Source organism: Equus asinus, chromosome 5, assembly GCF_041296235.1.
Source record: "Equus asinus isolate D_3611 breed Donkey chromosome 5, EquAss-T2T_v2, whole genome shotgun sequence".
Taxonomy (NCBI): domain Eukaryota; kingdom Metazoa; phylum Chordata; class Mammalia; order Perissodactyla; family Equidae; genus Equus; species Equus asinus.
In genome coordinates this window covers 95,488,987-95,620,000 of record NC_091794.1, presented here as the reverse complement: position 1 = coordinate 95,620,000, position 131,014 = coordinate 95,488,987, and the positions used below count along the sequence as shown (strand labels likewise).

General features: G+C 43.5%; 2 protein-coding genes across 24 annotated transcripts in view; both read left to right on the top strand.

Moving 5' to 3' along the window:
- Nucleotides 1-22,215, top strand: part of SRRM1 (serine and arginine repetitive matrix 1) — a 28,598-nt gene extending 6,383 nt beyond the window's left edge. For 4 of the 23 annotated variants that reach the window (XM_014855038.3, XM_070510683.1, XM_070510684.1 and 1 more), the window contains 14 exons: nucleotides 214-329; nucleotides 1,629-1,832; nucleotides 2,565-2,759; nucleotides 3,034-3,153; nucleotides 4,988-5,262; nucleotides 9,007-9,087; nucleotides 9,601-9,687; nucleotides 11,367-11,511; nucleotides 11,899-11,940; nucleotides 16,075-16,185; nucleotides 17,970-18,431; nucleotides 18,996-19,191; nucleotides 20,786-20,989; nucleotides 21,382-22,215. In XM_014855038.3, coding sequence (XP_014710524.1) covers nucleotides 214-329; nucleotides 1,629-1,832; nucleotides 2,565-2,759; nucleotides 3,034-3,153; nucleotides 4,988-5,262; nucleotides 9,007-9,087; nucleotides 9,601-9,687; nucleotides 11,367-11,511; nucleotides 11,899-11,940; nucleotides 16,075-16,185; nucleotides 17,970-18,431; nucleotides 18,996-19,191; nucleotides 20,786-20,989; nucleotides 21,382-21,486 — 2,343 coding nt within the window. In that variant the 3' untranslated portion in view covers nucleotides 21,487-22,215. The remainder of the gene's footprint in view (nucleotides 1-213; nucleotides 330-1,628; nucleotides 1,833-2,564; nucleotides 2,760-3,033; nucleotides 3,154-4,987; nucleotides 5,263-9,006; nucleotides 9,088-9,600; nucleotides 9,688-11,366; nucleotides 11,512-11,898; nucleotides 11,941-16,074; nucleotides 16,186-17,969; nucleotides 18,432-18,995; nucleotides 19,192-20,785; nucleotides 20,990-21,381) is intronic. The other 19 variants (XM_014855043.3, XM_070510687.1, XM_070510688.1 and 16 more) reach the window with 15 other exon arrangements.
- A 44,131-nt stretch (nucleotides 22,216-66,346) lies between these two features.
- On the top strand, nucleotides 66,347-130,744 carry CLIC4 (chloride intracellular channel 4). The gene is made up of 6 exons (XM_044770015.2): nucleotides 66,347-66,622; nucleotides 100,540-100,649; nucleotides 110,671-110,796; nucleotides 117,893-117,999; nucleotides 125,429-125,610; nucleotides 126,343-130,744. Exons 1-6 carry the CDS (start codon nucleotides 66,551-66,553, stop codon nucleotides 126,505-126,507), a joined length of 762 nt encoding a protein of 253 aa, XP_044625950.1. The 5' UTR covers nucleotides 66,347-66,550; the 3' UTR covers nucleotides 126,508-130,744.
- Nucleotides 130,745-131,014: the final 270 nt, after the last annotated feature.

Genomic DNA, 131,014 nt, shown 5'->3' with positions numbered 1-131,014 from the left:
GTTAGGGATTAATTTTCAGCAAGTATGTATTCAGTACCAATCTTATGTGTGCCTGTAGTATGGATGAAGAAAGTACAATCTTGTCGAAAAACAGAGGCTGATGAAATGACAGAGGTTAGACCATTGGTGTTGATCAGATGTGCAAGGTCTTTAGTTTGCCTGTTGATCTCAAATGTTTAGCTATGGTTTACTCTGAAAACCTGATCTTTGCAGATTGAACAAGAAAAGTTGGCATCTATGAAAAAGCAAGATGAAGACAAAGATAAGAGGGATAAGGAAGAAAAAGAAACCAGCAGAGAAAAAAGGGAGAGGTCTCGAAGCCCAAGAAGGTACAATACAATGGATGCATACCTAATGTTTTACAAATACTTAGGTATTAAGATATTGTGTGTAGAAGTTACACAGTTAAATAGGAGGCCAACAGCACTATTCAGGGAGTTGGTTCCATCATACAGTTTTCATGGTGAGCTATGGCCTGCCTCTGGTCTAAAATATTTCATATGTTTTCTTGAGATACATCATTTGTCTGTAATAATTCTCTCGAAAATCTTGGTGAATTGTTCAACTCTTAATTCGTAAATCAAAATCTTGACTTGTCTTCCATGTTGTTTCAGTTTAAATATAGCGTTTGGGTTATTACTTTAATGTGTTCCAACTCTTTATCGTTTCCATTTCCTTTTTATGAGAAATCTGTACCCATTAGCCCTTCCTATTACTCTTACCTGATTCCCTGTTCTGCTTTTCTCAGATGATTGTACTGAACCCAAAACAGATCATTTATTTGTTTCCTTCTTCCTTCCAATGAGACTATGGTTAGGTTCCCATTTTTCAATCCACGACTCAGCTTCTACTGTATTTGTGGTGAAAGGTGAGAATTCTGCTAGGCTTTTCATTTTTAGGATTTTGCTAATTTCTTCATACATCTGCTGGAATTAGCAGAGGGAGGAGGTGATTTCTTTGCCCGCTTTTTTATGTGTGTATATGATACTAGAACCTCCTCATCGGGGAAGCAGTGCTGTTTCTAGAGTTAAGCTTGAGCCATAGTGGCAACTACGTGGCTCTTGATGAACCAGGTCTGCTGCTTTCTTTCAAGTTAGAGAAACTCCTATTGAAAAGGAAAAGGGCTTCTCTCCCAAAAAAGCTATCTTAATGTGAGTGTGATATGTTTGTTTTATCTTCTGAAGAGCATATTGCTTTAACTACATTAGTCATTTTTCTGGAATGACTGAACTGTGGTGGGGTCTGTCTGCATCTATACTCTTTTGTTCGGTTTGACTTATTAGAGCATATCACTTTACTTTTATGTGTCCTCTTCCTCTGCAAAGTTGGTCTTTGGTCTCCTCTCTGGGATTGATTGAGAGAACCTGAATCAAGAGTCCTGGGTCAGTGCTTTCCTCTGTTCTAACTGGTACACCAGAATGTTGTTATCCTTCGTTTGCTTGCCTTTCTCATTTTCTCTTGCCCTTTCCTTATTAAGTAAATCTGATAGGATATCTTATTTCTGTAGGAAAGTTCTCAGATAGAAACAATAATGGTGTAATTAAGATGATCAATCCTCGAATCTCCCTTTGACCTTCTCCCCCAATTCACATTTTTCAAAAACCTGAAAAAAATTGCTTTCATCCTAGACGCAAATCCAGATCTCCTTCCCCTAGAAGACGGCCTTCCCCTGTCAGGAGAGAGAGAAAGCGCAGTCATTCTCGATCTCCCCGTCACAGAACCAAGAGCCGGAGTCCTTCCCCTGCTCCAGAAAAGAAGGAGAAAACTCCAGAGCTCCCAGAACCGTCAGTGAAAGTAAAAGAACCTTCAGTACAAGAGGCCACGTCTACTAGGCAAGCACATAAAAACTCATTTATAAGTATCGCAGGTTTAGGCTGTTATTAAGTGACTGTAAATATGATAGCTCTGAGTTTAGAACATAAAACTACTTGATTATTTTCCTTTTAGATTTTGTAAATTATAAAGTTAGCTTGTTGAAAAGAAAATCAAATTGTATACGAGAGTATGATTAAAATGCCCCAAAGGTGACCACTGCTATCTGTTGGTTACATTATTTCAGATAGCTCAGATAACTGTAACTTGCTTTTTTATCAATATTGTGGACAACTCTGCACTTTCAAAAAAAAAAAAAAAAAATGTATGTGTGGGGGCCAGCCCCATGGCCAAGTGGTTAAATTTGCACGCTCTGCTGCGGTGGCCCAGTGTTTCGTTGGTTCAGATCCTGGGCACGGACATGGCACTGCTCATCAGGCCACGCTGAGGCGGCATCCCACATGCCACAACTAGAAGGACGCACAACTAAGAATATACAGCTATGTACTGGGGGCTTTGGGGAGAAAAAGGAAAAAATAAAATCTTAAAAAAAAATTAAAAAAATGTGTGTGGTTAGAATTGTTAGTTGCTCATTGGATTGCGCTCAAGTGTATATATCTCTTGGAGGTGGGGAGAAGGCTCCATGGATTTTGAAAACTTTCTAAAAAGAGAAATAAATCTATTCCATCATTGTATTATGACTTAGGAGTCTGAGTAGAAGAGGGGAAAAAATAAGTTTTTTGTTACCGCAGTGACATCCTGAAAGTTCCCAAGCCTGAACCTGTACCAGAGCCTAAGGAACCTTCTCCGGAGAAAAATTCCAAAAAAGAAAAGGAAAAGGAAAAGACCCGACCAAGATCACGGTCTCGTTCCAAATCAAGATCCCGGACACGTTCTCGCTCTCCTTCTCATACTCGCCCTAGGCGGCGCCACAGGTCCCGATCACGGTGAGTTGTGGCTTTGCGATCTGCACAGATCTTGTTTTATGTGCTACTCTTCTAGGTGGAATTAGGTAAATGATTTCAAAGCAGTGGAAAACATGTAGTACAAATGTTATTTGGATTTACAGAGAGAATTTGAGGATACTTTCTGTGTACTGTAAAAATCTTTACCTTGATGTAAAATTCTCTCTCTTGAAATCCTTTTTTAACTGTAGCTGTGTCAGGGAATTCATTCCTTGCTCCTGATTTATTCAGGTCCTAATTCTGTTTGTTATGGCAGATCATACTCACCTAGAAGGCGGCCAAGCCCAAGAAGGCGGCCATCTCCTCGAAGAAGAACTCCACCAAGACGAATGCCTCCTCCACCAAGGCATAGGAGGAGCAGATCGCCAGTGAGACGGTGAGAGTTTTCTTTTTCTTTTAAATTTGGAAGTGTCAGGTGTATTAAAGTGCACCATATATTGTTTTAGGCTAGTGTTTGAATTAGTGTTCCTGGAAGAAAGAACTCGTGAGTTGTAGTAGATAATGTCTTGTAAAGAGCCTGTCTCCTTTGAGGTGTAACACTGTTATTTGTGCAATGAAAAGCAACGATAATCAGGTGTTGGAAGATAAAGAACAAAAAATTTACCATCTTATTGGTAACTTTTTGTTAACTTTTACCCTTTCAGACCCCACGAAGAAATTCTACTAAGTAAGGGAATTGCCCACTTTCCGTCTTCCTTTGGGTTTTCATTACCACTGGCTTTTGAAAAGTAGATGACTACAGAGCCAGTAAGCTGCTTTTACCAGTATTAGAATAATTCATTTGCACCATGCTTTTTCTTTAATGTATTTTTTCTCATAGAAGTAATGAATGCATAGTATAAGCAATTCAAACAAATAATAAACTGAAAATTACCTGTAATCCTATTCCATAGATACAGCCATTGTTAGCAGTTGGGTATCTAGTTATCTTTTAGGAGACTAGGCTTAAAAGTAACCCTGTCAATACCAATATTTTTTAAAAATCATTTTTAAAATTAGCATGAGGTGAAATGTTTGGATCTAACACTTTGAACAAAAAGATTGTTGCTACATCTGCCCAGAGTCGAGTCCTGGTGCCCCTGGAGCACTTTCATGCCTTCTCGACAGTGTGTTGCACCTGTGTTGAGGAGGAACCGTGATGATGGTGCTTCAGAGTCTGCTTAGGAGAGAATTGTTTGTGTTCGAGTCTTTAAAGGTTTTTTTCAGGGAACTAAGTCAACTTGGGAATAAAGAGGGGGAACAATAAGCTCCATAATTCTTTTTGTTTGTTTCAGCAGTCTGAGGTTTTTCAGAGTCCTATACTTTTTAAAAGATAATGTTTTCCTTTGGGGAGGGGTTCTCAAGGTATATTGAACCATTTTGATTACTACTGAAAATTATAAAATTGATGCTGCTGCTGATAAACAAGACTAATGATAGAAATGGTCAGTCAATTTGGCATCATACTTTTCTTAAATTGATTATTCCTCCTTAGGAGAAAAGTAATGCTGGTGCTTTCTAATACAAGATTAGTGGAAACAGCTATTTCTTATATTGGAGTTTTGCAAACAGTGTGTTTTAATTGTGCTTACTGAGCCATTTAGCAGTCAAAATATTTTGCAGATTTTGTAAAATTCCCTTTCAGCCAGTTTTTATCTCACACTTAAGGTAGGGTTTCTTTTTTTCAGGTTCTCAGGAATTCTTCTGCCAAAGGTGAATTCTGCAGGTACACATAATTGCAACAGAACTTACCACAAATTTTGCTGCAGAATTCGAGAGGCCCCTGCTTCTAAGTTTATGTAGCTAAATGAATTCCTAATCTTGCACATCTTTTTTTAAAAATGGCACCCTAAAGGTTGCTTGACATTGTGTTGTTAAATGGGATACTTTGCCACCCAACTTTTGTATGCAAACTCCAAACGTTGATAGCATTCCTGAGGAAGAAAGAGAGTGGTTAGTTTTTGTTATCATATCGCTCAACTTGACATGTTTCCTAATTGGAAAGACAACCTAGACAAAGCATTTATCACAATAAGTTGTTTTTTTATATTTAGTCTCAGAACTAGCTGTTTCCTGTCCTAGGTTATGGTTTTGTTTCCCTTTTTTTTTTTAACTCATTTATGTGCTTAGCTACATAAACTCAAAAGTTGGATAAAAATAGCTGTATTTTTCTGTAAATTGCACGTACTTTGAAGTATGCGGTTAATGAGGAGGAATACTTTATTCCACAGAAGGCGGCGCTCGTCAGCATCCTTGTCTGGGAGCAGCTCGTCATCCTCTTCGTCTCGTTCCCGGTCACCGCCAAAGAAGCCTCCTAAGAGGACATCCAGCCCCCCTCGAAAAACTCGCAGGTTATCTCCTTCAGCGAGCCCTCCGAGGCGAAGGCACAGGCCGTCACCTCCAGCGAGTCCACCGCCAAAAGCTCGTCACTCCCCAACACCCCAGCAGTCAAACCGTACAAGGAAAAGTCGAGTTTCTGTCTCTCCAGGGAGAACTTCAGGTAAAGGTAAAAATCAAACACACAAAACCAATATGTTGTCTCTCTCTTCTTTTGGCTACAAAGTGCCTAATCAGTTGTTACTGCTGCCTCCCGCCCTTCTGAGTATGAAGTAGGTGGGTAATGTTTGTATGTGGTGGTCTTTGTAAATTTGCATAGAGGCTCAGCTTTTCTTTCTTGCTTTAAGTTCTTGAGGTTTGTTGAAATAGTTTACATGTAAAATGTTTTGTTTTTAGTAGTGCCCTCTGGCACTGCGTAGGTGGAGAAATATCGCTCGCTGTACGCTGTTGGAGGTGGGATGGCTGTGTTTGATGTCTTATTTGAGAACTTCATATTCTGTTTTAGTTCTTTCTTGACTACATTGTGCTCTCTAGGGAAGGACATGGTGTCCTTAAAAGCTGATTTTTTTTTTTAATTTAGGCTTTAGGCAGGGTTCTTCTGAGTGTTTGCTTTATTCTGCAGATTGATTTCTGAGGAATTTATGATCTGATCCTGCCAGGCAAGTAGAATGCTGTGTTAGTCTGAGTGTAGGTTGTGGTCTGTTGAGATTTGTTTCTTTAGCATTAGATAGACATGGAGAAAAACTGTAGGATCTATTTGCATCGGGCCTCTGGTGCTTAGGGCTGGAATGATAAAGACAGCCTGAAAGGTGAGTAGTGTGGAGGGGGAGGTTCTTAAAAGCTGCTATAGTAATTGGATTTTAAGGAACAATCTATAAGTTAGTATATACTGGGCTTGCTCTCATCACATTTAAATATTTAGGTTAGAAACAAAGAAAATGGGGATAGGCAAAATTTTGGCTATATATTTTAATGAACTTGAAATCAGGATTTTTATTCAGCACTCTGCTGCTTTGTCTCTCGTCCACCTCTACAACCCTGCAATGTGGTGATGTCTAGAAAGGCAGATTTTGCTTTACTTTTTTTGAAGTCTGTTGCAGTGAGGTATGAGAAGCTATCAGAGTGAAAGGGAGGCTGACAGATGATAATAATGTGTGAAGAGTAAGGTATAGATTATTTTCTGAATTTTAGCAGGTTGGTGATACATAATTAGAAATTGTGTGGTTATTTTTGCTGCATTGGCTTTTTAGCCCTAGACAGGCAGCTGGATAAGAAGGGGAAACCTTTAGGTCGTTCAGGTTCAGACTTAATTTAAGTATGGAAGGGGGCCTTAGGATCGCTTGTTTTCATAACCTCATGTCCCCTATTACTTTTCATTCAAAATTGGGGAAGATTTCACTTCAACCATAGTTTCCAGTCACCGTGTCCAAATCTGATGCCCGTTGTCCTGACGTATTTTTCCTTTTCCTGTGTCTGTACTTCCCACTATTTCTTTCCTTTGTCTGGAGCTGGAAAACTTTCTAGTGAAAAAATGTTGTAAGTGTTCCCACCTGTTGCTTTCCAAAAACACATCAAGTTAGGAGTTTTAAGAGTCTGCACAGGTACCAACCTCTTGTGTTTTGATACATTGTCAGGGGAGGAGGCCTGCTTTTCGGGAAACAAGTCGCAGTGGATATGTACATAGGAGAGAAATAAATCATGGTTGAAGATAAAGGACTAGTTACGTTCTTATGGATTCTGGGGCAGGTCTTCCGTGTTTAACCAGAGACGCACTGAGGGCACTGTGGTTGGAGGCTGCCTCATGTCCACCAAAGCTGAACAGTTCTAACTACTTGGAAGTAACTTCCTATAGTAATGTGATCCCGGCCCTCTGTGATGAAATTTCAGAGCTAGGAAAGACTTCAGAGATTGTCTCGAAAAACAGATTCTCAGGTTAAGTGGTTTGGTCAAGGTCAGCCAGCCAGGACTTTAATCTGGGTTCTTATTCCCTGTTGAAAAATGTATACTTTGTCCAACTTTCCTATGCCCAAATGCCTCTTTTGATTGCTGGAAGAAAGAGATGGAGGGTAGGATGAAATTCTTTAGTTTCTGTACCTGGTAGTATGATTTCAGAAATTCCTTTTTTGTAGTCTCCATGGCTAATAAGAGCAGTGACATCATTGGAAGGTCATAGATTTGACTTTTGCATTGCATGTGGTGGTCACCACTCAGGGCTTTCAGGTTCTGCTCTTGATAGTGGGCAAATGGAGTGGGAGGGAAGCAGGAAAAGTATTTTGGAGAATTTAGAGGTCAGTTATTTGTAGTACAGTGTATATTCTCATCTGAAAGGGTCTTTGGGAAACACTTTGTAATCGGTGCACATCAGTTAAATTGCCCTTAGTACATAAGATAGTGCTTTGAAATCATTAGGGTATTTAGTGAATTATCTTCGCAGCGGATCTACACCTAGGGTGGTGGTGGTGGTGATTTTGAGTTTAGGTCAGCTTAGCCGTATACATTGTGCTCTGTAGACGTTTAATGATTATTTTACTAATTCTGGTCACAGAGTGACTTATCTTTACAAGCGATCTTTTGGGCAAGTCTGGGAGATTAATAATTAATAGAATTGTTGAAGTACATTTAAAATTCTGGTTTTTCAGTTGACTTAGAAGATTTCTAGCTTTATGCTAGAATGATTTTGCCCTTTGAATACTAAAAATGACAACAATAACCTAACAAAGTAAACTGTATAAACTCTTATCTAGACAGACAAACCTGGGTGAAACGTTAACGTTATTCATAATATTAATAATGCTGTGACCCATTCAGTCATGTTAAACCAGAGAAAGGCTATAAAATGGGTCCTTGTCTAATGGTATGAATACATTGGCAGTGAATACTATTTTAACTAAGCCATTAATGACAGATTGAAACAGGATAAAACTCCAAATGTGTATTTCCATGGGGAAAAGTGTAAATAATGTTATAGTTTAATTGTATTATTTACTAAGAGGCATTTGCCAACTATCTGGCAAATAAATCACATTTTTAACGTTTCCTGGGGGAAAATACATTCTGACATCCGAACAGCCAGCTTCCAAACACATTTTGGAACCCAGTTCTCTAAGGTGGTAACTTGGACATATGGGTTTATAGATAACTGGATACCTATAGTATCTTTTCAAGAATTGAAGATTAACTGACACTTAAAAATGGAGAATACTGGGGCAGGCCCAGTGGCATAGTGGTTAAGTTCATGTGCTCTGCTTCGGTGGCCGAGGGTTCACAGTTTCAGATCCCAGTTGTGGACCTACCTACGCACTACTCATCGAGCCATGCTGTGGTGGCATCCCATATCCCATATACAAAACAGAGGAAGATTGGCACAGATGTTAGCTCAGGGCCAGTCTTCCTCAGCAAAAAGAGGAGGATTGGTAGCAGATGTTAGCTCAGGGCTAATCTTCCTCAAAAAAAAAAAAAAGAAAAGAAAAGAAAATCAAATAGAGGTTTTTAAGGTTTTCACCAATCGTTTAAAAATTCTTGCTTATGCTTTCAGGTAATGTTCAGATAATGACAACAAAGTCTTATAAGCATTTTTAAATTTTCAATAAATCCTTTATTTTTTTCTCTCTGAAGAGAGTCACATAGTTGTATCTCTCCCGGTACATAGTTGTTATCCTAGTTACAGGTCCTTCCAGTTCTTCTGTGTGGGACGCGGCAGCAGCAGCATGGCTTAGTGAGCGATGCTGAGTCTGTGCCCAGGATCTGAACCAGTGAACCCTGGGCTGCCAAAGCGGAGTGTGTGGACGTAACTGCTATGCCACTGGGCCAGCCCCTCAGTAAATTCTTAATGCGAATAGTCACATCTATTTCTGTGCTCTTAAGAAAATGTCTTGTTGTGTAGCTTTGGTGGTTTTTTCCTTACTCTTTTTAGTGACGAAACATAAAGGTACTGAGAAAAGAGAGTCCCCTTCACCAGCACCCAAGCCTAGAAAAGTAGAATTGTCTGAATCGGGTAAGTTGTTTTTGTTTTTTGTTTGTTTTTTAAGCTGCATTAGATTTGTTGCACATTTGGTCATCCCTTATTGGTTAAAGATTAATTATAGGACGTGGCTTAGTGGTTAAAAGCGAGGACTCTGAAGTCAGACCAACCTGTTTGAAACCCCAGCTTCACTACTTAACTGCTTTTTGTTTAATTACTTAATTTATGTGAGCCTTGTTTCTGTGATCTCTGAAACGTGGATAACAGTACCATTCTTTAGGTTTTTGAGGATGAAGTGCTTGGCATCTAGCCTGACCTATAGCAAATGCCTAAATCAGTTTATTTTGATGACATTGGATGAAGATAGTCTAAGTCAGCATTTAAATTGGCATTTTCAGCTCTTCCTTCGTTGTAAAAAGTGTACTAGTAGTTGTATTGCTTGACCCAACCAGATAAAGGTTTAAGAAACCATTTTTCAATTCAGATCTGTTACATTTTTTGTATGTGTAACTAAAGGAACACTTTCTAAATGCATCCGTCTTTCAGAAGAAGATAAAGGGGGCAAAATGGCTGCAGCCGACTCGGTGCAGCAGAGACGCCAGTACAGACGCCAGAACCAGCAGTCGTCGTCAGGTATGGGCGCTCAGGAAGCTGTTTCTCTCTGCATTTCCTCGTAAACAATACTTAAGATAATAAATGTCCATCAGAGTAGTGAGTGCACTTAGGAGAAATATGTTTGTGCCTACACAGAAATCCGTTGAGGGGGGAGTGTTAACTTTTTGGGTTTTGGTTTTAAGTCCTTTCTTAAAACTTCATTTTCTTTTAAATTGTTATAACAGTAATACATCTTTAGAGTACAACAGTAAAACAAAATGAGGTATAAATTGGAAAAGTATAGTTCTTTTCCCAACCCCAGTCTTAACTCCCCAAAGCTTTTATTCAGAAATTTTCTGTGCACGTGTAAGCATTTGATTTAAAAAGAAAAATAACAACCATGAGGACAAGCTCAAACTGTAGATGATGCTGCCTGCCTTCTAGCTTACTGTAGCTGGACATCTTCCCTGTTACTTCTTAGGAGAGGATCTACCTCATTTTTTTACTAACTGCAGCTATTTTATTATAATAATACAGTAATTGATGGAGCCAGTCACCTACTTGAACATTTAGGTTGTTTCTAGTTTTTTTGTGTACTTGTGTAAGTGTATCTGTAAAATAATCATCAGAAGTGGAATTTCTGGATTAGAGTATGTGCACAGAAACCTGGTTTTTAAACCAGATGTTGTGATGTTATTAGCTCGCTTGATATTTGTGACTGATCTAGGCACTGCCTTTCCTTTTCATTGATAAGCTGGAAACCGCAGCATCGCGCAGTGGCATTAAGTCAATTAAAAGCTGTACAGCTTTGCAGCTCATTGAGGATGAAGTTAATCATGGAAAGTTTAAAAATGCATAAAGGTCTTGGGCATCTTTTGGTGCTTGGGAGTTTGTTTTAAATTTAAGTTTGGATATTTGGGAACAGTTAGTTATTTTAAGTTAAAGAAACCATGTTCAGACAATTGAAGTTTTTTTCTTTGCAGCCCTGGACATTGTTACCAGGTCTGTAGGAAATGTCGTTTGTTTGTTTGATAAATGTTAGTGATACAGAATTGAGTTACTCACACCCTAAGAAGACTTTCAGTAGCTTTAAAAGTGCTTAGAGTAGGAAGAATCAAGTAATTACTTGAGATGCTTTTTAAGCTTTACTTAGTTTTTTGGAAAATGACTAGATTCTTTTTTTTTTCTCTTTTAAGATTGGTACCTGGGCTAACAACTGTTGCCAATCTTTTTTTTTTTTTTCCCTCTGCTTTATCTCCCCAAACCCCCCCGTACATAGTTTTATATCTTAGTTGTGGGTCCTTCTAGTTGTGGGGGGACACAACCTCAACGTGGCCTGATGAGTGGTGCCATGTCCGCACCCAGGATCCGAACCCTGGGCCGCTGCAGCGGAGCGCGCAAACTTAACCACTTGGCCACAGAGCCGGCCCCTGACTAGATTCTTAAGGGACACTTGTGTCTTGTTGGGATTGTGCTGTGGAAATGATTTAGAAAACGTAACCATACAGTAATGATGATGTGTATTTATGCTTGGATTTCAGGTCACTGAGTATATATTGATATTGCCTTTGTTCAGAACTGATGGCTTGTTTGTGTGCTTGCTTATGTTAGTGAATTTGACTTGCTAATTTGGATACTGCATCTGCTTAGATTGAGAAAATATGGACAGACTTTTAAGCACAGACCTAATGTAACTTTTTGTAATTGTGTAATTACAGATTCTGGCTCCTCCTCTTCTTCGGAAGATGAGCGACCCAAGAGGTCCCATGTGAAGAACGGGGAGGTGGGCAGGCGGCGGAGACATTCCCCTTCCCGGAGTGCCTCTCCCTCACCTCGAAAGCGCCAGAAAGAGACTTCCCCTCGGTAATGTTTTCTCTTAAGTAGTCTTCACTGATGTTCTGTAGTTGTGATGAAACTTCATAACTTAAAAAGGATGGGCAGTCAGCTCACTTTAGAATTTGGTTAACTCCGTTTCAAAAACGTGCAGAAGGGGAGGGTCAGATTTTGTTTTTGGGGGGTTTGCTTTGCTTTGTTTGGTGGTTATTACTACTTAATGAGAACTTAGTATGTTTTGTACCACCATGTCTTATGTGTGTGTGACTAGAATAGACCAGTTAAATCATAGCATTAACTCCTGAACATCTTTGAACCTTTAAAAATAAGTATCTCCATCAGTGATACTTGACTCCAATGAAGTAAATAATTTGGTGAATGGAATTCTTGACATTTGTTTTTCTCCACTGCTCTCAGGATGCAGATGGGAAAGCGATGGCAATCGCCAATGACTAAAAGGTTGGTTAGACACTACTTTATAAATTAGGGTTATGTGTCAAAGTTTTAGCAACTTAATATACTGTTTAGGTAACCTTATCTCATTCCTAAATGTACAGTGGGTATGGCTGTGGAGTAGTTCCTCAGTTGTTTTGGTTTGATTATATTTATTTACACATCAAATTTATGATAGAATTGTGTACAGTGTTAATTTTAGAACTCATTTGAACTCAGTTTTTTTGTGTTGTTAAAGTATCTGGATATTTTCCAAGAGACAGGCTAATAATAGCTCCTTAGAATTAGTGGGGCGGGACTTTGTGGTGACTTTAGGGAAGGCAAGAAAAACTGGGGGGACTTGAAGAAGATTAGAAATGAATGTAAGGCTTTGGCCCTGTGGAGTGTTTCCTGTAGTAGGAGGGGAGGTTGCATATCTGTTGAACCTGTGTGATCATCAGTGTCTATGTGACCATAAAATGTAACATTTTAGAGCCAAATCATACATAGAAATCTCTAATTCTGGCCTGTCTCATAAGAGAGAAAACAGAGGCCCAAAAGTAGTAGAGTGAGTTTCTTAGGTTGTGAAGTGACAAAGCCAGGTCGTAGACATGTGCCATTGGCATTACACCATCTTTGCTCGTCTTCTGCTTTTTGAGGTCTTAGCTGCCACTGAATTTCTAAGTATTTATGTTTCCTGAAACTGTCGCGCTGTCCTCTTTCTAGCTCAGTCTTTGAAGTTGTGTTGTTGGAGGCAGTCTCGTTGATGAGTGTTGCCTTGGAAGGGCTTTCTGGGAGTGGTCAGCAGTGTTTGTGGGGGAGCAAAGCAGTGTACTTGCACTGTGGTAGTAACTGCTACTTGACAGTGAAAAATAAAAACTTAGAGTAAATTTAGATGCTAAAGTATTCTGTTCACAGCTCTAATTACCTGTCTTGTGTAAAACTCCTAGTACAGCAGCTAAAAAATTGCTTTACAAAATCAGCTTCGTGATAAGATTTCTTCTCTTTTTCCCCCCATTATGGAATGACTTTCTCTATTGGAAAGAGAGTCTCACAACAGTGAAATCGGCACTAATGTTCATCACCCTGCTCAGGGTGTTGTTGTTTTGTTTCCCCTCATTAAAAAGGTACTTTAAGTTTAATGATGTTAAAACTTTAATGACTTTAATTTTTAATGATGTTAAAAATTGCCATTGAGTATCTAGGGTGTTTAGAAATAAAGAAATAATTATTTAGAATCATGCTTCAGTGTGGTATTCTTTGTGGGTTTTTTTTGAGGAAGATTAGCCCTGAGCTAACATCTGTCGCCAATCCTTCTCTTTCTGCTGAGGAAGACTGGCCCTGAGCTCACATCCGTGCCCATCTTCCTCTACTTTATATGTGGGATGCCTGCCACAGCATGGCTTGACAAGCAGTGCGTAGGTCCACACCCAGGATCTGAACTGGCGAACCCCGGGCCGCTGAAGCGGAACGTGCAAACTTAACCATTGCGCCACCGGGCCAGCCCCCAGTTCAGTATTTATTGTATTTCCTGGTTCAGTATTGTATTTGAAGAAGGGAAATACAGCCTGGTGTTGAATATTTTGTATGTAGAGTTTAAATATTGAAAAATGCAACGTTTTCCATGTTCATAAACATTTGTTTTTGGATCTTGAACACTCCTTAATTTAAAAGATACAAGGTATTTTGATCACACTTAGTGTAAAAAGATGGTCGTCACATCTGTGACTTCTTATCTTCACTCCCGGGTGGCTGGTGGAGTGAGGTTCTGAAGAGGCCCCTGCAGAGATGGGGGCTGGCTCCTCCGATAAGGCTTGTCTCCCGCACATACTGGAGGGGCGAGAGCTGCAGTGAGGCGTAGTGAGACTGGCTCTCACACAGTGTAGGTGTAAAGCTTCCTGTTCAACAATTTCTACACACTTTGGAAGGCTTGGCTTGGCATTGGCATTGGCATTTAGAGTAACTAGAAAACGCTGAGCTTTTTTTTAACTCCTGAAATGTGTGCCTTATGAGCTCAGGTAAGAAACTCTGTAGCCTTTAGGGCATAGTTTGGTTATGGTTTTATTTATTCTTAGTCTCTTTTTGGTTATTTTCTCACAGAGAAACACAGGACTTTGAGGGTCATCACTGAAAGGAGCCTTTTAGTCACTCTAAGCCTTTCATTTTACAGATGAAACTGAGGCACAAAAGATAGATCTCAGGTCATTAGTGTATCATAATAGATTCTAATCTGAGTCCAGTGTTTTAATGACAGTTTCTGATTAAGTTTTGCAAACTGAAATTGGGAGAACATTTTTAAAGAGAAGCCACATAATCAGCAGTAACATACTCTTATACTGTGATACCTACTGAAAACATGTTGGGAGTTCGGTTTTTTTATCACCTCATCCTCAAAGGTTGTAAGTATAGATGTTTGCTTTTCTTCTTTTTAAGTCAAAACTCAAATATCTTTTCACATTTGAAATCTTCATCACCTGTTGAAACAACATTTTAGTCATCCTGTTTCTCCAGGTCCTGTACTTCTGCGATTAACTTTGCTAGTAAAGTGGCTTCTCTTTCACTGTCCTTTCTTGTAGTTGATAGTTCAATGTCTATATTTCATTCAAAGCTTTTCTTTTTTTTCTTTTTTTCTTTTTTTTGGTGAGGAAGATTGGCCCTGAGCTAACATCTGTGCCAGTCTTTCTCTATTTTCTATGTGTGAGACGACCACAGCATGGTTTGATGAGCAGTGTGTAGGTCCACGCCCAAGATCTGAACCCACGAACCCCGGACCACCGAAGCAGAGCATGCAAACTTAACCACTACACCACCAGGCCAGCCCCAGAAGCTTAGCTTGATATACTGCCTCTAGTAGTTTATATTTTAAATCTGTTAAAGTGAAGTTTTATTCTCTACAAGGCATAAACAAATTTAAATTGAAAATTAAATAATGTTTCAGAATTTTCTGATCTGTGACAGAGCTCTCCTTAGTTTTAAAGGAGAACCAAGACCAGTAAACCTTAGAAAATATTTCCACATTCATAGGAAACATTAATCCTGTACTGGGCAAGAAATTAAGAACTAATTACATTATTTGACTACTTTGTATTTGCAAACTTACCCAAAAGGTAGCAAACTGGGTTGGTGTGTGTTTAACCTGTGTGCTAGGAGACTGCCGTGGGTTAGTGCAGTCGGTGTGCGGCCGTGTTCTGCATAACGAGCTTTCGGTCAGTGCTGGACCACGCGCACGACGGGGGTCCCGTAGGATTAGTACCGAGGAGGCCTGTGTGTAGCAGGCTGTACCATTTAGGTTTGTGTAAGGACTCTATGTGATGTTCACACAGCAGCAAAATGGCCTAAAGGTGTGTCCCCATGGTTAAGCAACAAGGACTGTAATCGTAGTTTTCAGTTGTGCTTTTTGAGGTGGTTAAGTGTATTGCTGAGCTCAGAGGTTTATATGATTCTTAACTATATTTTAAACCACATTACTCCCAGTGATAGCATCAGTGCTCAGACAACTTTGGTCGTTTGTCTTTGGGATAGTGTTCTAGTTAATAGTTTGCAACTCTTTCACAGTGGAAATACATGAGAAAAATCAAGAATTTGGAGCACTGACACCCAGATTTTGGGCCTGAAGCCACTGGTGACTATTAACATTTACAATTTCTGTATTATAATATTGAAAGTTTGCCCAGGCTTTAAAGCAATTGTTTCTAATAAGGAATCAGAATCACCTGGAGAGGCTTTTCAGCAGACACACGCTAGATCAGGGCCCTGACCTGGTGAGCACAGAGCTCAGAGAAGATTCCCAGGTGATTCTGATATTCCAATTAAAAAGTGGTGCTCTGAGGCAGGATTTTCACCCTTTTTTCTTGTATCCTGTTACAAATGTTTTATATCATGACCCAGACTACACATTTATATACTGAAACAGAAATTTCACCAAACAGTATTTACCTTTACTACAAGTAAAACACTCTGATTTTATATTTTTTTTAAAATGCTGATTCTTCACGTGGGGTTTTGACTAATAGTATTCAGCTATAGTTTGAAAAGCACTGCTGTGAGGGATAGAGTAACAGTTGGTGCACTTTGGGTTAATAATTATTGAATCCGTGTCTTCTGGATCACTTCATTATAAATGCTCCGGCTCAGGGCAGCTGTCGTTTTCTTTTGGTGCAGCGGCAGACGGAGGAGGAGCCCCTCCCCACCACCCGCCAGAAGGCGACGCTCTCCTTCTCCTGCCCCTCCTCCTCGACGGCGCAGGTCTCCCACGCCACCACCGCGCCGAAGGTACTTCATCACGTACGCTCACTGGGGCAACATTGAGTCTGGGTGATTGAGATATTAGAGTGCCCTTGCTCAGCCCTTCACAAAATGCCGCATGTTATGAGATTCCATTTACATGAAAAGTCCAGAACACAAATCTACAGAGCCAGGAAGTTGGTTAGTTGTGCCGAAGGAGGGTGGGTAGGGTAGTGTTGCTCATCCGTGTGTAGACTGGAACCATGGTGATGCGCCCTTTACATGCGTAGACTCTATGGTGTGTGAGTCGCATGTCACTGCAGCGATTACAGAGGCGAAAATGTTAACTCTACAGTGAAGAATTCCTGGCAGACGCCTCCTTAACTGAGGAATCAGAGGTAACATCCCCAGTAATATATTGACATCACATAGTTCCTGGGTGCCTTTGTAGTATCCTTACCAGTTATGCAGAACCTCAGTCTCATTGTTAGGAAACATCAGACAAACCCACATCGAAGGTCATTCTCCAAAGTAGTTGACCAGTACTTTTCAGAAATGTCAATCGTGAAAGACAGACTGAAGAGCAGTTACGAATAGGCAGAAACTTAAGGACACGTGATCCTAGTGTTTGGAAGCTGGAACGGAAAGAGGACTTTTGTGGAAAACTGGGGTGGTATTGGTATGTTAGTTGATACCAAGTTAGTACTGAGGTTAATTTCATAGTTTTGATAACTTTCCTATAGTTTTATAAGATGTTAAGTGACCAGTCACCTTTATTGCAGCTCTTCTGTAAATCTAAGGTGATTTCACAAGGAAAGTTAGGGAAACAGTTTGTAACGGCATTGCTCAGATACATCACCGAGTGGCATGATGGCTGCTGCCGCTCGAGTGCCTGTTATGTGCCAGGGCAAGTGCTGGGTGCTTTATGTGATTTCACCTCTAGTCCTCAAGATGGTCGTGCTTGGTAGGTGGTATCGTTCCCATTTTTCAGGTGAGGAAATAGAGGTTCAGAGTTACTAAATAATTGCCCATCGGCAAAAATGGAAGTGCGCTCTACCCTGCTACCCAAAAGGTAGCCTGTGCCCAACTGCTTCTAGGCAGGGAAATGGTTGGAGCTCAAGGTCTGAACGTTTCAGGAAGAAATTAGGCCGTTGGAACTGAAGGCTATCTGCAGTTCTAACTCCTAAGAGGTGATGAGGGTTGTGTAGGAATTAAACGTGAAGAGGAGGTCCAGGCTGGCTTTCCAGAGGGATGCATTCTGCTCAGCAGTGGACTTCCACTGAAGCCGTCTTAGGAGACAGAAAATGCAGGTCTCTTTGAGGAGGGTAGAGGTGCTGTTAAAAGTCGGGCCGTGAACTCTGCTTACTAACAGAGTCCAGAGGACAGCGGAGAGAGGGTGCCACAGGGAGAGCTCTTTGAAGCACAGACTTCCTGAGTAAGTTGACCACAGTCAGTATGAGTCCTACTGATGTAGTGACCTAGTTATTATATAATGACAATGGATGTTCAAAGTTTCCTCAGAGCAATGCCAGATTCTCTTCTCAAAAAACCTTATATTGATTCAATGAGGATTGTGTTAAATGACTTGACAAATTTGAATTCATTCTGAAAACTGAAATTTCTCCCTTAACCAATAGTCATCCAGAATAAACGGGAATTCACTAAGTGGTTTTTTTTACTTTAAATAAGGATAAACGCATAGTATTTCCACTTAGAAATATGCTCTCTACCCGGTGCTAACTACAGTGTGGCCATAACTGCTGGTTAGTTTTCTTTGCATTCTGTTTCCTTATTCTGTTGGATCTTTCAACTTCGTGATGTGTTTTTCCTAGGACTCCTTCTCCTCCGCCACGTCGGCGCTCCCCTTCCCCGAGAAGATACTCTCCTCCCATACAGAGGAGATACTCTCCTTCTCCACCTCCAAAGAGAAGGACGGCCTCCCCTCCTCCCCCTCCTAAGCGAAGGGCGTCACCATCCCCGCCACCAAAGCGCCGGGTCTCCCACTCCCCGCCGCCCAAACAGAGAAGCCCCCCGGCCTCCAAGAGACGCTCGCCTTCGTTGTCATCAAAGCATAGGAAGGGGGCCTCCCCGAGCCGATCCACCCGGGAGGCCCGGTCACCACAGCCAAATAAACGACATTCGCCCTCACCACGGCCTCGAGCTCCTCAGACCTCAAGTCCTCCACCTGTTCGAAGAGGAGCGTCATCATCACCCCAAAGAAGGCAGTCCCCATCTCCAAGTACGAGGCCCATTAGGAGAGTTTCCAGGACTCCGGAACCCAAAAAGACAAAAAAGTAAAAACATTCTCTGCTTTTTGGTTAGGAACGCTAACTTGCATAGCTCTGTGTTTGGAAGCTTTTTCTTTTCGTTTACCGAGAGATTACAGAAAATAAGCCATGAATACAAACTTGTAAGGCAAATTCTAGGTCCTATTCACAGATTCCTTTCTGTTTTCAGGATAGTTCCTTATGGCATAAACTAAATGCCGTAAGATTTTACTTGGTTTTTAGGAGGATGGGGTTTTGGAGGGGTGTGCTTCCAAAGCTAAGTTCTGAACTCACATACAGCACGTCTCTTACGTGTCTATGTAAGACCGATAGAAGCAGTCTGAAAGAAAATAGGGGGAACGGGTGTTACTAATTTCATACAGAAAAATCATGGACAGAATGGTGGGGCTTGAACTACTCTCCAGGAGACTTGGATGATGTAAATTTGATATGTGTTAGTAGAACCAACCAACAAACTAAATGCTGTAAAACATGTAAAGTTTGTGACCTGTTAATGGTGGTTGGTTATTTTCTCCTAGGAAAGATCTGTTCTTAGATACTAAATGTTTTGTTTTTTCCCTCTGTTTCTAGGGCTGCCTCTCCAAGCCCTCAGTCTGTAAGGAGGGTCTCATCCTCCAGATCTGTCTCAGGATCTCCTGAGCCAGCCACTAAAAAACCCCCCGCACCTCCATCCCCCGTCCAGTCTCAGTCGCCCTCTACCAACTGGTCACCAGCGGTACCCATCAAAAAGGCTAAAAGCCCAACGCCAAGCCCGTCACCGGCAAGGGTATGTGTCTCTTGTATTTGGGACATTTTTTTATAATTGTATGTGCTCACTTAGAAGCAGAGAAAATGTTTTTGACTTTTGTAGCTCAGAAGAGTATTATTTTCTATGTTTCAGAGACTTCAGGGAGGCACAAATTAAGTGGTAGTGGTTTCATCAGCAGTCCATGCTTAGTACTCTGGCCACCCACTAATTTGTGATAAATCTAATATTGTTAAATTCTAGAATCTTGGTGGTTGAGATTGGGCTGTATCGAAAATCTAGAGAAACGAAAAATTACCCATGATTCTATTATCTAGGGGAGAAATAGGTTAGTATTTCTGATGTTTTTCTCTATTGTTTGTTTGACACTTTTTGAGATAACCTAGTTAAGGCCACACAAATCAATAAAACTTACCTTCTTAGATCCTGTCTTTTAGTATGATTTAAACTTTATAAAGGAAAAAACTATCACAAAATGTGGACACTGGTTATGTGTTAGAAGAGAAATTATGAGTTATTTTAATTTTTCTTTTTTATATTTGTAATGCTCTTATTTTCCATATAATGGAAATATATCATTTCTATAACAAAGAAATGAACTTTGCAAGCTGTGAACTATTAGGTGGAATGGGAAGTATTTTCTTGGCCCATACAGTCTTATCTTCGGCAAGCTACGTAAGAACAGCACTCTTTTTTTTACATTGTTGAGTTTGAATATCACTGGGGTATCAAAATATCAAATATCAAAATATTGGAGTTTAAATTTTTTCTCCCTTTATGAGTCACTGATCTGATCTTGGACAGGTTTCTGTATTTTATAAAATCAGTGGTCAGATGTCCATCTTAATAGGTTTGACTGGATTATTGTGCAAATTAACCGAATGGTCTGAGGAATTTCAAGTAATTGCTTAGAAGTGTGAAATCTAAGAATTACAGACTGGATTCAGTTATAGCAGAGCCCGCCCTCTGCATAAGTTTGGTATATATGCAGCGAAGAACAAACTGTCTGCAGTTTAAAGATGGGGGGTCAGATGGTGAGTAGAGACATGGCATTCACTCAGGCATGTATTTAGAATAAGAGCTGTATTTTTTGACAGCCTGTTAGGCTAGTATTGTGGGTGACTTGCTATACACCCATTTAATCCTCACAGCAGCTTTGTCAGGGATTATTGTACCCAATTTAGGTCGACAGAAAGGGCTCAGAAAAATTCGAGGTCAAGTAGTTACAGGTTCAGAAAACCAGAATTCAACTTAAGCCTAGTTGACTTCACAGACTTCTGTTTCTTTGTCCCGTCTGCTTTTCCTTAGCTCTGGAGGCGGACCCTGACTTGCAGTTTGTGTTTGGGAAAGCTGGTTTAATGTGAAATTAGTTGGGGAAAGTTATAAAAATCAGTTACCTTCAAGGTCCGTTCTGACTCCTAAAATCTGAGAAGAATGTCTGCCTTCAGTGCAGTTCCCATCTCTAGTGATTGGCCTGGGGCCTTTTTTTTTTTTACCTGAAGCCTTGTGAATCCTGTGATTTGTCCATTTAATTATTTTCTTGAGGAAAAATGTTGGGTTGGACGGAATTTTACTCAGGTTGATTTTTATTGCTGTTATTTTTCTGGATTTCTAGAATTCGGACCAAGAAGGAGGTGGAAAGAAGAAGAAGAAAAAGAAGGACAAGAAACACAAAAAGGATAAGAAGCACAAGAAGCACAAAAAACACAAGAAGGAAAAGGCTGCGGCTGCGGCTGCTGCTGTAACGCCCGTGGCCGCCGCTGCCCCCACAACCACGTCAGCACAGGAGGAACCGGAGGCGGAGCCCGAGCCCCGGAAGGTGAGGACGCGCGCTGTCTTGTGACTATGCGAGTAGCCAAATCGCTTGATTTTGAGAATTAGCTAAATAATTTTTTCTAATAATTGGCTACTTGGCTGTTAACTCTCTTCTGATCTCTTTCTTGATGACCTACCAAGAACAGGAATTTGCCAAGACTGAGGATAAGGATGCAAATGGCTGCCCAAAAGCTTAATGTATATTTTTAAAAATAACTTTTGTGAGATATAATTAACATACTGTGTATATAATTCACCCACTTAAAGTGTATGATTCGTTGGTTTTTAGTATATTGCTAGAGTTGTGCAGCCGTCACCACAGTTTGCTTCTGCTCTGTAGTTGACTTCTCCCATTAGTGTCTCAAGACTTAACGAGATGACCATTCTGGTTTTTAGGAGACTGAGAGTGAAGCCGAAGATAACCTTGATGACTTAGAAAAGCACCTGCGTGAAAAGGCCCTGAGATCAATGCGGAAGGCTCAAGTGTCCCCACAGTCTTAGGTGGAAATGTTTGTTATGATGTAAATTTTATTTGGTTTGTACGCAATTCGATTTCAAAATTGCTAAAATGTGTTTGAGCTTTAGACTATAACATTTGTTGTAATAATTGCTAGGTTGAAGTTCACCATGTAAAAACAGGGCATGGATTTACATTGCAAAAGGTGTCCACAGTGTGTTAGTGACATTCTTTCATTGACAGCTGACATAAATTCATTTAGAGTGAAATATTTTAAGCCAAAAAAAAAAATCCCTTTTTTAAAAAAGGGGGTTTAAATATTGTTGGCATTCTATGGTTCCTTTAAATACCCCTGGCTATTCCCAGAGGTTTTTCTTTTTTTTTTTTTTCCTTCTCTTTTTGTCTTTTGCGTCTTAGCACCCATTTAAGTTATGATGCTTCCAACCTTGTATGGTTTGCAAACTTTCCCAAAAATAAGACCACTGTTGAACTACCACAAAAGTATAAATGAATATTTTAATGCCACCATCTTTCCTGTTGCCTGTGGAGTCTCTGCTGAAGTGAATCAGGATTCGAGCTCAAGGAGGAGACAGAAGACGAAAGCATGCTGTTGCCAGGGAGGGCGCCGTGGGTTTCTCTTGATGGGTAACAAGTCGATTTGGAACACTGGAATTTCATTCTATTCTGTTGTGTTTTTCTTTCTTTTTTTTGTAAAGGCAATTAACTAGACCCAGGAAGGATCCTTCAGTTATATAAAATTTTGTTTTATGAAATGTCATGGCTCCATTCATAATTTTGTCTTGTTCTTCTAATTGGTATATACAACTTTCAGAGCTCTTGTATTTGGAAGGCTGGAAGGGCCCAGACTTTGAAATAGTGTCTTGTTTTCACTGTTTTTGTTTTTTTGTTTTGTTTTTTTTTTTAAACTAAAGCTATATAAAGCTTGTGGATTAAACAGAATAAATTTCTAAATTTAAAAATGTTGGCCACTCACTTTCACTTACCCGTCTCAATCAGTACTGTAGGAAGCCTAACTTGCTTAGAAATCTTAAAGTGCCTGTGTTTTTACCGCTGTGGCACCTCTGGCAGAGTGAGGATTGGGCGAGGGAAATAAAAGGTGATGAAATTAAAGTTTTGCCATCTTTGTTTTAACAGTTAACGTGGTAAGTGCTGGAAGGAAAGTGCACAGTGCATTCGGAACACCTGTAATGGGGCAGGGCAAGGCAGCCAGGCACAGCGAAGGGGAGAGTGTCAGGCAGGCAGACAGCATCTGCGCACTGAAGCCAGCAGCCTGGCACGTCCAGGAAGGAGTGAAGGCTGAGGCGCCACTGGAGCACCCTCCTGTTGTCAGTTGTGTGTGCTCGTATGTTTTTAATGTTTGGCTGTCCACAGTCAAGTCATTTTCACATTTAAGATTAGCAGAGCAAAATAATTTGAGGAAACTTGGAGTTGATAACGTTGTGTAAGGTAAAACAGCAACATTCATGTGAAAGAAGTAAAAGGGAATTTTTGGCACCTTGAATCTCAGCTGCTCAAGTTAACACATGGACAGTTCATTTGATTATAGTTTCTGGCAGTTGATGCAAAAAAGAGAACGAAAATGCCTACGAGTCTTAATTTTAGGAAAACTTACCTAGAATTTTTTTATCTAAAGGACATGGACATGGAGGGGCTGTTTTACAGGTGGGTTTTAAAAGTGACTTGATAAGACAAGCTTAATGCAGCTGCTTGTGTAGGGACTGAGCTAAGGTAGTCTGGAGTGGCTGTCGCAGTCGATGATAGAGTCTTACATGTGCATGAGGATCTGCCACACGACTGCCTTTTCACTTTCTAATTCTGTGATGTAGGACAAGCAGGACACACCCAGTTTCTAAGATGGTTGTTGCTGATTGTCCTTCCAATATGAGCAAACCAGTGAACGTCACTGGGGTGCTTGCATCTATCCAGCCAGTCGTTCATTCACTCACTCCATTTATCCACCTGCCCCGTTCAGGGGGCCTTTGTTCCTCCACCTCACTCAACTGCCCTGGTTGGGCTGGGCAGTTATCTACATTTTGCCAAAGTGTGAACGTTCCGTTCTCGATCCTTACTTCACTCGCTCTCTCAGCAGGATTTGGCTCAGTCCTTGGAAACACTTCTTCACTTGGGTTCTAGGAGGCAACACTGATTTTCCTCCTGCCTCGTTAGCTGTTCCTTTTCTCTCTCGTGCATCCTTTCAAACATGAAGTGATGGAGTTTGTCTGTCTCTGTCCTTAGTGGCCTTCCCTACGTTTAAACCCCAGTCCCTTGACTTCAAATGTCATCTTTTTGTTGATGTGTCGAATTTCTTTTCAGTCTAGACTTCCTCCTCAGCTAAACCCCTATCCAGCTACCTACTTGGTAACTCCCTGTGGGCGCCTCAAAGGCATACCGAATTGAAGATGTCTAAAATAGAATTTTTTTAATACCATCCTCTGATCTTACACTCGTTTCGTTTTAGCACTTGTCACCCTCATTTACTCAAAATCAAGTCAGTACTGTCAGTGGCAGTGTTGTCTGCCCTCCACCCTCAAGCACGCAAAGGCCATTCCGTTCCCCACAGCCTAAGTCAGATCGTAGTACGGCTCAAAACTCGCAGAGGGCTTTCTGCCTCAGAGTAAAACCCAGATTTCTTACTCACATGCAAGACCCAATGGCACTGGGTCAAATGTGTTTTAGTTCCTTGATGCCCCTCCATCTGCTGAAGCCGTGCCTGCCGCCTTGCTCTTCCTGGAACACTTCAAAGTTGCTTTCTCTTTCACGGCCTTTGTTTCCACTGTTCCCTCATCCTGGACGGCACCGCCTCCCAGTCTTCCGACTTGGTTTCCCTCAGACAGGCTTCCATGACTCCTCCTTTGTTTTCATGTATAGCAATTATTACTGCCTAAAATGATACGTTTTGCTCCCTAGGAACTTTAGTCTTGTTCATAAGTGTCCCCAGTGCCTGGTACATAGTGGTAGCACAAATATTTGATGAGCAGATGAATAAGTAAGTTTAATTGACTATTACTGCCTCTGTATTTGCCAGGAGGTACTCGAGTTTGAGGTAAAGAAAATTATCTTCTTTTTTTAGATTGGCACCTGGGCCAACAACTGTTGCCAATGTTTTTTTTTTTTTCTGCTTTATTTCCGAAACGCCCCTGGTACATAGTTGTATATCTTAGTTGTAGGTCCTTCTAGTTGTGGGATGCGGGACGCCGCCTCAACGTGGACAAGCGGTGCCACGTCTGCTCCCAGGATCCGAACCCTGGGCCGCCACAGCGGAGCACGCGAACTTAACCACTCGCCACGGAGCCGGCCCCAGACCATGGGTTTCTACCATAGCTTCCTACCGTGTAACATTGGTCAAGTTACTTGACCTCTAAATGCTACCCTTTCCTCGTGTATATGATGGAAATGTTAGTGGAATCTACCTCAGAGTTGTTTTTGAAGACTTAAATTTGTCAGTTAATACAAACCAGTGATAACACAAAGAGAGGTTTCCATTTTCTTTATATGACATTCTAGTAATTATGGCAAATTTGAGTTTAGATGTCTAAAAAGGATTTTAGATCATAGCCCTGTTCAGTGCAATTTTATTCTTTTTCTCTTTTAGATATAATTTGCGTAGCATAAAACTCACCATTTTAAAATGTGCAATTCACTGGTATTCAGTATATTCACAAGGTTATCCAGCCATCACTTCATCAAAAAGAAACTGTCCATCAGCAGTCACTTCCCATTCTCCTGACAGTCACCCCAGTCCCAGACCTTGGCACTTACTTTCTATAGATTTGGCCTCTTCCGGACATTTCATTGGAATCATACAATATGTGGCCTTTTGTGTCGCTTCTTTCATTTAGCATAATGTGTTCAAGGTACAGCCACGGCACTCCATCTCTCTTTATTGCTGAACAGTATTCCCTTGTATGAATATAGCACATTTTGTTGATCCATTCATCTGTTGGCCATTTGGGCTGTTTCTGCTTTCCCGCTCTGAGGAATAAAGCTGCTGTGAACATCTGCATACAAGTTTTTGTGTGGACATGTGTTCTCTTAGGTATATATACCTGGGAGTGGAATTGCTGGTCATACGGTAACTCAACTTTTTAAGAAACTGCTAGACCATTTTCCAAAGCAGTCACACCATCTTAAATTCCCACCAGCAGTATATGAGGGTTCCAATCTCTCCACATCCTTGCCAACACTCGTAACCAGTCATTTTGATGATAACTGTCTAGTGGGTGTGACATACCTCATTGTGGTTGGATTTGCGTTTCCCTGCTGACTAATGGTGTTGAGCATCTCCTCATGTGCTGATAGACCACAATGCCGTTTTAAGCTGATTTGTCTCTGCTTGAAAATATTTCTGAAACTGTGGCTACAGGTCTCTCGGGGTCTGTAGGATAGAGCTGATAATGCATTTGTAAAGTACTTTGTAGCGCTCTCATACCCATTGTGGAGGTTGGGGCTGGGGGCCTGGGGCCAAACAAAAATTTGTTCCCGTTTTGTAAAGAGGATCCAGGAGGCTCAGAGAGTGTGAGTGACTTCAGGTAATGGGTGGACGCAGGTCTAGTTAACACTGTCCCTCCCACCATCTCATAACCCTATTTTTCTCACTAGACCTGTCTAGTAGTATAACAATCACATAAGATGATGAAGGTAGAAACACTGCCCGAATATGTGTGGTTATTAGAAGAGCATTGGGATTTAGGATGCAGCTTATTACCCTGAGAAATCCAAGTTTAGAACTGGAAAATTGCATGGCATCAATATTTTGAGGAGCCAACTCTGCTCAGGCCCTGAAATACCAGCTCCAGGAACCTGCAAGAGCTTTTTGCCCTTCGGAAGCTTATTTGCAGTATTTTTCGTTTGAAAGACCCATCTTAGCTCATCCCAAACTGCCTTTTGACTCTTAGGAACTCAATTATTGCTGTCTTCCTAATTGGTCTTCCGTGTAAATCTGTTTTCAAAGGAAAGATGAATTGATAGGATCCGAAATACAAGTTTTCCTAAAGCTCTTTGCAAAAACGTTACACCTCGTCCGTATGCAGTAAGTTGGCAGGTTCTCATAAGGGGTTTACCAAGAGGCCCTTTTATTTCAGGTGTGTCAGGGGGAGGAGTGGACACCCTGATTCCCAAGAGTGGCTCCATGTTTGCAGAGAGCTGTGGATGCCTGTCACTGATGGTGCAGTCATAAACTCTTCAGCTGAAAACTACCTTAAGGAAGTGTTTTGCAGAATGCAGGCTGAGACCCAGCAGTGAACTGTAAAATTTAGCGGATCACAACCAGCATTAAAAGAAAAAAATGAAACTAAATTTCAGTGTGAATTGCATATGTACATTAAGTATTGTTTCATGAAGAGTGTGTGTCTGTGCAGGCGTGCATGTGTGTGTGTGTGTACTGGGTTGCAGTGTACTCTGTGTTCTGATGTGACTCATAGCCAACAAAATAGAAAGCCACTACCTTACAGATCATCACTGGCTCTTTTTTTTTTTTTGGCTGAGGAAGGTTTGCCCTGAGCTAACATCCACTGCCAATCTTTCTCTTTTTGTATGTGAGCTACCGCCACAGCATGGCCACTGACAGACAAGTGGTGTAGGTCTGCACCCAGGAATGGAACCTGGGCTGCTGAAGTGGAGCGTGCCAAACTTAAGCACCAGGCCCCTGGGTCTGGCCCAAGTCCCTCAGTTTTTAAACTGCCCTCCAGAGCCCTATGTAGGGGGAGTTATGGTTTGGCTTTTCTCCGTAGATGGGGCTACGAGTAGTATCCATCGTTGTTGAAGGACTGAGAGATGATACTGGTAAGCCTTGCAGACGCCTGGCTCTGCTTCGATTTTTTTTTCACTTTGACCTTCCAAGTGGAATTCTGTTTGAATAAAGGGATCTACAACCAAAAACCACATAAAAAGCACAGACCTAGGCCTCGCCCTGGTCTTCTACAGATCAAGTCTAAAGAGGGGAGCTGGCCGCCCTAAGGTGCCACACACCTCTTAAAGCCATGGCTCCCAGGTCCTTTCCCGCTCCATGCTGCCTCAGCCAGGAGGCTCAGTCACCCAACTTTAGTTCTGTTGCAGGGGAAGGAAACAGAGCGCGAGTCACCGGTGCCTCTGAAGCGGGGGTAGGTTTCAGTGGATGTCAGCGATGTGGAAGGAAGGACCCCATCCAGGAAAAGGACATGGAAGAATGACCCGTGTGAACCCAAAGTCCGACATGTGCTATTTCAAGAACCTCCCTGGGGCTGACCCCGTGGCCAAGTGGTTGGGTTCGTGTACTCTGCTTCGGTGGCCCAGGGTTTCGCCGGTTTGGATCCTGGGTGTGGACCTAGCCCGGCTCATCAAGCCACGCTGAGGCAGTGTCCCACATTGCAGAGCCAGAAGGACCTACAACTAGACTACACAACTATGTACTGGGGTGGCTTTGGGGAGAAGAAGAAGAAAAAGTTTAGCAACAGATGTTAGCTCAGGTGCCAATCTTTAAGAAAAAATACCAAAACATTCTAATTACCATTTTAAACAAAAGAACCTCCCTGGGACAAGCAGCCAGGGACCCTTCGGGCATTTTAAACGGAGGCTTCGGCTCACACAGCCCGCGTGACCAGTGGGAGGTGGTACGCCTGAGCGGCCTCAGCCCCGCCTGGAGGGAGAAGCCCACCCCGACCAGCGGGACCCAGCCAAGCAGCCAGGATTGCCGAGCGGCTGCCAGGCGCTCCAGGCCTGTGATTTCCCACTTCCGTTCCTTGGCACTTTCTCTTGCTGCTCTCTGCCTGGAATGTCCTTTCTTATCTCCTAATGTCCAAATCCGTTTTGGACTTATAAATGTTTTTAAGATAATGTTTTCTAATTATAAAAGAAAATACATGCTCACTTTTAGAGAATTTGGAAAACAAAAATATAGAGGAAAAGAAACGGCAAACCCATCATCCAAATATAACCAGGGACACCTGTCTGAGGCCAAGTGCTCTTCCTGACTACACCCAGCCCACGCGGAGCTCCGCTGCCCGAACACAGGGAACGAATCAGGCTTTTCCCTATATAGTTATAAGGACATATGTGGCCACAAATATCAGAATCATGCCACGTATGCATAACATTTAATGTTCTTTTTTTTTTTTGAGGAAGATCAGCCCTGGCTAACATCTGCTGCCAATCCTCCTCTTTTCGCTGAGGAAGACTGGCCCTGAGCTAACATCCATGCCCATCTTCCTCTACTTTACATGTGGGACGCCTACCACAGCATGGCTTGCCAAGCGGTGCCATGTCCGCACCCGGGATCTGAACTGGCAAACCCAGAGCTGCCAAAGCGGAACGTGCGAACTTAACCACTGCGCCACGTGGCTGGCCTCTTAATGTTCTTTTTTCCGTTGGGCATGTCATGAACTAAAGTTGCAGACTACATTTTAAATGTTTTCTGTAACCAGGAGATTTGGAAAATAATTTTTAAAAAGTAAATTACCCCATGCCAACATCAAAACACAGCTACAGTTCTCCCTTTTGTATATTTCCTACCTAGTTATTTAAAAAAAATTTTTAGATACCTCTATTTATGTAGATACCTCTAGGTAAAATGGTCATAATGGCACTCTCCTCATAGGCTTTTGGGGAGGAGTAAATGCGATGACCAAAATGCCTCAGCGGAGCTCATGGTGTATGGTAGGGGAGGGGGGTGGGAGCCGAGGGGCAGGTGGGTAGTGACGAAACCCTACGATTGGGGACATAAGAGAGGGGAGCAGTGCGGTGTGGCAATGGGCAAGAACAAGGCTCCGCAGCCAGCTTCTCAGCTACAGACGTTCTGTGAGACCCGGCCGTGGCTTCCCCTCCCTCAGCCTCAGTTTCCTCTTCTGTAAAATGGGCATGGATTCAATAAGGTAATGCATGCAGAGGGCTCAGCCTGTGTCCGGCACATCATGAGGGCTCCATCGATGGGAGTTATAACAATGTTTTATCAAATCTTGGATGCCGGCAACTGGAGAACGCGCTGCCATCTATTAAACTTGTCATCTGTTCGTTGTAAAGATACTTTGTGATTTCAGAGAGGTCGAGATGTAGGGGGGGGAAGGTGTCTTAGACGTCATTATATACAGTGTTATTATGCGCTGAAGGATCTGGAACACTGAAGAAGAGGTCCTGACCGAGCCCAGAGACGCACTCCTGTGTCACGCGATTTCTCAGTCCCTCTCTGAGCTTCTAGCTCCATTTTGTCTCTCTGCCCGCGGTCAGCGGTTGTCTCGGATTCCTCCACCAGGGGGCGCGCGGGCCCGGCGCCTGGCGCGGTGCTCACGGCCTGGAAGAGCATCCTCCCTCCCCTCCCGCCCTCTCCGTCTGCCGCTTTCCCCTTCCCTCCATCCAGAGGCCCTGATTCCGGGCTCAGAGGCTCCCTGGAGGTGCCAGCGCTGGAGGAACAGCCAGGGGGCCTCGCGGTGCCCTGGCCCCACTGCATCCCAAGTTGGAATTCCTCCCGGAGGCCCCCAGCTCTCCCCCACACACCTTTGGTTACAGGAAACTCACTACTTTACGAGGATCCTGTTGTGGAAGGAAGTCATGTCGTGGTCGCGCACTTGGGCTCTGAAGACAAACCCAGCTGGGTTCGGACGGCCCAGCCTTGCCCCTCGCTCGGCCGGTGCCTCAGACCCCGTCTGCTCTGTTTATGGGCGAATCCGCGGGCCGGCGCGGGACAGACACTCATTTGCTGAGTAAATGAGCAAACCCAGTCGTTCTGCGCACCTGCGCACCGCTCTCCTCCCCCGTGGAACGGGCTTCAGAATAGTACTTACCTCGTCAGGTTGTGAGGATTAACCCAGGCAGGACCTGGGAACAGGCGCAGTCCCATGCCTGCACGTAGTAAGTCTTCAATAAACATTTCTTTCATTTTCCTTTCTTTTTTTTTTTAAGGTTGGCACCTGAGGGGCCGGCCCCGTGGCTGAGTGGTTGAGTTCACACAATCCACTTCAGTGGCCCAGGGTTTCACTGGTTCGGATCCTGGGCGCGGACATGGCACCACTCATCAGGCCATGCTGAGGCGGCATCTCATATGCCGCAACTAGAAGGACCCACAACTAAAATATACAACTATGTACCGGGGGGCTCTGGGGAGAAAAAGCAGAAAAAAAAAAAAAAAAGATGGGCAACAGTTGTTAGCTCAGGTGCCAATCTTTTTTTTTTTTAACAATTTTATTTTTCCTTATTTCCTTTATTTTCCCTTCATGGCCTTTGGTCCTTCACCTACAATGAAGAATATGCCATGGTTCCACGACCAGTGGTGGAGATGGCTGTGGGAAAACCACACTGTTCTGTTGACTCATGACCCATCATGTTCATCTTTCCACTGGCTGCTCCTGTTAAGACATGACTTTTCCATCCTGGACTTGCCCTTAAAAATTTGGCAAAAATTGCCAGGGCTCTCTGAGTCAGTGCACTTTGTGGGGAGGGGGACAGAGGAGTCACATGGCCAAGTGGAAGGGTTCTGATCAGCCTCCACGCTGCCGTGCTGTTTGACCTTGAGCGAGTCCCTTCTCCTCTCTGGGCCTCTGTGTCCTCCCTTATGAAAGCAGAAGTTTGGACTAACATGTCTGCGGATGCTTTAGGATTTTCTTAGCTCCCTTCTGTCCAGAGGAGACATGAAACTTAAGGAATAGCTTTACTTCAGACAAGCCGGGTCTTGTGCGATCATTCATATCTTAGCAGAGATAAGAGCATACGCTTCATACCCTTTGCCTCTGCCATCTCATTGGATCCTCCCAGCAGCCTATGAGGAGACAGGACAAGGCAGAGCTACAGGACAGACAAGGTCTCACCTCCAGGACCTGTCACAAAACAGCCACTGTCGTTTACTGAGTGATTTCTGCTCCCTGTTGGCCAAGTTCTTTGTGCGTAATCATCTTGTTTCATTCTCCTGTCAACCCCAATGAGTGGTTGCTATTATTACCCTCTTTCACAGATAAGGAAACTGAAACCCAGGGGCTGAAGTAACTGGTCCGTGGAAAATGCAGCCAGAGTAACAGTGGCGCTGAGATTCCAAGCCAGCCTGACTGTCTCAGAGCCTGTCCATGTTTTCCATCACACAACACGCCCTCATGGTATTAACAGGAGCGCGAGGGAGGAAGGCGGGCGGGGAAAAGCTAGGATGCCCGAGACTTCGGTTCTTGAACCAACTCGGCACATTTGCTTCTTCTGTGGCCAGGGTGAATCATGGGTCTCTCTGAGCCTCAGTTTCCTTCTCTGTAAAATGGGGATAAGGACTCTCCCCTGAATTGTGAGGACCGGGGAAAAACATTTTCAGCGAGGGCACGAATGTGAGCCTTCCTTGTGTCCTGCAAAGAGCTGTCTAAACATAAGAGCTGGTTGTTTTCCTTAATCCCAGAGCAGGAGTGGGGCGGGAAGGGGCAGTCTGATGGGGGGCCAAGTGCCCTGGAGTGGCTGTTTCCACCCTTGGCACAGATGAAGTCCCCAGGAAAGGAGGGGGCAGGGTGGGAGGAAAGGCCAAAACCCTGAGTTCTTATCTAGAACTTTCCCTCCACTCCTGAGCCCCCCAGGAGAAGAGAAACTTCTGGACTGTCACCACTGAGTTCCAAGCATTCCAGAGGGCTCAGTGGGGAGACAGTCTGTCATCGCCTGACACAGCATCAGCCATAGAGAGGCCCGGATGGGCTGGCTGTATTCCTCCCCTCTCAGCCCCTGGCCCTGCCCTGCCCTGGTCCAACTGTTGAGAGCCCGGCCGGCCGCCCAGCCCCCGTGGCCTGTCCTACCAAGGAGAGTGCCCGGCTCCAGCAGTGATGACCAACGGCCCAAGCCCACGGAGGGGCAGCTTTGGAGGGCAGCTGGAATTTGAAGTCAGAGGCCTGGGCTGTGGTCCTGGGTTACTCCCTTCCTTTCTCTGGGCCTCAGTGTCTCCACTGTGAAATAGGAACATTAGCTCGGGGGTACTGGCGCCCCGCGGTTCTGGCGCTTGAGTCTGGTCCTCAGTTTAAGCAACGGCCGCCTGCTACACCTGTCACGAGGGCTGCTCCTCGATCCTGCCCCTGGGCTGCTGGAAGGACAGCTTCCTCTGCATGTGCCGCCCTTAACAGGACTCCAGCCCAGGGATTTCACACCCCAGCCATCTTCATACTTTCGTGTCTCTTATTCTTCCTTAATTCCAGGTCTTTCTTGCTCCCAAGTAGACTGAGAGACTGAGGACGAGAGACTGGGGCCTGCTTACCCGTGTGCTCCCCTCAGAGCCCAGAACAGCGCCGAGCACAGACCAGAACCTCACACCCGTTGCTGACTGTGCTGTCCGGCCGTCCTTGAGGCCCTTGATGAACAATTGCTGGATCCTTGTGCCTTTGGGACAGAGCTCTGGCCACACGGGGAGGAAACCCGGCTTCTGCCCGGCTCCATCCCAGTGAGACCCTACGACCTCAGGCAGGGCCCTTCCCCTCTCTCAGAAGCAGCTGCGGTTTTCAAGATGCGCTCAGTGGAGATCAAGTGGACACTGTAGCTCCGAGTGGAGCCTGTGGCAGCTACTCCTCGGCAGCGGGAGAGGCCAAGGGCAAGAGCTGGCCCACCAATCCTTACCCCACCGCCCAGCACTGCTCCATCCTTCACCTTCAACTTTTCCACATGGGGCTTTCACATGAGATGTTTTATTTTCTTCTGTTTTCACTGAGGAAAACCTAGACACCATTAACTGACATATTTAAAGTGTATGATGTGATAAGTTCTGACATATAGATACAGTCGTGAAACCATCAAGATTGTGAACATATCCCTCACCCTCGAGATTCCTTGTGTCCCTTTTTAACACCCCGCCCCATTACCCAGAGATCACTGAGCTGCTTTCTGTCACTGTACACCACGCGGCATCTTCCAGAATTTTATGTAAATGGATCATACAGTATGGACTCTTTTTTGTCTGGCTTTTTTCACTCAGCAGAATTATTTTGAGATTCACCCATGTTGGCACGTGTACCAATAGTTTGTTCCTTTTTAATGGTGAGTGGTAATCTGTTGTACGGAGACAACACAGTTTGTTTGTCCATTGACCTGTTGGTGGGCATTGGGGTCATTTCCAGTCCTTAGCCATACAAACGGGCTGCCATGAAGGTTCCTTCCACAAGATTTGAATGGAAGAAGTTGCACTATGAAAAAAAAAGGTAGGCGGGATGCTCCCCAAAGTCACAGGCTTTCAAGGACCTGGAAGCTGTGATGGGCCACGCCGGGGAGTCCAGGACTAAGGGAGCTGACTTTCTGAGCTCCTCCTGGTGCCGAGCTCCTGGCCGCATTGGCTTGTTTACTCACAGTGTGTCTGTGAAACAAATGCCATTGCTATTCCCAGTGTACAGACAAAACGGCTGAGACACAGAGATGTGGACGTGGCTGTCCCATGACACACATCAGGGTGTGGCAGCACGGTGACTCAGACCCCAGGTCTGGCTGCCTCTGAGCCCAGGCTGGTAGCCACCGCAGGCCTGAAGAGAACCAGCTCTGGTCCCTGGCCTCCTGCGCATCACTGTGGGGTTGGGGTTGATATCTGCGATGGCTCTCACCGTGCGGGGCCCACTGGAGACACCGGGTCAAGCCTGGGATGGTGGGAGGCCCGGTGGGGAGCTGGGGCAGGAGCGGAGGCAGGAAGTGAGTCGGCCACGTTACCGAGGGGCCCCCGGTCCTGGCCCTTGTTGTGCAGAGGCCACTGGACTTCCCATCTCTGTCCTCTCCTATGATGTTCAGACTCTCTGCGAGGTAGGATCTACCGTCTCCATTTCACAGATGAGAAAACTGAGGCTCAGGAGAATGCATCAGTTAGGATTCTGTCAGCTTCAAGCAACAGAAAAGCCAGCTGAGAGTGGCTTAAACAATTGAGACGCCTATCTGATCAAAAACTTAAAGTTCTAGGTTCGGCAAGCTCCAGCTGTGTAACCCAGGGCCTCCCAGGCCTTCCGGACCCAGACCCTTCCACTCGTCTCTGGCTCCAGCCTCTCCTCCTGCTCATCCCTCCCTCACGGCCCCAAAATGGCTGCAATGTTTCCGAGGCCACAAGCCACAACGGCCCCAGAGGCAAACGGAGAACTCTCTCCTCCCTTGTCACCCCTTCGAAGAGGGAGGGGACCCTCCCAGCAGCTCCCAGCAGACTTCCCCACACTTCTCATTGGCCAGAATTGCCTAAAGCAATCACGGGGTAGGGGAATGACACCTTCTGTCAGGAGTCCCCTCCCAGCAGGAGGCCAGGGGCACTGAGATGAGGGCCAACAGCATCGGGGTTTTGCTTGTGCGGAGAAGCGGCCTGCCTCAGCGAAGAGACTTGCTCAAGGTCGCACAGCTGCTCAGAGGAGGAGCAGAGGCCTGAAGCACCCAGAGGTGTATGGCCCTGCCTGTTATCCTCTGACATCTTTACTGTCCTCATTCCATAGAGGGGAAAATGGAGGCTCCTATTGGTGGAACCCACGAGCCTCCTTCGGCCGCCCCGTGGCTCCATTAGGACCCTCTGCGTAATAATAACATTAATACTTTATGTGTCAACCATATATTATCTTGTCATCTACAAGGTAAGATGCTATCATTTTTCTCATTTTACAGAGGGAGACACAGAGCCACAGAGAGAATAAGAAACTTGCCTGAGGTCACACAGCCAGAAAGTGCTATTTGAACCCTGCCTGGTATTTCAGGAGCCCACATACCAAAATGTTAAGGGTAGACCCTGGGGGAGACCCAAGGCGGTGAGTCGGGGGGGGGGGGTGGTGGGGGTGGGGGTGAGGCAGCCCCCAGGCCAAATAGAGAGAGCCAAGCGGTAACTAACAGGTGAAGGCCAGCTACTTGGGAAGCCCTGTGGCTGAGGAATGGGGCCGGGACCAGGCCAGCTGGCAGGCCCAGCCGAGCCTGCAACACGATCCCAGGAGCAGTCAGCCCCCACCCGCCTCCCCTCTCCGGTTCCAGGTCTCCCACCCAGGCCCCTGCAGGAGCCTGAAGGAGAGATTCCGGTTTGATGGGCAACAAGTGCTCACAGGACAACCCAGCAAACCACAGACGCCGACAGCCCAGAAGAAGCTCACGGAGGTTTTGGTTCAGTGCCCCATTTTCCAGACAGGGAAACGCCGGCCAGTCTCGCATAAAGGGCTTCGTTTGTTTTTGTCTGTTTAATTCACTGCCTCATCCCCGTTGCCTAGAACAATGCTTGGCACATAGTAGGCATTCAATAAACATTGGTAGGATGAATGACTGACTCATCGAATGAACGTAGGTTTTCCAAGGCACTTAGCATTGCAACAGAAAGCTGGCTGTCAGAACAGAGCCTCTCCTCCAACCCCTCACGGCCTCATGGCTGGGAAGACGGGGGGGTCAGACTCGAGGGTACGGGCTCTCACAGACACACAGGCTCCCAGGGGCACAACATTTGATGCATTTCCCCCAACACCAGACACACAGCCTCTCTTTAGTTACAAGGACAGAACTCACTCTGCCCGCTGAGGCATAAATCAGAAGCAGGGATCCTGGCAGGTCACGGTGCCACGCAAGGGCAGGAAAGGCAGCCGGAGCTCCGAGCCAGAAACAAACCAGAAAATAAAAAATGACGTTACTCCCCACCACCTTGCCCCTCTGGTCTGCCCACCCGCTTTTTTCTTCCCTCCCCTGATCATCAGCTCTCGCTGGGCTCCTGGCTGCCTCAGGCTGGGCTTTCTGGGTCCTCTCAGTTCAAAGAACCAGCAGAGACTGGGCATCAAGGTCTCCATCTCAAATTCTAGGAGCCTGAACTTGACTGGCCAGCTGTGGCTGGGAGCCGCCCGGGTCCGGGGGCCACAGGCCACAACCCGAGAGGAGCAGCCCCTGAGGAGGAGGATGTGGGCGGCCTCTTTAAAAGGAATGTGGAGGGTGGAAGAAGGATGCCTTCCCATCCAGTCGGCTGGAATCCCTTCCCAGCCCCCATCCTTCAGACACGAAGCCTTGACCATCTCCCGTGATGGAGCTCTTCCTACCCACATAGCACAATGTCACCCATTGTCCCTTATTACTCATTATTGGTTGAGGGCGCTTAAGTCATCCTTTCTTTCGAGCTAGCCATTGATCATTTGCTCACGTCTGTGGGGCAGTATTTGCTCAAGATTAAGTCAAGGCCACCCGACTGTTGCCTCATTCTGCTTCCTCGGTTGCTATAAACAATTTTTACACCTTGCAAGTCCAAACCCCATATAAGAGAGGATCTGATTGGTTCTTCCACTTGCCAACTTGTCATGGCCGCCCCTATTGGCCAGAGCATTCACACTAGCCCCCTCCCCCGTGGGTGGCCGGCCAAGCCTAGAATGGCTGCCTGACGACAGCGGCCCGCCCCTCCCGGGTCACTGGTGGTTGGGGTCATTCTTAGCTTTGGTTTCTGCAAACGTTTTCTCTGCGGATCCTGATTTTCCTGTGAGCGCTTCCCTGCGCTGCTACCCCCGCCCCAATTCTTTGTTCATTGTTTACAGATTCTTATTCTTCGCCTTCCGGGCGTTTCCCCACCGTTTTCCTGCTGATTGCACATTAGGACACAGCTCTGCTGCGTACATCCTTTGGGCAAGTCCCTTCCCCTCTTTGACCCTCAGTTTCCCCATGTGGATATTGGGGTTGGTAATTCCCACCTCACAGGGTTGTTGAGAGGGTGAAAGGAGTCCGTGTATGTGGGAGCTCCTGCCATGGAGCTGAACACCCAGCAAACTCTGTGTCTGTCCTTCCTTTTGGCTTCAGCCCTCACTTAAAGCTGTCAAAGACCCAGGGAGTCAGAGCTGGACTAGGAGAGAGAAGATGCCTGAGTTCAAACCTCCGCTGGGCATCTAACTTGCTGTGAAAGTCCCTTGCCCTCTCTGGGATCAGTTTCTTCATCTGTCCAGTAAGGATTGGACCACAGGAGCATTTGCCAAACTGCGAAACAGGGGTTAACAGCACACCATCAGCAAAGAGAGAGAGAGAGAGAGATTGAATCTTTGAGCGAACATGTTGGGGAAAGCCACTTAACACCTATTAGAATAATGAAGGCTCTGAGGCTGTGCTATCCAATGTGGTGGCCACCAGCCACATGTGGTTATGGAAACTGAAATTGGAAATTCAGTTCCTCAGTCTCAGCAGTCACATTTCAAGTGCCCAGGAGACCCGATGGCCAGCGGCACCGTATTGCCCAGAAGGGACCAGAGCATTCCCTTGATGGCAGAAGGTGCTGTTTGGTGCTGCAGGTGGAGGGGCCTGCTTCTCTTTAATCCAGAACTTCCCACGCACATTTGACCGCACAACCTCTGTGGAGCATCTATGGCGGACCGTAAGAACTAAGGCTGTTCCCAGGAACATGGTCTGGAAGATGTTGGGTTAAAGGATTGCTCAGGGCCCTTCCAACGCCAAGAGTGGAGGAGGGGAAATGTTCTGGCAACCGAATTCCTCTTAGGGGAGGGAGCTGCCTGTGCTGAGCAGTCCTCTTGGCTCAGAAGACATTGCAACTGTGGGGAGAGAGCCCTTGATGCGCTGGGACATGCTGGGGAGGAGGGGAGGCAGAGAACTTAACTGGTCAGGGTGATAAAGGAAGTGGAATTCGGAGGGGAGATGAAAGAGCACATGAGAGTGGTTGGAAGGTGGGAGAGGTTCTGGCAACTTGGTGGGAAGATGGAGCCAAGGCAGGAGAGGCGCAGGGTGGCTGAAGGCTCTGAGAAGAGAGAGCACTGATGCTCCATTTTAAATCATCTGTACAAGCTGCATTGCAATGCCAGTGCCCTCGGCCCTCACCCGTGAATCAGCAAATGTCTCCCGTGTCTTCACACATGACCTTGGGGAAAGTTAAGAAAAAAGGGCTGCGTTCTACCCGAGGGCTGCCAGGGTTGTAGAAAGGGCCTTCAAGGGAGTTGAGAACTGGAGGAGATGGAGAATTCAGCAGAAGCAGGTGCCAGGGAAGGAGGACTAGAAGAGGTTGACTAGGAGAAATGGAGCCCCTCCCTAGGAGGCCCCAGGCACATTGGGAGGTGAAGTGGTTCTAAAAACATGGCCCCCAAATTCTTTGACACTCCTCCCATTGAGAGGTGGCGTTCTGGGTGCCCTCCCCTTGAATATGAGCTTTGTGACTGCTCAACCAATGGAATATGGTGGAAGTGACTCAAATCTTAAGAGTCTGGTAGGTTCCACTTTCTATTTCTGGGGCTAGTTATTCTTGAAATCCAGCTGCCATGCTGTGCCCAGGGTACATGAAGAGGCCGTGCGTGGATGTTCTGGCCAACAGTCCCAGCTGCCATCCTGGTTGACAACCAGTGTCAACTGCCAGACACGGGGGTGAGGAAGCCTGTGGTCACTCCAATGCCATTCACCTTCTATTTGCGACCACATGAGCAAGAACCCCTCTTTGAGCCCAGTCGGCCCCTAGAACTCTGAGAAAGAATAACAACATGGCATTGTTTTACGCTACGAAGTTTTGGTTGATTCATTTTGCAGCGATAGTTTAACTGGAACAGGAGACAAGCCATAAATCTCATCACAGGGGGACAGCCCGTGAGAGCCAATTTTTCCTGAAATCTTAAAGCATAGGGGAGCCCTCCACAAGCTGTTATACCTGGAGGATGACAGGGGTGACAGCTGGATGAACTTACTGTGAGACAGTTTCTGCTGTGACCTTGAGGAGACTGTCCAGGGGAAAGAGGGAAGGGTGTCAAAAATGACTCCAAGTTTCTGTCTGGGGCACCCGTCCTCAGTGACAGCACGAGCTGCCACCGGGAGGAGGGGAAGAGGATGCCAGGTTTGGAGACAGATGATGAGGCCAGTTTTGTTGTTGCATTTGCGAAGTGTTTTCTGTAAATACCAGAAGCTGCTGACAGATGAGTGAAAAACAGGAATCCTTGCTGGAAGCTTCAGACCCTCTTCCCAAAGCAAAGAGACGAGGAATCCCAAACCTCATTCATAAATACCCACACGAGCTTCTTCCTTCCCTCACGCGTAAGTAAAGCATCCAGACAGGAGCATCCAGACAGGAGCAGCCAGACAGGAGCACTCAGACAGGAGCAGCCAGACAGGAGCACTCAGACAGGAGCAGCCAGACAGGAGCACTCAGACAGGAGCAGCTAGACAGGAGCACTCAGACAGGAGCAGCCAGACAGGAGCACTCAGACAGGAGCAGCCAGACAGGAGCACTCTGTGTGAGAGCACAGACCTGGAGCCGGCCTGCGGGAGGTGGAAGCCAGCCCTGCTCTTACGAGCCGCCTGGCCTTGGGCAGGTGACATAATCCCTCTGTCTCTCAGTTGCCTTATCTCTAAATGGGGACGACAGTACCTGTATTATTGTCAGGATGAAGCGTGCGTGCATGGAAAACTCTCAGAACAGGGCTTGCAGCACAAGTCCGTATTGCGTGTCAGCTATTCATCCTCAACAGACAATTTTCGAGCGTCTGCTGTGTGCCGGAGCCCGCGTTGCACGGAGGACGCAGCAGTGCACGGACAGACTCAGGCCCCGCCCTGTGGAGCGGATGTTCTAGCCCTTCTTCGGCCCCTGGCCCTCTGTGTCCTCAGGTTTTCTTTCAGCTCTATTGTCCCAGGGGGTCCTCAGAAAGGCCCCATGAGGTTGGCACAATGACCGTATCCCCATCTGACAGATGCAGACACTGAGGCCGGGAGAGAACTGATGTTCTTTTTGCACAGAGCCTCGATCTGCTGTCACAAATCTGTGTGTTCCTTCAACAAAGGCACTGTGGCACACGTGGTCCAGAGGCCCGTGTCTCCTGAGGGCCAGCTGTGTTTCCTCTGCCTGGAAGCCCTCCAGCGAATGAAATCTCAACTGGGATCAACCTCTCGCCCCAGAGCAGGGACTCTCCGCAGCCCCTCACGGCAGATGTTCTGGAGCCCCAGGTGGGGGCGCTGTGCCCGCGCTGCCCGTCTTCCTGCGTGGGTTCCTGGGGGAGAGGGGTGTTTTTCCACTTGATGTCACCTGATATCTTCTTCACAGCGGCCTGAAGTGCCATCATTTATGATTCATTCCCTCAGGTGAAGTGGTTGCTTCCAGGAACATCTTTTAATTTCTCAAATTCCCCTGGGATGGGCTGCGAACACCTTAGTGAGCTGAGGACTGGTCTTAGAGATGATCACTGTCTTCGAGAGATGACAAAACTCTGGTCCGGGAGGAAGAGTGACTTGCCCAAGGACACATAACCAGTCAGTGGCAAAGCCAGGACGAGAAGCTGGCGTGCTCCCCCTGCGTCCCTGCCCTGGATGGGAGGGACAGAGGGACACACGATGCTCCCGTGCGTCTCGGGCTGCTTGGCAGCCTGCACGGAGCTTCCCCATCAGAACTCACTCGATTCAGGCGCCCCGGTGGGCCCGCCTCCTCACTGATGTGGGACGTGGACAGGAGCTGTCTGGGGCTGCCGCAGCCACGCTCTCTTCTTCCGACAACAGGGCCTGGGTTATTATTTAGGGAACTAGCCTTAGATGCGGTTCACGGGTCCCTGCTCCCGGATCCCTGGAGTGGCCCCGGGTTCTGGCCTTTCTGAGGCCTAGTTTAGCGCCTCCTCCCATTCTGTGGGCAGCCCCAGATCCTCCCGATGCAGCCCTTTTTTCTTGTTTCGCTTCACTAAGCCAAAGCAGGTCTCTGTCACTTGCTTTTAAAGAGCTTTAATTGACACACCCGCTCCCGGATGAGGAGACGAGGTGAGGCCAGGAGAGGTGAGTAAGATGGAGGGCTGGGACCGCAGCCCCGTCTCCTGCCTCCCAGCCCTGCCTCTGCCTTGCACCACACTGCTGACCTGAGAGGCTGGGTCCTGAGGAAACAGGAAGGTAGAGAGGGTGAGTGAACGGGCCTGAACAGAGAGAGCAAAGCGGTTAACTGAGAGGTTTTGGAGTCAGACAGACCTGAGTTTGAATCCCAGCTGTGTCACTTCCTAGTTGTGGGGTCTTGGACAAGCCATTTCATCTCCTCAGAGCCCACCTTCCCTCAGCTGTACCTTTTTATAGACACAGATCTACAGGAATACAGCTGGTGAGCAGAGCAGCAGGTAGATTTTAGCCTTCACATGCCTCCCTTGGTTGGGTCCCTTGTGCAGTGAACAACCTGGACAGCTGTACCAGAAAGCCCTACAGATAGATAATACTTACCTTATATGGATGCTGTGAGAACTAAATGAGATAATGGATGTAAAATTTTTGGCACTGTGCCCAACGCTTACTAAGTGCTCAATAAATAGTAGCTAAGTATTATGACTCAGTCTGGCAGGTCTCTGGTAGTCTGTGACATAACTGCAAGTCCTCAGCTCCTCCCTTTCTCACCACCCGTCCCCAAACCTGCTAACCTTTCCTGAATGGCCTCAGTGACCTGCCTCTCCCTCCAGGGCTCTGCAGGTTTGGCCGGGCCACCAGGGAACAGGGTTCTGGCCGGGTTTAGGACACCGTGGCTTTCAGTTTGGCGAGGGCCCCAGATATGCCAGGGCCCAGCTGGCAAGTCCTTCCTGCTCCAAGTTTCTGAAGGTCCCAGCGGCCGGCCCTGCCCTCCAGTCTCCTCCCTCGGACCCGAGACAGATGGAAATCAGAATGCAGCGGATCTTCAGGGTCCAGCCGCAGCAGGCCCAGAAGCCCCCATGATAGCCCAGGCCCCTCTGACCTTACCCCTTCTCTCTGGGCAGGTCCCAGCAGCAGAGACAGGAATCGCCAGACCCCGGGGCCTCCGGGAGCCACGTGTGCCAGCGCAGCGCCTGCCAGCTCCCAGGCTGACCTCACAATGGCTCCTTTCACCAGGAGAGGAGCTGGCCCGGCCCGGAGCCTGCGGGGTGATGTCCCAGGCCCCAGGGCGTGGGGTGGGAGGTTGGAAACTGGGGAATGGCTGCTGAGGCTGGGAGAGCTGAAGGAGCTCAGCGCCCCGTCCACCACCCGATGTCAAGGTGACCGCCCCACAACCGGGGCCACAGGAGATCAGATTCCCTGGGACCCCAGGGTGGGAGGGGTGCAAGTCAGTGTGGGAGCAGATGGAGGGAAAGAGTTAGTCATGGGGCTCTGGGGGGAGGGGAGGCTGGGCCCTCAGCCCACGCTCTCACTGGCATCTGCAGGCCCATAGCAAGAGGGTGATGTGGTCTTGGTCCTTGGAACAGCCGTTCCAGTAACAACAGGGGCATCCCAGCCAGGCATCTTCTGCATCTTCCCCTCCTCTCCGTGCCATCTGCCTCAGGCCTCCAGGATCTCTTAAAGGGTCTTGCACCTTCCTACAAGTATCTCTGCTCCCATCCGCTCCCCTTCTCGACTCCTAAAGCCCAAATCTGATCTAGGCTGCTCAGTCCCCAAATTAAAGCCTTCGCTGGCTCCCCACTGTCCAAAGGACCAGGAGCTCAAGGTCCAGACGGTCATCTTTGCTCACCCAGCACCTGTTCCTTTTCCTTCTGATCTCTAAATGCCTTTATTCCTGGGAAGCCATCCCTGCCCCACTCTCAGTCCATGTGGTTTGGGTGGGGCTCATGTCTCGGGCAGGTGACCCCAACCTAGTCAATCAGAGTCTTCTACTCCACCTCCGCACAGGGACTGCTTCAGGCGTAGTCTTATGACCCAAACCAGTCCAGGGAGTTCCAATTCCAGATCCTGTGTTTAAACATTTGGAGAAATGAATGTTTCCTCCTACTGGGCTTGGAACTGGGAGAGTGTCAGCCTGGAGCTGCCTGAATTTAGAAAGGGCCTGCTCCAGAGTGAAGCCAACACAGGGAAAAGCAGAGAGATGGAGGACCAAATCCTGATGGCATCATTTGAAATCCTAGATCCAGCTGTACCTGAAGCAGATAAACTGAATTTTGCAGTTCCTTGAGTCAATCAATTTGCTTTTCATTTAAGCCTCTCGAGATTGTGTTTTCTGTCTCTTGAACCCAGGAGTTCTGACCACTACAGAGGTCCTCCCTCCTCTGGCCTCAAACCACCTCTGCGGTCCCACCTGCCTTGCTCTGCCTTGCCACTCCCCCAAACGCCTGTCCTCGGCCTGAAACGTCTGTCTCCCTTCGCTCTAAAACCCTGCCCATCCGTCCGGGAGCTCGCGGCCCTTCACATGGGACAAGAGGCCGCTTCGGAGTTGGACAGACTAGAGTGCAAGTCCTGGCTGTTCCGCGCGGCACTTGAGTCACGTGCAGCAGGTCACAGAACTTCCTTGAGCCTCAGTTTCCTTAAAATGGCAAACACACAGTGCTTACTATGTGCTAGGTATTCTTCTAAGTGCTTTACGAGTCCCGGCAGTCTAGTTCTTTCATCTCCCCCGGGGGACGGAGGCCCTGCTGTTACCCTCATTCCAGCAAGGGGGAAACTGAGGCCTGGAGAGGAGGCGCTGGGGTGGGACTCAGACGCCGGCTCCAGTGTCAGGGCTCTCAACACCCGACGGTCTTGCCCCTCGCAAAATGGGGGTGATACTAGGACCTTCTTCGTAAGGTGGTTGTGAAGTTCCACCTTCACCTGATGTGGGTGGAGGGTCTGGCAGAGCTTGAGCACTGCTGTGACCCCTGGGGTGTCCTCAGCCCGAGTCACCCAGTCTTCCCAGAGAATCCTGGATCTCGGGGTCAGGCTGGAGGCAGGGGCTGCGGCTGATCCAGGACGGTGTCCCCTTGGCTCTGGCTGCTTCACGGGGCTCTCTCTGCTTGGCAGAAGGACTCCGCTCATAATGCTCGTTTGTTCAGACTGTGGTTTGCTGGCTTCTGCATTCTCTGCATGCACTCTCCTGGGCCCAGAAGTGACGGAGGGGGACGGCACAGGCTCCAGCCAGGCCAGGGTCGGGGGTGGCAGGATAATCTAGTTTCTAGACAGCCCAGCTGGGCCGCTGTGAGAACTTTCCCCGGGCCTCCCATCCCCTCACCTGTGAAATGGGGACGGTGATGGTACCTGCTTTGTCTGGTGGCGTGAGGATGAAAGAAAATGATGTACTTTGCAGTACGTGTTGTGGGTACCCAACAGAGGACGCTTATTAGTTAATTGTGTCATTCTGCTTTTTGCTCTGCCAGGCTGCCTGGGGTTCAGTCCCGGCTCTACCGTTTCCTGGCAGTGTGACCTTGAGCAAGGTACTTAACCTCTCTGTGCTCAGTTCCTCACTTGTAAATCGGGGACTTGACTGTAGGTGTCCCTTGCCAACAGACTCCCAGGCTCCGCGCCCCTCTCCTGATCAGGCCCCCTGGCAGGGAGGCCACATGGCCTTTCTTTAAGGCCAGCCGCTGTGTCCTTGTTCGTTTTCACTGCTGTGTCCGCAGAACCTGGCTTGGACCTGGCACACGGTGGGCCCTCACTAAATGTGTACTGAATTTGTGTTTTTCGTGAAACAGACCCTGACTGGGCGCCTCTTGTGTGCCGGGTGCTCTTCTGAGTGCTTTACAGATGTGAAGACGTTTGCCCCTCACAGCCTCGGAGGAGGGACTTTTATTACCCACATTTGTTAACAAATGAGGCAAAGAGTTAAAGTAAGGTGCTCGGAGATTCAAACCCAGGCCTCCAGCTGCAGGTTCATCCTCTGAGCTTCTCCGGCCCCGCCCCCTCTGTTCAGGGGTTGGGGTGCACTGGGTACCCACCCATCCACGGGCATCCATTCCTCATCTCTTGGGATGGGATTCTCCCATCCCCGGGGTGAGAAGCGGGGGCTGGCTGTGGGATGTGGGGAGCTGAGCAACGGGCCCAGCCTCCAAGGGACAGCCTGCCAACAGCTGCCACGCCGCCAAGGCCAAGAAAGGCCTGGGCGCAGCTCACATCCTGCTGTTCTTCCAGAGCCCGAGAGGAGAACAGGAAAGGCCGAGAGGACTGGCGACAGCGCTGACTCACCGGGAGGTGGGGCGGGCAGCCGGATCCGGAAGGGCAAGGAGTGCGGCCAATTCATCCTTCTTTCCTTGGACATTCACTGGAATAAGGCTGGGCCCTGAGTCAGAGGCCTGAATCCACCCAGCCCAGAGCCTTGAGAGGCTCACAGGCCAGTGAGGCAGGAAAACGTGTTCAACCGAAACCTGGTCCCCGAGTTCCTCTAGGAAGATGAGGGTCTTTGCACGGCTAAGTGCATCGATGGCCAGCTTGGGTATGGAAGCCACAGCCCCTCCCTGCCATGGCCTGGAGGCCTGGAGGGCGGCCGGGAGGCCTTGGGTAAGGAAATAAGAGGAGACTTGAGACCTGCCAGCAAGAGGAGGGGATGAGAGCAGAGAAATGGAACCAGAGGAAAGAAGCGAACTGTCTAGATTCCAGAACTTCCTGGGGTGGAAAGTTTGCTGGACATGTAAGAAGAAGGATATTTCAGACTCAGATTTCTGTCGCTCAGTGGTGGCTTCCCTCCACTGTCACTACCAGCCTTCCAGACCACGCGCCACGCCCCAGCCTGGTCAACGCTGAGGGTGGGAAGGGTGGGGTGGTGTTCCAGGAGTGTGAGGGGGTGTGGACAGCACACATGGGAGACTCCAGGCATCTGGAGAATTTGGTGGATGCAGCTCTGGAATGAGACGGCTGCCTGTGAGCTGCGCTTCTCGCCAGGCCGGCACTGGGGGTTTGAGTCCTGTGGTGAAGACCGCAGACTTTACAGCCAGATTATGTGGGTCTGACACACTTATTACTACGTGTGTAATCGTAGGTCCTGTGAGGACTCTCTGAGCCTTGGTTTCATTTCCCTATTGTAAAATGGGCCTAATAACATAAAGAATAATGTGTGTTTTCAGCACCTACTATTTGCTAGGCACTGACATAAGTACCTTCTGTGGATTATCCTATTTTAATCCTTACTAGGATTAAAACCCTAGGAAATAGGTGCAATTTTCAGATGAGGGAACTGAGGCATAGGAGGGTTAAGTGGCTGGTCAAGTTTATGCAGTAGCAGAGTTGGGGAAGCCCAGCAGGTCTCTCTCATCCAGAAAATGTGGTTAACCATGACCCAGATCACATCTACCTCTGAAGGTAGCTGCGAGTGTTAAATGAATTTATGCATGTAAAGCTCTCAGAATAGCATCATGGTGCGTAGTAAGTGCTCAGTAAATTAAATGTGAGCTCTTGTGCTGTGATCAGTGAAGATGTGAACACCCGACTCAATTGGCTTAAATGTTAAGGGAATTTATTTCACCAACAAGAAATTCTGAGGCCTTCCTGGCCTCAGGATTGATTGAGTCAGTGGTTCAATGATGGCATAAGGACCCAAGAGCTTTCTGTTTCCTGCTCTTCTTGTTGGCTTCAGTCCAAGGGTAGCTGCCCTCTTGGTGGCAAGATGGCTGCCAGCAACACCTGGAGCATCATACATCCTTACTCTTCCCCAGCAAGAGAAAGAAGCCTTCCCTTCCGTCTGATTGGGCGAGCTGTGTCACATGGGTCATCCCTGGCACCAAGACAATGCCAGGAGCGGATTGCCTTCACTTTCTTTGGCTCTACCCCTGGGGCTGGGATGGGGGCGAGCTCTCCCAGAAAGGGGTCTGGCCCGAGGAGGGCTCTGTTGGGAAGGTGCAAGGGGTTTGTGGATGCAACTTTAAAGAACTGGTGACCCTTGTCTCTTGGGGGTTTGGGGGGACCCCTGGGTTACACAAATAATTTCAGCACAGTATGCTCATCCAGTGTCTGGTGGTGCCCGCACACAGGAGGAAGAGGTTTGTTTGGATAGAGGGTGGAGGCGTGTCCGTGGGAGGATCCCTGGAGGCTTCCCTCTGAATCCTGAAATATGAGAAAGACTTCCTCAGCTGGGAAGGCTGGGAAGAGGGTCAGAGGTCGAGGCATGAGCAAAGACTGTGGGCTTTGGGGAAGCTGGGGCTGGAGGGCAGAGGAGCCTGGGAGGCGGGGAAGGTGGGGCCAGGGCCCTGGAACACAGAACTCCCTCCTCCCTGCCTCACTCTGGGCCGAGAGGATCAGAAGAATAGCGGCTCACATCACTGAGCGCCGACTGTGTGCTTGCACTGCATGGGCACTGAATCCTCACGACAGCTCCACGAGGAAGTCCTGCCACTGTCCCATTTTACAGAGGGGGAAAGTCAGACGCAGAGAGATTAAGTAACATGCCTAAGGTCACACAGCTGGTAAGGGCGAAGCTGGGCTACAAATCCAGACAGTTGGACCCCAAAGCCAGGACTTTCAGCACGCCCTGTACCTCCCTCTCCAAGCCCCCATCCCAGGAGGGGGAGAGCAGCAGGGAGGAGGGAGAGAAGCCCCATCAGGTCAGCTCCTCATTCTATGAGTCCCTGCAGCGGGTGGCGGCTGCAGCAGGGGGACCTGCAGCGGCAGACAAAGGTGGGAAGCCGGGTTTTGTCTCTTGTGGGCAGCGGGGTGGCGCCCCTCCCGAGGCCTGAGAGATGGTGCAGGGGGGCGGGATGGGGGCGGGGAGCACGGGGACTGATGGGCCTAAGCTGGGAGACCTCGCGTCAGAGGACTTGAGCTCTCCAAGTCTCCGTTCCCTCCTCTGAAGTAATGGTAATTCTCATTATTTCAAATATCACGCCATTAGGAGGGGGCAGATGGAACGGGGCAAAGAATGCAAAGCTGCTTTTTGCCATGTCATTCAAAGGTTATTTGTTTTTCTTGTTAAAGCACAAACCCTGGGTTGAAAACGTTAGCAGTGATTGCCTTTGCAGCCTAGCTTTTTGTTCTGCTTTTCAGCTCCGCCCCCCTCCCCTCAATATTCTCTACAATGAACATATTCTACTTTTTAATGCATTCCCCCCGGAAAAGAGAAGAATATTAAAATTCATTATTAAACTTCTTCCATGGGATATAGCTACATAAACCTATGCATATATGCATAGAACGTCTTTTGAAGGCAACCCAGGAAAATGATCAAGCGCGCAGCCTGGGAGAGGGACGATGAGAGCCCGGGGTGGGGGAGGGGGTGCCTCATGCGGCCGGCTCCATGGCTCTTCTAGAATTATTGTTTGTTTATCTTGCCATATGCTTGCACAACCTCGCAAAAACAGTTTCTTTCTTTCTTTCTTTTTAAGTCAAGAAGAACAAGCAGACTCAAGCCCCAAATCCCCACTGGTCCACGGTTGCCATCCTTGGGACCCATCTCTGGGCTCCCTGCTCCCGTTCTCTGTTCTGGCTCTTTAAGAGACATCCTTTTGGGGAGACCCCGGCCTGACTGGAAGGCTGACTTCCCCAGGGAGTCTCCTGGCCAAGTGGCTGTTCCCACCAACGTGGGCACCCGGCAGCTCAGGGAGCCAAACTGCGAAGATGCCCCTCTGTGCACCTTTGCACTCCATCCCCGCAAAGCATTCACATTAGTGAGGTTTCTTCCCACTCAACCTGGAGGACCCAGGCCGGAGGCGGGCAGCTGCTCCTCACCGGCGCCTCACTGTGCCTCCGGGCCCCAGAGAAAGGCCACGTCTCTCAGGCGGCACAAAGCCCTCCCTGCTGGCCCGGCCCTGCAGTCCAGCTGCCTCCTCATCACTCTCCAATCTCGGAATAATGGCTGGGCACCAAAAAGGCCTGCTTTCTCTCACTTCAGGCCCATGCACAAGCTATTGCCTCTGCCTGAACAGTCCTTCTCCCGCCTCTGCCCAGCTAATATCTACTTATCACCCAAACCTCATCTTAGATGGGCCCTCCTCCAGGAAGCCCTCCTTGACCAGTCCTGGCAGGAGCCCTCCTCTAGGCTCCCATAACACACTAGGATTCCCTAGTGCAGAATTCTAGCCGTGTCACTTTTACACCGACTGTGTAACTCTGGGCTAATTACCTAATCTCTCTGTACCTCAGTTTCCTCATTTGTAAAACAGTGCTTAGCTCAGAGTTGTTGTAAAGGTTACATGACTTAATTCAGATAAAATGCTCAAGACAGTGCCTGGTACCTAGTAAACGTTTGATAACTCTTGGTTCTTATCACACATTTGGAATTGCCTGTATATCTGTCTCCCCACCAGACTGCTATGAGCTTCTTAAATACCGCGGCTGGGTCGTGTCATCCTGATGTTCACCCAGGGCCTGGTACGTATTTAAAACTTCTCAAAAAAATTCTTCTTAAATAAATGAAATAATCCATTCAAATCAGTGAACATTTCTTGAGCTCTGGCAAAGCGTATGAAGTATCTAACACCCTGTGTCAGACACTGGGCTGCGGAGTACTTTCTACACGGTATTTCCTGTCATCCTTGTGATGAGGGTTTGAGCTAGGGACTTGTGGCCTCCCCATTTCACAGATGGGCTCAATTTCCATCCCCTTAGCCTGTTTTACTTTTTCATCATGGCACATCACCTCCTGACATATTACGCATTTATTTGTCTGACTCTCCACTGGAATGGAAGTCCTGTGAGAGCAGACACTCTGTTTTGTGTTCTATCTATGGTGTTCATGGGGTCCAGAGCCGTGTCTGGCACTGTCTATATCTGTGTTAGACACCCTCGCCTCTCCTCCACCCCAGGCTGAGATGCCCCCAGTGTGCTTTCATAGCACCTGGGAATGATACGTACTTCCCCTAATCCAACAGCCAACAGGCTTTGTTGATATTGCTTCTTAAATTTTCTTGGCCAGTCGGCACACTCTGGGAGGGCAGGGTCTGTGGTTAATAATGAGAATAACAATGAACAGTTGTTGCCTGTTAACATGGGCCAGCTCTTTACTGGAGGTCTCCCATTCAGTAGTTCCCAGGAGCCTGGGAGGTAGCATGTTGTCCCCACTTTATGGAGGAGGAAAATGAGGCATGTGGAGGTGAAGAGGCTTGCTCCAGGTAAGGTGACTAGCAAGTCACTTGCTGGCAGTGCCTGACCCAGGCAGTATGAATTTAGCATTGGGGTCCTTAACCACGGCACATGCTGCCTCTTCAGAAAAGACAAGGGTCGATTGGCCCCACCCAACAGCAAGCCCTCGGGCAACTTGTGGGTCTTCATAGACTGGGTGCCTGGATCCTCTGTAGTCAGGCGAGTGGGTCCACATCTGTGGGGCAGGGCATGTGCAAGGAGCAGGTAGAGTGTGTGGGGCATTGGTGGAGGGTGACAGGCCTCTGTAGTGGAGTGACTGGGTCTGCTTTAGGTGATTGGCATATGCACACAGGGCAGGACTGTGTTGATGGTGTGTGTGGCCCTGTGGGAAGTGGGACTTGTCAGTTGCAGAAGATTTGTGCTTCTCAAACAGCCACTTAGGGGATTGGCCCTGCCTTTCAAAGCCTGAAACAATTGGGTGCTCCTGTGCCTGGGGCCAGCCCCATTCAGCTGCAATCCTGAGAGAGCTGACAACAGCCTTGCAGACTGGAGGCCTATAGCAATTGTAAGCCCCTGAGCCTAGCAACGAGCTAAGCTGGGGGCTACTCACTTAACAGAAAAACTGCAACAGGAATGTGCTATTAGACCTTGCTGCCAACTGTGCTGGGGCTCCCCATGCCCAATAAAGTGACTGAAGGGTCCATAGCAGCCACTCACAGCTGAGCATTACAACCAGCTGGCCAGAGGGACAGCCTAGTCTCCCTGGGCACCTGCAGCAAGAGCAGCCCTGCCACAATAAAAGGACACACATAGCCCACACAGGGGTCACTCCTGGAACATTTGGAACTGATGATGAGAGGAAAGCACACTGCTGGGCCTCATAAGGCATCTCTTACATAAGGCCACTTCTCCAAGATCAGGAGACATAGCTGACCCACCTAATACATAGATATGAGCACAGAGAAAGAGGCAAAATGAGGAGGCACAGGAACACATTCTGAGCAAGGGAACAGGACAAAACCCCAGAAAAAGAACTAAATTAAACAGAAATAAACAATCTACCTGACAGAAAGTTCAAACAAAAAGTCATAAGGATGCTCACTGATCTTGGGTGGAGAATGGATGCACTCAGTGATAACATCAACAAAGAATTGGAAAATATAGAAAAGAACCAATCAGAAATGAAGACTACAATAGAGTAAGTGCAAAATTCACTAGAGGGATTCAATAGTAGAGTAGATGACATAGAAGAACAGATCAGTGAGCTGGACAAAAGACTAGGAGAAGTCACCCAAGCTGACCAGATAAAAGAAAAAAGATTAAAAAGGATGAGGACAGTCTAAGGGACCTCTGGGACCATATCAAGTGCACTAACATTCATATTATGGGTGTCCCAGAAGGAGAAGAGAGAGACAAAGGGGCGGAGAATCTATTTGAAGAAATAATAGCTGAAAACTTTCTTAACCTAAGGAAGGAAACAGACATCCAGGTACAGGAAGCACAGAGAGCACCAAATAAGATAAACTCAAAGAGGCCCACACTAAGACACATTATAAATAAAAAATGTCAAAAATAAAAGATGGAGAGAGAATCCTAAAAGCTGCTAAAGAAGGGCAACAAGTTACATAAAAGGAAACCCCATAAGGCTATCAGCTGACTTCTCAGCAGAAACCTCACAGGCTAGAAGGGAATGGCATGATATATTTAAAGTCCTGAAAGGAAAAAACCTACAGACAAAAATACTCTACTTGGCAAGGTTATCATTCAGCATGAAAGGAGAGATAAAGAGTTTCCCAGACAAGCAAAAATCAAAGGAGTTTATCACCAAGAAACTAGTTTTACAAGAAATGTTAAAGGGACTTATTTAAGTGGGAATGAGAAGACCACAAATAGGAATAAGAAAAGTATTTTTTTTAAAAAAGGCAATAAAATCACTGGTAAAGGCAAAAAATACAGGAAAGGTAGCAGATCAACCACCTATGAAGATAATATGAAAGTCAAAATAGAAAGTACTAAAATTACCTATTCTGATGATAAGAGGGTAATGGATACACATACAAACACAAAAGGGGTTAGATATGATATCAAAAACATAAAATATGGGACAAGCAGAGTAAAAGAATAGAACTTTTAGAAAGAGGTCAAACTAAAGAGATTATCAACTTAATATAGATTGCTATATACGTAGGTTACTATATATGAGCCTCATCATAATCACAAATCAGAAACCTATAATAAATACACAAAAAATTAAGAGAAGGGAACTCAAACATAATACTAAAGAAAGCCATCAAACTACAAGGGAAGAGAGCACGAGAAGAAGATAGGAACAGAGAACTACTAAAACACCCAGAAAAAAAGTAACAAAATGGCAATAAGTACATACTTATCAATAGCTACTTCACGTGTCAATGGACCAAATGTTCTAATCAAAAGTCACAGGGTGGCCCATTGGATAAAATAACAAGACCCATTAAAATGCTACATACAAGAGACACACTTCAGACCTAAAGACACTCACAATCTGAAAGTGAAGGGATGGAAAAAGATACCCCATGGAAATGGCAATGAAAAGAAAGCTGGGGTAGCAATACTTATATCAGGCAGAATAGACTTTGAAACAAAAACTGTAACAAGAGACAAAGAAGGGCACCACACAATGATAAAGGAAACAATCCAACAAGAGGATATACGTATCCTTGTAAATATCTATGCACCCAACATAGGGGCACCTAAATATATAAAGCAGTTATTAACAGACATAAAGGAGAAATTAACAGTAACACAATAACAGTAGGAGACTTCAACACTCCATTTACACCAATGGATAGATCATCCAAACAGAAGATCAAAAAGGAAACATTGGCCTTAAATGACACATTAGACTAGATGGACTTAGGAGATACATACAGAACGTTTGATCTAAAAACCACAGAATACACATTCTTTTCAAAGGCACTTGGAACATTCTCCAGGATAGATCACATATTAGGCCACAAAACAAGTCTCAATGAATTTAAGAAGCTTGAAATAATACCAAGCATCTTTTCTGACCACAAAGGTATGAAACTAGAAATCAACGACAGGAAGAAAATCAGAAAAGCCACAAATATATGGAGATTACACAAATGATACCAGACAATGATTGGGTCAATGAAGAAATCAAAGAAGAAATCAAAAAATACCTGGAGACAAATGAAAATGAAAATACAACATGTCAAAATTTATGAGATACAGCAAAAGTGGTTCTAAGATGGAAGTTTATGGCTATCCAGGCCTACCTCAACAAACAAGAAAAACCTCAAATAAACAATCTAACAGTGCACCTAAAGGAACTGAAAAAGAAGACCAAATAAAATCCAAAATCAGTAGAAGGAAGAAAATAATAAAAACCAGAGCAGAAATAAATTAAATAGAGACTGAAAAAACAGTAGAAAAAAATCAGTGAAACCAAGAGCTGGTTCTTTGAAAAGATAAACAAAATTGACAAACCTTCAGCTAGACTCACCAAGAAAAAAAGAGAGAAGGCGTTTGTGTTTCTGTACACTAATGATGAAGTAGCAGAAAGAGAAATTACAAATACAATCTCATTTACAATCGCAGCAAAAAGAATAAAATACCTAGGAATAAACTTAACCAAAGAGGTGAAAGATCTGTACACTGAAAACTAAAAAACATTGTTAAAAGAAACAGAAGAAGACACAAATAAATGGAGAGATATTCTGTGCTCTTGGATTGGAAGAATTAACATAGTTAAAATGTCCATACTTCCTAAAGCAATCTACAGATTCAATGCAATCCCTATCAAAGTTCCAATGACATTTTTCATAGAAACAGAACAAAGAATCCTAAAATTTGTATGGAACAACAAAAGACCCTGAATAGCCAAAGGAACCCTGAGAAAAAAGAACAACACTGGAGGTATCACACTCCCTGATTTCAAAATATACTACAAAGCTATAGTAACTGAAACGGCATGGTACTGGCACAAAAACAGACACACAGATCAATGGAACAGAATTGAGAGCCCAGAAATAAACCCACACACCTATGGACAGTTAATTTTCGACAAAGGAGCCAAGAACATACAATGGAGAAAGCAACATCTCTTCAATAAATAGTGTTGGGGAAACTGGACAGCCACATGCAAAAGAATGAAAGTAGACCATTATCTTACACCATACACAAAAATTAACTCAAAATGTATTAAAGACTTGAATGTAAGACCTGAAACCATGAACCTTCTAGAAGAAAACATAGGTAGTACACTCTTCGACATCAGTCTTAGCAGCATATTTTCAAGTACCGTGTCTGACTAGGCAAGGGAAACGATAGAAAAAATAAGCAAATGGGCTTATAACAAAGTATCAAACAAAATATTTGATTAAAATTATATCAAAATGAAAGTCTTCTGCACAGCAAAGGAAACCATCAACAAAATGAAAAGACAACCTAACACTTGAGAGAAGATATTCGCAAACCCTATATCTGATAAGGGGTTAATATACAAAATATATAAAGAACTCATACATCTCAACAACAAAAAAACTAACAACCCAATTAAGATCCGAACAGACATTACTCCAGAGAAGATATACAGATGGCCAACAGGCACACAAAAGGATGTTCAACGTCATTAACTATCAGGGAAATGCAAATCAAAACTACAATGAGGTATCACCTCACTCTGGTCAGAATGGCTATAATTAACAAGACAGGAAACAAGTGTCAGAGAGGATGTGGAGAGAAGGGAACTCTCATACACTGCCAATGGGAATGTAAACTGGTGCAGCCACTACCGAAAACAGTACGGAGATTCCTCAAAAATTAAGAATAGAACTACCGTATGACCCAGCTATTCCACTGCTGGGTATTTATCCAAAGAACTTGAAAACAAAAATGCATAAAGATGCATGCAGCTCTATGTTCATTGCAGCATTATTCACAACAGCTAAGACTTGCAACCTAGGTGTCCATCAAGGGACGAATGGATAAAGAAGATGTGCTATATATACACAGTGGAATACCACTCAGCCATACGAAACGATGAGATCTTGCCATTTGTGACAACATGGATGGACCTTGAGGGTATTACGCTAAGTGAAGTAAGTCAGAGGGAGAAAGTCAGATACTGTATGATCTCACTCATAAGTAGAAGGTAAAAACAACAACACACAATAACATAGAGACAGAGATTGGACTGGTGGTTACCAGAGGGGAAGGGGGGATGGGGGAGGGCAAAAGGGATGATTAGGCCCATGTGTATGGTGATGGAATGTAATTAGTCTTTGGGTGGTGAACATGATGTAATCTACACAGGAATTGAAATATAAGGATGAATATCTGAAATTTATATAATGGTATAAACCAACGTTACCACAATAAAAATAAATAAATTAAAAAAAGAAAAGAAAAGACAACAGTCATTTTCACCACAATCTGAGTGAGGTGCACTTGACAAGTGTCTTCTGAACGCCCTCTGACAAGCAAGAAACAAAAAAGGTGGTTTCTGGTTCCAGTGATTGCCAGAGACAACAGGGGTGGACCAAAGTCTCTGTGGAGGGAGGAATCACGTGGGGCTTTTTGGGAAGAGCATAAGAGCACTTCTTCCCCTTGACTCTCCAACATGGGTCCCAGCGGCTCAGAGTCCCTTGCCTTGCCACTTTGGAAAGACCAGTGGGTGAACCAGTACTGGCCATGTTTCTGAGCTGACGCACCTGGGAGGCCCAGCCCCGATGGCCACCCTCGCAGCCCCAGTGATGATCATCTAAGATGGCTGGAGTGTCTTCCTGGCTATTAGCAAACTGGAAACCAACCAACCCACAAAAAAGTCCTTCAAAAGAGAAAAGTCATAGAAGGAGTTGTGCCAACCCCGGTCACTCAATGAGGAGGGAAAAAAATTCCCTGGGTGTCGCTTGGATCCAGCTTTTCCTCCCTCTGGACTGCTATGATGTTTATTTTCATTTAAAATAATTTCAAACTAACAGAAAAGTTGCATGAATGATATAAAGAGCTCTTAAATGCCGTTTACTTAGAGTCACCAATTTTTTGTATTTTGCCCGATTTATTTTCTCTCTCAGATAGGTAGATAGATGAATAGATAGATAGATACACACAGATAATTATGGGATATATATTATGGTTTCTGGACCATTTGAGAGAAGATCAGCAGACCCTTTACCCCTCCACACTTTAGTGTGTATTTCTGAAGAACAAGGATATCATTTTCCATAATCACATGTACAGCTGTGAAATTCAGGGAATTTAACATTGATCCAATACCTTAATCTACTATCCATATTCCAGCGCTGTCAGTTGACCCAGTGAGTTTCTTTATATTATTCTTTCCCCTCTAGTACTAGATTCAATCCAAGATCATTCATTGCATTTAACTGTCTTCTCTCTTTACTCTCCTCTAACCTGGAACAGCCACCTGCCTTTCATGACATTGACATTTTGAAGAATAGAGACCAATTACTTTATAGAATGTTGCTTGATTTGGGTGTGTCTGATGTCGCCTCGTGATTAGATTCAGGTCATGCATTCTCAGCCGGAATATTAGAAAACTGATATTGTGTGCTTCTCGGGGGATCGCTTGCCGAAGCCCCTGATGTCTGTCTGCCCAGAGAGGGTGACCCTCATCTTCATCACCCAGTTAAGAGATGGTCTGGTTTCTCCTGTGTACAAGTTACAATTTTCTCCCTTGCAAGTAATAAGCAATCTGTGGGGACACTTTAAGGTCATGTAAATATCCTGTTCCTGCTGATTCTTGTAGAGTTTATTTCTGGTCAGCAGGAAGAGGTGCCGGCCCCCTTTCACCTTCTTTGTTCTTGTCATCCTCCCCCTGCCCCCGGGGACGGGGATGGGGCCCCTCTTAGAGTGCTATGTCAGCATTATGTGGGGCTTGGACATGCTCGTCTCCCTTGGGAGCCCTGCTGAGTGAATGCAGGGACTCTGGTCCTTGGCTCGGCAGGGTGTGTCCAACAGCTGAAGGGTATGGGCAAGTTCAGGGGAAAAAAGGACTCCCTTCCAGAGCCTCACCAGAAAACTAAGAGGCGGACCAGATGGGAAAAGAAAGTAAGTGTTGAGCTCAACCCTCAGGACCCTGGCCATGTCTGTGATCAGCTCAGGCAAGGCTGTTTTCCTTCTGTTAGGGACTGTCCGCCATGTTCACACAGCGTCCACACAAAGACTGGCGGTCCTGGTCCAAATATGGACATTGCAGTAAGAAGCGTAGCTCTCATTGTGAGCAGATTAACGAGTGTTTCATACAGGAAACAAACAGACAAACAAACCACGCCCGTGCCTCCAATCATCTCCAAGCCACCAACAAGCGAGGGAGGGGGACGGCCAGGGCGTGGGATGCAGCTGGGAAAACATCGGCCCGCTGCTTTTTCCTTTCCCCTGCTTGCGGGGTCTCCTCTGGCCGCTGAGACTTGGCAAGCTCAGAGCTGGGGAACTCAATTATTCTTTTGAAGCCTGAAGGACACTTCTCAGCTTTGAAAAAATACAATTGCTTGCTTGAATTTCAAATAGTTTAACGCCCCCTCCGCTACCTAGCTGTGATCTAAAGGACTGATTGTTCAGACCTCAAAGTACCAAATAAATGAACTGTGAAAGCCAAAGGATGAAGAAATGTCTTTATTCAAATCAAACTTTATGGTTGGGAAGGATTGGGGATCTTTGCTCCCGTGTTGCAAGGAAGCAGCTGGGCAGTGGACAACCCACCCCTGGGATTCTCCTGGGGCAACAGCTGGCTGTCCCTGCACCTTTAGGCAGTAGGAGATGGGGACCTCATCTGGATTAGGGCCACCAGCTCTGGTGGGGACCCTCTATGTTGAAGGTCATATCCATAGTCTTAGATCAAAGGGCAAAGGGCAGAGCTGCCATCTGGGGGAAGACTGCTGAACGCAGGGCACTGCCCACAGGCTGGTTATGGGTGATGGGAGGGGAGCGGGACGTGTAGTAAAGTGCACCCTCTGAAGTCACAATAGACTTGGGTTCAAATCCCAGCTCCACCACTTGCTTACCGGCTCTTTGAGTTGGGTGAGTGATTTAGTCTCTCTAAGCCTCAGTTTCCTCCCCTGCAAAATGGTGGACAATAACAATACTCAGCTTGGGCTGTAGGTATTAAATGAGATTGTGTGTGCAATGTACTCAGTCAGGCACATATTAAGTGCTCAATACAGCTCTAATAATAGTGTAAGCAATAACAATAATAAGAGCGATGATGATGATGGTCATTATTATTATTTCTGAGCCTCCAGGCTGCTCTTTTAGGTTTGGCTAGAAAGTTGGAGCTGAGATGGGGGTAGAAGTAGGGATGTGGGCCAAGGGAACAGTGAGTGGCACTGAGCTGTGGCCATGAGGCACAGAATGCCATCATCCTGGTGAGCAAGTCCACTAGTTCCTACTCCCATCAGTAGCTCCATTCTCAGAAAACTTTAATATCATTTTTAATAACTGTGTAATATTCCATTATATAGATGACCTATGTTTTAGTTAAGTAAACAATCATTTCTAACAGCTGCAGAAGATTCCAATGACTGGATGGATCGTGTTTGGACAGAGAAGCAAAGTGGAGTATTAGAATCAGAACAGGCTTTGAAGATAGAGCTCTTCAGTCATTTAGTCAATATTTTTTGAGCATCAACTTTCGGCCAGGCCCTGTGCCATGTGCTGGTAATACGAGGGTAAAGAAGATAGATGTGGACCTGCCCCACGATGCTTATGGTCCAGAGGGGAGACAGGCACGTAGCTGGACCTGGGTTTCAACCTCCGGCGGTGTGATCTTAAACAAGTCACCTATCTTCCCCAAGCCATAGTTTCCTCATGTATGGAAGCTCGACAGGGACTGTTGCAAGCACAGTGTTCAGCCAACCAACACTGGTTCTCCCTTCTAATGATTACTACTTTTAAATCTATCTATTTTTGTTCTTTTTCCTTAATGGATAATATAGACATGGAAATCCTCCTAAATGTCACCATTGTCTTTGGGGAATGGGTTATTTTCTATCATCATGGAATGATTTCTGTTATCCAGCTAAGAAGTTTTTCTAAACCCTCTGCTACTCTTCAGTGTTCACTGGCAGAGAAGTGGACAAGAGCCACTGAATTGGTGGCAGGAGGTCTCAGCAAACACGTCACCAGAACTTTGTCTGGATCTTTGCTTTCTGATCTGCCTCTACTGCTCCTCCAACATACCAATGCTGCCTCAGTGCCTTTGCACTTGCTGCTCTCTCTGCTTAGAACACTGTTTGCCCAGGTATCGTTCTCACTTCCTTCAGGTCTTTACTCAAATGTCATCTTATTAAAGAGGCTGTTCCTACTCCCTGCGCCCAACACCCTTCTCCTTCCCCTTACTCTGCTTTATTCTACTTCTTCGTAGCTCTTATTACTTCCTGACATAGGCATATTGGCCTGGGTGTTGGTTTATTGTCTGTCTTCCCAAATAGAATGTAATCTTTGTGAAAGCCAAGATGCTGTTTGTCCCGGGCTTGGAACAGTGCCTAGCACATAGTAGGCCCTCAATAAAAATTTGTGGCATGAGTGAACAACGAGATCAAATGAGACTGCTCACAATACTTAAGGGTATTTGCTAGTGTCAGGAACAGTAAAAAACTGTTCAAATGGAAGGCAGAATAATAATAGTTGGAAACTTAACACAGTGCCTTATTTGGGTGGCAGGCCTTTGAAGACGCTGGCTGGAGTGTCTGTGCGTGGGGATTGGGGTGGTGGAGGAAGCATTTCCTCCCTGCCAAGCTGCAGCAAGAAGCTAATGGCCTCCACTGGGGATCCAATCCAATTACGTCCCTGGCTCCAAGTCAACTCGGGTTCCCATCGCGGCTGCAGCAGCTTCCAAGTGACAAAATGAAACGTGTAACTTTCCCAAGACAAGACAGTCTCCAGGCGAGCAGGGCAGAAAGGGGCTGCCGGTAGGGTTTCTGCTCCCAGGGGAACAGATCTGCATAGCGCCCAAATGGTTTTAATACAGTGTGTGTGCGCGTGCGTGAAAGAGAGAGCCAGAGAGAAGCCGGCCAGAGGCCGGGTCACCATTGTCAAGACCAGTCCTTGCAAGGAGATAGCTGGGTGCAGTGGAAAGGAGTCAGACGCAAAGGCAGAAGACATGAATTCTTAGTTCTGCTCCCACCCAGCTGTGTGATGGGGCAGGAAACTAAGAGGGCAGGGAGAGTGAGCCCTGCTAGGAGGCACGTGGCTCCCCCCTGCAGAAACGGAAAGGCAGCTGTCCACAAGTGTAGGCTTAATTGCACTTAAAATGCTCTTTCAACCGTTTTTTCTTTTTTAAGCCAACTTTTGGATAGGTAATACATACCCACAGGATAACATTTTAAAGTTACAAAAGAAACAGTATATGGTAAACAAATGCACACTTTTGTCCCCAGTGACCCAGGTCCCCTCCCTGGGGGTAAACACTGTTCCCAGTTTCTTGTCTTTCCTTTCAAAGAGAAATGCACATGTGATATACAGCTGTGAAAAGATGCTTACAGGTATGCAAATGCGGTACACAGGCATGCAAAGATGATATACGAGTATCACATTAAATTTTAGACTAATACAGAAACACCTAATATCAGTGATTTTGAGTCTCCCTATCTAAGAACTCCATTTATCCAAGCATTTTCAAAGTTTTTTTGTGAATATATATAGGCTCTCACATATATGTGTTTCTGAGAAGCATTGACATTTTTTCAAATGGAACTTGCACATACGATTAAGATGCTTTCCTATTTCTCAGATATTTTTATATTTTTGGTTGCTTCTAGCAAGTGATATTTTCTTCTATTACAATTTCCAGCTGGTGGGGCTTTGAATATAGGAAGGCACTGCTTTCCAAAAAAATATTGACTTTGTATCTAGTCATTTTCACGAGGTTTCTTATCTTTGGTAATAGATTTCCAGTTGTTTTTCTTTTGGAACTAAAACTGAAGACAGCCAATCCAGTAGATCCTGTGCCCATGGATGCTTTGTTAATAAACTCTTTTCGACGGGAATAATGACCTCTCACATCTGTGTAAACTTTCTCTTTTCTCCCTCTCTCAACGTAAGCCTCTGATACAGACGTTATTCCCACACTTGACAGAAGAAGAAACTGAGGCTCAGTAAAGGGAAACGATTTGCCTAAACTAGTGAGCGGCAGAGTTGGAATTTGAACCAAGGCCTGTTATGCAAAATCTTTTGACCTCAGGGCCCTGAGGCAAAGGGAGGGGTTTGTGCAGAAGAAGCAGAAGGTGACATTTTTTGAATACCTACACTGTGCCAAAAATTTTATGTACCATCTTTTTTTAACCCTTATAAGAACTCTTCAAGGCCAGCATTATGAGCCAATAGCTGGCCAGGGCATGGGCAACAAGGACAAAGAGAGCTGGGTTTGATTATTAGTTCTGCCACTTACCAGCTGTGTGACCCTAGGCAAACAGCTTAAGTTCTCTGAGTCTCAGTTTTCTCCGCCGTATCCTTGTTACAAATGGTACCTGGAAGTTCCTCCTCTCAATGAAGGCCCATCTGCTGGGGCTTGTGGTCAGGGAGAACATCTCAGTCCTTGAACCCACACAGTAGTAGAACTCTAGGGCAGAGAAAAGCTGAATTGAAGTGTGTCTCCAGCTCCTGTGTTTGTTGAGTGGCTTTGCTTCCTCCAGGGGAGCGGGATCTACAGGGAGGCTGGAAAGGTCGGTGCTCGTGCAGACACAGCATTCAGGTTAAAGTTTAGCCAAAGGCTAAGTCACAATTAGTAGGATTTTTTTTTTTTTTTTTTTGACGAGGATTAGCCCTGAGCTAACCTCTGCTGCCAATCCTCCTCTTTTCGCTGAGGAAGACTGGCCCTGAGCTAACATCCGTGCCCATCTTCCTCAACTTTATATGTGGGATGCAGACCACAGCATGGTTGCTGAGCAGTGCCATGTCCGCACCCGGGATCTGAACCAGCGAACCCTGGGCCACCAAAGCGGAACGTGTGTGCTTAACCACTGCACCACCAGACTGGCCCAAATTAGTAGGATTTTATAGGACCTAATGCAAAGCTGTGTTGGGATTTTCCGTAGCTGGGTTGACTGACGTCATCAAAGATTAAGTGAGCCCCTATTATATGTGCAGTGAGAGAAATGATGATACGAAACTTAGGAGACGGGAGGTTAAAAGGCAGTGTTTGAGATTTATTTATTCTTTCTCTCAATCTTTATTGAGTGAATTATTGAATTATTATATCTTATATGTGCCAGACACTGAGTCAGGCACAGGACAGCAGAAATAATAAGTAACGTTTATTGAGCATTCACTGTATGCAGGGCAGTGTAAGTGTTTTCTATTTATTAACCTGTTTAATTCCATAATGACCCTATGAGGCAGGTATTGTAATGAACACCTTTTACACGAGGAAACCAAGGTAGAGAGAGGGTGCCTTGCTCAAAATCACACAGCTGGGAAGTGAAATATTTTGCTCAAGTAAAGATGGATGTGACAAGTTTCCTTGAGCTCTAAGAACTGCACAGTCTACTGAGGAAGAAGAAGACACTGAAATGGACAGTAATAATAGCTAACATCTATTAAATGCTTTCCATGGATTATCTCAGTTAATCTTCTGAGGGACTGTATGAGTTAGGTTCTGTTATATTCTCTTGTAGCAATGAGGAAACTTCTGGAGTTCAGTAACTTTCCCACCTGGGATGCGAAATCAGGCAGTTGCTAGGGAGGCCCACACCGGTAACTGCGGTACCACCCAGACCTCCCTGATGGGTGATGTGGAATCCAGACCAGTGCACCGGCACAGGGAAGCTCCTTGGAGCAGGAGGATGTTTGCACTGGGCCTTGAAGGATGGGTGGGAGCCTACCTTTTCCCACACCCGCTTAGTACACAGTGTAGTGAAGAGACAGCTGTGGGTTCCAATCCACCACCTTCCCAGCTGAATGACTGGTGTTTATTTTCTCTGACCTTCACCTTTCCTTAATTGTTAAATGGGGACAATGAAAACTATTCCTCTGAAACGCCAGAGGAATCAGTGTGACTGGATGTGAAAACACCCAGCTAGGTGTCTGGCACGCAGTGTGGGCGGGCAGTGGTTGAGATTATGGACACATGGGTGGAAGCTGAGCAGCTGGGCCTCGCAGAGCACTTACCACCCGCCGGGCACCACTCCAAGCACTTAACATAGATTTCCTCATCGACGATCCTATTAAATAGGGACTATTTTTAGAGCCATTTTACGGAGGAGAAATGCAGCACAGAGAGGTTAAATAAGTGATCCTGAGCTAGCAAATGAGAGAGACCGGACTGGAACCCAGGCAGCCGGCCCCACAGCCCATGTACATAGCATTTCACCGCGCTGCCTAAATTGCAGAAAGCGGGTGCGAGACCCTCAGCCGGCAGCCCCAGAGGGTCGGGAGCCGGAGGAGGGAAGCGCGTCATCAGCGGAGGCTTTCGGAGGCGCCATCATATCCTTTGGAAATCCGGACTTCTTGTGAAGTGGCAATCATGCGACAAACGCACACCACCTGACTTCTCAGACTGGGTGAGCAGGACCCTCCAAAGGGCATGTCAGGGGTCCAGGAAACCATGGGGTAAACATGGCCCTTCCCTCATTCCGTAAGCTTTAACTGTGCACCATGAGTTGCGCTATGAGCTGGGAATATTAGCCATAAACAAAATCAAACAAAATGCTTGCCCTCTTGGAGTTTAAGTTCTAGTGGGGGGGGGGGGAGGGACAGACAATATGCAAATAAATAGTAAAACATACGTCAGAGGCTGATAAGTGTTATCACTTATAATAAAGTGGAGGGTGGAATGAGACAGAGCAGCTTGCAATGTTGACTACGATGGTATTTGGGGTGATCTCTCTGAGAAGGTGGCGTTTGAGCAGTACAACTGAAGGAGGCAAGGGAGTGGGAGTTGCAGGAATTCTGGGGGAAGAATGTTCCACAGACGGAGAAGAGCAAGTGCAAAGGTCCCAAGGCAAGAGTGTGTTTGGCGCGTACAAGGAATACCAAGGAGGCCGCAGGGGAGAGTAGTAAGAGATGGTCAGAAGGGTGTTGGTTTGGGGGGAGAAGAACACATCTCCTCCTATCTTCAAGATTTGTGTGTGTGTTATGGAAACAAACATGAGTATAGAATGCAAAATATGCATGCATTTCAAAGCTGGAAGAGGAGACCTGAATGGAACGTGCTGATGGGGCTTCCCTTGCTTAAACATCCTGATACTCTCCCTCTCTCCTCCTCCCAAGACCGGCTCCGCCCATCCTGGTGAGCCACATGGGGGCTGAAATTGGAAAAACAGGTGTGAGTGGCTGTGACCAGGTTTCCAGCACAGGCTCTGGGTCTGAGCCTTCGGATCATCACTACTCAGAGCTCTGTGGACGAGAATGCCACCTGCGTCCTCCCAGCCAAGATCTGAGTTTAGTTCGTGGGGCCTAAAGATCCCTGGTCTGCTCCTCTTTCCAACCTTGGCCATCACCACATCCTGGTGTGCTGAGGCTGGTATGGGGCCTGCAACAGACACCCCCCACAGGGAATATTTGTTGATTCAAACGGAATTTGATAAACCCTCAGGCACACCTCAGAAAACAGGACCGCCTTGAAACATTCCTTTGCCTCAGGGCCAGTCTGGGGCTTTCTCTGAGGTTCCATTGGATCATTTTAGGCTTGCATCTGCTCTGAACAGGTTCACCATTTTGGTTCCTTTTTAGGTAGGGTGGAGGGGGGAGCTGGAAGGGAACTTTGGTACAGTTTGTGACTCTGTGAAAAACTAACACTGAGTTCAGTTCAGAGTCCAGCCAGGCACTTCCGTTTATTTTTGGTTCAAGTCCCCATCTAGGCAGCAGCCTCCTGGCCTTTATTTCTTTTCAACAAACAAAGTGGTCACGAAGGGAGTGGATTATGACGCCATCCTAGCCTGCAGGGGTGAAGAGGAAGAATACAAGGCCCAATTACAGCCATCACTGACTGAGCAGGACCCTGGTAAGGCAAGGGCCAGTAATAGCGCCCCCTCCCCAGCTTCTAAATGATGGAACTAGGCTTAGGGGTTTTGGGACCTGGCAGGTTCAGAACTCAAAGCATGTGCTCCTAACCTCTGGGGTGCACTGCCTTTGTAACAGAGGCCCCACAAGAATATTTGAGCAACTTGCTATGTTCTGGGAGAGGCAGAAGCTGCAGGTTTTATTGTATTCTCATGCATGCTTTAAATTTGTTCAAACATTCGGATTAGTGCTATGCACTAAGGATGTGGGGACAAACCTCCAATTTTGGCCTTCTTGGGACTCACCATTCAACCTGACCTGGGAAGTGGGCAGGTGTAATGGTGTCAAGTGTTACGGAAAGTCAGTAGAGGGAACATGTATCTCTTTCCAGAGGAGGTGACATTTGCCCAGCCGTTCCACAGTGGCAAACCTGGACCAGGTGCTCACCAGGTGCCTGGCTCAGAGTATCACAGCTTCTGACCTTAGGGACTGAAAACCCAGCGCAGTTTTTCTGGTTCGATGACCATCTACATCAAAATTGTCCTGGTGCTCGTTACAATGTGAATTTCTCCCCTCCCCGAAGGACAATCAGAGAATTGGATGAAGCAGGTCCGGCTGTAGCACCCAGGTGTGATTCTGATGCGCACTCGTTCGCCAGGTGAACGGGGGAAAAATTGGTCCAGGCAGGAGGAACAGCACCGACAATGGCTTGGGAGTCCTCCGTAGCCTTCAAGCACTGGGGTTGCAGTTCAGAAACTGTTGGCTCTGGGAGGAGAGGGCTCCTGTCCATACAGTTTATCACCCGGAGCCTGGAACACAGCAGGGCCTCATAAATACTTGTTAATACGCTGGCTCCCCAAATAGAAGTGAGTAGAAAGTCAAAGGGAAAAACGAAAGATTCAGAGGAGGAAAAAAAAAAGGTGTTTCTAAGGGGATGAAAACTTTCCAAAAAGTTGTTCTGGAATAGGCAGCTCTGCCCAATAGAGGAATTGGGGAGGTGGCCGCTCCGGGAAAGGGCGATGAGTCCCGGGAGAGGGCACGAGGCGCCTTCCCGCCTCCCAGGCCGGCCGAAGGCATGAGGTCACCAGGCGCTCAGCCAGCGACAGCTGCGAGGACGCGCCCGCGCGGCGGCGGGAGGCGGTGTCAGGCTCTGGCCCCCGGGGAATTTCCCTCCCGCCCCCTCGGGAGGCGTGGCCCGGAGCCCCGCCCACCGCCCGCCGGAGCCCGAGCCTCCGGCCGCCCCGTGAAGGCCACGCCCCAGGCACGGGCACGCCCCCTGGGCCGCCCGAGCGGGCCTTCCTCCGCCCCCGCCCGAGGCCACGCCCCCTGGGCTCCGGCTGTCCTATTTGCTCGGGAGAGGCAGAGACGCCCCGCCCCCAGCAAAGCCCCGCCCCCGGGCCCCCGCCCCTGTCCCGCCCCACGGCTAGAAGCGGCGGGCGCTGCGGCCGCCTGGGAGTCGCGCGGGGCGTGGGTCGGCGCTGAGCATCCGCGGGGAGGCGAGCTCGACGCCGGGACGGTCCAGGGAGGCGCCGCGCGGCGGAACCCGCAGCCAGAGCAGCCCGCAGCAACCGCCGCCGCCGTCCGCGGAGCCCCGCCGAGCCGGCCATGGCGTTGTCGATGCCGCTGAACGGGCTGAAGGAGGAGGACAAAGAGCCCATCATCGAGCTCTTCGTCAAGGTGAGCGCTCGCCCGCCGCGCCCCGGCCCATTGTCCCGGCCCCCGCGCCTTCCCGCCCAGGGCGCGTCGAGGGAGCCGGGTGCACCGGGACCCCGGAAAGCCAGTCCCCGGGGCGGCGGGCGCGGGCGCCAGGCGGTCGTCCCCGTGCGGGTGGGACCAGGGCGGGCGGGTCTTGTCACCGCCCCCCACCCCCCGGCGCTCAGACCCCCGAGCCCACCCCTCCCGGAGCCCCAGCCTCGGGCCCGTCGGGAGACGGCGAACTCGACTTCTTGGAACGCCTTCTAGAAGAACGGTTTACCGTCCCCCCGCCCGCTGCTCTGAAACGGTAACTTTAATTTTCGATGCAATCTTAAGAAAAAGGTTGAGAAAAGAGCAGACATTCCTGGGCCTCCGGGAACGACGGAGTTTCCCAGCTCGGGCTTTCCTGCCTTCGTGTTCTCTCACCATCTGGGTTCTGGCTTCTCGGACTCCGAGGGTTTGCATGATGCAACGTCCTGGCTGCTCCTTGACGGGGCGGCCTCGGGACATGGTGCCTTTTTTTTTTTTTGACAGGAAAACGGGCGAGGGACAGAATTCGAAACTTGCCTGGGCTTTAACGAGGCTCTCTTTACTTTTTATATCCTGGCTCTGCCTTATTTGCTTACAAAAGCTACCCCTATCCCCTTCTCTTTTCCTTTGATGTTTTTTATTTTAGCAAAGGAGAGAGAGTGGAAGTTATGAACATCTGGATCCAGCTGCCTCCCTCAAAACTTCTTTAAAATCCTTGGGATTCTATTCGTCACTTGCTTAAGCAAGCTCGTTCAGAGCTAGGCTCTGAATTGGAAAGTTAACAGAAATCTAGAACGATTTTGTTCTGCTTCTGTTGAGTTTTTATTTTAAAGAAGGGAAGACATTGAAGGGTGTGTTTGAGAGATGGAGAAAAGAAACCATCTGCAAGTGATCGAAACATTGCCTGTTTGAGGAGTTTCTTTCAGTTATCAGTTTTGGAAGTGTTTCGGTCCAGGGAATAGAAACAGCAGACAACTACAGAACTCTCAGAATATCTTCTGAGAGTCCCAGCTACTCAGGGGGCAGATACCGTCCTTTAAGGTGCAGGCAAGGTAGGAGGGAACCTGAAGTAAGAGAAGGGAAGAGGAGTGGAAGGGAGAAGGGTGGGTCACAGATCATCTTCAAAAAATTTTATTGAGCTAGGAATAGGAAGGAATTTCCATAAATTCAAAAACACTGTATCTACTAAAAATCTAAAAAAGCATGATACTTAATGGTAAAACTTTAGAAGTAGCATTAAATGTAGAATGAGATAAGGATACTATTAGTAATGATTTCTTTTCAGCTTTATACTGGAGCTCCTAGCCTATACAACAAGACAAGAAAAGGAAATGAAGTATATAAACTAGAGAGGAAGAGCTCAATGCTTAATACCCTCTTCAGTTAGAAGGAGAGGGGTGTGGTGCATTCTTTCCCAAATTTGAGTCACTAGTGTACCCCTTCCCAGTTCTCCATATTTGTTTTGGATCCGTGTTTACTAAATACAATTTGCTTTTTTAAAAACGTAGTTTGGGGGCCAGCCCGGTGGCACAGCGGTTAAGTTTGCATGCTCTGCTTTGGCGGCCCAGGGTTCGCCGGTTCCGATCCTGGGTGCGGACATGGCGCCGCTTGGCAAGCCATGCTGTGGTAGGCGTCCCGCATAGAAAGTAGAGGAAGACGGGCAGGGATGTTAGCTCAGGGCCAGTCTTCCTCAGCAAAAAGAGGAGGATTGGCAGCACATGTTAGCTCAGGGCTAATCATCCTCACAAAAAACCAAACGTAGCTTAGCCCTAAGCAATAACACCAGTGCAGCTATCGGTTAGTTGTGGTGAAATATTTGTTATGTGCATAACTATTAAAATAAAAATGTTTGTACCACCTAAAAGCGTCCTGCTTACTACTAGTTGTAAGCCGTTCTCACGGGGCTTGGTGGCAGAGAACCAGGGTCAAGTCACACAGTTCTTTACTCACTGGCTGGGTTACCTTGGGCAAGTTGTTTTCCCTCTCTGAGACTTATTTTCCTCGTTTGTGAAATAAAAGGTGAAATGTTTTCTGCTGCCCCGTGATTCGGCATAGGCAAAACTTTGTACTGAGGTCATGAGAACAGTTGTTTGAAAGGGGAAAAAAGGGTCAGGTAAATTGTGGTAAAGAATATTCTTGATTTTTTCTCAAAAACCTATGGGTGGAAAATGCAAATGGGGGAAATTACCCTTTGTAAATATAGTTATTTTGAAAGTGGTGAGGGGGCAGAGGCCGCGGTTGTCCAGTGCGGTGTGTTAAACTGTTCATTTTCTGCCGGGAGGTGTCTGTTAGGAGCAGGAAACTATTCCGTACACGGAAAGCACCTGAGCGTGAAGGGGTGTCGAGCCCACCTGTTTAAGGAGCTTTAGCTTTCGGAGACATAGCCCAGGACCTTCCCCACTAGTCTGTCTGGACCTGCAGCTACATTTCCTTCCTTGGGGGTATTGTTTTCTGACTCCCCATCACCTGTATAAAGCACTTCTCCATTTTTGCTTGTTTACCACCTCTCAGAGGATAGGACGCCCTCTCAATAGTAAGAGGCTCGCGGAGACAGCCATTGTCAACCGTGGGGAGGCCTTCTTCCCCCATACCGGGGGACCTGATCCGTGTATATATTTTGATTCAGCGGCCCCAGTTGGGAACCACTGACAAGTAGGGTGAAGTTCACACCCTTTCGCAAGGGCATAAGGTCTCTTATCTGACTGCTCGCTGCCTGCGTTTCTAATCCAATTTGTCCACTTACTAATTGTGCGTCCCAAGACACGTTGCTTAAACCTCTCTGTGCCTCATCTGCACGGTTGGGATATTAACAGGCCAACCTCATGGGATTAAATGAATAATATATGTAGCATGTAATAAGCTTAGAACAGTGTGTAGTACCCAGTAAACAAATAAATGCTAGTTGTGTGTCATTTTGTATGTTCATGTTTATATGCAGATCCCCCTGCTAGATAGATAATAAGGTCCTTGAGGGTGAAGTCTGTGTATTGTTTTAAGTGCCTGGAACACAAGAGAGTAGCAAATGGTTGGAATTAGATTGTTTCCTTCTTGCTGAGCATTTTGCTGTCAATAGATGTGTCTGCCATGCTTTGCAGTTGGGAATTATTTAGATCCTGATGGTCTGAGTCTTAAACCTTGGTCCTTCGTTCAACTTTCCCTACCCTCCAGCCTCCAAAACCCCATGTAGTTTTATCTACTCACTTTTTTTTTTATTATAACCTCCCTCTGTTATTTAGTACTTCTAATCTTTTCATGTATCTACCTTATTTTCCACCAGTATTTCTTCTTGATTTTGTTTAGAATTTGGAAACTGAGATTGCTGTATTGGGTAAAAGTAAATATTAACTGTTGAACCACAAAATGAGAGAGGTTGAGAAGAGCCTGGATTTTTGGAGTTTTCTTTTGCTAGGATAAACCCAGCTCTTATGACGCTGCTGCCTTCTCCACCCCCCCATTAGGACCTTTGGGATGAGGACGTGGTATTTCTGATCTCGGGTTTTAGGAAGAGTCTCTTTGCAGAGTTTAGTTTTATTGGCCAGAATTTAAAGTGGTTGGTGTGCCATTTTGAATTGGGATGATCGCTGTTGGCAATAGCCACTGAGCTGCTGGGGATAGGGGTGGTGGTTGTGAAAAATTAATCTGGTGCGGGGTGGCTCAGCACATAAGCATAACTGTTTCTTTTGAGATACTTGGCAGGGTTTCTCATGTGCCCTGGAGCCAGACTGCGTGGCTTGGATTTGGCTTCTAATAGTGTGTCAGGCAAGTTTCTTAAGTTCTCAGTACCTCAGTTTCCTGACCTCTAATATCAGGATAATAATAATAACAATTTTATAGGGCTACTGAGGGGATTAACTGGTAATCTCTGGGTATTAATTAGGGTAGCCTAAGCTGCCATGATAAATAATATGCCCCAAACAATGGTTCACATAAGCTGGAAGTTTATTTCCTTCCTCCCCAGCAGTCCATGGCGGCTGTTCTGCATGTCGAGGTGGCTTTCCTCCTGAGAGTCATTAATGGACCAAGGCTCTTTCCAGCTTGTTTTTCCACCAACCCCTAGAACTTTGTCCTCCTCTGAGTAGTCAGAGCTGGTGGCTGAGAAGTCCTGGTTGCAGCCAGTGGGAGGTGGAGAATATGGAGGAGGCGCTTCTCTCTTAAGGGCCCCAGCCTGGAAGTCCTACCTGTCTTCCTTTCATATGCCACTGGGGGGAACTTAATCACGTGGCTTCCTCTAACTGCAAGGAATGCTGGGAGATGTGATCTGGCTATGTACCGCTCTATGCAAAGCATTAGGAACAGTGCTTGGCACACAGCCAATGCCTGTTTTTGTTGTTGATGATGCTGTATTATTCTTAAATGTGGGCTTCATTAATAGGATTCAAGGGGCTCTGTAAATTCTTGAAATTACTTAAATATTCTATGTGAGTCCTTTTTTTCTGGGAATTCCTAACTGAAGGGTTAAGAACCATTGTTCTAAAAGAGTAAAGGGTGACTTCTGATTGTAAAGCATAATTCTTATTAGCAAGGTGTAGAAGAAAGGTTTGGGCTAGATGGTCGTTAAAGTCACTTGCATCTGATTATCTGTGACTTAAAGTGTTTCCTGGCTTGATCTAAGTGCCTAATGCTGAGTTAGGTGCTGTGGGAGATAGAAGAAATATTAATAAACGTTTTCTGCCTTTACGTTTATAAGTTTTATTGGAAAGAAAACAATCCAAGGTGGTGCATGCTTAAGGAGTCAAGTGTGGTTTACATCAGATTGGGCTAGAAGATATGGGGAAAGTTGGAAGTAGGCTTAAACTTGACCCTGAAGAAGTGGAAGGAACAGGTGGATTGGAAATAGCCAAGACAGGGAATGTTAGTTTTGACATCATTTGTCAGCTCCTTATGCAGGAAACAATAGATAGATGGAGACTTTTGAAAGAAGAAGGAACTAGGAATGATTCCATTCCATAGTGCCAGGGAGGCAAATTCTTTAAAAGTTGAGGATGAAACTTTTGAAACCTAATATAGGTTTTTGCTAATACTATATACAATTTTCCTAGCCTTGTTGGTTCTCCCAACACTTTCCTATTTTTTGGATTGCTGTCTATTCAACAACAAATGCCCAGTGGCATTTGGCAAGGTGCAAATGGATCCTACAAATGGAGCCTGCTATCCTTAGTGGCAAACTCAGCTGTTTTGCCAGTATAAAGAGGGAGTTCCTTATGTTTTGTTTCAAGGGCAGGCTTTAAGCTCTTTTTCTTTTTTAAAGATTGGCACCTGAGCTAACACATCTGTTGCCACTCTTTTTTTTTCTTCTTCTTCTTCTCCCCAGAGCCCCGCAGTACATAGTTGTATATTCTAGTTGTGGGTCCTTCTAGTTGTGCTGTGTCGGATGCCGCCTCAGCATGGCCTGACCAGTGGTGCCATGTCTATGCCCAGGATTGGAACCGGAGAAACCCTGGGCCGCCAAAGTGGAGCACGAGAACTTAATCACTCGGCCACGGGGCTGGCCCCCCTCAACCTCTTTTTAAAAGACCAGAAAACAAAAAAACCCCACAGACAAATGAAATAAGTTTCTATAGGAAATGATGCTGAGAACTTCATTTTAATAATTGAACAAAAGCTAACTCAACATCAAGCTGATGTTACCTTGGATGTAATGGGTTTGCCATTCGTTTGAGATTTCCAGAGGGGGAAATTCAGGAGATAGAAATGAATGTAAAAATGTGAAGTTCCTGGGAACTCGGTTCTTGCTGTGTTTTGTCTGAGCTGTTGCTGAAGACCTAACAATGCTATTCTCGGCAAAGACCAAGGTGATCATTTTGGTTAAATGTAAAATTCTGAGAGGAAAGGACCTCAAATGGGGAAGAAACAGGAGAGTTCTGAGCGAAGGCAACTGAATGCTTGAGAAGCCAACACCCTGTGAACAATGGTAGGAAAGAGGCAGTGCGGAGGACCTGGCTGTCTCACAGTGTGGAAGGATGCTTACAGAGGTGCCTAGAAGCCAGTCACAGGAGGATGAGCAAGACTTTCCCACGTCCTGCTTCCTTAGTGCTGTGGAGCTTCTGTGTTCTGGTGTCTCCTCGGTAGGGAATTAGTGAGTCCATAAAAGGGAAATGTGTCAGGCAGGATGGGAAGGTGATTAAGGCCTGGATTAAGATTTTGATCCACTAAGGGAGTAAGTTAGGATGGGTTTGCCCGTTGGAGAGTCTCTTGTATGGAAAGGGAGTTTCTAAAGGAAAAATAACATTTAGGTCATGACTACCCACCATCCAAGTATGATTTAACAGACATCTAAGTTTAGTTCAGGGCATCGGTTTGTGAATTCTCTTGGAACTTTTGCTCCTGTTGTCTTTTTTGAGACTTGGCTCTTATCCCGCAACGCTCAGTACCAAGTACTGGTACAGGGAATAGCAATTAGCCTTATTTGGTTTCTATTTTCCTTTATTTAAAATATAAAACCAGGAGACTCTATTATTCTAAATTTATGAAACTAACTTAATGTAGATAAATAAGACTTTATTTCAAAGTTATGCCAACGATGGACAAGGAGTGTCTTAAATTTTAGCATTAATATGTTGAAGAAGCAACACTATGTGAACCGGGGCCAGGTATCGACTGTGGAGTTCATCATGCATATATTTGTTTCATAGGTTTTTTTTTTTCTTTCTTGAAGCTGAAATCCAGTGTGGCTCTAAGCAAGCAGTATAGCAGGTTTCTTTGCTTATAAAATTATTACTTCCAACTTTACATGTGAAATAATTCATTCTTATGAAAAGGATTTAGTTTTTGTTATAATAGTTGTAAAAATGTCAATCATCTGTAATAATTTAAGTATTGAATTGTACCAGCGTGCAGCATAGCTATTTATTTGTATGTGTGAGAGAAGAAAAGAAGAGAACTGAACAAACGTTGGAAAATACGAAACTGAACAACTAGATGAAAGCTGAAGTAATTAAGAGCTTTTAAGGATATGTGAGTTGCAGGCACGTCTTCTCGAATAGCCGGCGCCTTTATTTTGGAGGTGGAGAGAAGGTGGTGGTTACTAGAGTGAAAGTTCATTAGAAACTAAAGACAACCAGATTAGGCTGTGTGCTACTTAGCAAAATGGCAGCGTGGCAGCCTTGAGACCAGACTACGTAGACTAATTGAGAAAAAAGGTGATTAGACTTAAGAAATGACATTTTGGCCTTGAACATACGTGTGCCCAAGACTGAACTGAAAATTCTCCAGAGACGTAAACTTATGAAGAGTGTGAAGTTTTATATTACTTGATGTTCTGGGTTACAGCATATTTTAGTTAATACAGGAGTCTAAATTTTGATTTAAAAATGTTTAGGATAGTGGATTCTTCATCAAATCATGTAAAAACTATAGCTAGTCATCAATAACATAGACTTTATTTACACTTTGTCGTTGTCAGCAGGACCCCGATTGCAAACATACTTTCAAAAAAAATGACTTAGCATAAGTATTATCTAACCTTAGTCTGTTTTAGTTTAAATATTGGCCCTAAGTTTGAAAAGGAATGTCATTTCCTTTCTGCTTCCTAGTATATTCATTTGTATGTATTATACTCTTTTAAAAATATGTCCTTTTCCAATTATAAAAGCTGTATGTGTTTACTGTAGACAACTTAGAAAACACAGAAAAGCACAAATGAAATCAAAATTACTCACAACCCGTCCTTCTAGAAATGGCTGCTGTTGGTATTTTGTTATATGTTCTAGTCTTTTTCATAAACTTGCATGAATTATTGATGAGAGTGTATGTATAATGTTGTAGTGTTCTTCATGACAGCAGAACACTTGAATGAATGGAAAATGAAGCCCAGTTGAATGTGTAACATGTGGTAAGTGAGTTGGTTTAAAGAAAATTTACTGTATTTAGATTTTATCAAAGAAACTCAGATTGTATCTGGATTTATCTTACTAATGGCACTAAAAGAGCATTTACCCTGTTTGATCTTTCTGGAAGAAAGCAAGCTTTTATGTTGTGAAATCTGCTAACACCTTGAATTGCTCAAAGTATGGATATTGACTAAATGATTTGAAGGAAGCCCCTTGCTTTGTGCTCTTTTGGAGAAACTGTTTCTGAAAATCCAAATTATTTTTTAGCATTGATTTTCCCATTCCCTATCTGTGCGATAGGTAAGGTATGCCCATTTTATAGTTGGACGATATATAAGATGCAATCTTTGCCTAGGCGCACCCGAGCACAGTACAGGGATCATAACAGAAGCAAACGCTCTTTGAATAGTTTCCATGCACGAAGTGCTGGGGAGATAAAGGAGTAAGAACAGGTGCCTTGTCTTCAAGGAGCTCACAGTACAGCCTAACAGACTGTCAGACGGTAGGTAAATGAGTCATGGTGTGTGCTGGCTTTTTCTTATATAATACAATGACTTTTTGTTTCATGTGCTTTTTAACATTCAGTTGAATTAAGACCTTAAGAAATGGTTTATGTAGCAACGTAAATGAGATTATTGACTCGGAGATGAGTGAGGTGTTAGGTTGTGTGCTAACGGATGAAGGGTGGGGAGTATCACTGAATCTACGAAGTGTGCTGTAGCGTCAGTTGTGTAAAGAAACTTTTTTCCCTCGGCGATTAGTTGTGTGTTATATTCTGTAGTTTTAATCTACCTAAAATAAAACCAATACTTTTTGTCTCAAACCGTAAATGGATCCGACTGTCTCTAGTTTATTAAGTTGGACGCAAACTCCTTGATCTGGGTTTTGGAGTCTCAGGTCGTGATCCCAATTTGAGTTCCCGTCTTATCCCTCCCTCCAGCTGCAGATTGACGTCCTGTTCTAGCTAGATTGGTCCTGAACCTCCCGTACTTCTCTGCCTTCCTGAAGGATTTTTGCTGGTGTTTCCTTCATTTGAAATATCTTTGGCTTCTCCAGCCTCTCCCCCCACCTCCGACTTCTGCCTGCTGGAGCAGTGTTTGTTCTTCTCTCATGGAATCATTTAACAATATCGAGGCACTGTCTAGTGGCTTGGCTGCGTCAGTGAACGTTATGGTGTTCGTATGCAGTTGGGGGAGGCAAACAATAAATGTATGTCTGCTAGTGAAAAGTGCTGTGAAGAAAAATGAAGTAGGGTAAGGAGTATGGAGAGTGATAGGGGATGCTGCCTCTGTTTAACAGGACATGCTGGTGGCCTTGTGGAGGGCGGCCTGTAGGGAGGCAAGAGCAGAAGCAGGGAGACTAATTAGGAGGCTGTTTGGTAATTCAGGCGAGAGATGATGGTGGCTTGGACATGAGAACTAGTCTGATTCTGGATGTATTTCTAAGATGGAGATGGCAGGATTTCCTGCTGAGTGGGTGTGGAATGTGAGAGAAAGAGGAGTCAAAGATGATTCCGAGCGTTTTGTTCTAAACAACTGGAATGATGGAGTTGCCGTTAACTGAGATGGGGGAGGCTGTGGGAGGAGCTAGTTCTGGTGGGGAGGAGATCAGAAGTTTAGTTTCGACATGTTAATTTGAATATGTTAAGACCTCCTGGAACCTATGTCTAGTGGGAGAGGTTTATGTTAAAGAAATACACAAATAAAGACAGTAAGTGATAACGTTAAGGACAAGAACAAGGTGCCTTGAGAAAGAATGGCTGGAAAGCCAATTTAGATGGAAGCTCAGTGGGGGCTTCTCTGAGAAATGACTTGTAGGATGAATAGTAATTAGGAGAAGAATGAGGGGAAGAGCATTCCAAGCTAGAGGAATGGGCGTATCTAAAGGCTGGAAATAGTCAACAAATCGAGAGTGTGACTGGAATAGAGAGAGCAAAAGTGAGATGTAGGTGAGAACAGATAGGCTCCATCATGGAGGTCCTTGTATGTCATGTGAATTTTATCCTTAGTGAGAAGAGCAGTTCTCAAAGGGGTTGAAGCAAGGATGTGTCAGGATTCGATTTGCATTTTAAGATGAGTAGTCTGGCCACTCTGTGGAAAATGAATTGAAGAGAAGCAAGAGTGGAAACAAGGAAAACTATTTGAAGGCCATTGCAGTCAAGGAATATGATGGTGGCTTGGATTAGGGTGGTGATGGAGAGAAGAGAATGGATTTGAATTAAGTTTTGGAAGTGGAGTCAATAGAAGATATTGAAGGAGGAGTTGCGTGAGAAAGAGAAGTGTAAGAAGTGACTTGAATGTCTAATTAGAATCACTGGTTGATAGAGATGCCCTTTACTGAGATGGAGGAGAGGCAAATGCTGTTCAGTTTTGACTTGAGTTTGAGATGACTGAGATGGCAAGTGGAGATGTCTACTAGAAAGTTGGATATTCACATCTGATGCTCAGAAAGAAGTCCAGCAGATCAGAAAATCTGGGACTTGATCTGTCTATTTATGTGGTATTTAAACTGTGTGAGATCATTCTGTGGATGAGTGAAGAGTAAAGAAGATGCCCAGGGCCATGTTCTGAGGAATTCTCATCACATAGTGGGTACGTAACACAGAAGACGGTGGAAAAGGAGAACAAGGAGGAGTTGCAATAGAGCTTTAATGAGAAGAGGAAAACCATGAGAGCTAGGTACCAAAGAAGCTAGGAGAGGGATTTTTATTTATTTTTTTTGCTGGGAAAGATTTGCCCTGAGCTAACATCTGTTGCCAATCTTCCTCTTTTTTTTTTTTTCTCCCCAAAGCCCCAGTACATAGTGTATATTTTAGTTATGAGTCCTAGTTTTTCTATGTGAGCCACTGCCACAGCGTGGCTACTGACAGATGAGTGATGTGGTTCTGTCCCTGGGAACTGAACCCTGGCTGCTAAAGCGGAACGCGCTGAACTGTAACTGCTAGGCCACCAAGGCTGGCTCTTGGGGAGGTTTTTAAGGAAGGAGTGACCAGTTGTGTCAAGTAAGATGAGGATCTATTTGGTTTATCAGCCTGGGAGTCGTTGGTAACCTTCCTAGTAGCGGCTTTGGTGGGGTGGTGATGGGGAAGCCATAACCGAGTGGGTGGAGGAGTGAATAGGAAGTCGGAGAGTGGAGTCAGTGTGCAGAGCCAGCTCGATGGCTGTGCAGAAGTGACGGGTTGGTAGCTGGAAAGGGGTGCATGTTAAGGGAAGGCATTTTTAAGAAGTATGAGCCTTCAGAGCTATAATGTAGGAAGGAGCACTACACCATCATCTTAGAAAGGAAAATATTTCCCCTGAGACTCATAATTCACTGACTGGCAGGCCTTTTTCACTGCTAGGAAGATTTGGTTTGTCTATCTGTAGAATGGATGTGGGGGCCAGCCTGGTGGCGTAATGGTTAAGTTTGCTTCAGATCCCCAGGGGCGGACCTATGCACTGCTCATCAAGCCGTGCTGTGGCGACATCCCACATGCAAAATACAGCAAGATCAGCACAGATGTTAGCTCAGCAACAATCTTCCTCACCGAAAAAAAAAAAACCAGAAAAGAAAAAAGAATGGACGCTTACTCCCACTAACTTATTTTTCTGTTTCATTTCCCAAATGCATAAGAGAAGAAATATAAAGAAGAATATTTCATATTTAATTGAACTAATGTAAACATTTATGGGGCATTTTCTTTCTTTCTTTTTTTTTTTTTTGGTACCTGAGCTAACAATTGTTGCCAATCTTTTTTTTTTCTTTTCCTGCTTTTTCTCCCCAAATCCCCCTAGTACATAGTTGTATGTTTTAGTTGTGGGTCCTTCTAGTTGTGGCATTTGGGATGCTGCCTCAGCATGGCCTGATGAGCAGTGCCATGTCTGCTCCCAGGATCTGAACCGGCAAAACCCTGGGCCACCGAAGTAGAACGTGCGATCTTAACCACTCAGCCACGGGGCTGGCTTATGGGGCATTTTCTACGTGCCAGGCACTGTGTTAATGGCATTAGTTGTGTGAACTCATTTCTTCTTCAATAAAAGTTCGGTGAAGGAATATACAGGAGTTTTTTTTTTCCTTGCACAGGGTTGATTCCACTGGAAGCTGGTGTGAAAAGAAGAAATAAAAGATCATATGATTGGGGAAAAGCAAATGCCTGTTAAATTCATGTCAATCTTTGTATAAGAAACCAGAGAAATAGGCTGAGAGGATGATGCAAATCTTTGGGCTCAGTTCATATTTGCTGTTTTGATTTAGTGCCTCAGAATGACCCTTATGTTAGATAGAAATGAACAGATTTACTTTCTCTTCCTTGCTAAATCAGGAAGATTGGAGGGACGGTCTATGACTGTTCTGGCCCTGAGGCTGTGGTTTGACAGCCGCTGAGATGAAGAGTTGCAGTCGTTGTCCTGATGTCTCGGCAGGGCCCCCTGTGCTGGATTCTGGTGTTGTCTTGGTATTGCTTGTAAAAGTTCTCTCTTGTAATATTTGAGATCAGAGATCCCAAAGTCAGAGCCAGAGGATGATTGTTGACTTGAAATATCATTCGTATTCCCTGTGTGGGCACTGAAATAGTCTATTTCAGAGTTGAAGATTGTTGGAATTAATATTTCAAGTAGGCAATTAAGTTATCATTTGGAAGACTGGATCTTTGTGTTACGTGGTTGTGGCAGTGTGGTTGAGAGTGTGAACTCTGAAGCCGTGTATACTGTGTTTCAGTTTTCAGTCCTGGTTCTACCTTTTACCAGCTGCCTTAGTGTCCCCAGTGGGGTAATAGTATCTACATCTTGGGCTTTTGTAAACAGTAAAAGAGTTACTGTAAGAAAAAAAGCACTTCGACAGGTAGACACGTCAGACACTAGTAGGCTGGGTTTACTTATTCTTCTTCCATAGGTCTTCGGGAATGCCGAGTTAAGATTGCATTGACCCATGGTTAGTTTATATATTCAGTAAATGTGGTTTCAGTCTCCAAGATGTTCCTTAGAGGAGCATGTGCCAGGCTGCCACTACAAATAGGCGGAGGACTTCCCATTCTTTATCAGAAGATCAGGTTTAGTACAAAAAAGTCTAAGATTAGACTGGAATTTATTCCTGAATTAACTTCAGTGAACCATGATCCTGTTGACGCTTATTAGGTAAGTGAAGGACAGTGAGACTGGACTCTGCCATCTGAGACCACCTGCCTCAGCGGCTTTTTCTGGACTCGCAGCCAAAGCTGAGAGTCCATTATTAGTAAGAGTGGTTTTCTATTCTTTGTGTCTTTTTTTTTCTTAGAGCACAAAAGAAGTAAAGAGGAATAATCTAGATGTAGGATCTCGTGGTTCTACAGAAGTACTTTTGACTTAGGGATTTTGGCTTATGCATATTTCGCTTAGCACCCTGGGTGACTGCATTTCACTATTCTTTGATTTTTACGCTATCACTTAGAAAGTTGAACTGGTCGTATATTAGCTGGCATTTATCTAATGCTTGCTTTCGGGGAAATGCAGACATGTTTAGGAGAGATTAAGTTCTTTCTATTTAATTGGTAGTAGAAGAAATGGAGCTACTGTAGGTTTATAGGTGTTATGCTTAGTAATTGTTAAGGAGTAAGCGGTGGAAAGAGTTGAAGTCTCCTAATTCCTAATTTATTTCTAGAGCCTAAGATTGTTGTTTTTTGAAAAAAAGTTTTCACCTTATCCCGTAATGGGATGATGGCAGAACTTTAGCTTGGCTGTAATTGATAGACGATGTAAGGATCATAAAGTGACTTTAAGATCCTTCATTTTGTAATAATGTTATAAGCTTCTTGAGACTCAATTTTTTCCTATGTAAGCTAGAGTACACTGGTGCATCAAAATGAACAGTAGGTGTTTGTTTTCCTGTTCAAGTTAGAACAGTAGTCATGAGATAATAGATGGCGTGCAGTACTTACTGTGGTCGAGGCGCGGTGCGCCAAGCCCTCTGCATACGTTAGCTCGTGTAATCCTCGTATAAACTCTGAAATCGGTCTCATCAATACTGTTTTACATATGAGGTTTAGAGAGGCTGCTGCTTGTGTGTGGTCGCAGGACCACTCAGTGGAAGAACTCAGATTTGTACCGAGGTCTCTGCCTGACTCTTAACCGCCAAGAGCTTTTTTCTTTGTTTATATTCTTTTCCTCTATTTGAAACTTGAATTTTTACCTACCAGAGTTTCGTTTTCACTATTTGTTGTTTTCAGTCACCCTGAAAAACAAAAAAAAAATTCTGAGCGTCTTTAAGGATGATTCTAGAACGTACTAACGACCAGTGAGCCCAGATGGTTCGTTGTCTGAGGTGGTTGCTTTCAGTTCTCTTGGTTAAATTTGAAAGGAAACTGTAAAATTTCCATTACCTCACCTCTGTGCATTTTGGGGGCCTGGTTAATTAGTATTTTGTAAAATACTTGAAAGGATTTATTTGTAAACTTGTTAAGGAACTTGACTGGAACATCACATATTTGATTTTAGGATTGTTTTCCAGTTAAGAAGCGTCAGAGCAGCCCAAGTTTAACAAAAATCACACACTGAATTGTTAATATTTTTCTCTGTGTTCTTTTTTCCTTTTTTTTTTTTTTTTAACTTCTCCCTTCAGAGGAGCCTACACTAATCTTTGCATTGTTGATAGAAAAAAAGCAAGGAAGTTTCTTTTTGTGGAGAGAGGAAATGGCTGTTAGTTCAGGACTTTATCCATATTAGGTAGAAACTAAATATAGACGTGTGATCCAGGAGTGAAGTCACATATAAACTTTCTTAGCAGAGCTGAGGGATCAGCCAGTGCTTTTTGATCTGGGTTGTTTTTTGTTTCATTTTGTTTTTTTAAATTTCTTTTTAACTTTTGGCTCACTTAAAAGGTTACCAAACTGATTAGTCCTATGATCTGCCTTCCTTTGTCCCTTAAAAAAAACAAACACCAGCAAACCATTAACAAGAAATCTTTCTTTAAAACAAGCAGAAGTAAAAATGACTCTGCTTTATGTATAAAGAATAGTTGCGTTTGCATCTCTTTGAGGGAAGGTTGTAAATATGTTAGTTTCTTCAGGTTCTTGACCCTGTTGTTATTTTCCTATCACCGATTTTTTTTTTAAGTTGGTTTTATCCGTAAGTCTTTTTTTCACACGTTTTTACTGTGAGGCTAGACTCGTGTTGGTCTTGTGTAAGAAACATCTGTTTTTATTTCGTATTTTCTTGGTTTATTTGTTTTTTAACTATTAAATCAGGTCTCAGTGTGGCCAAGTGGTAAGAGGATTCTTCTGATTGGGTGCTTATAGATGTTGTAGTGGAACAGACTGGAGGAGTAAATCTCCTGTTTCTGGCCAAAGCACATGTTGTTCTCGAATAAGGACTTTTAAAAGCTCCCCAAAAGCCTTCTTACTGACAATAACTGTTTTCAGCTTTTGTGCTCCTTTTCTGAGCCCTTTGCAAGCCTGCCAGGACATTCAGGCACTTTTGAATGTGCTGTGCTTCTGAAGAGAATAATACACCTTTATGGCATATCTTCTTAGAAATATTTTGGAATACAACTAACTCTGTAAAAAGTTTAGCTTAACATGTCGTTTCAAGGGTTTCAGTTCATGAAACCAAATGCCCTCGAAGGTTGAGTGCAGACGTCTTCTGCATCCGTCTCTGACCTCGCTGCTGCTCCCTCACAGAGGTCACCCTCCCACTGGAGCATTTGGTTCATTTGCATATTCTGCCGCTCATTGGAATCACTTTCCATCATACCTTTGTTCCAGGCTGCGGTGTGAATTCCAGATCAGGCATCAGGGACTGTTTTCTTCATCTTTTATATCTCCCACCTAACACAAATCCTGTTTTATGGAAGACAGCTCATTAAATCAGTAAATATGGTGTTGTATTCTATATTACCTCATAGTAAAATGCTGAAGATAAAAATAGTATTCAATTACGGAACTTGAGACATGTAATTTGGGTTTTATGACTAGCTGCTCACTAGATAGATAGCCATTGATCTCAACTTAATAACAGATGGTTTTAGAAGTCTAGAATCTTCAAATTCTATAACTGGAAGACCAGGTTTGAGTTGTTCTCATTTGTAAAGTGGGTGTTTCTCAGGAGGGGGTGTCCAGTCTAGTCCAGATTTATTTTCTGTACCAAAGTAGTCTTTGTGTTGGGTGTTGAGGCACAGACAGAAAGCTGAGACCTGAGATTTCAAAATCAGATCCAGATAACTAGATTCTCATAATTAGAAGCAGTTTATTAGAAAACAAATATAAATGGAGCCAATAAAAATTCTCAGTGTTGATGGAGGCAGTTTGCCACAGAAATGAAAAATATTTCAAGTGAATTCTTTGACCAGAAAGAATATATTGTGTTTCCTGAAAAATAAAGGGAAGATTTTGTTTGTTGTGTCTAAAATAAAACAGATACAGAACTATTCTAAGTTAGAATTTTCCTTTATCATATTTAAGGCATCTGTGCCTTGAAATGGTAAGTAAAAAATTTCAACAATAAACATGCTCTCTTGTTCTATTTAGATATTTGCAATTTGTTTTAGGTGAGCCAAGAAGATAGACAAGAATTCTTGGGGCCGGCCCTGTGGCCGAGTGGGTAAGTTTGCACGCTCTGCTTCGGCGGCGCAGGGTTTCGCTGGTTCGAATCCTGGGTGCAGGCATGGCTCCACTCATCAAGCCATGCTGAGGCGGCGTCCCACATGCCACAATTAGAAGGACCCACAACTAAAAATACACAACTATGTACCAGGAGGCTTTGGGGAGAAAAAAGAAAAATAAAATCTTTAAAAAAAAAAAAAAGTAGACAAGAATTCTGAATGTTAACTTTCCACAGATGCAATCCATTGTTGAGTATATAGTTTTAAAATAAACTTATTTTGTAATATACTTTAATGAAAATTTTAAACATCAATAATCCAAAATGAAACACCAGAGACAGATTCACTCATTCATATGTTTATGGAGTGCTGATATTTTATATTAAAATATTCTGTAGTATTTTTGATTGCAGTTTTTCATTGATCATTGTCATCATTAAGCCACTTTTCTTAGTCATTTAGAGGTCCAAAATTTAGCTATTAAACAATGCTGTGATGTATATCTTTATAGCTAATGTTTTGTGTGTAACCGTATCATGTAATTCTGCTTTTAAGGTTCCTCACATATCTCATTTGTCCTCTGAATTCCTTATTTTCCTTTTGTTTACCTAAAGTGTAATCTCTTAAAAAAGAACTTTCTGGAGAATTTAGATTTTTTACAAAGGAGAAAATTGGATTTGTGACTCTACTGCTGAAGTCTTGATAGAATTTCTAGTTAAAATTGGTCTGGGAGCTTGATAAAGAGAAACAGCTCTCACCCACTGAAGTTAGGTAGCTGCCATAAGTCCAGATGGGGAGGAAGAGTATTTTTTGCACATTTAATTGCTTTGTTCTCTCCCAGGACTCTTTACGACACGTGTATTTCGACACGTGTATCTTTAAACTGCCCTTAGGGAAAGTGCTGGAGTTTGACTTATGTAAGAATTTCACCCATCCCCCTGATGTATTTATCTTCAGCTGATAAACAAGGGGATACTGCCAGTTAGTGAATTTATCTTTGGTTAGAAGATGTTAAAAGAATGAGCCCTAGATAATGAAAAAGTTTGAGGTACATATTTTAGATATGACCAAAGTGAGAATAACTAATTGTAAAGGCACATGTTTATTTTTTTAATAATATAGTCATGCCTTAATATAATAAATACAAATTAGTTCTCTATATTCCTGAAATTAACTCATTTATTTAAATGTCAAACATTCAAATTCTACATAGTTTTATCTGAAAATCTCTTGATTTCACTTCCATTCTTTAAAGATATTTTTGCTGGATGTAAGATTTTAGAGCCGGGGCCCGCCCTGTGGCTGAGTGGTTAAGTTCTTGTGCTCTGCTTCGGCAGCCCAGGGTTTCACTGGTTCGAATCCTGGGTGCGGACATGGCACCCCTCATCAAGCCATGCTGAGGTGGCATCCCACATGCCACAACTAGAAGGACCCACAACTAAAAATACATGACTATGTACCGGGGGGCTTTGGAGAGAAAAAGGAGAAATAAAATCTTTAAAAAAAAGGAATAGAAATGATACTGTTAAAAAAAAAAGATTTTAGAGCGATTTTTGTTGTTTTTATTTCAGCACTTTAAAAATGTTGTTCCGTGTTTTCTGGCCTCCCTTATTTCTGTTGAGAATTCAACTGTCATTGAAATTGTTATTCCTCTGTATGCAGTGTGTTTGGCTTTTTTCCTAACTACTTTAAAAATTTTCTCCTTTGCTTTTTTTTTTTTTTTTTTGCTGGGGAAGATTCGTCCTGAGATAGCGTCTGTGCCAGTCTTGCTCTACTTTGTATGTGCGTCACCTCCACAGCATGGCTGACAAGTGGTATAGGCCTGCACCCAGGATCTGAATCTGTGGACTCCGGACTGCTGAAGTGGAGTGTGTCAAACTTAACCACTATGCCACAGGGCTGGCCCCTTTTCTTTGCCTTTTAACATTTTAATTATGATATACATAGGTGTGACTTTCTTTTTATTAATCCTGCTTGATGTTCATGAGACTTCTTGAATCTGTAAATTTGTCTTTATTTGGGAAAAGTTTGGCCATTATTTCTCGAAAATTTTTTTGCCTCATTGTATTTTTCCTCTCCTTCTGAGACTCTAATTAAAAATATAGACCTTTTCCTATTTTCCCATAAGTCTTTGAGGCTCTGTTGATTTTTTTCACTTATTTGTTTTTTTCTATTCTTTAGATTGAGTAATTTTTGGATCTGTCTTCACATTCATAGACTCTTTTCTCACTTTTCTTTATTCTACTGTTAAGCCCTTCTAGTGATTTTTAAAACATTTTCAGATATTGTATTTTTTAATTCTAGAATTTACATTTTGGGTTTTTTTGGTGATCTCTCTCTCTCTCTACTTAGGTGTCCTAGCTTCCTTTATTGTGAGCATATTTTCCTTTATGTCCTTGAGCATAGTTAGAATGACTATTTTAAAGTCTTTGTAGCAATTTGTAGCATGTGGGTCATTTTGGGGTGTGTCTCCTTGATCATTTTTTCTCTTGAGAGTGGGTGACGTTTTCCTTTTTCTTCTTATGGGGAATAATTTTGGATTGTATTTTGTTTTTTTTTTTTTTGAGGACGAATAGCCCTGAACTAACATCTGCTGCCAATCCTCCTCTTTTTGCTGAGGAAGACTGGCCCTGAGCTAACATCCATGCCCATCTTTCTCTACTTTCTATGTGGGACGCCTACCACTGCATGGCTTGACAAGTGGTGCCATGTCTGCACCCAGGATCCGAAGCGGTGAACCCTGGGCGCTGAAGCAGAACATGCGCACTTAACCCCTGTGCCACTGGGCCGGACCCTGGATTGTATTGTGGATATTGTGAATGGCAAGTCGTAGAAACTCTGGATTTTGTTATGTTCCTCTGAAGAGTATTGCTTTTCTTTCTTTTCTTTTTTAAAGCAGGTAGTTAACTAGGCTGAACTCAAGCTGCAGACCCCAGTTTCCCATGGTGGGTGGCAGCTCAGTTTCAGTTAGGTTCTTTTAGCCGGCCTGCTTGGGTCTGTCCTGTGCATGTGCGTGTCAGGGATCAGCCAGAGATTTGATGGTGTTTTATACGGATTTTAGGGCTCCCCCTCTCTGACTCTCTCTTTGGTGGTGTTCTACCTTATTTCCAGCTGTGATGGTTGCCCTGAACTTTGTCCTCTCGCTCTTCAAGCCAGCAGAGCTCTGAATTTTCCATTGGAGTTTCAGCTGCCCTGCATGGCACAAGGGTAAAAAAATAAAAATTGGGGATGCTTGTCCAGCATATTTCCCTTCTTCCAAGTGTCAGCTCCCCTCCACCAGCTGCCTGCTTTGTTCCCTCTCCAGTGCCTTTGGGTGGCTGCTTTTGTCTAGAAGTTATCCTTATGGGAGCAGAGGTTTGATCCTATCCAAAATACTTGGCCATGCCAGAAGCCTCAAATTGATTTTTTTTAAAATAAACTTTAGAACTTAAGAAAAATTTTAGATTCATAGAAGAATTGCAGAAATAGTACAGAGAGTACTCAAATTGATTTTAAAGGAAAATATTTCTAAAATATATTAATGCTTCCTTGATGTCTTAAAATCCTTAACTGCCAATTAATGTCAGCATTCTGAATACGCATTCAGTAATGCAGCAGTGGCCTCGGGAAGTATTGAGGTTGTAAGACTATTTTTTTTGCCTTTCTGCTAAATGGCCTCAGCTGTTATGCTTTTCAAACCTAGCTCTCCTTTGTGTGTGTGCACGCATGGGTGCGTGTGTGTTTTCTGTTTCTTCCTTTGCCAACTTGGCTCTCTTGATGCAGCCCTGTTTCCCTGAATTTTCTCTTGTAATCTGTTGTGGTTTGGGAAGCCAGAGAAACAAACTTGTTAAAATTTGTTTGAAAATAAGAATAAGTTTCTGAGAGCTTGAATGTGGAGTTGGTGAGGCAGGTACATGACCTTGGTACATCCTCTTGGTGACCTTGGTGTTGGTTCAGAGGCTTCCCTCTGGACCTGTGCTGTCCATTATGCTAGCCACTAGCCATATATGGCTACTGAGTGCTTGCAACGTGTCTAGTTTGAATTGAGATGTACTCTCAATATAAAATATACGTCAGATCTCAAAGATTCAGTACAAAGAATGTAATAACTTTTTATGTTGATTTCATGTTGAAATGATAATACTTTTAGATATATTGGATTAAGTAAAAATATCATGTATATGAATTTCACCTGTTTCTTTTTACTTTTTTTTAATATGGCTACAAGAAAATTGACAATAACATTTGTGGATCGTATTGTATCGATTGTCGTTCAGGTGACTTATCTTATATTGATAGTCATGTCCATATGAGTGGTTGTACCCTAAGCATCGTGACACTGAGCAGGTGAGATTCCAGAATCCTTTCTCACTTTGATGTTAGAAACTGTAGACGTGGTTGAAGGCGTGGACGTCAGAGTTCAGACTTGAGCTCTGCGTCTCCTCGGCTGTGTGACCTGTGGCAAGTCACTTAGTTTCTCTAGGTCTCAGTTTCCTTATCTGAAAAAGGAGGAAAACAGTCCCTAACTTCGTGTGGTTATTGTGAGGATGAATATACGTACAACACTTTCGTACAGTGCGTGTGGAGTGCGAAATCAACTGCTCAATTCAGTGGTTGCTTGTTTCCAGGCAGTTTTGGTGGCATTTTCCTTCATTGTAGTTGATTCTTACAAGGAGTAGGATCAAGGTGGATCCAGACAGGAAACAGGATCTTGGTCATCTTTTTTTTTTTTTTTCCCTTGTCATTCAGTAGTTTTAATTATATGGCTTATAATTTGTTCTGAAGGGATAATAGATTTTGATGAGTGAATGTAAACATTCCAGCGAACTTGCTGTTTTCATTATGGTCCTTGCGCTTGGATGGAAAGTCTGGTTATTGTATATGTGACACTTTGTTTTAACAAATGATCCTGGCTGAGACATTTCAGATGTGATTTTAGTGCAGTTTAGAGCCTTTGTTTTCATGTTCAGCATATCCTTCAAATGTGTGACAGACAACAGAGGCGCTCAGGAGGATCTTTCTCAACTGTCCTTGATTCCCTGCGTTCTTTCAGCTAGCGGCTTTTGAGTGGCTGCTTTGCATTCAGCAGTTTTTCAAACAATATGAAGAATTCAAAAGAAGTTCTCTCGTATTAAAGCAGTTTAATATTTTGGCAGTGATGAGGGACAGTAATAAGATTATCACGTGTAAACATTTGGAACATTTTCTTTTTAATTTTCTTAAATCTAAAAAGAAAGAAAAGCAAAACAGTACAGAGGAGTATAAAGTTAATACCCCTGTCTGGACTTCTCCCCAAGTCTGCCCTGAGGTGAATAATGTTCTTTTTGGTTTTTCGCCTTCCCAGTCTGAGAAGTGTCTTCAACCCGAGGTTACAGCTCTGTGGTTGGTATCTCTTGAAGGGGTTTCCCTTTCTGTCCTCCAGCAAAGTATGGGCACATCCTCACCCCCATCTTAACTTTCCCTCTACCCAGTTGCTCAAACCAGAAATCTAGGAGTTATTCGATTTTTTTCTTTCCCTGACTTCCTGTGTCCAAACCATCCACAAGTCTTTAGGATCGTACCTTCCTAATTCAATTTAATCCCTGCCTTTCTTTCCATCTTCATTGCCTCTCCCCAGTCCAAGCCACATACATATCAGTGGGACCAGAGGTAGGTCTCCCAGCTTCCATTATTCATCAACTCCTTTACCCCCACCCAACCTGCTTTCCGTTATTTCCGTTATTTGTTGTTTTAAAATAGAAATTGGATTTTGGCCTTATATGGCCCTACCCACCAAAACCTTTCAGTGGTATCCCACTACCCCATTCCCTGGTACTATCCGCCCCTCTGTCCCCCCGCAAGCTCCGTCCCCCCGAAGCTCCGTGAAGTCAGGAATGTGTTCTCTACTTTGCACGTACCTTGTTAGTGAGTGTTTACCAGGTACTGGGCAATATTTTAAGAGATTTTCATATATTAATTCATTTAATCTCATGATAACTCTGAGGTAGGTATTATTCCCCATTTCACATATAAGGAAACTGAGTTCCAAAGAAGTAACATGCCCAGTGTCGCACACGTGGTTAAGTAGAAGAACGCACATATCAAACCAGGCGTTCTTCTCCCAGAGTCCTTGCTGCTCATCGCTGTGTTAAATGATCTCATTCTGCACAGTAGACACTTGGTAAACATTTGTTAAATGAATGAGTAAATTGTTCCCTCTTTAAGCATAAGATTCAAACTCCTTAATTTGGTCTAGAAATTGATCTGGCCCTGCCACCACCACGTTCTCTTGTGCTCAAGCAGTCTAGTCCCCCTGGCTCTTTGCACGGCTGGCTCCTTCTCCTTCTTTAGGTCTAAGAGATCTTTTACGACCATCTTATCTAAAGGAGGTGCTTCCTGTCCTCTCTCTCAGTACTTTGTTTCCCTTTAGGCACTTAGTGCAGTTTACAATTTTTAACTTGGTATATTTGTTATCTGTTCCTTCCACAGAAGTCTGAGTTTCATGAGGGCAGGCTTATCTGTCCTGTTCACAGTTGTTTCCCTGGTGCCAGCTCCCCATGCTTGGGAGATAGTAGGTCCTCAGTACATATGGGTTGCATGTTGAATACATGTGTCTGGGTCCCAGGCAAGGAGGTGTCCTGTAAGATGTTCTGTGAACGTGGAAAGAGAGCCCATAGCTTGAACTTCAGTGGCAAATGCTCCTCAGATCACTGAATCCTGGAGTGAAAGTCTGAGTGTCAGCCTGTGGAAAACAGAATTAATTGTGAACAAACCAGAGGCCTGCATGGCGATCGTGTCTCCGTTAACTTACATTGAGAGTTTCCCTTTTTTTTCATTTCTCACCCCACTTAAAGATTTTCAGTTTTCCTGCTGGTCTTAATTGGAGATAAATCGTGTTATTGGTTTGGATGCTTATGACTGTGAAGAACAGAAAACTCTCGCTCAGGTCGTCTGGGGAAACGTGTTTAGCGAGGACCCTAGTGGGAGGACTGCCCCGTGTGTCGAGGCAGGCTCTGGCGCCCTTCCCTGTGATTCTCTTGGCTCTGTCCTCTTTCAGTGTTGATTGCAGCCTCAGGCTACTGTCAGGTTGTCTTCAGCAGGCATAGTCTCACATCCAGGGGTTTCCTCTTCTGGTGGCTCTGTCTTAAGAGCAAGAAACTTTTCTCAGGAGACTCTGCCTTGTCGACTGGAACTGGGTCACACACTTAGGCCTGCGTCAGTCACTGGCAAGAGGAATGGAACTATCAGGAGCGGCTTAGACTCAGTCAGGATTTACTCCTGGAATTGGGGATTGGATCGTGTCTCCTGTGTCCCTTGCGAGAGGGAGGAATGGATGCCTGATCAGAAATAGGCGTCTGTCAGCAAGAAACAAGTGAGAGAATGACGTTGGGCAGGCAGTTACCAGAGTTTGCTGGAGCGGCTTCTCTGGTTTGTTAGCTCTGTCTCAAGGTGATTTGGAGACCGAATTTAAGTCTTTGGGAAAAATGATTAATCAGGAAGATTTAACCTGATAAGTTTTTTTCTATACTGATAACCTGGAACACATTCTTTGTAACTCAAAGGCTGTCATTGTTAGCAATCAATAGAAAGCTAATAAATAGTAAGGCACCTGCAGCAGACGAAATCTTAAGGAAAGATGCAAAAGAGGATGACATCCCAATGAGTTTACAGTCTAGCTCAGGAGATAGGCTTCAGAGATATGGATGGTAAAGTGATGATACACGGTAACAATTTAAGAGATCGCAAGGCAAGTCATGAGTAATTGTTAAATGACGGGCATAGGCTTGCTATTCCCTGGGAGTTTGTAAGAGATGCAGACTCTTGGGCCCCACCCCAGATCAACTGGATCAGAATCAGCATTTTAACAAGATCGTCTGATGATCTTTGTTGATGTCAAAGTTTGAGAAGGCAGGATAGCAGTTGAGAGGAGAAGGTAATTGGTTTGGGCCAGAGGGATCTAGAAAGGTTTCTTAGAGGTGAGGCTTGAGCTTGACTTGAAGGACAAGTATGGCCATAGGCATTTCAGGTGGAGGATAATGTGATTTTAGTTACGAAAGTATCCAGATTCCTGTGGCCTTACTGTGCAGGATGAATGGAGGGCATTGTGGAATAGTGGTGTGGATCCTCAAAAACATTGGTGGGGACGTCATCCTAGGAAAGGAGGAGAGAGAACTTTTGCAAGACCTGATTTTTAAAGACTATTGTACATATTTACAGGCTTTTAAAAAAAATTAGACTACTAGCTACATTAGATAATTGAATCATAATTTGGTTATTTACTAAAAGGAAACAGACAACCTTTGAAACTACTGGCAGATGAGTTCTCTCTCCCATTCAACAAGTTTAGCTATGAATAGTTGTAGGTGGAAGAAGGTGCTTAAAAAAGAGAGCTGTTTCACTAAACCATGACATTTAGCTAAAATGACTGGTTAAATTGTGTATTTTAGCTATTTCCTCCAACAGTATCCAAGTAGCTTTGAATCTTGATGACTTTAGTAATAACTTCAGATTTTAGTAGATTATTTCACGTAGATAAACATGATAAATTTTCGCTATGCTTTTAGTTGCTTCCTCCTTTTTAAAATTTAAAAATAAAGTGAAAAGACGCATTTCTGTGTAGTTTTGAATGATTCCTCAGTTCACAGTGATTTAGGCTAATGCAGGAGAACATTAAGTTTCCTGTTACAAGCTGATTCACCAGCTCAGAGGAGGAACCCATGAACCGGCAACTCACAAAATCATGACATTGGAGGATGTCGATGACACTTTTGAGAAAATGTTAAACAGGTGTTATTTCAATTGTGATAAGGTTGGGGGGGGGATATGTTTTGAGTTTCAGTGTATCCCATATTGAAATTTTCACTTTTAGTGTGTTCTCAAATTCTTAAATTATTCCGATTAAACTTTGTAGACCATAGATAATATAAAGGCAGGAACCATGTCTTCACTTATTCATCACTGGATCTCCAGTGCTTAGTGTAGGTCATCACATGGTTGACGAATGATTAAAAAATGTTTTTTTAATTTAAAGAGGTTGATTTTTATCTGCCCTTGGAGATAATACATAAATAGTACAATAAAATTGTGCTGTAATATAGTTAGAAACTATTAGGATGGAAGTGAAACTAGATTAATAATTTACAAAACCTTTTTTTGGACAAGTTGGAAGAATAAGAACAGTACAAAGAACACCCTTTGCCAAGGTTTACCTGTTGTTAACGTTTTGCCCCATTTCCGCTATTATTTGCTCTTTCTCTAGTACGTTGCGTGCAGTGTAGCTGTTGACCCCTGAGGACTTCAGTGTGTGTTCCCCAAGAGGAGGATACATCTTGTCTGACAGATCACGGTTGTCAACGTCTGTAAATGCGTCTCACCCCTCTCCCCAAATCCTCCCCTTCCTGGACGAGAAAACTGGGACCCGGAAAGGTTAAGTGACTTGCCATGGTTATATTGCTTCTAAGTGGAAGATCCAGCCTGTTTTGCTAGTGGTCCATGTTCCTGACATCACAGCAGAATCATTTCTTCTTTTTGTCTCCAGACAAGTCACACCATTTAGTAGTATAGTATAGTAATTAAAATTTGTAATTGTTCTTCTAAACCAGATATAACCATCCCACAGCATGAAAGACTTGATCTATAAAGGACTCTGGGTCACTGTAATTGTCCTTGACATTATGTCTGGTTTTAAGACAAGCTCTTAGAAACGTGAATGATGGACTGTTTTGCACTGAAACGTACTTGCCTCTGCTTCTTAGTTTGAGTGGAATAAGAATGCTCTTGAATTCGAGTGTCTAGGTTTCACGTGGCTTTAGGCTGGCTTGGCTTAAGTTTTGATAGGCCAAGTTTGAGGCAAAATAGTGTGACGTTCCTTTAAAGCGTGGGAGGGGGCTGTTATTTATTAAATCTGACCCTAACAAACGGTAACCATGTTGCTGGCCTGTGAGGAGCAGTGTCCAGAAAGCATGATGAGGAATTCGAAGTTGAACCGTGCAGTAAACTTCTTCTTTCCAGTCTTTATTTTGTTTTTTTGGCATGTTCTCTTCTGTGTCAGTGTTTGCCAAAATCTGGTCCGCCCACCAAATGCATCAGAATTGGAACTGCTTTTTAAAAGCTGCGGACTCCTGGACGCCACCACAGACATGCTGGATCCGAGTGTCTGGAGCTGAGGCCGGGTGATCTGTGTTTTCAGCCTCCTTCCTTGTGGATTGTATGTCCCCTGAGACTTGACACTCCTGCGCCTGTATAGACGTCCTTCATCTTCAGAGCTTTGCTACCTTCATTCTATAACTAGTGTTTTACTTCGTTTTCATGTGTTTGTGGTAGGAAGATTTTTGATTGCTTGCCTTTTTTTTTTTTTAAATGAAAGATTCATGTGTGTACTACAAATATCCAAAAGTGTGAAAGGGTATACGATGGACAACTCCCTCCCTGTCCCCCGATTTTGAAGCATCATGGTGTTCTAAGCCCTTTCATGTATTACCTCGCAGTTGCCCCCAACAATCCAGTAGGTCATGTTATTATGGAAGTGGAAGACAGGCCCAGAGGGGTTTAGTCACTTTTCCAAAGTCACACAGATAGGAAGCGGTGGCATTGTCTGGGAGTCAGGCTCTTACCCACCATCTTCTGCTGAATGAGAGGACATAAGGATTACTGGATTAATAGATGTGAAGAGCTTATTTGGGGAGAGAAGAGAGCGTCTTCAATCAGGTGAACGTTTCCTGTGAGCTCTCACAGCCTCGCCCGGACTTTCATCTCCCCCTGGTAGTTGGGTGCACTCATGTAATTTCAGACCAGTCAGTTCCTCTCTAAATTGCACAGGCTCTTATCTGGAGCGTAGACCTCATGAATTGGTGATGCTGAACAAGAAAATGGTAGCAAGTGAGGTCTTTACAGTGTCCTGCCATTGGCTCTGTTTTATTGACATAGGCAGAGCTTCAAACGTAGTAACTGTTCCACGATACATCCTTTGACGTTCTTCCTTCATACGGTTATGGCCAGGAGACAATGACAGATTCTTTGCATGGCCAGAGGTTTTTGACATCTTCTTAAATAAAGGATATCTTTGCTTCACTCCATCTAGTGGACTGTATTTAAACTTTATCTGGAGTATTTTTCTTAAAGCATCGGGCCATAATATATGGCGCATGGAAGGTACTTAAATTCTTTCTCTTCTCTCTCTTCTGAAAGAGTAAAGTAATCTAGAGATTCTAATGACTGAGAGCTTGAAGTGAAGGACCTGCTTTTAGGCCTTGAGCTCTGTGCATGAAGTTTCTTTAAAGTCAGGTAACATTTACTAAACTCTTACCACGTGCCCGGAATTGTGTGTGCCCTGATTCGATCCCCTTAATAACGAGGTGTAGGAAGTCGTTTCACAGATGGTAGGTAGTTTACTGAAGGTTACACAGCCGCTAAGTAGTGAAGTCAGGATTCAAATTCAGCTGTGTCTGGTTCTGCACCTTCTTTCCCGTGTGCTCTGCAGACCCTGCAGCAGGATGACAGCCTGTGGAACCTTTAGACTCTAACCCTGGCTTCCAGCGTGTGTCTGGCTAAAACTCTGAAGAAATGGATAATAGAAGCCAGGTGACTTTGCCCGTTTGTCATGTCTTGTGACTTTTAAGTTAATCTAAATCAGGAGCAAACCGTTCTGTGTATTCAGACAGCTAATTTAGATAGAATCCACACGAAAGGTAAGTGAGGGCTCAAAGTTTTTCAGTTCGTTCTTTCGGCAGCACGCTGTTCTCTACATTCCCGTGAGAACGTGTCAAGGGAAGTAACTCAGTGGTGAGGAGCCCGTTCCTGCTTTCAGGTCCCAGCTCCTCTCTCTCTTCCTTCTGTCATCATCACCCCTCCCCCAGCCCCCCAAACACAAAGAAGTAGGGAGGCATGAAGTTAAAGCTCTCCATCTTGGGTCTTTTAAAAATCTGACTATTCTAAAAACTGATTAAACTAGGTTTTCTAAGTGAGCAGTTCCTTAACCTTGAATTAGTAAAACATTAAAATATTTATGGCATCTGCCACTGACCCCCGTTCTGCAGTGTAGAAGTTAATCCAGCAGTTTCTGATTAAATACTGGTGTTAGGCAATTCGAGAATTACAACAGTGGCCCAGAGGGAGGAGGCGAGGAAGGGTGAGTGTGTGAGGGGAACTCCAGAAAGCAAAGTTAAACAAAACTACCTCTCCCTTTTTTTAAAAGTATGCTTTGTTTTTGTTTGGTCAGGAAGATTGGCCCTGAGCTGACATCTGTTACTAATCTTCTTATTTTTTTTCTCCCCAAAGCTTCAGTATCATTGTATATCCTAGTTGTAGGTCATTCTAGTTCTTCTATGTGGGACACCGCCACAGCATGGCTTGATGAGCCGTGTGTGTGTCCACACCAGGATCCAAACCAGTGAACCCCGGGCTGCTGAAGCGGAGCATGTGAACTTTACCCCTCAGCCACAGGGCCAGCCCCAAAACTACCCCTTTTATAAGAACAAAACCTAAATGAATGCTAAGACTCATCCTTTATCTCAAGATTCGTGGTTATTTCTGTCAGTGGGATAATTCAAGTTTTTGTTTTGATTATTTAGGCTTTCTGATTTTTAAGAAAACCCTATAAACATGTATGCTTTTTGTAATATGAAATCATAATTTTTTAAAACTATATTCCAGATTAAAATCTTGTCCAGTATATTTATATTTAAACTCGTAATCTGTGTCTATATATTTTTTAAACAGCTTTATTGAAATAGAATTTATATACCATACAATGCACCCAGTTAAAGTGTACAATTCGCTGGTTTTTAGTATGTTCACAAAGTTGTGCAACCATCATCAGTCTAATTTTAGAATGCTTTTGTCATTCTCCCCCCGCCCCCCTCAGCAACCACTAATCTACTTTCTGTCTCTACAGATTTGCCTATTTTGGACACTTCATATAAATGGAATCATATACTATGTGATCTTTTGTGACTAGCCCTGGAAAGGAAAAGTGTGATTTGTCAGAGTTCATCCAAGTTATAGCATATATCAGTACTTCATGGCTTTTTATTGCCAAATAATATTCCATTCTATGGATATGCCACTTTTTACATGGTTCTTATTTTGCTTTTTGAGTTTAATACTTCTGAGAGACTTCTGCTTCTGGGAAGGTGGAGTAGATGGTGGTGAGTTTCTTGATTTTTTGCTTCATCTGTCTGAAGATTTGGAGCTATTGAAGCTGGCAGTCTGGAAACACCAACAGGCATGGACATAAAAAGCTCCAAGAGAAGTCTGCTGTCTCTAGCCAGAGAACCAGCAAAGGGGCGGCCTGAGCGAGACAGAAAACTTTAGACAACAGTTGCTGTGCTCCAAACGCCACAGGAAAGGCTGGGCCCTCCCCCTGCCTTGCCTGCAAAGGCCCAGTGTTTAGCCCAGACGTCCGCCCTCTGGAGGTGGTCTAGAACCTAGCAAGTCCTTCCCTCGTAGGCTGTGGGTGGTCTCCAGTGTTTTGCTTTCACAAACAAGGCGTCACTGTTTCTCCCTCTTGTATCTTTGGACATCTGTATAAATGTTTCTACAGAATAAATTTCTAGATGTGAAATTGTTGGGTTGGTAGCATACAACGAAGCCTTCAAAAATGACCATTAGGTGGATGACCTCAAAATGTAGGAATCAATAAGAAGTATCACGTTTTCAGTCTTGTGCTCTCTGTTGTTCAGATTGGGTCATTTCTGTCCTCCTTTCCTCCAGTCCAGTGATTCTCCTCTTGGTCCTCTTGGTTTGGCTGTCGAGCCCATTCTCTGAGCTTTTTATTTCAGTTCTTGTATTTGTCAGCTCTAAAATTTCCATCTGGTTCTTCTTTACATCTTCTGTTTCTTTGCTGAGGCTTTCTACTTTTTCATTTATTTCAAGCAGTTCATAATTGCTTATGGAAGCATTCTTATCATGGCTGCTTTAAAGTCTTTGTTGGATAATTCTGACATCTCTGTCGTCTTGATGTTGACATCTCTCGATTGCCTGTTTCATTCAGTTTGGTTTTGTTCTTGATATGACAAGTGATTTTCGGTTGAAACCATTTTCATATTATGAGACTCTGGATCTTGTTTAAAAACTTCCCTGACACTCAAATAAGACTTCCCTGACGCTGTTCTGGAGGGAATTGGGAGGGGAGAAGGGCGGCGACACTGCCTCATTGCGGCCACGTGAGGAGAGAAGTCCAGGTGCCAGCCTGGCCTCCATTGGGCGAGGATATGAGCTCCAGCTCCCCGTGTGGTCTCCACTGACACTGGTCGAGGTGGTCCCATTACCTCTGGTTGATGGTGAAAGTCCTGACTACTCTCTACTAGACCCCCTCTGACCCCCACCCCAGCGGGGAGTCAGGGGCTTGTCGGCGCTGGCTGGCAGGGTTGAAAGACCTGGCTTCCTCCTTGGTCATCTCTGACTGACACCATTCTAGTGCAGGGATTACAGCCTCCAGGGGGTTGATTACATTAAATTGGGAATAAAACATGTAAATTGTAGAAAAGTTATATATAGTGTGGTCACATTTCTAAAAGAAAAAATAGTATGTACCTAGAAAATAAAAATCTAGAAGACTAAGTGACAAGCTAGTGAATGAATGGTTCAGGGGTGGGAGAACTCGGGCCTTCTGTAGTGTTTTAGTTTTTATTTATTTTTAAAATAATGAGTTTATATTAGAAGCAGTAAAAGGAAGTTTTTTTAAAGGCATACTTTATTCTTAGATGCTATTGTTAGGTATACTTGTGTGTTAATTTTTATTATTGTCACTAATAAAAAACTGGGTATAGAATAAAGGTGTCTTGATTTCTAGTGTATAATGCTTTCCGCTATACCATACTTTCCTCCTCAGTCAGTTGTACCAATGGATTGTACTCAGTGTAGCTCAGACCGAAGAGAATAATTTTGATCCTTTACCTTGTATGAAATTTTGTTGAAATGTTGAAATGGAATTTTATTAATACATCATGCACTAAAGGAGGAAGTTTTTGACTTGTGACTTCTGGAAATCCAAATTTTTCTGGAGTTTCACCATACTTTATGAAAACATCCTCTGACTAGTAGCTCCCAGTTTTCTAATGCTGTTAAAACTTTGGGAAAATGTGTCCATGGCGATATTTCTTATTTGAATTGTCATGCGTTTTGGGAGTAGTTAATAAAAAGCAGTTTTTCAGCTCTATCTTGAAGAGTGTGCGTGCTTTTATTTGTGTGTGCATAAGGGAAAGTAGTTTCATAAGGAGTGTGAGATGTGTAATAAGCTTCTGATATACCTGAAAGAGAGGGAAATTGGTAAAGTTTGCTAGAAAATTACAGACAAAGGAGGTGACAGCAGAGGGGCCTTTGCATCCTGACGAGGTCTTCGTGAGGCAGGCCGTGGACCGAGGTTCTTCTGTCCAGACGACGACATGCTCTGCAGACTGGAGGGAAATTGTGGGGCGAGCTCTCTGACCTGTAGCCAGTCTCGGTTTGTCTCCCACTTGCCCTTAGTTGAATGTGTTTTCAAGTGCCCACGGGCAATGTCTTTATTACATCTTCTTTACCCATTTAATTATTTTAACGCTGCTGTGAGAGGCAGCTTGGGAAGTTGTAGTTAATTTTGTAGATTCAATAAATGGAATAGGAAGAAAATCTTGAGTCAGGCTTGTCCTCTGTCTGCCAAACTTGACTGCTTTTCAGTAAGTACCAAATTTGGTGTGCTTTTTCGTGTATTTATGCTTCTGCTGCTAAGCTTGATAAAACCAGGAGGGGGGGAAAAATAAAACTGATGATGATAAAATTTGCATATCTACAGCCACACCGTGTGTGAAAATATTAATCGAGCTGTATAGAAAGGTAATGTGTTAACTTTTTGTCATTTGTAATACAGTCACTTGTATGTTATCCGTGTTTCATATGTGTTTGGATGGTCAGCATCTTCAAAAAAGCAACTTTGGGTACCAGTTTGTTACGTTATGTGGTGGGATGACCTAGTGTTATAAACCGACTTGTGCTGTGAGGAAGGACCGCTGTCCTGACCGTCCCACGCCGGGTGTGTCAGCGTGTCGAGCGGGTGCCTTGCTTGTGATCTCCTTGGGTGCCTCTAACAAGATGAGGACTCCTGGGGCCTCCCCCAGGAATTCTTCTGCGTCAGGATGTCTGAATGTTAAGGCCCAGAAATCAGCATTTTAAATGTTTTTCCTTAGGTTGTTCTTAATCACACTAAAGTTTAAGAGCTACACCTTCTTTAGGAAGTAAAATTTTGAACAAGATGCAGTATTAGAAATTAATATGATTTACTCTGACTACAATTCTGTGTATGTTTTATTACTGATAAAGAATGATCAATTTTCTTTCTTTCTTTTTTTTTTTTTTTTTACCAAGCTCAGTTGTAACTATCCCATGCTGTCTGATTAGGGTAGCATTCTGGGATCTTCCTTATATGCCCATGTTTTTTGTTGGTTGTATTATGTTTAATCAGGTAACTACTTTTTTTTAAACCCCCCCTCCCCCCCAATTTCCCCATTAGTTTAGAAATTAATGATTTTACTAATGTGGTATTTTACTGAAATGGCTTCTGAATTTTTCGAGTTACTTTTGGATAATAAACAGTACTTTCGGCAACATCTCTGAGTAACTTGTTGAAAGTTATTTCTGGCTCTCTGCACAGACTTTATGGTGAGCCAGGGCTGTGTTGATTCCTCGCAAGTGTCAGAATGTTCTCTTTGAGCGTGCTGGCTCTCCCTCTTCCCCGTCCTGTGCTCTGCTTCCCCCTCCCTCCTTTTTAAACTCGGGGCATAGGTGCTGGAATTAAAGATTTGTCCCCCTCTGATTTCAGGGAACTTCTGCCTCATCCTTGAGCTCAGGGAAGTCAACTGCTCCAGTCATTGAGTAGGATTACAAATAACTTATTATAAAGATATCTTTTGTTATTTTATTGCTCCCGGAAGGAATGTGGAAAACAAAATACAGGATTTCTATAATGAGTATTTTTTAAAATGAGGGGAAGTTGGCAATTATTTAACTCTGGGGACAGGCACACCTACTAGTTTCCCTTCTTTGGTTACCTTCCAGGACCGTCTCACAGAACAAGAAATGACTTAGATTTCATAAAACCCGCAGTAGACTTTGTCTTTGCCCTGAGACGAGGATCTGTACCCCCCAGGGACTGAGTAGAGCTGTGCTGTCCTCTATGGTGGCCATTGGCCACGTGTGGCTGTTTAAATTTAAGTTAGTTAAAAGTAAACAAAATAAAACATTCAGTTCAGTTGAACTAGCCACGCTTTAAGTTTTCATTACCCGTATGTCACGCTTTACTGCTGTGTTAGACAGTGGTGATACAGATCGTTCCTGTCACTGCAGAAAGTTCTCTCGGACAGTGCCGTACTAGACTGGCCGTGTTTAAGAAGAGAAAGAGGCGAAAGAAAGAGCAAAATAATAAAGACCTGAATTGCCACCCTTCTTTCCACAATGCAGCTTTTCCTGTCTTCTGGTATCCTTGATTAAAATTCAGAGAAAGCTCTGTCGTTTTGAGTATCATCACTTTGACCCTGTTTCTTCATGTTTCTTTCTGACTCCCAGGCTGGCAGTGATGGAGAAAGCATAGGAAACTGCCCCTTTTCCCAGAGGCTCTTCATGATTCTTTGGCTCAAAGGCGTTGTATTTAGTGTCACAACCGTTGACCTGAAAAGGTAAGCCTTGCTTGTGGTTCGGGATGGCTCGGGGATCTTCTTCACCGTTCTCAGTTTGAGTTTTCACCCCATCCTCACTCTCTTTCATATGTTCTCTAGAGGAAATATGTTGTCTTAACGTTAGCTGATTTAGGGGCAAATTTAACTTGTGTAAACATTACGGATAACTCACAGTGTCAGTCAGTTGTGTGTGGCCACTCAGTCTTTCAGGAACTTATTGTATGTTTACCTTAAATTTCAAGAGCAGCACCGGGAGGTAAGTTTCAGTGTGCACGCAGTGAAATCTTTGACTTTCCAGTGTAAACGTGGAGCCTTGAAGAACTTTCTAAGCAGACAACTTCTTTGTCTCAAAGGTGCTAAACATGTGGGCTTATTATCTGGATCCTTACAGACAAGAGTGGGATTTTAGGAGGCTGAATAACTGCTTTGGTCTATTTCATTTAATCTACCTCTCAGGGAATAAGAGGAATTTTCTATAATATGATTTTAAATACAGTTGTATAATAATAATCGTGATTGTAATTATATTAAATTATTTAAACATAATGGTAAAAGAAGAGCAATTATTCATGGCCCTGTGATTGTTCTTGCTGGTGGAAGAGTCGCTTCTAACTTGCTCTCCATTGACCAGCATGGGAGGGCCGGGAAGAGCCCTGATGTGTAGTCAGCTCTTCCTACTCAGGACCGTCTCTTCCTCCTTAGCAAACGGGTCTGAGGTAAAGACCATTTATACTTAAAAAAAGAAAAGTTTTAAAATCAAGGTTTAGAACGGTTATACCAACAGAAAATCTAGGGTTTGGCAGTGGAAATGTATTCCTCTTGACACAAATGCCACAACACAGTTTGCTGCTTGTTTTTTACGCATATCAGTCGTGAGCAGTGTCCGAGAAAAAGTACTGACAGGCTGTCAGTTGACGGGGAGCAGAATTCGTGTACGTTATCCCTCTGGACATCTCACAGTGAGCCTTATCTGAGAACTGTAACCCCATTCGCACTTCTACTCCAGGGTGTCTGTCAGTTCCTTAAAATTTATTCTTTACTTGCTGTGAGTGCGGTTACTTGAGATTTTGCAGACTCAAAGTTTATTTATTGAAAAAAACCATGAGGTTTTCCAGGAACCCCTTTAGTTATGTATATGAATGGAGAGAGGAGCCTTGGGGATAGTAAGAGTTAAAACCACAGGCTCTTTTGAAGACATACCTAGCTCATATTGGACAGACCTATTTTAAGAATGAAATAATTCATATGGTTACCCTTCTATTACTGTTTTTTTCCTACATGCATTCACAAAGGAAGTTTCCCAATATAACTCCTAAAAATAGACCATGCCGCCAGGCACACACCCTTACTGTGTCTTAAAATACATGGGTTTCTCCTATTCCATTTTTGGCTTGGAGCAAGTAAGCTGACTGCCATACTTTGAAAAAGCCTTCTTTGAACAGCTCAGTACACTGCTTGATTGTGGTGTGTATCAGTCATAGTGCCACAAACCATGGGAATCTGGTTCGGAAAAGGAAGTGGATGCATAATGGCTATTTCAAAGTCATCTGTTTCACTTTTCATTTCCAAACTTTTCAGTCATTATTCCTGTTCACTGCTATTGGAAGATTTGTATTTGTTTAAGAGTAATATATCCTACATGTAAAAAGCGACACATGGGAAGTAGGATGAAAGATTTAGGGCCTCTCGATTAGAAAATACTACCACTCAGAGAAGATGTATGTTCATTTCTTAGGGCTTTGCATAAAGTCAACAGTAGAGAGCACTTAAAATTGGAGCCTGTATTTTTTTGATTTTCTTTAGAAATCTTATGTCTATGGTACATCTGAAAAATGCTTTTTAACGGCAATTAAAAGTATGTGAGTAGTACATGATAATGAGCCTCCTCCACCCCCAGTCCCTGGTCGTCACTTCCTCTTCACAGATATCATAACATTTAGGTTTGGTCTCTATCTTTCCAGACCTTTCCTATGAGTTTACACACTTACAGTCTTGAGTAAGATTTCAAAGAGAAGGTACCCCAAGAGAGTGAACATTGGCTCAAAAAACAAAAAACAGTGTAAAATAAAGTTATCACGGAGGAATAAAACATCCTATAGTAAAAAGTACCTTTCATAATATGTTCTTAACTTTAAACCTCGAAACATGACTGATTTTAGAAAGCTGTGGGGGAGAAAATGCCTGTAGTGCTTATTTTCCCGATAATTGCCTAATTCCTCGTGGAAAGTACTGATCCCGCAACAAACCAGTGAAGAGCAATAGAACGCTCCTGAGAGCTGTCTAGAAGCCCGCTCTGTGCTCTGAAAACATTATTGTTACTTGACGTTTCGTCCATAAGAACAAGCCAGTTTCTGGTTCTGGTGCTGTGTGACACGAGCTTTTTGAGTCTCAGTTGGCGTTAATGACTGTGTTGGTGGTGTTCATGTGCCCCTGTGAGGCCTGGAACAATCTCCCGTCGCTTGCCTGCCAGTGCTCCCTTATGCTTCAGTGGGAGTCATTTCTAAACCTAATTTTCTCCTCGTGCTGCAATTGTATTACAGAACTTTTAGATAAAAAACATGCCCAGGCTTCAGAAGAATTTAGGGTTACGTCAACTGCCATTGGAGCAAAAGCTTCAGGTACATCATAGTGAAAATACTCAAATTGAGGGCATATTTAAAGATGTGTCACATGTCATCAAATGGGGAGCAGCCATGGCATAGTGGAAGCTGCTAGGGGCAGACACCTGCTTCCGTGTGGAGAGAGCCCTGACACCGGCTTCCCGGGACCTTGGGCGAGCCACCTCATCTTCTTGGAGGTCACTTACCTCATTTTTAATTCAGGAAAAAATAAACTGACATTTCTTCAGTGTCTGCTATGTCCTAAACACTTCTCAGGGTACTTTCTGCTATTCTTACTACCCATTTTCAAACCTGTTATTGAGTGGAATTCTGTTTTATCGCACTGGTATGATACGGCCTTTCTGGCTGACAGGTTCGTGGCAGGGATCAAAATCTTTATGTGAAGACTTCCACTATCTTCGTTACTCCCAGAAGTTCAGCATCCTTAGAGCACAGATAAGCCTGAGAGGTAGGCGGGGGAGGATGACGAGGAGAACAGTAGCACCCCGGGGCAGGACAGACAGGCACACGTGCACACACGCCGAGACGCTGACTTGGACATAACTGAGTGTGGCCATGTTTTGTCACATACTGGTTGGGATCTCCTTCTCTGGTTTTTAGAAATGAGAGTAGAAATGATAACTTCAAGAAATTAGCTTCTTATTGTAAAAGCAGTGATATCAGCTATATTACCAGTGAATACACTCTCTCCTTCAGGGTATTCTCTGAGAAATTAAATAAATTGGAGAAGACCACTTTTAAAAAGTCTGGAAAATGTTTGCTTCCATTTTCCCATTCTCACCTTAAATGCTGAAACTCTCTCATCCTTTGTGTTGGCACTGCTGCTCCTTCTGCTGCAGGTGTGGGCGCACCATTTGTAAGGTGTTGTGCGACTCAGAGCCACGGGGAAGCTGCCATAATTATGGTTGAAGCTCTGGAAGATTATTATGATAGTTTAAACTTTACAATTTGTGTGATAGTTTAAAAGGTTACAGTGGAGCTATGAAACAGACATCTCTGCGTATCTTAAAAGGCAGAGAGACACTCAGAACAGAATAGATTCTTGAGATAGTTTGCTTTCATTATCATGTTTCTGTGGCTCCACCCTTCGGAAAACAGCCTTCAGCACGTTGACAGATCAGCTTGATTTCTGGACGGCTCCTCCGTCACAGCCGTGTGAATGCTATAGAGAGACTAATGGAGTGGGATGGCAAGGCTTTTAGAGAAATCATCCATTTCCTGCTGCTGGCCCGTCAGGACAGCGTAGACTCCATTCTTACCCTTTGTAAAGTTGCCTGAGCTGCATGAATCCCTTGTTCGAACAGTCTTAGGATTCAAGATATGTGTCTCATGAATGCCTTCTGGATCACGCGTGTATCCGTGTGTGAGACAGACAGACAGACAGACATGGACAGTCAGAGAGTAAACTCGCTGCCACATGGCTTTTTGTTCTTTTTCAAGATGATTTCAAAGATGGTGAGTCCTGTTGAGGCCACAAAGAGCTGAATTAGAAAAATGGATTGTTAGTGAATATTTTTCTAAACCTAACATATAAACTCTGCTCCTCTACTGTGTTAATAAAATCTGTTAAGAATTATAGAAGCTGTATTTGAAACCTTTTCATGGGTGCTATTTTGGTTTAAAATGATTGCTCCACAAATTGACGTTCAAGTGGACAAAGATTAGCAGTATACCACATTTAATCAAAATAAATAAAATCCTTTAACTGGTTGAATTGGGACAGATAGACACGTGGTTACTTAGTAACTGTGTGTCTTGGTGAGTCCATGATTCATTCATTCAATTAGTGACTTTAGTATTAGTCAGAATATAGCAAATCTAGTGAAGAATAATTAATACGAGGAAGTGTTCTGAAACAAAGGATTTCTGGTGTTAACTTTTTTTTTTTTGCATATTTGCTATATCGTGTCCAATATTTTCTTGATTTGTGTGAATTATATGCCTTGGAAATGAACACCTTCAGAAGGGAACTCAATTTAAAAGATAAGTTCTACATACTTAGTATTTTTTATCTCCATTTAGTGGGTCACCTAGTTACAGGTGGCGCGTCTTTAAGAAGCAGCTCCACTGTCTTAGGACTGTGCTGTACTCATTTTATACCCAGCATCTGGAACTGACTCACCAGCTGGACATCCTCCAATTGTTGCAAGTCTACGGAATTAAATTTTAATTGAAGTTAAGCCACTTAAGTTGCTTAAAGTATTAACTCCTATAAGGTTCCTCCTTCTCATTCCTTTCTTTCCCTCTCTTTCTAGGTTTAGTTTGTTTCTCTTTATTTCCTTTTCTTCATCTAGAAACAAAATAGGAGAGAACATAAGAATGTTTTTTTCATTTAAATGACTACTATGGAAAAAAAGGGGCTACTTTGATAAGTAACGCTAAAAATAAAACAACACCCCAAACACTGAAGAATATTTATGCTCTTATCTCAAGGCATGAATTCTATGCATTTTGCTTTTTTCTAAATATCACTTAAAGGAAAACATTTGAGTGAGTTTGAATGAATTGTTGAATATTTATTGAAGGCCTTTTATGAAATAAACCGAAGATGTCCTGAAATTTTTAACCATTGCCTGTTGGTTCAGTTTCATTGATCTCACACTGCAGTTCCTGAAATGTTAAGTTTCTCTGAAGCATCTGTAAGATGAGCCTTTGTGGGTCAAACAAAACACCTGAGGCCTTAGAGTGCCAGGTGAGGACCAGACGTTGACTCTTAGATTCTGTGTGGTCGACGCAGCTTCTCCACGTCACCTCAGTGCTTAACACCTTGTCCCTGTATTTGAAGTCTACGACTCTCTTTAGAGGCATTAAAGTTTCTTCTCAGAGCTACTTTCCTTGGAGTAAGGACCTAACATGGTTGTCCTTCATCTCAATAGCTCATCCCTTAAATAGTTTTATCACCTTTGTTTTTTAAAAACCTATGTGGCCTTTCAGCAGAAACAAGATGGACTACTCACTAGTCACTAGTGTTAGTGGAAAATTGGTGATCATATGCCTGGTTTCACTTTACTTACCTGCCTCTATGTTAATCAGATTTCTTCTTACCAATTAGTTAATGCTAGGTAACCAGTTTGGAACCATCAGACTCAAATAGAGTTTAAAACTGCCAATTCCACCTCCTGCATAATGCTCTGTTAATTTGAAAGCAAGAAGGATGTTCATTTGCATCCTTTGGTTTAGTTCACTTTCATGTGCATTATTTGATTTGATATGATAGGCAAAGCAGGTTTTATATCCATAGTGCAGATGAGAAAATCCAGACCCAAAGAGGTTGCGATTTACTTAGTCACGTGGCTGGGGAATGGAAGAACCCAGTTTGGGACTTTAACCAGGTCCTTTTTATTTAGTCTCTGGTTCTTTCTTCTCTATCTACTATGCTAACTTTATTTCTCTTCTAATAAATATTTTTGTTTGGAGAGCTTAAAAGCTGTCATAATTAATATAGAAGTAATAGCTTGTTTATTTTGCTGCCCCCCCACATGGGTTATTTTTAAAGCATTAGTCCCTTTCTTCCACTTCACCTGACTCTACCCTAGTCCTGAAAAAATTATTTGTAAAAAACACAGACATATGTTATTACTTTACTCTTAGGTATTTAATATACTGTTTGTTAGTCATAAAAATGTTGATGGATATGTTTTATAACTTTAGAATGAGAAAAATGTTTTCCAGGTGATCACAATTTGTATATAACAAGATTAAAGAACGTTCTTACCCATCGCTGCCATCATTTATGGGAGATGTGTGTGTTCTCTTTCTCTCGTGTATTTTCTGCAGATTTTATTAGCCCTGCTTGCTTTGACGAGATACTCTTCTTTCTTACCTGTGCTGCCTTTTTTTTTTTTTAACTTTAAAATGTTAAGATTTGAAAATAAATACATAAACCCTAAACTGTTGGTGTTTCTGTATTCTTGATTATGTTCAAGGTCTTCTTGAGTTGAGGAGGAAATAAGTTAGAAGTCGGAACAATTGTGAGTTTGTGAGTGAGAATGTGAGTGGGCAACTTGAAGACGAAAGATGACTCTGGTCTTGGACGTGCTGGACTCTTCAGTGATCAAAGAACAGGTGGTCAGGATGCTGAGTAAGGAGGAGGAACCAAAAGAACCAATGAAATGAACAATGGGAAAGGATTCGTTCTAATTTAGAGTCGAGTACTTATCAAATTACTGGAATCTTATAGGCACACCTCACTATTTAAAAAAATGTGGAGCCAGAAGACTTACTCAGGTGTCATATATTCCGATTGTTTTGTGCTTGGCTTTACCTTGTCAGACCAAAGAATGCTTAGTACAAGAATCAGAGTTGAAAATCAAATCAGATATGGACTTTTAAAAGCCCTCTTTTGGAGCCTAGGTTCTTATGAAAGTTGACAGAAAACATGTCTTAATTTTTCTTTGAGTTGGGGGGAGATGGGCCCTAGAACTTGGGTAGAGGGAAGGCTCTGAGTTAGAAAACGTGGACTAATTGGGTGGTTAAGTAAGAAGCCTTTGTCTCTTTGACTGGAATGTAGTCATAGAAAGATGAGGTACTCTCTAAATCTAAACTGAGAGAGGGGGAGAGGGAGAAAGGGGAAGAGAGAATGAATACGAGTGAGACCGGGGAAATGGATAAGCTGGACCGAGAGTAGATTTTAGGGGGCGCTCTATTTTTAAAGTTCTTTTCAATGAGAAAGTGTTTCACCTTGATACACTTGAGGATATCCTTTATTTTACTCAGATTCTGTGCATTTGTGGTAAGAAGGGAAGGAAGGAAGGAAAGAGTAAAATAGGAGGGGAACAGTTCTTTGAAGCAATACATTATCGTGCTGCATTTTTTAAGTTTTATCCTTTTAATTATGAAAGCTTTCAAACATACACAAGAGTAGAATTGACTTCCTCATAACCTCAATTCAGTTATCAAGATTTTGCTATTTGCTCTGTCCCTTTTTCTTCTTCTTTTTATTTATTTATTTTTTTCTGAAATGTTTTAAAACAAGTCCTGGGAATCATGTCATTTCACCCCTGCTTCCTTCAGTGCGTGTCTCCAAACACTGTGGACGTTTTCTTACCTACCCACAGTGCCATTAGCACATCCGGTTCCCAGTGTATAGTTGGATTTCCCCATCTGGCTCCACAATATCTTTTTATCTTTGGCTGGTTTGGTCAAATCAGGACCACACAAATTCTTCTCGTTATATTTGGTTATGTCTTTTAAATTTTTCTTCATCTACAACAGTCCCTTCCAACCCCCGTTTGTGACTTTTTTCCCCCGGGGCCATTGGCTGGTAGAAGTCTAATCAGTTGAACTGTAGATTTTCCCACATTCTGGATTTGACTGATTGCTTCCTTGTGCTATCATTTAAGTTTGTCCTCTAACCCCTCCTGTTTCCTGTAAATGAGCTTTTTCTTACTCTTAAATTATTGAAGATCTCAAAGAGCTTTCAGTTATGTGGGTTATATCTATTGATTTTACTGTGCTAGAAATTAAAGCTAAGAAATTAAAAAAATGTTCATTTATTAGTCCAGTCATTCATTCATTCATTTATTTTTTGCTGAGGAAGATTTGCCCTGAGCTAACGTCTGTGCCAGTCTTTCTCTATTTTGTATGTGGCTCGCCACCACAGCGTGGCCATCAAAGGGTGGTGTAGGTCCGTGTCCGGGAACTGAGCCTGAGCTGCTGAACGGAGCGTGTTGAACTTACCCACTAGGCTGCGGGGCCGGCCTCACTACTTCATTTAAATATAATAATCATGAACCCATTATTTGTTATCATCAAAAACATTTAATGAAAGACAACTATATTTTCCAAAACAAAATTAGTGAGAAGAGTGTTGTTGTGTTACATTTTTGCATATCTCTAGTGTCTACCTTATAGAAGACAGATTCTTAGTCTACTTCTGTATACATTACCTTGTGACATCATACGCCAAGTAGCCTGTGGAAACCTCCACTGCACAGGCATGAGAGAGTGAGAAAGGCAGATGACGTCTTAGTGTTCTGAGAATGATGTTGACCTCTGGGTCCCTAGATCCCACTTTGAGAGACAGCTGCCCGAAGAAGCTTGATTCTAGATTTGGGTTCAACTTTTTTGCTGAGAATACTTTGTGGAGGCGTATGCTCCACCTCTCATCATTAGGATGCACACCGCGTCTGGTCGTAGTGTTGATTCTAGGATTCATTGGTGGGCTTCAGTGAGCCAGTTTGATACAGTTTTTGATATAGTAGTGCCCACACCTTGCTATTCGTAGTTGTAAGCATACCAGTTTTGGCATCTTTATTAGTGTTCTGTGTGTTTTCAGTTTTTCCTAATTAATAGGAGAAAAATGTCTTCATTGTTTAGTTTGAATTTCTTTGATAATTTTTTTTGACATTTTTTTCCCTGTGTTCACTTATTTTATCTATTGTTTATCAATTTCTTTTGACCCATTCCTATTTGATTTTTTGATGACTTTTTAAATGAATTTGGACAAAATTGTTATCTAATAAGATCTGTGTAATAAAATCTATCTATTTTATATCCATATATATCTATAGCTATATATGTATATCTATATACAGCCTTTCTTATTCGCTATAATATTTTGTCCGTTCTGTGTTGCCTTTTACCTTTGATAGTGCTATCTTTTGTATATTGAAGTAATTTTGATATTAGATAGTCGAATCTGGTGATCTTTTCCTTTGTTGAGTCTAGACTTCTGGGAAATGGAACAGAGGTAGCGTCTGAATTTGGAGTCTTAGAGTTGAAAAGGACTGTAGGAGTCAGCTCCTTTGGTTTAGAAACACACACACACACACACACACACACACACACACACACACAGGAAGGCCTAGATAAGTTATGGTTTACCCATCTTTCTACGATGAGTTGGTGCCAGAGTTGAAACTAAAGACTGACTTTCTAAGCCGTTTTTCCCCCTCATTCTACCACCGTTTCTAATAAGCACCTTAGTTGAATTTGGAATGAGAATGAAGGACTTTGTCTTTTGGTTAAAATCAAAGACTCCTAATTTTCTTACCATAAATTATGTGCTTTGTGGAGGCTTGCTGCTTATTAGAGTGCTATTGCAGCTTTTATACTTAGTGGAAAAAAAATACTATTTCTTATTCATTTTTTTATGTGTTAAAATTTATTTTATTTTATTTTTTGGTGAGGAAGATTGGCCCTGAGCTAACATCCGTGCCATTCCTCCTCCAGTCTGTATGTGGGACGCCAGCACAGCACGGCTTGACAAATGTGTAGGTCTGTGCCCAGGATCCGAACCAGCTGATCCTGGGCTGCCAAAGCGAAATGCATGAACTCAACTACTACGCCACTGGGGTGGCCCCATATGTTAAGATTTAGAACCACTCTGAGAATTTAAAGTATTGTTTCTCAGTGAGAATAAAAAATGATCCAATTTTGACGACTGTTTTGCCTAACAGGAAGCCTGCAGACCTGCAGAACTTGGCTCCCGGGACTCACCCACCATTTATAACTTTCAACAATGAAGTCAAAACGGATGTAAATAAGATTGAAGAATTTCTCGAAGAAGTCTTATGCCCTCCCAAGTGAGTATCAAAGAAAATGTGCGCGGAAGTCTTGCCATCTCTTTAAAGCTTTGTCTTACTGGCCCTTAGGGATCTTTCTCCTGATGGTGCTTGAGTGAAATTCTCACAGTATTAAGTTGGACTGACTAGGGCTTCTTTTCATCCATTATAATAATGCCTCACAGATGTCGGAATTGGCTTCTGGCTGGGCTAATAAGCCATGCGAAGAAAGGCAGGAATCTGATTAAGCTGTGGAGTACATGGTAAAAGTAGGTTTGGGACAGGAAGACTGGTTATTTCAGGGATGTGCGTCCCAAACTGAGAGAGAAGATTCCGGAGAAGAGATGGGCGAAGAAAGAGTCAAACTGAACCCAGCCAGAACGTCTAAGCAGGATTGCGCTGCATGTGGCTGGGGGGTTTCCCGTCAGGCCATCTTAAAGGTCCTTTCTGAAGCTACCGAGGGAGTTGACATTGTAAACTGTGTCCTGGGATTCAGTCTTTATTGCTGTATTTCTGTGAGGTGTTTTAGAGTCCCAGGGTCTGCGGATTAGCCCACATAGTTAACGACTTGAAAGTGTTCAACTATTTCCTATAACGTGAGGTACCGGTGAGAAACAGATCTACTGTAACGGCAGTTACCTAAGTTGCCGATATGCAGTTTTGCATCATGCTATTAATTTTGGAATAGGTTCAAAGCATGATTGGTTTCTTTTAGGCTTTTCCAGTTTCACTGTTCTGAAGTATGTCTTTTCTTCTGGCCCAAGCCAGAAGTTAACTTACTAGTTACAGAAGTTTCTTACTAGTTAACTTGACTTTTACCCTCCATATCCAGATAAGTTTCCCGAGAATGGGGTTTTTGGGTCAGAGGATTCTAAAATAATTACTCAGTATTCATTCATTCATTCATTCATTCATTCATTTTGCAAACAGATACTGTGCAACAAAGCCCCGTGGATGCAGTGTTGACTAAGAGAGTTCCTGCCCTCCAGAGGCGCAGTGGTGTGTGTGGAGCTGTGGCGGTGGTGTGGGAAAGGGAGTGGGGTCAGGAAAGGCTTTAGAGAAGAGCTAACACCTGAGTTAAGCTTCCATTAAAAAAGAAGAGTGACGCTCAGCAGTGAAGGAAGGCGTGGCAGGGATTCCAGGCAGAAGGCTGATTTTGAATAAATGATGTTTCTTTTGGGGACCTGAAGGGTGGCTGGAGCTCGGCCTGCGGGAGCGGGGTCTGCAGAGGGAGGACTGCTGGGAGCATGAGGAACAGGGCCTCTGTCTTTAACCAGCCTGTCTTTTATTGCCTTTTCTTTAGCAATCTTGTGCTAAGCCTAAAATTTCATTTTCTTAGTCCTGTATTCTAAAAATTTATCCTCTGCCTTCTTTCCTGTTCTGAGAGCCTCAAACTTCTTTTCTCTCTCCCTCCAGGAGTCCAGACCTTCCTCCTATCCCCAGCAAAGCTTCTCCAGACCAACATTAATAAACTATATCTTGGCTTTTCCTCCAGACCATGTTTATAATTGATTACCAATAAACCAAAACTGGGATCTTTCCTTTTTTTTTTTTTTTGAGGCAGATTAGCCCTGAGTTAACGTCTGCTGCCAATCCTCCTCTTTTTTCTGAGGAAGACTGGCCCTGGGCTGACATCCATGCCCATCTTCCTCTGCTTTCTATTTGGGACACCTACCACAGCATGGCTTGCCAAGCAGTGCTATGTCCTCACCCGAGATCCGAACCAGCAAACCCTGGGCCACCGAAGTGGAACGTGTGCACTTAACCACCGTGCCACCAGGCTGGCCCCAAAACTGGGATCTGTGTAAAATATAAATTGAAGCTTTATACACATCAATAAGGAACCATTAGGAACATGCATTCAACTTAGTGGAAATAGCTTTTGAAAGATTGTTGCACCATAGAACCCGCTGGATCCTTTGTGTTCTTAAAGGTCTGTCAGCTCAGAGGGAAGTTCCGTATTTGCCAACTTGTCCTCAGACACTGATGAAAGTGATCTTCCTCTCACATCACTGTAGAGCGTTGTATCAATATTAACTTATAAATAGAGAAACAGTTTGAATGACTTATTCATTCTCTATGAAGAAAACCCTTTTTTGTTTTAAAGCTTTGTCTGAAGTATTGTGTAAACCCTTCCAAGGATAGTTAAGTTTTTGAAATCAGTGTGCTGATAACATACTTGCCATTTTAGTCTAACGGACATTTTTCATACTCTCTTCTAGCTGCCTTCTACAATGACAAGCAGGAACATCGACAAAAATAAAGAATTTTCATTGTTCCTTGTTATTTTTTTCAGAGGAATAGAGCTTTTTTCAGAGGGAAGAGAGAAAGTAGAGCTAATATAAAAATATTCTGGTTTCTTGGCATCTAATGCTCTGTAACACGTAGCTTTTGAATTGCACCTTGAAAAGAAACATTTTCACTTTGCTTTTTTTCATAGAGAAATTTCAGCCCCATTTTGTTTGGGCGTATTCACAGAGATAGTCTAATCAGAGATAGTTTTTTCTTTCAGTTTAAATAATTTACTTTAAACCTGGAGATCTTTCTGTTATAAAGGGTTTACAGTGTGCTAAATTCTCTCTAGGCGTATTTTCCTTGTTTTTGAAATTTATATTTTGAAAGAGTTTCTAAATAAAGTTCTAGAGTTTCCCTTTACACAGAAGGGAGTGTGTTTGATGTTGCTAACGCCGCTGCTGTTATTAGCTCACGGTCAAGGGCTAATTAGGTGCCATGCACGGCGCACTGTGCATTGTTTGATGGATTACCTCACTTAATCCTCTCAGAGACTTTATGAAGAAACTGAAGATGAGTAATCTCAATAATTGTCCAGGGTTTCACAGTTAAGGGTGGCAGAGCTGGCACACTTACTTTCAAAGCCGGGTCTGTATGGCTGAAGAAGCCTGTCCCCTCTGTTCTCTTCTGTCCCTCATTTCCTTGCTTTTGGATTTTATGAAAGAAGTAAACTATAAGGCTTTCATTGGGACTGTGCTTCAATGAGAACAAAATTGAAGGGTGGAGAGAAGTCAAAGATAGCTCACTTGCCTGTGATGAGCAGCTGGGCCTAAGGTGCTTGTCAACCTTAGTTCAAGGAATCCTTTCTAAAAAGTAGGTGGGGTTTAACTTCGGGTGAATTTTCATCTGCGTGTCTTGGAACAGCGTGTTTGCCTTCCCCTTAGTGGCTCTGCAGCCCTGATGTGAGATGCTGGTCACGCAGCACGGTCTCTGTCGTGCAGAGTCGTTCCTGGAGGATGGGTGCGAGGAGGAGGTGTTTCTGGGACCACCAGCTGCGGTCCTCTTCCTTTCCTCCTTTGTTTAGGGCATTTGGGACCATGCTGGCCCACAACCTTGTCCCTCTAGGACACGAAAGCCTTCAAGTCCTTAGCTTGACACTGGTTGCAGCCTTCTCGTTTCCAGACAGGATGAGGAGAAAAGTCAGACCGTTGTCCAAGCTGTAGCCTAGAATCTAGCATCTCTAATAACATGTGTTTGGCATTTGATTATACTGAGAACAGAGTGTTTTTATGTGGCACTTCCTGATTTGATCATGACAAATAGTAACACAGGCAGCTGCGCCCTGCAGTTGTGGAGTTAGAGACTAAGGAAAAGCTTATATCCAGGAACTGCTGGGCTGTGTAACTCTAGGTTTTAAAGAAGAAACTTTCTCTTTCTTCTCCTGTGGGGAAAGTATCTATGGATTTTTTTAAGTTCCCCTTGCTTGAATGAGGGAATTACTTTGCCAGTAAATAAATAAAAAGCTTTTTTCAAAAGAGCTTTGAATTTGGGTTTTTAGCTGAAGCAGGCCTGTATACTTGGCTAACTTTACTGATACAAGGATAGAAGGATGCTGGGTAATGTGGAAGAGAGATCGATAAAGTGTCATTAAGCCTTTTTTTAAAAATGAGAAATAGACAAAACTGCGTTTACAAAGATAATTTAATAGGCTCTGTAACCAGCCTTTATACCTATATTCACACAAGAAGCGAGAAAATGTCTGAGATTTTCCAAAAAGGATGGAAATAGTCTTAGCTAGTCTACCATTAATAGTCTGTGATGTAATGCAGAATAAGGGGCTGATCTGGAAGTCTAAATACCCTAGATGCTCATGTCCGTTCTGTTGTTGACACAGAGCCTTTTATTAATTATTTGCCTTTTGTTAAGTGTTAAAAATGAATGCTCAACAATAGTTAAAAATTATTGCTTTATCAAGCTGTTTGCTAAAACTAGTAATGATGAATTATTAAAATCCAGTGTTTGGGGGGGAATGCAGAAAAAGCTGGCAACTGATTTTGGACCTACTGGTTTCCAATTTGATTACTTTTAGAGAGAACCTGGTCTATAATAGAGCAAAAATAAAAACAACGCTGGGTCTGGGGAGAGAAATCTGAGTTTTAGTTTGATGATACTTTTAACTAGTTCAGTGACTTGGGGCCGAGTCTGTCAGCTTTCTGTAATATAATTTCCTTTTAGGCAAAATGAGAGATTGAGGTGAACATCTCTTGTAGCTATAGTATTGTATGCATTAAATTAATGGTACGAATTTAATGGATTGTTTTGGAGGAGAATAGGGCGTGTTTAATCTGCTTTGGAGAACAGTGTTTTTTAAGAATTCTCACAGCATCTATTTCCACATGAGTAAGGATATGCTGATTGCAAATCTTTCTTCATCCTTACCTGTCCATTAAAATAAGTCACCAGTAAGTATGCTTCTGTGTGCTCATCATTGTATCCCCAGCACCTAGTACAATGCCTGACACATAGTAGATACTTTAGAATAAATGAATATATGCGTGACTAATGAACATATAAATGATCTGTAGTTCAAGCCTACCTTCCTGTAAGTTATTTTGAGAATTACAAAGTTTACTTCATTAGACAAAGTTGGTACAGCTAAATACTGGTTGGGGAAAGAAGAGATAATTTTGGAAGCTTGGCTAGAGGAAGACACAGATGTATATTGAAGAGGCACTTGTGTTCCTTGCACTATTTTTTGTTTGGAGTGAGTCAGTGAAGGTACTGTATTACAAGCGGTGAAAACTTTAAACTGGTGGCTGGTTGTTTTTCTATTCAAGGGAAATCCAGGGATGTGGAACCTCAGATTAACTGTTTCAGTTCAGGCAGAAAAAGAGAGAGAGAGACAGAGAGGGTAAAGTTTTCTATAGTTAAGAGGAAAAAATATATACATATACATTATATTTATAAACTCAAGTGAAATTCATTTACTACAGTTGTTCACTGAAAAACTTATGTAAATAATTTCATTTATAAGAGAAATCTTTAAGCTTAAAAATTGAGAGATATTAAAAAGAGGTAACTTGAGCATACAGGTGTGCAATCGATGTTCTATATTCTCCTTAGCAATATAGTACTGTGTCCAATTTAGAAAATAGATCTCTTGAATTTGAAATAATGTAAAAAATATGAATATAAAAACTAAGCTGAAACTACAGCTTGCAACTGAACTGTTTCTTTCTAAAAATACCTCTTTCATTTTTAAGATTTTATTTTTTTTCCTTTTTCTTCCCAAAGCTCCCCGGTACATAGCTGTATATTCTTCGTTGTGGGTCCTTCTAATTGTGGCATGTGGGACGCTGCCTCAGCGTGGCTTGATGAGGAGTGCTGTGTCCGCGCCCAGGATTCGAACCAACAAAACACTGGGCTGCCTGCAGCGGAGCGCGCAAACTTAACCACTCAGCCACGGGGCCAGCCCCTCCTCTTTCATTTTTAATTTAAAGAAAAATGGCAGGACAGCATCATAAAGTGTATGAATAAATCTAAATAACTAGTTCAGTGTAAGATTTTTCCCAAAGTCTTAAGGTCCCCGAGTCCACTGTCCGCTGACATTTTGCAGGGCCTTTAAGCTGAGGCATCTTCCTCCAATGGTGCTGAGAGTCTGAACTCCCAGGCCTGGCCCCCTGGAGTGCAGCAGGCTCTGCTGAGGGAGGAGTAAAGAGTTGAGCTTTTTCACATGTATTTTCCAGTTTGAGAAGAAATACACACTGAGTGTGTGTATTTGAAATTTAAATATATAAAACGCATATTTGTGTGGTTTCTTTTTTTTTAAAGCTGTTGTGTCATGAATGTCTCTTCTCAAAGTAGAAAAACTGTAACAACACAACAAAGCACTTTTTAGCCCAATTTGTGGCATTTTGTTTTTCCGTTGCTCAGTCCCACCCTTAATATTTAAGGGGGGGGGCCTGGCCCCGTGGCACAGCAGTTAAGTTCGCACGTTCCGCATCTCCGCGGCCTGGGGTTCGCCGGTTCAGATCCCGGGTGTGGACATGGCACCGCTTGGCACGCCATGCTGTGGCAGGCGTCCCACATTTAAAGTGGAGGGGGATGGGCACGGATGTTAGCTCAGGGCCAGGCTTCCTCAGCAAAAAGAGGAGGACTGGCAGTAGTTAGCTCAGGGCTAATCTTCCTTGAAAACAAAGAAAGAGAATAGTTAAGGGAGGTGTTGAAAATCCTGTGTGTCAGATTGAAGTGAGTGACCTGCCTCCTGCTGTCTTTGTCCTGCACCTACAGTGGACGACCAGCCTGGCCTCCTTTCCTCCTGTCAGGGCTGCTTCAGTGCATGGCATACTAGGGGTCTGGTTGGCATTCCTATTTGAAAAAGCTCTGCAGTTGAAATGTGACTGGTGCAAGTGAGGAAGTGAATTTTGACTTTATTTCATTGTGATTAAATTCGTATTCAAATAGCCACATGTCACTCGTGGCAACCGTTTTGGGCAGTTCAGATACAGAATATTTCCGCTATCACAGAAGGTTCTCTCGGACAGCGCTGCCCTAGGCCTCTCTTTTTAAGACGCCCATTGGTTTGGCACAAGTCTGCGAACAAGTAGGCCGTTTCCCCACATTCTAATCTATAAAATGGAGGTGGAGTGCGGATGCCTTCGGTTGCCAAGAATATGAATATGTGAACAAAAGCACAGCAGAGCTTTGTTTCCTAAGGAAAAAACACATCTTAAAAATATCATAGAAAACAGATGATGGCATTGCTTAGAGTAATAACTGTTAAAAGATGTCTAGTAACTGCTAGCACAGTGGTTTCTTGATTGAGAGAACTTATGCTAATGTATTTCTGGAGGATACGTAATCCATTATCACTTTTTCCATTTAGGTACTTAAAACTTTCACCAAAACACCCAGAATCAAATACTGCTGGAATGGACATCTTTGCCAAATTCTCTGCATATATCAAGAATTCAAGGCCAGAGGCTAATGAAGGTAAAAAAAACAAACGTTTAAATTACCTTTGCAAAGAACAAATGAACAGAAAACAAAACCAAAAAACCCTATTAGGACAGTGATTTATAAATGAAGATTTTGGAGTCCGTAAGTATTAAAAACTGGCTTTCGCAGTTGATCAGAGATTTGATGATCAGTCAGGGTTAGTCCTTAATTTGCCATTTTTCCGTGTTTCTAGCTCGTGGAACAGTGCCTAGCATATATTGGGTGTGTGATAAAATGTTTATCAAATGAATTTGTTCTTGTTTTCTTAGAAGTTACTGCGAAGGGAGCTAGGCAAAGAATTAACGGCGCATCAAAAACAGTGGATTGGCTGGTCGTGGTGGTTTGGAGTAGACTGCTGTAGCTTAATTTAACCTATCAGGAAGTCTTTTGTTTATTGTTGGGTGCCAGCAGCCTAAAATCAGCCCGGGTGGATTGTGTGCTGCTTATCCTTAAAGAGCAGTCTTTGGAGTTGCTCTCGGAGCGCCGTTAGACACCTCCAAATCTCTCTGTATCCTAAAACTAGGATTTTAGTTACAAGTCACATTTTCATGGTGAAAATGGTTTAGGAAGTACAGACGCAGTTTCCTTCTTTTATTTATTAAAGGGCACTGTCTTGTTACTTCATTTACCAAACTCAGGTACAGTGAAGGGAAGCCTCTTTGAAAGAGATCCTGTTTAAGGAAGCTTGTCTTAGCTGCGCCGTTCAGTAATTTCCGTTTTTCTTCTCTTTGGGATGTTAAGCTTTGTTCTCTCTGGGGAAAACTGTATAGTGAAAGCATTAACATTTCATTAAAAATCACAGTAACCAAAAAGCCAGCTCCCAAAGACGCTTTCCTCCATCACGGTTTTAGACCGTTTGGTAGCTCGGGTGGGGTTCCTTTGGGTAGAAGTTTATTGGCAGCAAATGAACAAGAATACCAAAGGGAAAAAATGTTAGTGCTGGTTAAGCAAGAATAAACATCTTTTAAAAAGTGGAAATACTTGCTGATTTCCTTATGTTATTTCAGCAGGCAGATTTCCAAGCTACTCAAGCTATTATATTTTGATTATTAAATTTTAAAATTGCAGCGTTTGATAATTTAGTATTGAATTTCAATGGTTTCTGGAATAATATTCACTGCATGAAATGTTTTTCTACAGGGAAGGGCAAAAAGGAGAAAACCGTAGTGCCCAGGCCTGGCTTACATCTATTAAATGTGTTCCAGTAGCTGCCTTGGTTTGGGAGCAATTTTCCTTAGTAATTGGCTGTTTTTCTGACTAACGTTTCTCCTAAGCTTTTTATACACTAAGTAAATGGTCCCCTTGGAGCTCCTCCTGTCCACAGACAGTATCCTTTCTGTTCTGCCCTTCCGTCACGCTGGTGACTGTTCTTTTCATAAACCTATCTTTTTGTACCCACATCTCTTGCTGCATAGTTCTTGGAACTCTCTTAGTTAGAGTCATAATGTTTTTATTTCTCCCTGTGGCTTTTGGAAGCTGGCGAGTGGTTGACTTTCTTTTGACACGTGGTGGGGAGGAGAGGGGAATAACACGTGTTTGCTTTAAGAAAAATCACTTGCTTTGGGGGTGGGGTAGCAGGAGGGAATGGGGGCGGAAGTGACTCATTTAAGTATAACTTTGTATTCTGTTTATCAATTTGTTACTGTCTTAAGTGGCCACCTACACTTACTGTCCCTGGAATGCCTAACCAACAAGAGCAAACAGCATAGTGGATTACCCAGTGCGCAACTTAGAAGGCTTTATGTTAAATTACCTATTGGTAAATAGGAATTCCAGTTGCCAAGCAACTTCTCCCCCACCTGGGCCGTCCCTGCCGTGAGACTAGAAAACAATATAGTCCTGCGCTTAATGTTCTTTAGGTCCACACAGACCCACATAGGTGTGTAGCAGGCTGTACCGTCTAGGTTTGTGTAAGGGCACTGTGATGTTCACACCATGACAGAATCATTTCTGAGAATGTACACCTGTCCTGAAGCGACTCCTGACTGGGTTCCACGTCACCGTGGAGCTTACTGGGTCCCCTTATGTACATTGGTTGCAGGTGTCTTTATCTGTCTGTCTAGTGCAATGGAATGCCTTAAATAAGCTTAGGAAATTAGAGATCCACCTCATTCCCCCAAACGATAAACAATTTCCCTGGAGATGGATTTGTCATTTTACATGACAAATCAGAGTGGGCACGTCTTTGATTACTTTTACCACCCTATTAAATATTTTGCAAAATCCAATATGTTTGGACAAGTTTAAGACCTAATTCTAAGTAAGGGAGTAGTATTGTTAGTGAAAGCCAAACAGAAGGGCTAATGCTTAGATTGGGGTACAAAGTAAACAAACAAGATGTAAATAATAAAATAAAGGGAAACACTGATGAGAGAGAGAGAGATGGATAGATAAAATATATCTTTCTTTTGGTAACATGTCCCAGTTGATTGGGAGTAATAGTTTGTGTCATCTTTTGAAGCGTTAAAGGAGAAATTAATGGGTAATTCCTTTTATGGAGGTGGGTCAGGTATGACCTGTCCCAGATCTCCTGTTTCTTTCAATTCTGTGATTTCACTAGTTTACATAATTTATTAAGCTCCCAAATGTAATAATAGATAATTTATTAGTCCACTGGTATTTATAATATTCTTAAGAGATCCATCATGAGTTTAGCAGTGATGAAGTCTGCCATCATATGCCCTGAGGCGTATTCTGTAATGTCTAAATTCTTATTTTTAAATGGAGGCAAGACACCTATAGGTTCTGATTAGCTCCTTTTTATTCGAGATCCATTCTCCCTCCCTACTTGTCTCCCACTGTCCCTCCCTCCGTCTCTTTCTCTGGGAAAGTATTTGGGATTAGAGGATGGTTGTTCATCATTGTTCATCATTGCAGCAAACTGAATTGCATATTTAATCATCTTTAAATGCTCATTATCTCCCCTTGTTTTCCCGTGATGCGTTATTGGCCTTTAAAAATTGTTTGTGTAACATTACCCTTTATTAAAACTAGCAGTAGCTTTAAAATGTAGTTTTATCCATGTAAGTGCTTATAATTTTTGTTTTCTTCATTGTGAGTTGTATGGTTTTTCTATAGCAGATACGTACTTGTTACATTGAATGCTTTCTGCTTTGTGTTTACTCATTCCGATTATACAAGTAATGAGTAATGCATGCTTATTGAAAAAGTTGAAATAGTATCGACATAAATATAATGCAATTTCAGTGCCCCTTCTTAAGCACATCCTATAACCTCTTCCCCAACAGTTAATACATATCCTTCATTTTTCTATGTAATTTTGCAAACATTGTACATAAATGTGCCTTTATGTATATATTTACATTCAGCACTTGTCTTTTTCGTCTATTCTGTGGTAGAAATCCTTCTATATCAAAATTCAGATCTACCTTATTTTTTAGAAATGCTACTAGTAGTCCATAATATGGATTTTTACTTAACTATTTCACTGTAGACTTCTAGATTGTCTCAAGTTTTTTTTATTATGACAAACGGTGCTGCCAGTGCCTGTCCTTGTGCTAGATGCCAAATAGGTCAGAAGGTTCTGTTCTGCAAAAGTCTACGCCAGTTTATATTCCCACTAATGTGAATGCATTCATTTCCCCACACTTCTGACCCCAGTGTGTGTGTATGTGTGTTAGTCATTTTAATTTTGCTATATTCTCATAGGTAAAAGAGAGTGTTTTGATTTTCATAATTAATTTAAGACTGATTGTATGGCCTCTATTGCACTTACTAATTCTTTTTAGAGCTTTTGGAATACCCCCTTAGAGATACCAGCGTTACTACAGCAGGGGTATTGGAGAATAATAGCGCGGTTTATTAATTGCAAAAGACAAGAAGCTGCTTTCTGATGGCCTGCTGCTGCCTTCTAGTGGTTAATCTTAACATTTTCTTTGTTTTAAGCAACTTCAAATTCCTTTGTGATGGTTTGTCTTCAAAACTTAATTCTGTTTATTGAATGATTCTCTTTAGTACCTCTTGGTACTTCTCTTTTTCTTTGTTTTCTTGGTTATTCCTTACTACGCTGATCCATAAAAATTGTATCAAACCAATGCAGTATTCTTTGTTTTAATTAATATACTCTTTATTCTGACATTCTTAACAATGAAAAATCACTACCGTTCTAGTTAGGTACAGCAATTCAGCTTCGTTGAAGGTGCTTTGCTCAGTCCAAAATTATAGAAAGAACAGTACTTGTAATGTTTTTCTGTTTTTTTAATTTTAGTCCACGCCTTATATCTAGGATTATAGGCATTGTATGTTATAAACCTTGTAAATTTAGGATATTTTATTTTTCTATTGGATACATTTGAGAATTAATTCAGGAAAAGGATTAATTTAGAGCAAGTTGAAGATCATAAACTTGCTCAAACTTGCCATGCCACTCCAGTGCCGTTTGAGACATTCTGTCAGTGTTTGAATTCGGGCAATATTATCTTCTTTACAGGCCGTGATTCTGTTCATTGTACTCTGATCAAGGCACAAGTCCTCGTGTCCAATATGTGTTTATTCCGTATTCACTGCCTTTGACGGGAAGCTCATCGAATCTTTAAGTTTGTTCTTTTACAGTCCTGAGATTCTACTCCCTCCTTTTTTTTGCTTTTTTCCTTTATTTTTTTAAAGATTTTATTTTTTTCCTTTTTCTCCCCAAAGCCCCCCGGTACATAGTTGTATATTCTTCGTTGTGGGTTCTTCTAGTTGTGGCATGTGGGACGCTGCCTCAGCGTGGTCTGATGAGCAGTGCCATGTCCGCGCCCAGGATTTGAACCAACGAAACACTGGGCCGCCTGCAGCGGAGCGCGCGAACTTAACCACTCGGCCACGGGACCGGCCCCTCTTTTTTCCTTTTAAGTACAACCAGGAAAAGTTTTTCATCATACGCTGGACTGCTTACTAACCTAGCTATTCTCACATTGCATCTTCTTGTTAATTTATAAACTTACATTTCCGCTGACTATATGTATCACCAGTAGCTTGTATGTAATTAATAAAAGGTTATATTTATTGCCTTTATATTTTTTATTTTTAAATGGCCTGATTCCGTGTCACTTCTCCAGTTGCAACTGAGCTCTCCTACCTCCTCAGCTTTGTTTTACTGGGTCCCAGTGCCTGCTGCTTTACTGTTTTCTCTAAGAAATAAACTGGGTTGATCCTGGCTATGGCTAGAGTGACCTTTTGTTAATCAAATAAGTAGTTCTTTGATCGTGTCATCTATCACTTGACATAACACATTCCAGTTTGTTTGATATTTGCCTAAGTAAAAAATATCACCAGTTCTTCTTGACATTTTTAAATGGCTATTGTGTTCTATAGCAAAATGCAGTGCCCGCCTCATTCTCAGCTTCCCACAAAGGTAGAACTTCCAAGTACAAATATCTTCACTCATCTGACTTTGAAAGTGTCTGTTCTACAGTCTCACGTAATTTCCTTTTGAATCTTTTCCATACATTTAAGAAACTCAAAGCTTTTATACTTAATTCTTGGCCTCAGTCTGGGCCCGGTGTTGACCAAGTGTCCAATATGGGCTTAGGTCAAGTGCCGTGAATTTTAGGGGATATACAGAAGAAGCACAAGACACAAACTTCACCTTCAAAAAACACGTGGTATGGTTGGGGAAGCAAGATTAATGTGTTAATTTAATAACAAGAATTAGAAGGAAGAAATTTCAGATTTAGTAGGCCATTAGTTTAACATAAACCAGCCCTGAATTAAAAAATTTAACAGCTTTAAAAACCTAATAGTAATAGAAGGTGCCCAAATCAAGGACTGACCATAACTCATACATTTTTAAAAGCATGTTAAAAACTACAAGTAGGTTTAAAGGGGGAAGCGTTGGTAGAGGTGAGGAAGCGTGTGTCATGCACCAGCATTCACGCTGGCGATCGTGCGTGTGTGACCAGCTTTTCTGTACCACTGCCGCTCCTCAAAATGTCCACTCAGAGCCTTTTATATTTTATTCACTAGTGAATTTAACGATGCTTGGAACAAGACTTGGTCCGTAGTAGGGGCTCAATTTATCTTTTGTTAGATCTGTCCTCCTTTTTCCGTATTCGCTCGGTTTCTGAGCTCTCTTGGGTCTTGTCTCCTAAGCACGTCTGAAGTCCCTTCAGCCCTGTGATGCCTGCAGCCTCTTCCCTGGCTGAGACTCCCATCTGTTGTCTGGACTGCAGTGAAGGGACCAAGGGATGAGTGGGTGGGAGGACTTGGGAAGAGGTATTGTTTTAGGATATATTATGTTGCTGGTGAAATATCTAATAGGCAGCATGTAAAACTGCCTTTTTCTGTAAATCCAACTTTATTCAAACTTGCAAATATATGGATTGTGTCACCTCATGCTATTTGCCCTTCTTTTGTGGCCAAGTACTGTAATCATCAGTGGGGCTCATCTCTCCTGAGAGTGGGAGGGGAAGGTGGAGTCGGAAGGTAAAGGATAAGAGATAATAGATCTCTCTACTGTTATTCCATATTCCTTTCTAATGACCTGCCCACTGGCCCTCTGCTGAGGGTCACTACCCTTGACTTTCCAGATAAACGGGTGGCTTTGTCCCACTTCTTCTGAATCATAATAATTATAGCATCTTAATCCATTTGGCTAAAGAGGCGGCCAGTTTAGTGTTGTAAATGACACTCTGATCTGACCTCTGTGTTTCTCATGTTACTATAAGACGGTACTGTTCTTGACTTCGTGTGTATTCTGAGATGGTGCAGCAGCTCCAGGTTTTCTGCTTGGATTGTTTGTGTTGCAGTTTAACACCTTTCGTGGTGATAAATCCACATATGTCTAGGGGAGCAGGATTTAAAATTGAGAGCAAGAATCTCTGACTCAGCAAGACTTTCCTCTCTAGATTTGAAATAATAGGTTTGCCTTTTTTTTTTTTTTGAGGCAGATTAGCCTTGAGCTAACATCTGCCGCCAATGCTCCTCTTTTTGCTGAGGAAGACTGGCCCTGAGCTAACATCCGTGCCCATCTTCCTCTACTTTATATGTGGGATGCCTAGCACAGCATGGCTTCCCAAGCAGTGCCATGTCTGCATCCGGGATCCAAACCAGTGAACCCCGGGCCGCTGAAGCAGAACATGCAAACTTAACCACTGCGCCACTGGGCCGGCCCCTAGGTTTGCCTTTTCTCACTCATTTTTCCAGTTTAAACACAAACTGTATTGGCCCATAAAGTGTTCGTCTGTGGGGCATTTAGTTATTAACAGGTTTTAACAGATAGCACTCTTTGAAACTATCACGCTTGTTTTTATGTTTATCTGAGCAAGTTTGTCTGTCTCGTCCCTGGCCCCTTGGAGAGTGAGAACCTTGTCTGTCTTGTTCTCCGGGCTTGGAGTCACACAGGGATTGACTGGCAGAGCAATGCCTCTGCTCTGGGGCTTGGGTGATTTGCCTTCTTATAGAATTCCCGTCTTTCTTTCAGCGTTGGAGAGGGGTCTCTTGAAAACCCTGCAGAAACTGGATGAGTATCTGAATTCTCCACTTCCTGATGAAATTGATGAGAACAGTATGGAGGACATTAAGTTTTCGACACGTAAATTTCTGGATGGCAATGAAATGACCTTGGCGGACTGCAACCTGCTCCCCAAACTGCACATTGTCAAGGTGGGCCTGCGTGCACGGCGCTCCCGGTGGGCTGGTGGCCTGTTTACTGAGACGGCGTTTCCTCTGTGCACAGAGCTTGCCTCGTCTTCTGACATATGACCGGGAACCCCCCAAATAGAGTAACTTAATGCTGTTTAGGCAACAGTTGAAACACCCTACAGTTAGTTAAATGGAAAATTATGTCTTAAAATTGAGGCGTATGAGAAAGAGGAACGTCATTTATCTTTCTCTGCGACTGCAGACAAATTCAAAGATGGAACAGGTGGCTTTGAACTGGAGTTTGCTACACCAACTTATATCGTCAAATTCTGTTCTGTGATCACCTGGCTTTTTGTATTCAAGGCAAAAAATATTTATTGAGCGTTGATGGTTTGAGGCACTGTGCTAAATAGAATAGTAGTGAACGCTAGTTGTGCAATCAAGATCAAGATCAAGAAAAATAGATCTAAAATAGTGTGTATGTTTTAAAGTGTTTATCCAGTGATTGCACTCGGCCGTCTCTCTGGATGACCAAGGCAGGCTGTCCCAGCCACTGTCACTTCTGAATCTCTGGTGTAGTTTATAGTCCTTATCATTATTTAAAACTCTAGTTAGAATGAAGGTGACAGATTTCTTTTCAAATAGAAGTGGTTCTCAGAGAGTCACAGAATTAGTTTGCTCTAAAATCAGAGATGTGTCTGGTTTGCAAGACACGGAAAATAAATGCTCACTTTTGTTCTCTTTGTATTTCAGGTGGTGGCCAAAAAATACCGCAACTTTGATATTCCGAAAGGCATGACCGGCATCTGGAGATACTTAACTAATGCTTACAGTCGGGACGAGTTCACCAACACCTGTCCCAGCGATAAGGAGGTGGAAATAGCCTACAGTGATGTGGCCAAAAGACTCACCAAGTAAAATATCACCTACAAGAGAGATAACTTCACGTCTTCCCCTGACTAAGAATACATGCTTTTCCTAACAGACTGCTCCTCTTCCTGTCTGGTAGAAATGTTACTTTGCATGAACATGCTGTTATTCCAGGTTAGGATAAGGGATAGACAGGTATAGTAGCTATCTTTAAATACACGCTCCTAAGCAGTATTATTTTAAAATTCTTTTACCCCGCCTACCCCCCCCGCCCCACGTTCCCCTCTCCTCTAATTTGGAGACACTCCATCACAAACTTCTCACTTGAGAGGTAGTTTGCCATCTCTCCAGAGCCCCCACCATTGTGTTCATCCACTGCGTGAAGATGGCAGAACTTTCGAGGTGCAATGTTTAACTGCTAAAATAGTAACCAGGACTTCATCAGTCAGCCCCAAACTCGAGTGCATAATGCATGGTACAAGGAATATTTATGTATTTTTGGAACTTTATAATACTTAGTAAGAGTGTATGAAAGGATTGCTACTGTATCAATATGCTGTGTATCAATTTCGTCTATCCTGGATTTGAGCTAAAGGGTGTCACCACCCCAGAAGAGAGCCTTCTACAGAAAGTCACTACAGATTTTGCTGTTTCACTTTGTATGTGGATTTTTACTTTTGCCTAAAAGCATTTATCCTTCATGCCAGTTATAACATCTCACACTATGTAGAAGCTGAAAGTTTGGAGGGAAGTCTGATAGTCTCAAGCGTTTTACCACGTAAGAGAAACCAGTGGGCCCCTGGTACTCTGCCTACAGTGTTGTCTCTTCTCTGTATTTTGCCCAGTGCCATTTATTTGGAACATTATTGCTTTCTTCCTTTATTTTCAAAAGCTCCTTTTTAGGTAAGCATAGACCTTGCTATTTGTTGATCTTTCAAGCAACACTACATAAACTGATATTTAATTTAGCGATAGCAGTGCAATGATTAGTAGTGTAAAAATTAGCGCAGAGATTAACCTAAGGAATGTAGGGTGGGTTTGTCAAAATATCAAGTAGAATTTTGTTTCTAAAGCCTGTTTAATGTTGATAATCTAAAGAACGCATTATCCTTCCTATATTAAAACCAAGATAAAACGCACAGATTACCAGTTGTCCCTTTTCACCCCCATTTACAGTTAGATTTTGGGTACAGGACGGTTCACTCTTTTTGGACTAAATTATAGTTGTTATGGTGAGTACATATTTGCCACAGTTTTGCCTAATCTCCATCATTGCACTTCCTTCAATTAACCTTTTCTGCAGCCACACTGAGGAGCACACTCTGCATGTCTGTCTCTTTTGTCAGTTGAAGCCCCAACCCAGGAGTTATTTGTGCTCTTAACAAGGGAGGAGGAACTTGGTGAGAACAAAGCAAAGGTTTTCCATGTATTTATTCATTTTTTAAAAAATGGGACTTTCTAAGTACTGCTCCAAAGAGTGCGGTTGTGACTATAATAAGTTTTGGTAATTTTTTTATGCCTAACTTGTTTAAGAAGTGCTATTTCTCATAGGCTGTTTTTGGAAATTTTAAGTGTATTGCTTTAAAACAGCCACGTTTTCCCCCTTCGATACGCTAACATTAGTAAGCACTGGCTTTATGGAAGCAGCCTGGTTTTTATAAGCGTGCTGCATTTTTTTTTTAACCTATCAGTAATTAGCTTGGTATAGAAAGACTTAAAAAAGCTTCGAATTGTATCCATTTGGCTCAGGGAGATTGTTTTTTGCTTTACCTTTCTTTGAACTCCTTATTGCTGATCTAAAGTTTGAGCACCCACCCTTTTGTGATTAAATATTGGATGATGATTTATCTGGTTCCAGGAAGAAGCAGCATCAGGTTATCTGTTGAGAAATCCCGTTAGCAGTAGCGTCAGTGGGGTCAGCGGGGTCAGCGGGGGAGAATGTCACGTCTGCCCCAGCAGGCAGGCAGCCATCCTCACTTCGCACCTACTTTTTAAATAGTGTAACTTGGCACTGAGATGATGTTGAACTTGCTTCATAGCATAGAGTATGAAAAAGATTCCAGAGAAGGGACGTGATCCTTGAGGTGAACGGTGGCCTAAGTGCTGCAGAGAAGAGGCCTAAGGAGGAGAGGGCTACATTCCTCAAAATCGGCGGAAACATTCTGGACCTCAGTTGTGAGGTATTTTCACTTTAGTAATGGAGAAATTAGCACAGAGATTAACCTAAGGCATGTAGGGTGGGTTTGTGAAAATATCACATAGAATTTTGTTTCTAAAGCATATTTAATGTGGATAATCTAAGGAATGCATTTACATTTATTCTCTATTGCCTTTTTAACTTAGCCCATTGATTATACTTGGCTGTGTCTCTGGATGTCCACGGAAGGCAAATCTGTCTGTTATGATTTTGATGATGAAGGGAGAATTATTTTTCTCTGTAGAAAGACAGATCTTATTACTTTATCAGAGAAGTTAGTCAAATGAAATTGAGATTGGGTAATGGACGGAAAGCTAGTGGGAAGGATGGGCCTAGAACCTCTTTATTTTACCCCATCTTATACTTGTGGAAAGCTCATAGCTTAAAATCTTGGGAGATTTGGGACATAAAAGTTTTCATGGCGATTCATGTAGTGTATGGGTTGACATCATGGAAATCATCTGATATCATTTCTACAACTACTGAGTCATTTCCCCCTTCACTTAAACAAACCCCTTCTGTTCCACTTCAACAAGGAGATTCGAGTCTGAATGGAAGCTGTCACTGTTTTCCAGGGGGTTCTGAGAAATTTTTGTGTTCAACAGTTGGAAAGCTCTCTACTATTCCAGTTGATATAACTTCCTTTTTTTTTTTTTCAATGTAGATGAAGATTTTCTATACAGTTCTGTTAGCATCTTTTACTAAGATTGTTGACTTTTGTGATAAAGTTCACATCAGATCTTATTTCTTGGTAACTTTGGCTTACACAACGTATCTTTAAACTCTTGAGAAATCTGTATACAATTAAGAGATTTCTAACATTTATTCTTACACTAAGTTAAACAACTTGATAGAATTTAGACATTTTTACTTCTGTTGAGTTTTGAATCTTTCCAGAGTTGCCTGTAGATAGCTTTTATTTCTGTGCATTTAAAATATCCTTTAGAAAATATCTATAAGGTAAAAATGAGAAGAAATAGAATGTATTTTTTCATGAACATTTGATACGCATTTCATCAAGTTTATTGATTAACCAATTTCTTACACTGGTTATAATCAGTATTTGATTCAAAGAGAGGGAAGCATTCATTATTGACATACTCTGTGGGCTTTTTTATTCCATCCTTTAGAACCTATCAAGGTTGGGGCTGTCAAAATTATATTTTTATCATGGGAAAAGATTTCAACTCCCCAAGTCATAACGTTGAACAGAATTGGAGTGTTTTCTTTAGAATTACTTGAAAAGGCAAATGAAAGCTTATTATAGAATGCTTGTATTTTCTTTTCTCTCTCTGGAACCAGTATATTGCTGGCAGCTATTGTATTAAAAAAAATAAAGTATATTTTCACTATCATAAAAGGTTCTTTTTTCCCCCCTTCATGAAAATAAATAACAACTTGGGGTAAAAATGTTTTATTTGAGACTACTTTTTTTCCACGAGTGGGTGAGTCAGCATATTTAATAGATTAAAGGAGAAAAACTATATGATCACTTCAACAGGTACATAAAATAGTTTATAAAAATCTTAATGATACTCATTCTTAGCAAAACAAGACCAGAGGTAAAATTTTTTTAACCTGATAAAGACATCTGCCAGGAACGTACAGCAAATTTCATGTATAAATAGGAAACAGAAGCCTCTCATTAAAGTCAGGAGTAAGACAAGAATGCCGTCCATCACAGGTATTATCTGGCTACTTTGCACAGCTACTTTATTAGCAGCATCCTAGCCAAAGCAGTAAAATCAGTAAAAAAAAAAAAAAAGAAAAAGAAAAAAAAGAGAGAGTGGAAAAGAAGTGACCAAATGGTTGCTCTTTGCAGATGATGCATATACATAGAAGAAACCCAAAATAACCTACCAGAAATAAAAAGAAAATTCAGCCAGATTACTAGATACAAGATTGAGGAACAAAAATCAATATAATTACTATGCACTAGTGTTAACCATGTTAAAATTAATCGATAAACTAGTATTGTTTTCTTCGGGAGGAAAATGGGTAGGAAATTGTCAATGTATACTTGAGCTTTTAGAAATTTGTAACATATATTACCTGTTGTAAAAAATGAAGTGTGCTTTAAAAGATAAACTGTAAGTTACTGAGGATCAAATCTAATAAAGAAAAAGTACAAAGTGCTATCTAAGGACTTAATGGAAATCTGCTCAATGAATAGGTATACCATGTTCATGGATGGAGAGATTAAAAACATAAGAATTTCAATTCTGTCTCAAGTAACTTATAAATTCAATTTTCTAACAAAATCCTAGTAGGTTTTTTTGGGAACTAGATAAGTGGATTTTAGACAGTCATATGGAACAATTGTGACCCCTAAGTATATCTGGAGCGGGGGAGGGAAAG

Excerpts from the sequence above, each read along its gene's own strand:
- CLIC4 (XM_044770015.2), top strand. The coding sequence starts at position 66,551 with ATGGCGTTGTCGATGCCGCTGAACGGGCTGAAGGAGGAGGACAAAGAG. Across the intron at positions 100,650-110,670 it reads ACAACCGTTGACCTGAAAAG|GAAGCCTGCAGACCTGCAGA; the intron begins GTAAGCCTTGCT and ends TTTGCCTAACAG. Across the intron at positions 118,000-125,428 it reads AAGGCCAGAGGCTAATGAAG|CGTTGGAGAGGGGTCTCTTG; the intron begins GTAAAAAAAACA and ends TCTTTCTTTCAG.